Source organism: Dreissena polymorpha, chromosome 6 (assembly GCF_020536995.1).
Source record: "Dreissena polymorpha isolate Duluth1 chromosome 6, UMN_Dpol_1.0, whole genome shotgun sequence".
NCBI lineage: Eukaryota > Metazoa > Mollusca > Bivalvia > Myida > Dreissenidae > Dreissena > Dreissena polymorpha.
Window position 1 is genome coordinate 98,261,317 of NC_068360.1, and position 129,432 is coordinate 98,390,748.

The 129,432-nt window shown below is 34.7% G+C and overlaps 4 protein-coding genes and 2 long non-coding RNA genes across 6 annotated transcripts; 5 read left to right on the top strand and 1 right to left on the bottom strand.

Moving 5' to 3' along the window:
* The first annotated feature begins 36,398 nt into the window (after positions 1-36,398).
* LOC127835170 (uncharacterized) lies at positions 36,399-43,941 on the top strand. Its single transcript, XR_008028397.1, has 3 exons — positions 36,399-36,474; positions 41,256-41,456; positions 43,819-43,941. It is a non-coding gene; the product is annotated as an uncharacterized LOC127835170 (long non-coding RNA).
* A 3,300-nt stretch (positions 43,942-47,241) lies between these two features.
* Positions 47,242-57,103, top strand: LOC127835931 (uncharacterized). Its single transcript, XM_052362351.1, has 9 exons — positions 47,242-47,251; positions 47,820-47,883; positions 49,960-50,105; positions 50,537-50,611; positions 50,834-50,977; positions 51,436-51,613; positions 52,317-52,515; positions 56,313-56,473; positions 56,692-57,103. Exons 1-9 carry the CDS (start codon positions 47,242-47,244, stop codon positions 56,753-56,755), a joined length of 1,041 nt encoding a protein of 346 aa, XP_052218311.1. The 3' UTR covers positions 56,756-57,103.
* Positions 57,104-67,809: 10,706 nt separating this feature from the next.
* Positions 67,810-78,979, top strand: LOC127835932 (uncharacterized). Its single transcript, XM_052362352.1, has 8 exons — positions 67,810-67,867; positions 68,327-68,472; positions 68,661-68,735; positions 75,165-75,311; positions 75,823-76,042; positions 76,273-76,471; positions 77,097-77,257; positions 78,925-78,979. Exons 2-8 carry the CDS (start codon positions 68,388-68,390, stop codon positions 78,977-78,979), a joined length of 942 nt encoding a protein of 313 aa, XP_052218312.1. The 5' UTR covers positions 67,810-67,867; positions 68,327-68,387.
* On the bottom strand, positions 68,917-74,547 carry LOC127835169 (uncharacterized). Its single transcript, XR_008028396.1, has 5 exons — positions 74,303-74,547; positions 73,466-73,527; positions 71,723-71,784; positions 70,886-70,947; positions 68,917-69,205 (listed from the first exon to the last, which is right to left on the bottom strand). It is a non-coding gene; the product is annotated as an uncharacterized LOC127835169 (long non-coding RNA).
* Positions 78,980-88,280: 9,301 nt separating the features above from the next.
* Positions 88,281-89,922, top strand: LOC127835168 (uncharacterized). Its single transcript, XM_052361476.1, has 3 exons — positions 88,281-88,354; positions 88,781-88,872; positions 89,267-89,922. The coding sequence occupies exons 1-3, from the start codon at positions 88,331-88,333 to the stop codon at positions 89,478-89,480; spliced, it is 330 nt and encodes a 109-aa protein (XP_052217436.1). The 5' UTR covers positions 88,281-88,330; the 3' UTR covers positions 89,481-89,922.
* Positions 89,923-101,220: 11,298 nt separating this feature from the next.
* On the top strand, positions 101,221-114,727 carry LOC127835167 (uncharacterized). Its single transcript, XM_052361475.1, has 10 exons — positions 101,221-101,467; positions 101,887-101,995; positions 102,407-102,571; positions 103,691-103,858; positions 107,186-107,259; positions 108,836-109,033; positions 110,071-110,164; positions 111,047-111,180; positions 112,721-112,864; positions 114,596-114,727. Exons 1-10 carry the CDS (start codon positions 101,243-101,245, stop codon positions 114,716-114,718), a joined length of 1,434 nt encoding a protein of 477 aa, XP_052217435.1. The 5' UTR covers positions 101,221-101,242; the 3' UTR covers positions 114,719-114,727.
* The last annotated feature ends 14,705 nt before the right edge of the window (positions 114,728-129,432 follow it).

Here is a 129,432-nt window from a genome sequence, read left to right on the forward strand (position 1 = left end):
AAGGGACATGGACCTAGGTATTCAACTCTTTTTTACCAGGAACAAAGTCCAGTCCTAAATGTGAGTCAAATTCCAAAACCTGATGGTCAACCTTCAACATCGCAAAAGGTAGGTTTAAAGTTTAAAAAAAATCTTATTTTGTTAAAATTACAAACATGGTTGGGTACACATCCACACAGCTACATTAGATTAAATCAATAGCAAAACATGCACAAAAAAGAGAAACAATCACAGGTATTATGATAAAATATACGACACAACTGGGCGGATTATGTAACCTTTTTGGTGTCATATAACAGTTATTCAAAAAAGATATATTCTCTGAGAATACCAAGCTGAATATTTAACTATTTACATTTTTATTTAATACGTTTTATTCCTTTTTCATAACAAGGAATCAGGATGGGTCGAAAAATGCACCGAAAAGGCAAGACTAGGCTTCGATAAAATCCATAAAGAAATGAAAAAACGAATGACCCTTGTTTTTAGAAACAGATCAAATACGGACCAGAACACTGACACAGATGTAGATAGTTCTGGTAAGTCGATTTCCCAAAAGTCCTCTACAACGCCATCTACGGGAAACGTTCCAAATTCTCCACAACGCAGGCATTTTCTTCCACTTCCACGACCACTTCCTCTTACACCAACAGAACAGGCAAAGACTACGCATACTCGATTCGAAGTGGTCGAAGACTCAAAACCCCAGTATGGGTTCATACACACAGCTGGAAATTGGCAACTCAAAGAAAACTTCTACAGTTTCACTGCCTTCGAGGTACACGAGTGTATGAAGCAATGTTTTCCAGACAACCCAAAAGTGGCTGAAATGTGCTTGCAAGAGAAATTGGACGGTCATTTCTTTCGGGATTGTTGTTTAGGGAAATTTTGTCAAGCGGTTGGTCTTGGGGGTCTTCAAGAAATAAAACTGACGCAAATAGTTCAACAAGGATGGAGACCCAAATTTTGAAAAGATACAATTGCGCAGTTAAAAATAAATGCTATAATTAAAATTGTTCTTAAATAATTAAAATAAAAATACAGTGCACGTTAATTAAAATAGTGGTATATTAATTACGGCGAAATATATGACTGATTTTGTTGTGTGTGCTATATTTTGTTGACTGAAATGTTATGTGTCAATTATTTGTAGATCTTAGGTACTTTTTTTCAATTTATGCTTTCCGGTGCTTTATAGAGAAATACCAGTGAATTAAAACTGATAATTTCACTGTGTCACACAGTGAAAATAAACAGTGAAAATGATCGATAATTTTCACGATTTACTGTGAAATGACGTCATTTTTTGAGGACATTATCCCAGCGAAATTCTTTAGTTTAATTATTTACCAATGTATATAAACTGCGCAGTAAAGCATAGAATAAAAAGATTTTTTTTTAATTCAGTGCAATCGCTGCGCCACTCGTGAAAATATTATTTTCTATGATCACTCATGAATACAATCGTGATCATAGAAAACATATAATTATACTCGTGGCTGCGCCATTCGTGAAAATATTATTTTCTATGATCACTCGTGAATTAAAATCGATAATCCACCGAATCCAACAAATATCATCTATTTAATGGTACGTATGTTTGATCGTTTATTATAAAATAGCCTAAATAGTTCAAGCCCTGAATTTATTCTTCATTTGAATGCATAATGAAATGAACGTGTTCATGGTCAAGTTTCTTATTTTCCTAATCCAACAAAACACGGTTAGAAAACCTATCATTTAATACCGCCAAATATGTTGGAAAAACAATCGATATAATTCAGTTTTTGTGTTTAGTTTGAAAAAGTATTACAACAAAAAAAAACATTATATTTATTCTTTAAAAGAACATATTTTAAAACAAAGGAATAAGAGATTTTGGTGTTTTTAACCAGAAATTTGATTGCAGCTGTTATTCGTAAAGATTCATTTAAGTGTATATCTATCTCTCACTTTATGTAGATTGTTCATGACATAAATAACCTCATAGTGGCATAACTAATCATAAAAAGAGCATCATTTAATTAAATTTTAATTATTCCCATAATATTACTATGACATTGACTTTCGCTACTTTAGCTGAGTTATATTCATATATGTACATATGTATATAAAATGTATTATAATCAGTTTAGAAAAGGTCTCTCTCTCTCTCTCTCTGATATATTTTTATAAAATGTCAATGTGTTGATATTAATATAGATATACATATATATATATATATATATATTGACATTTTCTAAACTGATAAAAAAGTACCCATATTATTTTAATGATTTCCTTTATGATAAATTACAATTGGTCGTATTATTATTTTTCGGTGTTTTCTTAATTTTAGATGTTTACATCATATATGTCGTCATTCATTGCGGAGACCATACACATTAGGCCGAATTATTGTTTGGGCTCAGTTTACCTCGCTTTCTCAATGAAGATTGCTAAATAGAGAATTAAGTTATGGATAGACATAGGAATTGAAATGTAACATCGTACTATGACATGACAGACACATTGCAACGATAAAGACATTTTCTTGAATAAATAAAGGATATAATGTCAATTTTCCTCAATGGTATATATTTATAAAATACAAGTGTTTTTGTCCTATGTATCCATTTTTATCTATTGAGAGTTCCGTCCCTTGTTCTGTGTTTGCCCTGACATACTGTGATGTCATACATGTTTGTCCAGTGTGAAAGAGAGGTATTCAATCAACAATGTTCGTATTGGTCAAAACTTTAAAATATGTGTTTGAAAATTACTGAACATGCGTCCTTTGCTTTTTGACTGCCTAAAGGAATATTTCATTTTCATATATAGTTAAAGACTTCAATGCAAATGATTATTTTTTATTTCATGAATAAATGAATTCGAGTATTTTGAAATATTATATTGTGGTCGGAATGTTCTGGCATGTTATTCTATGTTATGTCAATAAACATAATACGTCACCCGATATACTTTAGAGCTTCAACTTAAATACGCGAACCTTGAGTTTTGTTTTGATTATCCCCCACCATTCTACCCCACAAAATAAAGTTTTTCAAAATACATCTATGTGTGCATTATAATATACACATGTCACATTCAAATGGGAAGCTTTTTTTAGCAAAATTAAATATAAAATATTGCATTACCTGGGATTTGAACCGATGGCATATGGTTGCAAGGGCCAGTGCGATACCGTTGCGTCTCACATCTTTTAAAATGTGTTAGCAAACTATAATCATTTTCTAAGAATACACTCAATTTTCAAATAATTGATTAAAGACTTTATAAAACGCTTAATTATTTTACCGATTTTGAACAATGATAATCGATTAATCAACACATATATCAAACACTCAAGTCTGGTGAGTTATAAAAATTATTTTGAAAGTCTTCAGTTTGCAAACCTGTGAACAAGTGTAAATAGTGATTATTTATGTGTCTTAATCAAACTCTCCATCTACTACCTTTAAATGTCAGAAAACATCCGTCATGCTAGTTGCCTTTACTAGTTTCATGAAAGTTAGTCACCAAGGATTACTGTTTTTCACATGATTAATATTGATTCTTCCTGTTATCGATCCGATTGTTTTTAACTGAATGTCAACAATTAGATATTAATTTTCACAACGACCAGGCTGTATGTAACAGCTATGTAGATATGTCTATTTTCATTGATATGGCTTATATATATATATATATATATATATATATATATATATATATATATATATATATATATATATATATATATATATATAATTGCGTCTCCGGTTGTGCATTGTACTGACAATATAACATACTGCAAGTTCCAAAACAATATATCGCACAAGACAGCAATCGTAACCGTTAGTTGCGATAATTAAACCCTTAGCTTTATAACCCATAGCAACAATTAGCAAAGGCTCTGGTAGTAAGTTTATATGGACTATCGTAACTGTAATCGTTACTTGCTTTATATAAACTGGTCGGGATAAAGTCGCACAATCGAATAGGCTTTTTTAAGCAATATAGAAAGTAGACCACATTGTCAAAATTTAACTACTCAACTGTTTTCGATTTTGTTTTTAAACCCCCGTCACCAGGATCCGGTTTAATAAAAGAACTACAAAACCCGACTGTAGTCGGTTGACTGTGTAGTCGACTGACGCTCGTCGGCCGCCAACTGACCACTCGTCGCGTTCAAGGAGCAAGTAGCCGCGACTGTGGTCGCACGACGGTGTGGTCAATCGACTGCGGTCGTGGTAGTCGCTATTTTTAGGAATATTACCACTTCCGCCATCAACATTCGAAGGCAAAAATACACGCGAGAAATGGAAGACGAAGACAGCAACTATTCGAGTCAGTGTCATTCGTGGTCCAAAGAAGAGATAGATATTCTTTTAGAGCTTGTTATCGAGAACAAGAACCTGCTGGAGGGAAAGTACGGGCTATTGGTGACCGAGGCAAATAAGCGTAAAAATGGCAGCCATAAACGCGTGTGGGTGGCGTTGAGAACAGCAAACACTTATAAAAAAAAGCAACGGGACATAAAGAGGAATGCACTAGACTGACCACTCGTCGCGTTAAAGGTACCAGCAGGAGACTTCCAGACAGTCTGAGACGGTGCCAAGACCGCCTCGACACCTGCAGGAGACTCCCAGACAGTCTGCGACAGTGCTAGACAGTCTCCTAGACCGGCGGAGCACCAGCAGGAGACTCCCAGACAGTCTGCGACGGTGCCAAGACCGTCTGGGTACCTGTACTAGTCTTCCATACAGTCTGCGAAGGTGCTTTATGACAGTATCTCAAACAGGCTGGGCACCTGCAGGAGACTCCTAGACAGTCTGCGACGGTGCCAAGACAGTCTATCACACCGGCGTGGCACCTGCAAGAGACTCCTAGACAGTCTGCGACGGTGCCAATACCATCTGGGCACCTGCAGGAGACCCCGAGACAATCTGAGACGTCGTCAGAAAGTCTACCAGACCGGCGATGCACCTGAATGAGACTCTTAGACAATCTGCGACGGTGCCAAAACCGTCTGGGCACCTGCAGGAGACTCCCAGACAGTTTGCAACGATATCATGACCGTCTGGGCACCTGGAGGAGACTCCCAGACAGTCTGCGACGGTGCCGGACAGTCTTTTAAACCGGCAGGGCACCTGCAGAAGATTCTTAGACAGTGTGCAACGGTGCCAAGACCGTCTGGGCACCAATAGGAGACTCCCAGACAGTCTGTGACGGTGCCAAGGCCGTCTGGGCACCTGCAGGAGACGTTCAGGCATGCCATTAAATCTCCAAGACCGGCGAGGCACCCGCAGGAGACTCCTAGACAGTCTTGAATGGTGCCGGAACCGTCTGGACAGCTGCAGGAGGCTCCCAGAAGGTGCCAGAAGTCTCCCAGACCGTCAGGGCACCTTCAAGAGAATCCCAAACAGTCTGCGAGGATGCGAAGACCGTCTGGGCACCAGCAGGATACTCAAAGACGGTCTGCGACGGTGCCAGTAGCGTCTCGGCACTAGCAGGAGACTTTCAGACAGTCTTTGACAGTCTATTGCAGGTACCCAGACGTACTTTGCAACATGGCAGACTGTCTGGGAGTCTCCTGTAGCTGCCCAGACGGTCTTGGCACCGTCGCAGTTTGTCTTGGAGTCCCTGCATGTCCCCATCGGTCTGGGAGACTGTCTGGGAGACTGTCTGGGAGACTGTCTGGGAGTCTCCGGCTGGTGTCCAGACAGTCTTGGCATCGTCGAAGACATTCTGAGAGTCTCTAGCAGGTGCCCTGACGGTCTGGTAGAATTTCTTGCACCGTCTTGGAGTCTCCTGCAGGTGCCCTGACGGTCTTGGCACCGTCGCAGACTGTCTGGGAATCTCCTGCTTGTGCACCGACGGTCTTGTATATTCGTTTTGCACCGTGTGCGAGTCTCCTGCCCGCGCCCAGACGGTCTTTCCACCGTCACAGACTGTCTGGAAGTCTCCTGCCGGTGCCACGACGGTTTGGGAGACCGTCTGGCACCGTCTGGGAGTCTCGTGCAGGTACCGAGACGGTATTGGCATCGTCAAAGACTGTCTGAGAATCCATTTCAGCTGCCGCGGAAGTCTGGGAGACTTCTGGCACAGTCCGAGATTCTCCTGCAGGTGCCCAGACGGTCTTGGCATCATCGTACACTGTCTGGGAGTCTCCTGCAGGTGCCTCGCCGGTCCTTAAGACTCTCTGGCACCGTATCAGACTGTCTGTGTGTCTTCTGCAATTGCCCAGATGGTCTTGTCCCCGTCGCAGACTGTCTTGGAGTCTCCTGCAGGTAGCCAGCTGATCTAGGAGACCTTTTGAAACCGTCGCAGACTGTCTAGGATTGTCCTACAGGTTCCCAGACGATATTGGTACCGTCGCAGATTGTCTGTGAGTCTCCAGGCACGGGTTTTGGGTGCCGAAAAAGCGTCAAGCGATGATCAGTCGTGGTGTGAAGGGTGGACTGCGGTCGCTCGACAGTATGTCGAGAAACGCGCGGTCGACTGACGATCGTCGCTCTCTATTAAACTCGGTTATCGTCGCACGACGATTATTTGCTGGTACAACCATAATCGCCCGACCATGGTCGCTCTCATTAAATCGGACCCAGGCGACCCAGGACATAGTATGATGGCCAAAGACATCAAAACGTCTTCGTGAGATAGCATGAACACGGCTTTCAAACGCAAATTACACAGAATGTGGCGATCTTATAGAGAACACTGTGGGCAATTAATTCAAAATTACCGCCAAAGCTGTTTATTTTTGTCCTGGCTAGAACGACCCACCTGAGGACGTATAAGATTAAATGCAATTACCAAGGTCGAAGTAATATCATGTCCACCAAGATTCGACCGATATCTTACATTTTTTCTTGTACGTTCATTTAACTTCAAGTCATTAAAATTATTGTATTTGTCAAGATAAAAATTAGTTGATAGATCACGTATTCTCTTCACTAAGTTGATAAAATGCATTTTTGATAGAATATTATTATTTTAATGTGTTGAATGTGTTATGTTCTATTTTAAAATCACTGGAATGTGACTTTTGTTGTTAATATAATTTCGAAGTGGTGATTTCTAAGAAAGTTAATTTCACGCAAGTTTGCTGCTTATAGTTGTGCGTTCTGTTGGAAATAATGAATAATAAACGGTTGAGTTCACTTGATATGTTCGGATTGGTTTGTAGTTAATGGGATGTAACATTAGTAAGTCGTTCCAACTTAAGCACTGTCTTATTGAACATCATGATTTCATTCGTGATAGTTAAACAACAAAACAACTTAAAGTACCTTATTTTATTTGCCATTAATTTAAATATTTCAGTGACTCAGTAAAGCATGGAATTATATTCGAGAACGAAATAATTATATGTTCAATCTGGTTAAAGATCAATTGAAAAATTGTATTGGTTCTTTACAATAAATCATCATATTTAATGAACCGACATACTTCCAAGCTAATAAATATAGAATGCAATGTATTAGAATAGAAAGGTTTTAATTAGGAACGAATGTCCGTAGGCGACGACAACAGTTAATAATTCGAAGAAGTGAACGAAATCCCAATCAGGTAACGAGCAAGAGGAACATACTTCGAAGCTAATAAAGTAAATACCGGTAATGGGCAGCGTTCATTTAAGTGCTTATGTCCCTAGCCGCTGGCAATTTTTACTAGTACAACCAGCAAGAGATTTATAAGTAATTGATTCTTTAAAAGCAATCATCATAGTTAATGAACATATATAACCGAAGGTAATAATTAATAATGCTTATGTCCCTAGCCGCTGGCAATTTTTACTAGTACAACCAGCAAGAGATTTATAAGTAATTGATTCTTTAAAAGCAATCATCATAGTTAATGAACATATATAACCGAAGGTAATAATTAATAATGCGATATTTTTTTCGTTTTGAACAATATTGAAGAAGTAAACGAATGAAACACAAACAGGAGAGCTGGACTTTCGTTAAATATTTGTGAAACGAGTATTCGTCGCTGGGATTTTGATGCGGAAATATCGTTTAGAAAAGATGACAATATGAAGGAAATGTCGAATGGATGTTTCAAACTCATACGGAAAAAACAACAACGTGCATTGCACAAGTTATATTCAGTTAAGATAGTGTATCTTGCTCCTTAAAGGTGGTTTGTAAAAATATTCTAGTCAAAACTGTCTAATTTATAAAAACGAGCTTTTGTCCGTAAAACGTGCGGACTTTTTCCAAGATGGCACGTTCACTGATATTTAAGTTTGTGGTATTGGTTATGGCGTGTACGCAGGCAGTGCCTTCGAGGGCCGCAAAACGAACATTTAAATATACTAATGGAAACCTGCCTGTCCGTCTTTATGAGCAAGACATCGGGTCGGCCATCGACGAGCTACAGACACAAAGCAGCTTCGAGTGTGCCCTAATGTGCGCACAAAGTAGTTGCAGGGGATTTCTTTTCAAACATACTGGTAAGTGTGATCAAACTTCACCGTCACCATACATTTTCAGAACTTTTATCAAACAAAATCATTAATTATTATGTCTTAGTTTACTATAGTGTGTTTATGTCTTATTGGTTATTTGGAATTAAACAAAAAGTATTGCGATTTCACGATGATTTTTACAATGCCAACGTGCTAACAGTTCTGGATCATGTGATATGTCGTCTCGTTAGGGCTAACACTTGTATCGTTTAAGTATAAATTCAAAATGCAAAGTTATAGTTAAGATCAAACCATCTGGGTACTTTGGACATCTTAGTTCATGATTCCATAAACCGTTATATATCGATACAATTATTTATTCAGTTAGCGATATATAATTAAACTTGCGGCTTCTGGAATTATTCGTCACTGCTTTTACGAGTTTAGTTGTAATTGTTGCATTTAATTTTATGTTTTAGAATTACCGACGCAGTACTGCTACAGCTCACCGGAAATCTGGAAATACACGGGAAACGTTTCGGTGACGGACGGAAACAAAATATGCCAGCGCTGGGATACCCAGTCTCCTCATTCACACTCTTGGAACCCCTACTGGATTGCCGACAGCAGCCTGTCAGCGGCAAACAACTACTGCCGGGATGTGACCAGAAGTGGTTACCCTTGGTGTTATACGACCGATCCGTCTGTTCGTTTTCAGAAGTGTAACCTCTTCAGGTGTTTTGGCTCTAACAGTAGGTACTCATTGACATTACAAAGTGGTTTGTATTGTTTTAAAATAATTTGATGACACAAATATAACGCATGTAAACAAATAAGCTTTAACAGTAGGTTAAATTTGCATTTGTTTAATGTTTGAAAAAAATATGTTGACAACAAAATGCCACTTCTTCGACAATTTTATCTGAAACAATAATTTTTGCGTCAAAATAAGAGCAGGCTTAATAGTGTGTACAAACAAATTCAAATATACCAGCATGTGTTGTTTTAACATGCAACGTGATAAGTTCTGAAAACAAACTTGTCAAGAGCTAAGAACTGACCATTTATATTGCGCACGTTTGTAACATAAGCATTGACAATGTATCCTCTTATTAACTGCTTGATCTGTTTGTATTGCTATAAAGTGCAACAGTGTATGAGGTGGGGGTATATCACGATGCTATGCTCAATTACAAAGAACGAACGGGTTTTCCGAGGTTTTGCTGTATACTGGCCGTTAATGAAGGTGTTAACTTACATAGATTAAGTTTGTTTCTTAGTGCATTAGTTGTTATGTTAGATTGATAAGAAGTCACATTTATCGGCGGACACCGAACACTAATTCATATAATAATAAAGCATTCTAAATAATACGACAAGCTCAATATTATGTTCTAGAAATGGCATATTTCAGCCTAGTTTGAGTAACCAATATGAGTTGTTATGCGCGTAACACTCACTCTACAATAAAATGCTTTTGTATCATTGTTACAGATGTGTTTTTAAAACAAAGTGACCTTTCAGCTGAACCAGCAGTACAGAAGCCTTTTCAAAGCACATGTTCATAAATTTACTGCCAGGAACCCTTTTCAAAACAGGCTGATCTAGCCATAGATAAAGGCCAACACTAATTCATTTTTGTCTGTCGAATGTTTTTCAGACAACTGCAGGCTATACAACATGGCTGGCAACCCAGAGCAGTATGTTGAAGGATACAGTTATTACAAAACTTGAAGAACTACCGACAAATTGCACAAAGACCGGAATGAGACGCCTTTGTCATCAAAGTTTGAACATTTAATACAACATTTCGACTAATTAAATTGTGATCGTAGACGTTTATTCGTTTATTGCAGTTATATGGTTTATTTTATGTTTATTTTATCCTTTTATAAAGTATTAGAATAGTTGTTCAATGTATGTTTACGTTTGTTTGTAAGTAAGTTGCGTGTCTTTAAATAAGCACATACATTGTATATGCGTCTTATTTGCATCTTAGTTTGTTATGTATATTCCACGATTTTCTATCAGTAGTTACTCTATAATAACTTTTTTTCTCAGAAAAGTTCTTTCTGTCTAAATATTTGTATATGTATTGTGTGGGCCTCTATTCTTGCAGAAAGTATACGCATGTGTAATTCTAGATGACGTTCTTTCCTTTTAAATATCAATGTTGTGTCTATGTAATAATTTAGAATATACGTGAGTATTGGAATTGTGAATTCCAATGTAATGCCTGGAAAGTCAGTGTTTCCTCATATTTAATAGTTTATGTACTTACATAACTTCGATTCCGATAGTCACATAAATTTAGTTTAATGGAAATTAAACCTCAAGACTGAACTAAAAGTTGCGTTCATCAACGGGTTATTTTCATTTAACACATTTAAGGTAAGTTTTCTTTTTTCGTTTTGAAACTCTTCTTTATTTTTGCTAGAATATTGAGCTTTCGAGTGGGTGAGTTAATGATTAATATTATATACAAATCTTATTTCGCTGTCTTATTATGTATTCTTGCTCCCAAAGTTATATTTTTCTTATGTTGGTTAGATAAAAAAAAATAGAAACAGTATCATGCTTGTCAAATTATTGCTTTTTCTAATGTGTTAATATCTTATTTGTATTGAACAAAAGTATAAAAAAAAAACTGATTTTCTCTTTAAGCAAAACTATATACCTCATCAGAAGCTTTCGTAAATGTACTAATGGTATTATCAGGTGTTTATTTTTTTAAGTTTACGCTTGACCCAAAAGTGTTTTCGCTTTATTGTAATATGTTGACAAAATAATATAAAGAATTATTACATTTTGCCATTAGCCCACTACCAATATCTTATCTATAAACAAAATAACGATACCCCCACCCCGCCCCCAAGATAACACTAAGGAATAGATATGCAGTTTAAAAAAATACACTTAAATAATACTTAATGACTAAACAACAACCGCGAGACATCTCTGAGACTTTCTTTAAGATGGAAAGAGTTTCTATTGCTTATCTAAATGTGTTTTATAGCTTTGAATCATGAACGAACTTTACTGTAATTTGAAAGTCGTATACACGAACAGTGGTACATAAATGTGCTAAGGCCGTAGGTATTGAACAGCGATCGGCTAATTGTAATTTTCAAATGGGGTATAGTTAATTAAAATGAATTACTTGGCATTTTGAAAAATTATGGAACTCGGATATTTGAGATCAAAATGGCGACACTTTTTCCTTTGAAATCGCGAGCTGTTACATAAACTTTTATCAAGATCGGTTACCACACATTTCCAGTTTTTGTAAGGACAGTGCGTTCAGGCTATGAGGTGCCAACCTAAGAATACCTTTTTTATCCAACTGTTTACTAGCAAGAGTTTAATTGTAATTTGCCAGTATTTGATTATTGCATGCGTCGCATTATATAACATACTTTTACTACTTTTCGATTAAAATGAGCTGGGTTCGTTTAATCATTTTTATTAATATATGTATTGATTCATTTTTCCCGAAATCAAAGGCATTTAAAATATAAAGTTTTCACGACTGATATCAACATTGGTTGTTTTATTATATTGGCACTTAAGAATTGCCCAATGTTTGTAAAAGTCGGCGATGGTATAGCCCTCTGTTTAAAAGGGCTGAATCAAGAGTCAGGAAAACTTTTATTAGTAAATACTTTGACTACACGGCGTTACCCAAAATGAAAATGCAATACATTCATACTTGAAAGGTACGGCTGGTGATTGTATGGTTGCTGATATGGTGATGACCCTACGTCTTACAGCCTTCTGAGACTGAAGCGAAAGAGTATTCCCCTATTCCTCTTAAAATTATGTTTGTTTCAATCACTTCGAGTGATATTATCTTAAAAGACGAAGTGCAAAAAATCGAAGTGTATGCTCTTTTTCACGGTCCATTAGGATTGATGTCATTTGTATGCACTTCCAAAACTATAGCATGGGTCAAGGTGTGAAAAGATGATCCTTTTAGCAGAAATCTCGCATTTTTTCCAAATTCACTTCATGACACTCGGCAAGTCAGCGTCTATAAACCCAAAAGTGAAAAAGATTTAAAAAAAAAACGACTCTAGGATCAGGGATAAATTATACTATTCCCATTAAATACGAAAAACAATTCTATATGACCTGACTGAAACGACCGAATATGTATCTGTCTTTTACACGTTTGCGTTTTAAAATGTTTAATATTGGTCCGAATTGAACAGTGTATCCGTTTGTTAATGTAATAATTCCTACTATTAAATGCGTATATAATATGTGAAATATATTACTAAAATATAAATGGCTCTGCCTTTAATAAGCAGAGGGTGTTTGACACTGACATCAACAAAAGCTTTTATTCATTTTATCAAACAAATATACGTTAATGTGCATCCGTTTCAGGTTGATTCGTTTGGTCTCAAATTACTCTCCTCATTGTACACAATACAATGTAGACTTTTAAAATAATATTTATGAATCTTATGCCACTCAACGCAACACACGTGCATATGTGTATGTGAACATATTCGCTACTATAACTTCAACTGTTAACCTTTCGCTTTGTATCAATCGCTTAACATGTGTAGCCTATTAATTTGTAATTGCTATCAAGGTTTGTTGGTACACTATATTGCGTGCTTGTTAATTGATTGAAATTTCTTTAAAAGGACACCCAGTATGAATCTCCAAGAAACAATCTTTAATATTTACCGCTAAAAGTAAACACGTTTTTTTCTTATATTACACAACAACACTGTAATTGGATAAATTAGAAAAAGAAGTGTTTCATTTGCAGACAGACCTGACTAAGAATTGAATTTGCGTAAATAATCTTCAAAAACACAAATTGCGAAAGTTATTAAGTATTTTCAAAGTTAAAAAAAATCATTTTTATTCTGAATGCATACAAACCTTCAAACTTACGGGGTAAAACGCTCCCGTGCAATAATCAAGGCGCTGTAGGCGCTGAAGGCCTGGGGCTAGGTTTAGTGTGACGTAAAATGCATTTAGGATGTTTTTCTCCCTTTGTCCGAATTTATACGGATTAATCCTAGCGGTTGAGTGCAGAGGCTCAGAGATTGTAAGAAAAGACAATAGTTGTGTATATACTACAGTGTACATAGACGGTGGAGGACAACACGATATTGGTTGTGGGAACGATAACCTTTTGTTCAACTCTACAGATCTGGTAGAGGTTTGTCTACATGGGCGGTGAAGATATACAACAACAACAACATGGCCGCAAAAAAAACTGTTATTGTTGGCGTCAAATTAATCACTTTCAATAGCCTAAAAAAGCTTTCTATTACATAATTAACAGATCAGGAAAACTCTCATACTTCCTTTGTAATGTGTATTCAAAAGAAAATCAACTTAAGCCCAAGTCTCACTTTTGCCGGTAGAGCCCTGGTCCATCCCGATTTGCTAACGCCGGTTGACCGGCGAGGACCGGGATGATTCGGATTTTTTGTAATGCAGTCACACTATTTCCCGTTGCCGCCCCGGTTGAAGCCGGTCAACAGCCCGGAAGAGTTCCGGTCAACCCGGACTGGGAACGGTTTATCCCGGTGAAGCCACGGAAGAGCCCCGGTTGTCGTGTCAGTGCCCCGATGAAAGCCGGCAGCGTCCCGGCATAGCCCCAATTGTTGCCGGTAGTGCCCCGGTTGACCCCCGGTGAAAGCCGACAGCGTCCTGGCAGCGTACCGGCAGAGCCCCGGTATACCGTAACACCGCCGGCACTCACCGTGTCTATACCGGCATCAGACCTCGGCAGAGCTACGGCAACGCCCCGGTTTCACCCTGGCCGTCGCCAACAATGCCCCGGCGGAGCCCCGGTGAATGCCGGTTGCGTTCCGGCAGAGCGCCGGTTTTCTTATATACCGTAGCTTTACCGGGACTCTCATTTAAAGTGACTCCGATAGCTAAATATTCTGAATGTGTTTTTTATGCAAAGTAGTCTACATTTGTTTTTAATTCAAATTTACACGGTTATACATTATATATCAGTGTCATATTCAATCTGGTTAATCTACTGAAATTAGTGTTTTGACATTGCATTTAAAATCTTGACAATTTACATTACGAATAAAAATATCGTTACGTATAAAATGATGTACACTCTCCCATGGTAATACCACAACACTCACATAAATTCACGTATATTTAATTGTACATTAGCACAACATGAGACCACTCGCACGAAAACGTAAAAAGGGTTTGATCAGCAAACATCTGCTTGCTGCTCTAATAAGCTGAACTCGGAACACGTCATGCATTCTCAAAACAGTACTATGTATTGTAGAACTTGATTGTATTGTTCTTTATTCATGTTCAATGGGCAACTTGTGGGTTTAACATATATTATTTTAACACAATAGTTACAATGTTTTATTTACAGAGTTCGATCTGCCCACATATGACTTTTCAGGCCACACTAAAGCATCACGTATGTAGATAATTTCCTGCACCGTTCAGCGATTACAACACAAATCCATACATAGTTTATAATTGTAGTATTTTCAATCAACTGACCATGAGCATTCGGTTATATATTTTCTTGCTGCGTTTAAAACGCACCAGGTTTAATGTGACGTTCTCGTGTTGTTTGTCTGTTGTTTGTCTTTTTATCAACATTTTTGCCAAAGTCAAAATACCAGCTATACTACCCCTGTCATATGTTTAAAGTAATCACGAAGGAGTTAGGTTACTGTAAGGATATTTTTTTCCTTTTTCGTCGACGCCAAGCTAGATCCCTCGTGTTGTGGCAGGTACACAAATAAAGGTCAAGATGTTTGAACGAGACAAATACAGTAACAATTGATATATAAACTAGTGTGTTATAACACAAAATATTTACCTGCCAAAATTGTGCATGGCTTTTATACACATCCTACATTAATGGCATAATTGATGCCTCTCAATATTATTTAAAACACGAATACTTGTGGCAACACAGTAGCAATTTACTTTAAAGCTCTTGTTCCTTTATGCAACACATAAGAAATATTTGAATGCACGTACCTTTGTGCAAAACAGTGTTAGTGTAAATTTAATCCTAAACACCACAGTGAATCACAGTTGTGTAAACAAAATGGCACTATGTTATAAAGCACCAACACCTTTTTGTCACACGATCGTTCATAATACTTCGACCACTATAAGTAAGCAACATGTATCTATATGTCTGTATCTATATGTTTGACGACGCTAATACTCTATGCATAGTTTCCCCCAAATACCTCTGTTCAACGTGGTTGTTGATAATTCTGGAAACCATTTTAGGAAGCAACAATGATATATGCTTGTGACTGTACCAATTTAGGTTAGCCTTTGTGTTTTACAGCACCTAATGCATAGCCCTCCACTGATGGCGCTGGTACACAAGGCGTGGTAAGGACCTAACTTGTACACACATTGCTGATTTATAAAATCAAAAATAGACATAGTGCTGCTGTTTCATACCGTTTTATGCACGATGTTTATCGATAATATAGAATGTATTATATATATGTAGTTTAAAATTATGGATTAGTCTATACATTTATGTTTAACTTGTTGTGTTTGCAAAGTTTTGTGTAAGGTGACGAATGTAAACGACATAACACGCGCGGAATAGTAACATAACCAACCGGAAATAAATCATATAAGCCGGAAATGAATGTTTTCTTTAGACCGGATAAAAATGCTGTCATAAAACTGACCGGTCGAATAGCATAAGCTCACCAAAAAACGACTGTGATATGGTCTATGGTTGTCTAGTATATATTTGCAAAATTTATTACAAACAGTAACTCAACATGGCATATCTAAAACACGTTATAGACGTCCCTTAAAATAACTTTCGACAGTATGGAATTAACAAATACAGTTTATTTAATAGTATGATGCTTGTGAAAATAACTACACTAGGAAATATACAAGACCACTCATTATCGAAAGTTTTATAGAAAAAAAGCATTCATAGTTTAGGAGTCTTCAATACACAATAAAACCTTTTTTCAGAGGCTATAAGATCCTTAGATCTTGATAGTACTATTTATATTTGAAATAAATCGTTTAATTTAAATGTTTATTCAACTTTGGCTTATTTTTTCACATTTATTAAGACTGAAAATGAAATTGCATATTTTTAAGCAAATTTATTATTTGAAAATTAGACATCCTAGCCTTAAAATGCATTTATAAGATGAGAATGAACAGCGACAAGCGGCATTGTATCAGTTTTGATTGTGGCTCTAAACTGTAAATGCGGTGTTGCAATTCGCATCTATGTCCTTGTAAATTGTCGAGCGGCTTTGCTATTTGTCAATTGTCGCTTCATTCACATTTAACTCTACGAGCAAGAATCAACAATAACAAACCACAGTATATCGCGTAAATATGTTAGAATTCTCTATGTTCTGTCGACCTTATTGGCACAAGTCAGATTTCTTTACAATACTTTTTGCATATTTTCACGTTGACATTAAACAACAATTTATTCTGATAAACAGAAAACTAAACAAAATTATTTGACATAGTTCCTTGTGATATTTCAAGAAATGTAAACTCAAGATTTATAACATTTCTATAATTAATTCATTTAAATCAAGGTATTTATATATTAATATATTGGCAGTGCCTGAGCTGAGTGTTTATTTATTCATCGTATTTTTATGATTACCTTCATTATACGTTACGTTAAGCTCTCGTATATTTTCCATTTAAGTTCCAATGTTCGCCATATTGAGTATTTATTTCAATTATGGCGTCTTTCATTGCGAATTGCGAAGTACACTTTCGTACAATTAGAATAAATTAGAATTCTCGTTTGACCGGCATTGACTTCAGATGCTCAATGGATAACGATGGGCTTAGGCGAGGATAAAGTGATGGAACGTTAACTGACTTTCACATGTTAGATAACATTCAGTTATGGCAGACAAGTTGCAATAACTTTGCGAAGAATATACATTCTAGATTAAAGTTTGTTAAAATAGATCTAATTATGCATAACAATATACACAGTTCTATTATACATGGCTTTGTCTGTAAACATCATGGTACTAAAAGCAACTTAGAACTTGTTCACAGGTTTTCTTCGTTTTGAAAAAAACAAACATTTAATATATTTATATTTAACACTAATATGAAAGGTTTTGAAAGGTCTTAAATAATTATTATAACAAGAAAAAAATGAATACAATTTTTTTCTTTACTGGAATTTTAACCGGGGATTTTATACTGTCCGTAGACTGAATAAACGACGATGGGACTTTTTCATATCGTCGATGTCCTGACTTCTCTTCCCCTCCAACGACGTTTAAACCTGAACATAACACCGAATTTTTTTAATCAAATGACATCTTCACAAAATCAGCGTATATAGCTTTTCATTAAATCTACATGTTTTAACACTCAACGCGGACGCTGTTTGATTGTGGTGCAGTCGCAGCCGAACCTTCTTAACGTGCAAGAAACTACAAATATTTAATGAGTATCCTATGCTGAAATTTCATATATGTTTTATTCTATATATAAATAATCAATTTTTTGATTTATCAATTACAGAATCAAAGTATTTATTCATAATTTATAAACAGTATTAGTGGTATATATAGAAACATAAAAAATGTTTTTATCAGACATGTACTGATCTATTTATTAACCAATTAACCAATTAATCAATTAATTAACGTTCAATGAGCATATACAATTAAAGATATCGTTTTATTTTATAATAAGCAATATCTTAAATAATATCAGCTTGTGTAAAGATTTATAGTTGCATTAAGCGTCGTCACGTGTTTTAATATTGACGTATTACGCCTTTGTGACCGAAAATCAACTGCAACAAATCAATCACTCGCTGTCATATAAACCTTGCCTGTTGGATACAGCTAATGTTTATTCACAAGGCGTAGTTATCTTGTTAAGATTATTCTTTATGTAATATAAGCAATTTTACTAGTTGATCTACTGTAAAGAAACAACAAGAGCAAGCGAGTGATTACGCTTAAAATTCGACCTATATATACCTCGATTCGACCTATTTCTACCAAGATTCGATCAATTTCTTCAAAGGTTCGGGAAATACCTACAAATATTTATTGTACGTTCGAGTTCACTTTAGGTCATTAAAATGTGGTATTTCTCAATATAAATATGCTTTAAAAGATCACGGTATGTCTTGATTCACAAAGCGGTTCAACTTTTAAATATCATAATAATGTATGTGTTATATCTGTTTTGCTGTGGGCTGATTTTTCTGGCTGTGACTCTTAGTGAATATTATGGTTACAAAGTGGTATTTAAAAGTATGTCAATTTCACGCAAGTTGGCTGCAAAGATGTGTTATTTCTGTTGGAACTGATGAATAATAAATGGTTGAGTTCATTTGAAATGTGTTAAGAGTGTGTGTTTTTTTACTAATTGGGTTATACAAGTAATAAGTCTTTCTAATAAAAACTGTCCTCTTGAGTATCATCATTTGTTTAGTGAAATCCATACGAATGAAACTAATGATATCGTTTCCGAACATGTGCCTTTTTGAAAAACATTAGTTAACTATTTAAGTGATTCAGTCAATAATTGGGTTATATACAAGTTTCATTCGAGAACGAAACAATGTTTATGTTCAATTGGGTAACAAACCCCCCAACAAATTGAAATATTCTGTAGAAGCAATTATCATATTTAATGAACTGACACAATTCGAAGCTAATGAATCATCAGGAAAGAATGATTCAATAAGAAATATATGTCCGTAAACGACATCTACATGTTATACTACGATCAACAAGAGAATTTATTTTAATTTCTTCTGTAACAGAAATCATCATAGTGAATGATCCTACATAACCGACGGACATAATTAACAAGGCGATCAGTTTAACGTTTGTGAAAAAATATTGAAGAAGTAAACGTTTTGAACAGGTACAATAGTGGTGGAAAATCGTTCAATGTTTGCAAAACGAGAATTCGTCACTAGGATTTTACCAAGAAAATACTATTGGACAAATTGACGTTTGAATGAAACGTTTATTATTGGAAGTGTCAAATTAACTATATGGAAAAAGAAAAGCACTGTACATTGCACATGCAATATTTCATAAAGAAATCTGTCTTGATTCTTTTTATTTAGTTGGTGAAAATACTTTACATCTACAGGCTAGTCAATGAAGTTGTCAAATTAATTAATACGAGCTATTAATATATATTTTCCAAAAAACGTGCCGACTGTTTCCAAAATGACAAATGCACTGATTATTAAGTTGGTGGTATTGGTTACGATTTGTACAAAGGCAGTGCCTTCGATGGCGGCAAAACGAACATTCACATTTACGAAAGGAGACCTGCCTGCCCGTCTATATGAGAAAGACATCGGGTCGACCATTGACGAGCTACACACGAAAAACAACTTTGAGTGTGCCATAATGTGCGCACAAAGAGGTTGTAGTGGATTTCTTTTCAAACATTCTAGTAAGTGTGATCAAACTATGCACGTCAACGTTCATTTTAAAAAAAATTATGAAGAACAAGATTCAATTATTTTGTCTGTTTTATTAATGTTTGTTTAAGTCATATTAGTCAGGTGGTATTAAACACAACAAGTTGCGATTCTACAATGATTTTTACAAAGACAGTTTGCTTACAGTTTTTGATATGTCTCCTTCGTGGTAACATTAGTATCGTTTAAGTTAAAATTAAAAAGAATTTCGTTTTAAGTTGAGATAAAACCAGCGAGGTACTTTGAACCTCTTAATTTATTATGTCCTTACCATTAACATATCTTTAAAGTAAGTATTTCAGTTTGAGATACAATACGACATGTGGCGTCTGGTGTATTTGTCACTCCTGTGACGACTATAGAGTTTAATTCTTGCATTTATATTTTATGTTAAGAATTACCGATGCAGTACTGCTACAACACTTCGGAAATCTGGCAATACACGGGAAACGTTTCGGTGACGGAAACAGAGTATGCTATCGCTGGAATAGCCAGGATCCCCACCCACATACATGGATTCGCTACTGGATTTAGGACAGCAACTTGTCTGTGGCAAACAACTACTGCCGGGATGTGTCCAAAAAAGGATACCCTTGATGTTATACGGCCGATCCGGCTAGTCGATTTCAGAAGTATAACCTCTTCAAGTGCTTTGGCTCTAACAGTAGGTACTCATTGACATTACACTGTGTTTTATATTGTTTGAAAAGAATTGCATGCCAAAAATCTGCTTGCAGCGGTAACCTCACCACGACTACTGGCGGTAAACACTGCCATCACAATAAAATCCTTAGTTTAAACATTTTTATTTCTTTTGTCAAGTACAATGTATCAAAATACACAATACAATATATATCAAAAAAGGATTGAAACGAAAGAAATAATTCTTATATGGTTTCTTTTCTTGGGATTATGTTTACACATTATTGGCAGTGTATTAGAAACAATATATACAAAGGAAATGTGAGTGATACATATATAAAGGCCTTGGAAAACAGAAAAAAAAAAGAAATAAACAAAAACGAGAGCTAAATTAGAGAAAAGATAAGGAAAACAATAAGCAAATAGGCAAATAAGGATGAAGGATTGTAGATGTGAAGACTATGATTATAAACAGCAACGACAAATCATAACCAGATTGTTAAGCGAATCGCCGAGATTCTTTTATAGATTGTTGAACATGTAGGAAAATTTCAGAGTTTTCAGTATCGAGTAGCACAGCTGTAAGGATTGTTTGTTGTTGAAGTATTATATTATTAAAGGTATTATCTTTTTCTTTTATATTTTGAAAATGGTGTCAATGGTGTGCGCAGAGGTTTGTTAAAATATCCCACAAGTTCAAATAATAAGTGTTAAAGTATGTAACATTAAAACTATTTAGTGATGTTTGAAAACATTTTGATTACAATAAAATGTTACTTCGTCCAAAATTGTATCGCTAACCGTAAGTATTTTGTTAAAATACAAGCATTCTAATTAATGTATGAACACAACGTATTACAGCATGTGTTGTTGTAACATGCAACGTGAAAAGTTCTTAAAATAAAGCATGTCAAATATCTCCTAACTGACCATTGGTAATGCAAAATATTTCAACACGTTTGTGGCGTAAACCTTGACAATTTTCAATTGCAAAAACATCCTCTCATTAACTGCTGGTTCTAACTATTTGTATTGCTATAGTCTGCAACAGTGTATAAAGTGAGGTATATAACGATGCAATAATTAAATAAGAAGAATGGGTTTTCCGTGGTTCAGCTTTGCATTGACCGTTAAGGTCTTTTATGGTTTATCATGCGTAAAACCATATAAATAAATTATTTTTAAGCACTAGAATAAGTCTATTCGATTTATATAAAGCAATACAAATCGGGCAAAACACTCGATCATATAATATTAAAGAAAACTAAATATAACGACAATCACAATATTACGTTCTAGAATAGAAATATTTCAGTCTAGTTTGAGTAACCGGAAAAAGGTTTTTTGCGAGTAACTATCAGCGTGTGCAATAAAATGCTTCCATATCGTTGTTACATATATGTTTCATAAACAAAGTGACCCTACTGCTGTTTCAGCAGGAGATACATGTTTTTATTGATTTATGGCAAGGAACTATTTTCTAAACAATCTGATCTTAACCAATGTTACTAGATAATATTCAACAATAATTCATTGCTGTCTGTCGAATGTTTTTCAGACAACTGCAGACTATACAATACGGCTGGAAACCCGAGGCAATATGTGGAAGGATACAACTATTATAAAACTTGAAGAACTACGGACACAGTTGTAAAACTTTTATGCCGTGTAACAAACATTTCGAGCAGTTGTATTTACTTATTTGACTCAAACGGAATTATATGAGGAAACTTGGTTTAAGATTACTTCACAATCGAACATAAAAAGTACAACATGAAAAATCGTGTTTTCTAAGAGAAGTTATATCAGAAATAGCAGCAATTATGTTATATAATACCTAAATAGAAGCATAGTTTTTGTAATATTTAAAGGAATCTTTTCACGGTTTGGTAAAATGACAAAATTGAAAAAAGTTATTTCAGATTCGCAAATGTTCGATTAAGTTATGATAATTGTGAGGAAACAGTATTACTGAATATTGCCATGGTCTAATATATCCATTATATGCATCTTTTGACGATTTTAAAACCTAAAAATTATAAAGCGTTGCAATGCGAAACGATTTAATAATGTGGAGACTTCTGTTGTCGTTTAAATGTGTGAAACTACGAAGATTGCTTAAATAAGGTATAAAATACGCATCTTAGAAAGGCTTGGCAGGATAGCTCAGTTGGCTCATGCATTTTTACTTCAGGATTCCGGGGGTCACTGGTTCGAGCCCTGCTGCCGGCTACTTTTTTTTCCTTTTTTTAAATTTTATTTTTGATTTTTTACTGGAGCTTTTAAAATTTAATGTTTACATTTATCAAAATAAAGCATTTAATAACAAACTTCAAAACGTGCCAAAACCTGTGAAAAGGCCCCTTTAAAGGGGCCTTTTCATGTTTTGCTTAAGTGAAAAATAAATAAAGAATATTCTTTCAGAATCGCAAATTTTCGCTGTAGTTATGATATTTTTAGGCAACCGTTATACTAAACATGGACCACGCTCTAAAATATCCATTATATGCATCTTTTGACGATTAAAAACCTGAAACTTATAAAGCGTTGCAACGCGAAACGATTGAAAAAATTTTTAGAGTTCTGTGGTTTTCGTTATATTTTGTGATACTACGGGGATTGTTTATATATAGTATAAAATACATTACTCATTGTATGAGCACGGATGGCCGAGTGGTCTACGCGAAATACATTACTCATTGTATGAGCACGGGTGGCCGAGTGGTCTACGCGATATACTTTTACTCCAGTGGTCAGTGGTTCAAGCCCTGTCTTTAATTCGATTCTTGTGTTTTTACTGGAGCTTTTTAAATCAAATGCTTACATTTATTAATATAAAACATTAAATCACAAACTTCAATACATGCCAAAATCTGAAAAGGCCCCGTTAATGTAGGATGCAAATAATTGTATGGACCAATCGTTGCAATGTTTTAAATGGAACAAGTTAAGAACAACGGCAATTGACAACTCTTTTCCTCGGACAGACGGACTCACGGACATACATATGGACCGACAGACAGACGGAAAATGTCTGTGTTAGTTATAATACAAATTTAAATTCGTGCCGGGGGTTTATATTATGCATTCCTATTTTTTAGGAATACTTCAAAATGTATGTTTATGTTTGTTTTAAAGTATGTTGCATGTGCTTATATAAGAATATTTATTGAATAGCAGTTAGAATGTATACTCATACATTGATTAATTCATGTAACACGATTATTTTTATCAGTGCGTACTCTATTATGAATATGTTTTCTTTTGAGAAGTACAAACTATCTTTTCTTTATATTTGTATATGTGTGTGAGTCTGTGTTCTTGTACATTATATGTAGTAACTAATATTTTTATATGCGTGGTAGTTATACGACTTTATATTAATTCATAATACATCATACAATACGTAAGATGATGTTTTATTGTAACTTCATAATATTGCCATTACTAAACATTATTGAATTGTTCTTGCGTTTTAGCCTCGATACAATAACCGAATTGTTTATGAATCATATAATGCATGTACGCGAATCTATTGTAACTGCTTAAACTGCATTGCTAGAGATTAATCAAAATGATTGAAAAAAACATACGTATGTGACTTAATAAAAATCAGGACGACTTTCCTTTTTAAATATCAATGTTGTGTCTTTGTGCTCAGTTAAAATATAAATTAATTGTGAATTTCAATAAATTTCCTGGAAATACCCTACATGATTGTTTATGTACTTAAATACTTTCGGTTTTAATGGATAGATAAAATTAGTTTTAATAAAAATAAATAACATCTAGACTGAATTTTAAGTTGTTTTCCTAACATCATCGGGTAAATTTTAATTTACACTTTCGAGATAGGTTTTCATACTTAAAAACTATTGCTTCGTTTATATGAAGCTTTTAAGTTGGCGAGTGAAATAGAAATGTGACAAAGAAATCTTATATAACAGTATTCCCGGAGAATTATTATTCAGATGCGACTAGATAAAACATATCAGAAATAGTAACATTCTTGTCGAATAATTGCTTTTTCAAAATGTGCTTATATTTCATATGTATTAAACAAAAATAAAACTGTTTAGCTTTTGTGCATCTTTTAAAATTATCTTTATGCAAAACTAAAACAATATTACTGAACAGTAGCTGTCATTTATGTATTTGTATAATTATAAGCTTTTTTTAAGTTCATCATTGACCCATCAGTTTTTCCCTTGATTGCAATTTGTGGTAATTATAATGTCACGACATTTTCTAAGTCCTGTGCGAGTACACAGCTGTGTAAAGAATGGAACTGGTTTATAAGCGTTTATGTAATGTTTCTGTGTATACTTTAATCTTAGAACAGAAGAAATAAATTTTCCTAAAAGAAAATTTCGCTATTTATGAATATGCATGCCGCGTAAGTTGTATTGTGCCTATATATTTTCATGTATCTTATTATTTTCGACTGTCCCTTAGGAGAATTCCAGGCTTTTCATTCGTGATTCCTCGTGCAATCATGATTAGTATTGCAGTTTTAAAAGCAAATAAACCGCCGTTTTACAAATCAAAGGATAAAATTAGACAGTTTTTATTTTTTTTCTTTATTATGGTGAATAAAAAAACTTCATTGTTGAAAAGTTCGAAATTATTTTTTAATTGCGTTTATATTTTTTCTTTATAAACGAAAATGACTGCATCGGATAGAAAAGTGGAGTAGATTTTTAACAGCAAGTATGTGTTCTAGTTTAAAGCTTTATAACTATAATTATAGACTGATGGGTTTTTGTATCTTTATTTTCCTTTGAACAGCAAGACTTTTCTTTATTTACTTCTTTTGGTATGTTCTTTTATACTTATGCTTTATTTAAATAAACATGTTCGCATAATGAGGAGATTTACATGTATACTATTCCTTGTTCGGGTTCTAAAATGATTGTATACTGTAAATATTTTACTTTGTTTTTTTTTTGTAGACAGAGGCACTTAAGAAAATTATACAATTGCACAGAAGATCGGAACTTGCTGTTACATTTTAAGACATACCTCAATCATAACCTGTTCACGACAATTTAATATTCAACGTCGTTACTAAACTAAATTTTAGCATATTGTAAGGTCTTTCACATTGCAAATCGTTACAAATGATACATTATAACAAATCATCGCATGTGTTGCAATACGAAAGTGAAAAATGATAACTAGTTTAGTTGTTTATGTCCGGCCGATGCGAAGTATATATATTTGCATTAAAAGCATGGCTTATTATTGTTAATCTTGTCTTCTTTTAAAAATATTTTAACAAACATATCAACCGATTTTAGTATTCGCCTTTGTCAATACAATATAATTATATATTCTTGTATGTGCCTATATTCATTCTTTTTTTTTTTTAAATATTCACTATTTATTTAAGCAGGTAGAACACACCTTTCCAAATTTTCGTTATATCGTTCGTTCGGTTTCGAGGGTTATGTTTACGCCTAGGATATTACACATAAACATATGAGATCAAAGTCACATCATTGATAAATAAATTAGATTTATTTTGTGCTTAAAGCGCCTCGATATGATTAATAGGGTATTTGTTGCCATATTGTTAAGACATGTCGAAGCATTGCGCTTAACATGCGCCTGTACAAAAGAACAACACAACGCTTGCTTGTTTTACCGGCGCGCTAATTCAAGAATGTATTTCATTTTATCACTTTTTTCGAACTCACTAGTATACCGTGTAAAAATATATCTCTTAAGTACATTTTATATAATATGTGTATCTCTAGCTAGTATTTGCCGATGATGACATGGTTATTACGGTGATGATGGTCGCTAACCTGAAACAAACAAAGCTACTTTTTCAAAATAGCCTAAACAGTCTAGTTGCCATGCGCATCGTACCTGAATTGTACAAAAACTCAATTATAAAATCGCTATTATTTAAACACTCAAAGTGGTGCTCATTTGCACAACGATTTCTTAACTTCTCTATGGCCATTTGGCATTGGTTGTTATAAAAGGGTGGTATGCAGCCTAAAAATACCGGTAGATTATTTTACTTAGCCATGAATCGACGTTCCGCTTAAATGAACGGTGCGAGTACACTGTAAATACACAGTAAAAAGTCCTATGTAAACAATAGAGAATTGACGTTCTGTAGTTTTCGGTTAGTGTTATATGCAGACGCGCATAACAGTTTGAATTCAGAAAACAGATTTTTTGTGCAGATTGTGTATCACGTGATGAACAGTGGGAGGTGTATATTTTGCGGCACTATTACAGTCGTCGAAATTCGCACTAGTCCGACAGCAAAAAACTAGTTTTTTTAAATTCGGGCTTGTAGGAAATCCAATATTACAAGCCCGACGTGCTTGTACAATTCATTTAACAAAACGAGTTCGAATTTCATTTTCAATATTTGTAAACAAAGTTTTGAGCCTCTTAAATCAACAGCTGCTTATGTTTTAACACACTGCGCGCATGTGCTGGGCAATCAGCCGATAATTGGATTACTGCGCATAAAGCGCATGGTTTTGTGGTTCCCGGATTATTATTATGTAAAATAAATCTTTTGCGTTTCGTTCGGGACACAGAGAGTAATGGCGGAACAGTTGTCATTGAAGTACGTCGTTGAGGAATGCAAATCTGAGGTAAGTGTGATTGACGCATTTGTCAACTGGCTTTTTGTAGAATAACCTGGCACTAAATTGCTTATATACTTTCTGGTGGTTCAGGTTTGCTCTCTCTTTCACATGGATATATGGGATACATTTCTGCGAATTTTTTACCTAAACTTAATGTATATATTTATAATTGTGATTAAATTGAAATCCGTGTGTGAAATTAATTTCTTCTTATTTCAGGATCCGAAAGAGGCTGGCTCAGATAAAGAGCAAGCTATCTTGGATGAGGATGAAATTAATAAGAGAGTTGTATTGTGTTCTAAAGATTGAATAAATGAATGCTTCTTTGGATGTTTTATGTTATGTTTATCTGCATTTTTAACAAAAATGTTTGGGCTAGTAAAATCTGACTCGGGCTAGTTAAAATTCCCATATTACTAGCCCCACTTGCTTGTAGATTTACATCTAAATTTCAATGACTGCTATTAGAATTTGTAATGCAGATTTTTAGTGCAGATTATGATGAAACCCTATTCGTCTGGGTCAATAATTTGTCGTAGAATTGTGGTTTATAATAGCGTTAGAAAAAAAGATTGAGTTCTGAATACAGATTTATAATGCAGATTGTGTAACTTCTATTTGCATGTAAGCGTTAGATGTAGACGTGCACAACAGATTAAGTTCTGAATACAGATTTATAGTGCATTGTGTAACTTCTATTTAGATGCTTCTATGCGATCTTCGCAAGTTTTATACGCGTGGTATAGCGTTGGGGAACAAATGAGCACCTATAAATCTGTATCCAGATAACTTTCACATCGTGCTTATACGATTTAATTCTGGATTATACGAGATTGTTGCCTATTGATCTGTGTACATTGAAATGCGCGTATATACGGTCTTAAGGCCCACTCTCACTATGATGCCGGTGGAGCCCCGGTGCGTGATCCGGGATCTACCGGGATGAACCGGGGCTCTACCAGGATGAACCGGGGACGACAGGGATGAACCGGGGACAACTGGGGCTCCACGCTCCACCGGGTAAGTATTAAAATGTTTTAATACCTGCGGGATGAACCGGTTGTTACCGTGAAGGACCGGCATCGGCCGGCGCGGCACCGGGAACAACCGGGACGGCACCGGGAACAACCCGGACGGCACCGTTGCTCCATCGGGGCCCATACAGACCCCGGCAGAGCTACAGCAAGGCCCCGGTTGTCGCCGGTGGTGCCCAGGTGGAGCCCTGGTGAATGCCGGCAGAGTCCCGGTATAGCCAGGTTCATTGGTAAACCGGCGCTCTGCCGGGACGCCACCGGCATTCACCAGGGCTCCACCTGGCCATTACCGGCGACGACCGCGATTAAACCGGGGCGTTGCCGTAGCTCTGCCGGGGTCTGTTGCCAGAATAGCCCCGGTGATTCTCGGCGGAGTTACGGTAGACCGGGGCTTCGCCGGAACGCTGCCGGCTTTTACCGGGTCTCCACCTGGGCATTACCGGCGACAACCTGGGCTCTGCCGGGGCTTCACCGGGATAAACCATAGCTTGTTCGGGGTTGACCGGGACTCTGCCACATTCAGGTTTAATAATGATGAGTATCTGTTGATCTGCACCCAGTTAACATTCACATGCGCATATATACGGTCTTACTTGCATTACAGAGCTAAAGGAACCCTATCAATGTGCATCGAGTCGATATATGAAGGTGGCTTATTCGCTAGTACTTGTATTAAATAACTAATGACATTATATTTATCTGCGTCCATACACTTTTCGCATGGCTTGAGACGTATTAAAAAGCGTTGTGGAACTTATGAACGTCTATTAATCTGCGTATAGACAACTATTACATCGTGCGTATACCATCAAACTAATGTTGTTCACGGACCGTTTTACGTCACAACTGAATACATTTTACACTTGCTCTTGCATGTTTAATTTCCATTACATGGATCGCGATTTTAATTAAAATAAAAATACTTTAGTCGCAATTAAAGCAGTATAAGAACGCACATGGATAAGGATTGCATTACTTATTAAATGCCGTAAATTAAGATGTTCGTGTCGACTGAGCGCAAATGTATATGGAAAAATCCCATACAATCCCCGATTGTAACCGTATACGCGCCCTGTGAGTGCTGTCGTAACGCATGCAGATTAATAGGACTTATTAGTTTTCCGTCGAATTTAAAATCCAAATAAAAACCTGTGAAATACACTGTGAAGGTTGTTGGCATGCATAAGGATTAATAGGTTATCACAAATTCCCCGTTGAAATTAGATCCATATAAGAATCTGATAGGATGCGTTGAAACGAATGCAGATTTATAGGGTTGTCCGTCGCAAGTAAACTTTATAAGAATCTTAGAAATGCCATGTTAATGTTGTCGAAACGCCAGTAGATTTATAGGGCTTTATTATTTTTCTTTCGCAAATCAATCACATATAAAAACCTGAGATATGCCTTGTAAAGTTTATCGGACGCATGCAGATTGGTCGGGCTTCAGTAGTTATCCGTCGCATGAAACCAAATTCGGAACCTGCTCAGACTTTGGACCTGGACGCAGATGATTAGGGACTCACTACGTTTTAAATGCAATTAAAAGATTATAGCACACGGGATAAAACACTTATAAATCTTCAATGCTGTCGGAACACATGCAGATTGATAGGGCTGCAATAGTTTTCCGTCGAAATCAACCACATATATTTCAAAGAATCTTCTTAGATTGTTTAGACGTAAATAATGTGTTCATATCGCATTAAATGGAATAAAGCCCGTATAAGCATTAGTTTTATAATATCTTTTAATACAGCATAGAGACCGTATAAGAATACGGGAATGTCAACTGGGTGCAGATTATAGGGCTTCATTTGTTATCAATTGCAATTTAAAAACATATTGAAACATCTGATGATTGAACGGATGTATATAAATGTAGTTTATTAAATAAACATCATACCATAAGCAGACAAATAATGTTTATTAAATGTTAATAAAATAAAATTCATACAATTAATAGTTGTAGTCGGGATCTGTTCCGGAGAATACACTTGCATAAAAACTGACAATACTCAATTTCTATTGACGCATACACACTGGGATATACACTCAATGACAGTCTGCTCTATACGATCTGTTATGCACGTCTGCACATAACATCAACCGTAGTTTTCTGCTTGCAATAGGTAAATCTGTGTTGAAACTTTCTTTTTTTGTAATTATTTACATCACACCCACAAAAGGATCTTTATGAAAAAAATATTTCTGTTTTATTTTTCAGACGGAATGGGCGTGGCCCTACTTTTTTGAGATCATTTCGTTTATAAATTTTGTGCTTTTTTCAAATATTTAACGTCTGTAAACATCAACATAAACGATTGTGTTGATAGTGTCGAACCGCCATCTTGAAAGTAAGGTCTTTCTTGAGGCATGGGTTGATTGGCTGTTCCAACTTCAAGATGTTCACGCTTTAAATAGCCTTTAATTAATAGCATGTCTTTCCGTAGTATCAGTCCTCTTAATGAAAACATTCGAATTTTGTAAGTGAACGAATACAAAACAGGCATGTGTTGTATGTCAATATATAACTTAATGTGTATTCTTAAACATATTAATAAAAACTACATTCAAATCGGCAATGATTTGACACAATACTGGCTAGACTTAGCTTACTTTAGTAATCTGTTTCATGTACACCTTGTCTCATAGTATCGGTCTGTCTGATTGGTTGTTAAGATTTGTTACTATGCGCACGTGCTTGTTCTAAAAATATTATCTTAATGGAAAAACAAAACTCTTGCTAATTTTGTTTTTAAACGATTTTTATATTTTAATGAAAAATAAGCGGCATATGACACATTTGATAAAGCTTCTATTAATCCATCAACAAACTACGTGTGTGTTACATAATTAAAAAATCATAGCATCACCCTGGAATAAACACGACCTACTTTCCAATGAACACCGGAAATCATGAGAATGCTCATCGTAATAGTCATGGATAACCATATCAAATAAATTTCAACTGCTAAAAATTGAAAAAAAAAACATTTATTTTCCCGCATTTCTTGAAGGTTTTTCGTTAAAAGCAAGATAATATGAGAAGGGTCGATACTATGAAAGTAAGGGATAATGCGATATTATTACAACGATATTTGAACAGTACAAATATCGCGTGTCGCTTCCTGTATCGTGCAAAATATCGAGTATTGCTTTGTGAGTCGTGTGTCAAGGTCTGATATTAGACTACGATACACGAGATTCGGATAATATGGGCGATATTTGAATAATAAAATATTGTGTATCGATTGTGTGTCGCGCAAAATATTGTGTTCCCCTTCGTGTTTCGTGTGTCGCCCTTTGTACGCGAGACACGATATTTTGCGCAATGCTCAAATCGACACACGATATTTTGCGCGATACACGAACCGACACACAATATTTTGCGCGATACACGAAGCGACTCGTGATATTTACCACGATATATCACCTTTTGGGCTGCCTACGCAAGGGCGATATTTCGTGGTACATTCTCGCGCGTCGCTTCGTGTATCGCGCAAAATATCGTGTGTCGCTTCATGTGTCGCGCAAAAAAGCATGTCTCGTTTCGTGTGTCGTGTGTCGCCCTTGATGAAAGAAGGGTGAAATTATAGATGGCACAATCCGGATTCCGTAGAAGACTGATATTCTATGAGGTAAAATTTTTGCATGGTTAAATCAGTCAGAAGGATTTACATGAAATTCACCAGGACTGTTTATTTGTTGCAAAATTGTATCATCTTTCGTTAAGATTAAAACCAGGAAATTCTTTTTGAATATTGCAAAACTATTGCAAAAAACACAATTTAGTACACGTATTTCTGCAATTCAAAATTGATCCCAGCATTTTCAAATTGACTCCTCAAATTTCAATCAAGGGTTCATTGACTCCTGTTTTTTGTAAATGACCTGAACCATTTTATCGACTGTCGGATATATCGCGATCGCGATCTGCAGAGCCGGCGAACCGCGATATAACAGTAGTAGCAGTTGTATATATCCCTTCCAAGGCTAATTGCATCTCTTCGTTACATTGCTTTCTTCATGACACCATTATAATCCTGCTCTTATATTAGGCCAATTAAGTGATACTTCATTATTTTATTAAATTTAATAGACCTTATTTGATATTATTTGAATGCCTATCTTGTTTTGATTCTCTATGCTCCTGATTCAAATGGCAGTTTTTAATGACTGCTTACAGGCATTTAAGGGCTTTCAGATTATGGATCGTTTTGGATCACAAACATAAATTACACATACCATATTGGTTGAGTTCTAAAATTAAAATGCCTTCTTCGTCTTTAATTATTCCTTTATAAGTGTTATTATGAAATGTCAAGCTAACATGTTACCTCTTTGTGTCATTTTACAGTTTTCTAAGTGCTAAGTGCACTTTTTTTTATTCTGAGATATTTTAGAAAACCAGACTCGAGATAATTGGTCAATTTGCAACAAAATGCGAATGGTACTGTGAATTGGTGTTTGTTTAATGGATGATGATGCGTACTTTCTTTCCGCAAAATATGGTTTTGGGTTGTGAAATAGCAAAATTGTTACATAAATATATATAAACTCCTAATATTGATTGGATAATTTCACATCACCTGCATGCTCTATGGTTATTTGATTTCTGATTGTCATATTTGTTATATTTATATTTGCTTTTATTGTTTTTATTTCTCAATTCAACCAAAAAGTTGTTATGTTTATGATCATAATTCAGTATTGCTGTAATTCAACAATTGAAAAAACAAAACAAAAATGCTTTAAAATATGTCCCTACGGTATGAATGGTGTATATTTTCATGTGATCTAGTAAACCTTGAACTGATCCGAAACACCGCTCTTGATGAGTCATGTTTTCCGGTATTTCTATTTCTCTGGGTTTGTCTGCAACTGAGAAATAACATTGCGGTTGCATCCAATCGCTAACGTATCCAACCTCTACAGGGTCCTCGGATGTTTCGCCCTCAAGACGTTTCCGCCCTGGTCGTTTCGCACCTGTTCGTTTCGCCCCCATATTAGCGGAACACTAGGTGTTGAGAAGTTTAATTGGTGACCATTATATAATCATCAAAGAAAGTACCCTGAATCAATAATGTTAGTATATCACGCACCTGGTCGTTTCGCCCCCATATTAGCGGAACACTAGGTGTTGAGTAGTTTAATTGGTGACCATTATATAATCATCAAAGAAAGTACCCTGAATCAATAATGTAAGTATATCACGCATGGTGAGTCAGTTGAATAATAGTTAGTTACTCATACAAAATCAAAGATATTTTTTAATTGACTTGATAATCACAATCCAATCAATTTGATACGAGTATCTTTTATAAGCGGGTCATATAGATACATATATTTGAGGCAATTGACCGTAAATTTAAATAGCATGAGTCTTAAATTAACAATGTAATTAATTCCCTCATTATGTAATTGTGATAAAACAGGTGTTAGTTATGGTAGCTATAGAACTTACCATTTGTAGAAAACGAATTGTGAAAACATTTGGAGATCCGTATTAAAAAAAATAACAGTGCTGCTATATATTGTAATGTAAATAATTACGACTCATTCAGTTTATAAATGTCCTTTGCTGTAATTTATTATTGTGTGATATGTATACACGAATAAACTATGTGTTCTGTTCATGTGGTGCAATTTCATATTTAATACAATACAATGTATGGAAATAAAGCATTTGGTTTCATGTATGCGTGATATTCTATTAGTATTAAACTATTTATTAAATTCAATTAAAAATGACTTTGTTAATGGTTATAATAATAAGAAAGTGATGACATATTATAATGCTAAAGTCGTAAGACATAATTAAACATCTTAACTGCGATAAGTTCCATTTATTTACTTGACAGCTTACGCACAAAGTGGTGCTTGGGCAACAATCAATTACTGACACCTGCCTTCGATTGTCAATAAATAAACAAATCTGTTTTCTTTTTAAGTGCTCCCTTAATGGATATTTGATTAAAAGTCTGAACAGGTGTTATAAACATGCCATTCAATGCGGACAGCTTATCTGTTAGAACATTGCCGCTAATCCGATGTTGTTGCGTAATGTTATTTTAACTATCAGATAAAGATCGTCGTGTATTCGCCTCACAGTAAAAATGATTTTATAAAATGTTTTTTTTAGGGTTATTATTATTATTAATTTATTAATAATGAAATGATAAATTAACTTGTTCTTCTATGTACTTGATTAACTAATAAAACGATATACATTTACTTATTATAAAAAAGTTATTATATATTCCATCGATATATTTTATGTAATTAATTAAATAACATGGCTATAGTCTAAGTAGTTGTGTATGTAGTTGACAAAAAACAGTAATTCATCAGTACTTAATCAATATAATTATATCTTAAATTGTAATACGAGAAAATTGAAGAATTATTTACTTATACAAACATTACATAACATGGCAGTAGTTCTGTATGTATTTTTTTTCGTATTGAGCAGTGCCGGATACACGTACGGTGTAAAGGTATAAGCGCATCACTATACATTATAATATGTGCATTGTATAAGCCCATTTCTAATGAGTGCGTTTTTCATTTACTTTGAGAAATCTTGCATTACATTTTAGAAAACAAATATACTCTACGGACTTTTCTTTGTGTTGCTTATACGCTGTTGTGTTTATGTACTTCATAAAATATATAAATAAAGAATGCTTTCATTGTCGTTTTATGTAACTAAACTACTGAAATATCGTATGTGTTCATCACGTTGTTTTACACTGTTATTCTACGTTATTGTATGTCAAATGAATAAATAGGTCAGACAAAATTTTCTTTTAAGTTTTTTGTTACTACTCTAGAGTCTAGACTATAAGTTTAATCATTGACGTGATAAAGATCCTCTTATTAAAATTATATAATGGTCACCAATTAAACTACTCAACAATTAGTGTTTCGCTAGTATGGGGGCGAAACGACCAGGTGCGAAACGACCAGGGCGGAAACGTTTTGGGGGCGAAATAACTAGGGTGCGAAAAAACTTGGGCGCGAAACGTCTGTAAATCCCTCTACAGTATAATTTGGGAATTTGATTTTGTCTCTTGTTTGTGACAGAGAGAATGCAAGTAGTACTCGGTAACTTTTAATCACGTGTGCTATTCTATTTTGCTTGCGCACGTTTATTCGTTCCGTATTTTCATTTATGGTTTACCTCATAGATCGGCTTAACATGCATAGGGAATATGCAAGTAGGTCATCATAGTTATCAATCCAAACAAACTAACTAAGATACGAAAGAACGTGTACCTCCCGCCGCGGTAGTCTTATAAATGAGACGCTTTAGGCGCAAAATGTTCTGGTTAGAATCTAAAGGTTTAACTGTTCAAAATATTTTCAACAAGTACGTGATTTATCAACATATCTTACTTAAACAATAGACTAGTTATAACATGTCTAACATGTTATTTGTGATAGTTATGTCAATATGATCTTGCATTTATAAAATTGGTTAACAGATAAACGGTCATTATCACAGAGTCTAATAAAATAAAACGTTTTTTTCTAAGATCGTTTTGCGTCTTAACTTCAACCTACAGTAAAGGAATATTAATTAATAGTGTAATGATAAGCATATGGGAAGGAGACCACTCTTGATTTGGAGATAAAGGTAAAATTTACAGGGACACTAAAAAAACAATATATTATCAATTTCACATATTGCTGTTACAATCAATATTCAATTCCATATTTTGAATTTTTCAGATCCAATACTGTAAAATTGAATCTTTTAAACAAAATTTAAGTGAATCTGAAAAAGAAACCCAACAACTGTCACAGAACAGCCAACCCAAACACACACTCTCCGTTTTTTATAGAGCCCTGCATATATGACATATGGCTGAAGGTGGCTCAAGCATAGACACGACACGGGAGTCATCTGTTGATTCAGAAGTGGTAAAACTTAAGGTACGGACAGACTTCGACTGAAATAAATGGCTATTGTATCATGCTAGTTTCTTGTCCCCACGTCAACACAAAATATATACATTGTAATTTGTGTAAGAACTTTAACATTTTGAAGGAAATGAAAAAATATCTTTCAACCTCTAGAAAACAGCATTAGACGTAAAAATTCCTTGGATGTAGAAAATCACTGAATTAGCTTATCACATTACAGAATGTTATCAGACTAGTCTGGCTGTCCACATCCTTGCACCCCTTTTGTAAGTTACCCTGTACATTTTGTTTTTATTTAGGTGAAGCAGAAGGACTGTGAGTTGACAGTGACACAAACTGAACTGTCGTGGACAATTAGAGACCAGAAGAAAAATGGTAAAAGCTAACTGAACAGCTTCGTTCTAATTATTTTTTAGGACACAGACCTGCCTTGCATGATATAGTAATGAAATGTATAATCATTCCTACAAAAAACACAATACAAAAAAGTCTGTATGTGGAAACCTTTTTGAAATTCAAATGAATTCTTTTTAGTTTAGTGTATGTTATGAGTTTTTAGGAATATAGAGTGTAGCCAGATAGTCTAAGCGCCGTTCATAAACCGTTATTGCAGTTCAAACATGAAAGCGGAAAGACTGCGTACCGGTGGCATTGTTTTAACTTGTCTTTATTAAAGGGTGGTTTTGTTCTAATATATTTCGCCATTGATCACATGGATATTTGTCTCAACAAGTATGGTGTGACATCGAGCAAACATTGTGTCTGAATACGGAATATCGAGGAACAATGCAAAACATTCACATTGATTTAATTGAAAGTTTTGTTACTGTCTTTAGAAATACTAACATATGATTTTGCTGTTTGTAAGCTGACATAAACTGCTTGAAGTCCCCTCTGAAGTTAGTTTTAAGGTCGCGCTGCATAATATGCACACACAGTTCGTCCAAACCAACTGCCTGTGAAAAAAATTGAAATATGCCTTATTGCTAATGGAAGAAACCCGAACATGGTACAGTCTTGAGCAGTGCAATTGTATACATATTTACATTGGTCCATACATACGTAATGGAAAAAGGGTGAGGACTGAAGTTCTTCAATATTATCTGGGGTCTTTCCCTCATTTACCTTATTTACCGACCTAACTTAAATACAGTTAACAAAGGGATGCAACTTGAGGAACAAACAAGCACGACCTAACAAGACCTGCGGATTTATACCTATTGTTAAAAATGCTGTATGTGATCAAATTTACTATACAAATACAGGCATTGATCTAACTTGTCACTTGAGTGAAGAATATCCCCCTATGCTGCATGTAGTAATATTAAGCAAGTTATAATTATGAACATTTTTACCCATGGGTTCGGCAAGTTTTTCAGGGGCTTTGTGCTTATTTTTAACCATTTTGGAGCGGTACAACTTTTTTTCATAATCGGGCAAAAACAAAGTCGCTGACTTATGGAAGTGTAAAATGTTTTGAAATAACCACTATTGATTTTCTTCTATCTTCATTTCTTATTTAAGGTTCATGTAGAGGCTTCATTTTGAAAAATGTGGGACCCCTAGCATTGAACTCAAATTTGACTAAAGGAAGAGTGCCACATTAAAAATGTATACATATATGCTTGAAAGGATGTTTTTCCTTCAAACTGCTACCAATTTTGTACATCAACGTATCATAACATCCACAAAATCAATCAAACTACAAAGCGATTTTAACACTAAAATATACATTATTTGCAAAAATCTGAATCATGTTTATTCCACGTATTTCGGCGGAAAATTATATAACTAGTGAATAATATCGACATTGACGAGGGCAAGTTACGCTTAAATAGTAAATAAAGTTTACATATCTAAAAATATCAAAACTCGAACACATGTCATTTCATCACCATGGGGGCAGCCATTTTTAAATTAATAAAATAGAAAGAAACATGCTAAAAACTCAATCATCGCCTAATTGACATTCCAAACGGTTGACGATGACAAATGCATTGGATTGTAATCTTTCCTTTGATGTTTGCAAACTGCACGATCAGACCTCATAAACACTCAAAAGAATAACTATGTAAGAAGCATTTCACCAATGTTTACAATCGTTGTCGAATCACTGTACTTATATTATTGCGCATAAAATAGTACGCTTACAGACTGACAGAAAGATCGATACATAACTCCGTTCAATTCATCACGGTATACAATTCTATCAATAATATATAATAATACATCGCTTTAACAATCTAAAAGTAGAAATAATTCTTTTAAACGGAGTTTTTAATAACGAAAGTGAAAACAACGGAAGTTGGATGGATATTCTGTAAGATGCACTTCGGCTCCAGAAAAAACAAAACAAATAAACTAAAAAAGTCGTGTGGGGGACAATTTTCAGCTGGAAAATATTTGCAATAGGGTAAGTGATGATATCTCTGCGTGGTCATTTCTGTTATTTAGTGCGATCTCTTGCTGATTAATGTTAATAGTTGTTTTACTAGTACCACACAATTGTCAAAATAAGTACATGTGTTTTCTCAGGTATGTGTATACACATACCCGGTTTTCTCACCACTGCACGTGGTTTCGACCGATTTGTTTTGCACGTTTTTCTACGGATCACAGCGATGGCCACGCTTTCAAAATGGGTAGAAGGAATCGAACTATAAAATCAATAGTTTTGCCAATTTCTTTATTTCTTTACAATTTTATATGTCGTCTGCAATGTATTTCAATTTGAGATGGTGTAAAATTTGCAATTTGGTTGAGAGGTAAATAACAAAATTGTTAAGCCTTTGAAATATAATTGTGACTCTTATTATCCACCGTACCTGGATTTTTAAAAAGTAGTTACGTTTTAGTTATTTTAAGAACTTTGTTTAGGATATTTATCCGAAAAAGGCAGTTGAATAAAAACTCATTTGTTGTTTTATGGCAATTATTTTCTGTGAAATGTTGCTAACTTGACCTTGTATATGTATATAGCTTTGTATTTATTCAACATAAGGTAGTGCATATCCTTCCTAACTTTAGATTGAGATTTTGTAAATTAGTGTAAAAATGTATTGGTTTTAAACCAAAATATGAATAAAGCACACAAATATTGAATGTCAAAAATGTGTTTATGTTATTCTATCCGTCTTAAGCTTTAAAATGATATATAGTTTGACCATATTGTACCAAATTCAATGAAGAAAAACCAAAGAGAAGTTTTAATGAAATTTATCCCCCCCATGAACCTTAACCATCAAAGTTATACTTTTAGTTTAATATCATTATTGTTTCTTTACACTTATTATAATTAAGGTATCATTCTTAAGTAATTGGTTGTTGAGAAACAGATATCAAATGTGTATTTGTTGAGGTCTTTAAAGAGCAGTTATTACAAAAGAGCACAACACGGTCTTATTCACCAATCCATTTTTAGCTCGGCTGTTTTCGGGAAAAAACCCGAGCTATTGTCGTAGCCAGCTCGTTGTCCGCCGTAGGCGTCGTGCTTAAACCTTAACATTGGCCATACCTTTTTTAATATTGAAGATATCAACTTGATATTTGGCATGCATGTGTATCTCATGGAGCTGCACATTTTGAGTGGTAAAATTTTATGGTGAACATCATCCTTCAAGGTCTAGGGTCGAAAAAACAAAGTCAAGGGAAGTAACAAGCTTTAAATGGACATAGTTATCTGACCTGCCCACGTTTATATTTTTGTTAAATAAATCAAGCGGCGCAGTAGGCGGCATTGTGTTTCTGACAAACACGTTGTGGTAAAAGGTCAACGTCAAGGTCATCCTTCAAGGTCTACTGTAAAAAATACACATTTAAGGGAAGTAATAAGCTTTTAAGGGAGATAATTATTCAATATATTGAAAATAGCCACTTTATATATTTAGCATGCATGTGTATCTCATGGAGCTGCACATTTTGAGTGGCGAATCTACAGTCACGGTAGTGGCTTTTAATTATTTGCTACTAAAAATAGAGATTGTTAGAGACAATTATTTTCAAGGGAAGTAATTTATATAATTATAAATTTCATATTATATATTTCCTTACAAAGAATTGAAGTTCTTTTCACAGTAACTGTACAGATTTATTATTTTGATTATTTATAGCTCAAATGATTGATTTTTCAAAGTTTTTTTTAAATGATATAATTATCATTTCTTTCATGTACGTAGTTGTTAATAGTAGTGTTCATTACATACCTGTGGGCTTATGTCTAAGATACATGATGAAATCAGGCTATAATCTGTTTGATAAACCACAGGCCTTGGTTGTCAGTGATGTCTGACTTGGTCATATTTGACTGTCTACAGACCCCTCGCTCCCGGTTGGATTGGACAAAATCCAAGGGAAGTAATAAGCTGTAAAGGGTGATGATTTCTATACCTGCCAAATGATAAATATTCATTTTATTTCAAAGTGGCGCAGAATGGGGCATTGTGTTTCTGACGAACACATCTCTTGTTGGGTCACTAGTTCAAAGATCAAGGTCTAAAAAAAAAATTCTGACAAGCTTTCGCATCCGAGCGTGACACCCGTTATGCGGTGTTCTTGCTTGACTTAATACTTAAAGAAAGTGATATTATGAGCATATTTCACTGTTGAATTGAGCTGAAAAGAAATAACAGGTCAAAAGAGTTAGTTAAAATGTGGTTACTGACCAATTATCTGCAACTCATCTTGATACCAGTTGTTTATTAAAAATATATTTTATATACGATAATTTACATGACTGGTGAGTCCTCTAAGCCGAAATGATCCGTAAAACAAAATTTTGTCTTTGTGCCGTTTATGAACAAATCTGCACTAAAACTAAATTTAGGTTCACATCGTATATGCGTGATCAGTAGTCAAACGAAAGTACGGTTGATATTCAAATCCATTATTTTTGTCTTTCCTGTATATTGTTTTAATTGTATGTAGATTCTGCATTAACACATATAAGTGTATATGAAGTGAACACACCAAAAACAACGGTTGCGATAGGCACCTTTTAACTGTTAGATGCCCATAATATCACTTTAAGATAATACACAAAGACCAAAGAAATTTTACTTTAAAGTTTGAATAGATGTATTACAGTTATAAGAATACGCTTTATCCTCTGAAAAATCTAAATAGAATTTAAGTTCAATGCAATGTTTATATTCATTCAGGTACATTTTCTGTACGTTGTCGGGACCTGGTGGCAGTCAAAACAAAAGAGGATGTAAAGAATAAAGACTCTACAGTCTTGACGGTTGTTTACGTGAAACAGCGAAAGGATTTTGTTTTGAAACGCTGTGAAGAGTCATTTAGTGGCAGTAATGGAGTGTGCTTGGCAGTGGCGAAAACCCTTCAGGATGGAATTAACCAATGTGAGAATTTTATTCACAGTTCTTAGATTGATTGCGACATTTTATAATAAAATAATAAGAATGCATTTATGTTATTTGTCTCAATATGGCGCTGAGATCAGTATGTTAAAACTGATGTGAAGAATCACAAAAATGAGGTATTGCCAACACAATTCATATTCATTATTTATTATGCTAAAACTATAATTATGTTATAAAACCACTCAATATATATTGAGAGGTTTTTATTCCCCCGCCATTGTTAATTAAATGACGGAAGATCATATAGTGTTTGTCTGTCCAATGTTTGTCTGTATGTAAGTATGGGAGGGACATTTCGTATTCAGCGCATAACGGTCGTGTGCATTATAAGATTTCAAATACAATTGGCCCAGCTATTATCATATCAAGACGACCTGTTGCTTGCAAAACCTTGTTGCTCGTTACAAGATCAAGGTCACAGTGGATACTTGAAGTTTTTGCATATCTGTTATATTGAATGTAGTGGATGTACTCGGAGATGATAATGGCCAGCTCATAAATGTGGTTTGCATGATGGAATTTCTAAATATATTTGCACACAAGATTATCATATCATGACAATATGCCGCATGCAAAAGCCATGTAGGTAGTCCAAAGGTCATATTTTGAGTCGGTGCATGATTCCCCATGGCTGTAGACAAAGTAAATGTTTGCGTCCGGTCAATCACTTGGTCATTCTACGTGGAATTTCAAAGTAAATTCGCAAAAATGATTTTCATAAATAGACGACATGTCACATGCAACAACCTTGACGCTTGCTTCATGGTAAATGTCGCAGTGGACTTCTTTGGTATTAACTGTAAATGCATGTTCGTTTCCAAGCCATAACTTTGACATGCATGACTTTGCGATTTTAAAATAACTGGCCAAATGGTTTAATATCAAGAGAACTTGTAGCATGCAAAAAAAACATGTTGCTCGCTTCAAGGTCACATCGGGCAAGTAAGGTTTGTGAATGCTCCTTAAAATAGTGATATTTATTGATAAGGTCAGAATGCTAGCTAAAAGGTCAATGTCAACAATAGTGACAAAGGCCTTATGTGTAGCAGTTGCAAACACTCATTTATGTGTTCAGTGACATATAGCGGAGACATTCGTGTCATTGGGACATATTTCTGGTTGATTTTATATTGATATGATTAAGTGACTATTGAGGTTGAGGTCAAATATCGTTAAATAAACATGAACTTATCAAATAAATCCCTCCTTTAATAGAACACTACTGTGATTTGATGGCATATGCAAATATAGTTGTAATGTTATATGAAAGTAGCTAATGTCAATCTAAATATTAATGGTTGTTTTTTTATTTCCTTTCAGCTTTAACATTTTGCTTTTTATTCCCCCGGTAGGGTGGCATATAGCAGTTGAACTGTCCGTCAGTCAGTATGTCAGTATGTGTGTATGTTTATATGTGTGTATGTTAGTCTGTCCGTCCGTCCGAAAAAAAACTTTAACGTTGGCCATAACTTTTTCACTATTGAAGATAGCAACTTGATATTTGGCATGCATGTGTATCTCATGGAGCTGAACATTTTGAGTGGTGGAAGTTCAAGATCAAGGTCATCCTTCAAGGTCAAAGGTAAACAAAAATAATTTCAAAGCGGCGTTCTAATGAAGCTGCACATTTTGAGTGGTGGAAGTTCAAGGTCAAGGTCATCCTTTAAGGTCAAAGGTCAAAAAAACAAAAACAAAAAATATTTTTTTCAAAGCGGCGCAATCGGGGGCATTGTGTTTCTGACGAACATATCTCTTGTTTATTTTGAGTAATACATAAAAAAATTTCATACCAAATTTTGGGGAAAAAAGTTACAAATACATCTTTTTCGGCCAAGATGCAGATCAATCTTAATTAGCAATGTTTTGAATCTGAGTTATTTACATTTAGAAAGTAGATGAAGAGGTTAAAAAAACATTCTACCGCTTTTGTGTAAACTGTTTGACTGAAGCTTTATAAAACTTGATCAGAATGTTTATCTTAACACTATCAAGGTTAGTTTGAATCTGGGTCAGGCGTGTCCAGAAACTAGCTCACTAGGTCAAAATCAAAAAAATCTTGCAACCGCTCTGGAGGCCATATTTATGACTCATTCTTGATGAAATTTGGTCAATTTGAAAGACTTCTGACGTAGAGCTAGACAAAACTTGTTTAACATTCTAGTATACATAGTACATTGAATGATACTTATCTATATGAACAATTTGTCATTAGCCTTAAATTAAAGACTGCCGGAAGGAATTTATTCCCTGATAATATTTATGTTATTCCCATATTACAATATTTACGAATAAAATAGGGTAGTGTCCAACTTAACCCTCGATACCCATATTCCATAACCAGGTGCTGACAGGCCAAAGCGTCTCCTTGTATTGATAAATCCTATCTCCGGGTTTTCAAGAGGAGAGAAGAATTACAAAAACATTTGCGCCCCTATTTTTGAGGAAGCCGGCATTCAAACTGATGTCATAGGTATGTGCCGTTCTTTTTTTCCCCTACCGGTTTCACCGGAGGGGACCTATGTTTTGCGCTCTGTGCGTCTGTGAGTCTATGAGTCTTTCACACGTTTCTGGATCCTGCGATAATATTTAAAAGTTCTTCATATTTTTTTATGAAACTTGAAACATGGATAGATGGCAATAAGGACATTATGCACGTCATTTCATTTTGTTCCTACGTCCAAAATTCTGGTTGCTATGTGCAACAAATAGACTAGAAATACTGCTGAAAATGGTGGTTTTCTGGATCATGCGATAACTTCAAAAGTTGTAAATATTTTTTCATGAAACTTGCAACATGGATAGATGGCAATATGGACATTATGCACCTTATTTCGTTTTGTTCCTACGTCAAAAATTGTGGTTGCTATGGAAACAAAAAAAAATAATTCTGAAAATGGTGGAATTTCTGACAATGGTGGCGCCGGTAGGGGACCATATTGCTTGACAATAGCCTTGTTTTGTCAATGTTAATATTTTAAGTTCTATAGATACATACGGAATATTACGCTAGTCAATCGTTCCAAGAAACAGAAACTCGCAAAATAAATACATTTATTATATACCTGTTTAACGCTTTTAACCAAATACAGGTTGTATCAATCGTTGAAATAAAAAGTCCCGTATTACGCTACTCGCTGTTTCCAATTCCGTATTACCATACTAGCCGGACTACTTCGACCCATTTAATGACATCACATTACGCGCACCGAAAATAGAAATATTAAATATATTACGAAATATATTAGGTAGTACATCGTTCGACGTCATTTCTGCGACGAAACACAATATTTTTATCTAAACTCTATGTAATTTAAGGACCTGTCGGACGTGGTGATTTTTAACAGTAAACTATTTGTTAAAACATCGAACGAATTCAAAACGTATTTTGGAGTGTGTGTTTGTCATGCATAAATGTATAAGAATACAATATAATAGTGTGGTTTAAACTAAGTTTCGATAAAGTAATGGAAGATAGAAGTGGAAGTGCATATTGTTTCAACGTTTTTGTTATAAACATCGGATTAAAGTTGTCAACTTAATTGTTATAAACATTGGCTTAACGATTGCATTAAGGTAAGCGTGTCGGAAACCTGTGTTTTCCCGGTTCGAATGTTTATACGTTAATTTACATAAACTGTATTCATACGCGTCTTAAATAAACTATGGCGTACCGTTTTAGTCATTGTTTTGTCAGTTTTGTTAAAGTAAAAAAAAAATACAATTGTTAACTGTTTTCGTTAGTTGTTGTATATAATAAAAGGAATATTACGCTAGTCAATTGTTCCAAGAGTTTGTATCACTCTCGTGGCTTGTGCTATTTCGCATCACACTCGAGGCTCCGCCTCTCGTGTGATACGTCATCACACAAGCCACTCGAGTGATACAAACTCTTGGAACAATTGACTAGCGTAATATTCCTTTTATTATATACAACAACTAAAGAAAACAGTTAACAAATGTATTTTTACTTTAACAAAATTGACAAAACAATGCCTAAAACGGTACGCCATAGTTTATTTAAGACGCGTATGAATACAGTTTATGTAAATTAACGAGTAAATATTCGAACCGGGAAAACACAGGTTTCCGACACGCTAACCTTAATGCCATCGTTAATCCAATTTTTATAACAATTAAGTTGACAACTTTAATCCGATGTTTATAACAAAAACGTTTTAACGATATGCACTCCACATCTATCTTCCATGTCTTTATCGAAACTTAGTTTAAACCACACTATTTTATTGTATTCCTATCGAAATATACATTTATGCATGATAAACACACACTCCAAAATACGTTTTTAACACATAGTTTACTGCTAAAAAACACCAGGTCCGACATATCCTTACAGAGTTTAGATAAAACTATTGTGTTTTGTCACAGAAATGACGTCACACGATGTACTACGTAATATATTTCGTAATAGGGTATGTAAGTCTCGTCATGTGACCACCGATATTTCTATTTTCGGTGCGTGTAATGTGACGTCATTAAATGGGTCGAAGTAGTCCGGCTAGTATGGTAATACGGAATTGGAAACAGCGAGTAGCGTAATACGGGATTTTTTATTTCAACGATTGATACAAAGTATTTTGTTAAAAGCATTAAACATGTATATAATAAATTAAAATATATCATGTTCACTCGAATACAGTGTACATACCATGGCATGCGTTTCTGTTGGTACAGAAAAAGCAACTAAAACAAGTCTTGTGCAGTCAATTTTAATATAATTGAAAAAAAAGTTTTGATGGTAATCCTGCGACCAAGTAATAGACTAATTTTCGGGGAAAATATATATAAATATGTTATTCATTTTAATAGAACTGTTACAGCGATGATTTTTGTTATTTTGTAAAGGAGATTTCTTAGATATTTTTCCATATTGGTAATGGCCCATTTAATAAAACATCATTTGACCTGAGAGATATGTGTGCGAACAGTTATTTGTAAACATATACGTTTAGCTCGACTTAGCTCAATATGGGCCGTTTTGGATGTCTTTCCTCCATCTGTCTTTGTTTTATTTCGATCTAAAGGCCATATATGTTGTTGGCAAATTATAAAAAACTTGCTGAGTCACTCAAGTGAGGTTACATTGTCATCCAATTACCTTTGTAAAACATGGCAGCAGATAAGAAGATACTGAAATGTATTTACCTTTCGGACCACTTATCTATTTATGATTTGTTGCGTATAAATATAGTTAATACTTGTAGAACATATTGCTCAAAGAAATGATAATGTATTTTAGACAAAAACCAGTTTGGAAACAAACTAAAGGAAAACGTTGCTACATATGTTTGGTTGGAAATTTAATAGTTTTAATTTATTTGAAAACACTTATGTTTTAAGACACACCTATTTGTTAATTTCAAACTTTCTTAGCTAGATATGTTTTTCAAGCCTTACTCAATACAGTTTTATTAAGCATCACCAACCCAATTTTCTATGCATTTAACAGAATGGGCTAATTTAAGTTAAGCGCTTAACACAACTGTTAATATCCTTCAACATGTAGCAAAGCAGTACCATGGCGAAATCTGTTATCAAGGCGGAAATTTAAATTGAAGACAATGTGTGTTTGGCAGATACTTGAAATCATCGCGTTTATCTTTTATTTTAAGTTTGGTCCATAGCACTTGAAAACTTAAAATTCAAATCATATCAAGCCAAAACCGTCATGAAGTTACGTAAAATAATACTTGGTCAGCGCATCTTAAAATAAAAAAACGTTGTTTTCGCTCCATAACTGACTAACATGGCGGCAGGTTTCGTGATGCCCTTAATATGTCCATTTATTGATTTCTAGTAGATGTTTCAAGACTATGCTGGCGGAGAATGCTTGAAATTTGATTTAAAACACAATGAGGTCCTTTTATTGAATAAAGTGACCTCATTAAGTCATAAGCCTTCGTGTACTTGCTTAAGATTTCAGTATGGGAAGTTTGTCCGACTGGCCGTTATTTTGCCATTGACGTCTTGATGATGTTTAAAAAGGTAAAACTGTTTTTGTCTATGGATTATTTTGTTTTCTAAAAGCTTTAAGCTTCTATTTTGCAATATACTGATTGAACGTAAAGGTGAGATTTCAAATGTTCTACTAGGATTGATTTAATAATTACATGATGTTGATTTTAGTTGAAAAAATATGTAATTTAAATGACTTCAAAATTGAAATAGTCCATGAGCTGTCTGACAAAAATAGTTTTACCATCAGTCAAGTTAACCTGTCTTTGTCAGAATATTTCTGACTTAACATGTATTTTAGTTATGTGTTTTTTTATGTTGTTGACTAACAGTGTGTACCGGTAATATATGTATCTTTAAATCTTGTAGTCACACAGAGTGCTGGGCACACAATAGAAACCATCACTGGGTATAATCTTCAGACAATTAACGGGTTAGTTTTAATTGTTTATAAAGTATGTTAAGTATTACTAAGTATTGTTTACACAAAGTGTCTTCATGTCTGTTGTCTGGCATTTGAATTTTGGACATAACCAAATTGGTCGTAAAAAGCCGTTATTTCGGCGTAGCTGTCTAAGTCTACTTTCGGTCTATATTTCTTGCGATAATTAATTGAACGCCAATGCAATATAGCAAATTTTCGGGAATGCAAACACCGTGTAGTTGTTAAACCTCTAGAACGTTATGGTACGTGCTTTCTGAAAGTTATAATTTGCACTTTTGTTTAAACAAAGCCGTCAAAAAGTATATGGGTTTATGTAACATAAAGGCTTGTTAGTGTTTAATCTTTATTTATCTGATCAGAATTTTACGTGAGTTCATATATTGATAATTTGGGTTCTGTGTCTGCGACACGAATCACATTTGCAATGATTACAAAAGGGTTCACGTTGATTTGTCATACCGGTTTTCCCAATAAGCCCAACTCTAGTATTTCGATAGTGTTTTATTGTTTGTGTAAGGGTACAGTAACACGTTTAAAGTAGACAAGTTATCGCTCAAGATAACTAATTTTGCATCGGATCTAGAGGAAACTTGGTCAGCATATTTATCCCGACCAAGTTCGAATCTGGGTAACGCGCATCCCCAAACAAGGTAAAATAAAACAAAACATATTGGTTCCATTTTTAAAGTTTCCTTGATAACTCAGTATTGATGACACTTTGGGGAAATGATGATCGTGAGTTGGAATCAGGGCCACGTCTGCCTAAAAGCTAGGTCACATGTTTAAAACTTAAAAAATCGTTGTAATAACTCAATAGGCCATATTTATTACTAAATGTTGATTAAACTAGGTAAGAATGATTACTTTTAAAAAATCTGCACAAACAACGGATCTTGGTCGTGTGCGTCTTCTTACAAAGAGGAAGGCGTCCACAAACTATATACCCTCTTAGAAAAACCTTATAACCTCTCTAGAGGCCATATTTTTTTTACTCAATCTTGATGGTCTTGGTAAGAATTGTGATCTTGAAGAAATCTGATCAAATAATAAATCTTTGCCGTGTGCTAAATATAAGGCCATCAGGATTTGCACTTCATCAAAATGTGGATTGTGAACACGTTAAATGCTGCATTTATTGCTCTATTTTCATGAAACTTGATGTGAACATTTTGTCCGAATGGTATCTTGTCTGAGTCATGTGGGATTAAATACTTGGTTTATAGGTCGATTTAAAAATAAAATCTTGTGATCTCTAAACAGACAAAAAAAATTGAATTTGTGTGGGAACATTTTTACCATTAATATATTGGACGCGATCTAGTCAGGGTCACCTTGGCTAAGAAACAAGGTGGTTGAGTAAAATTACTAGGTATCTATGTCATATAAAAGAAAAAACTTTCGAACACACTAGATGAAACATTAAGTGCTCAATGTTAATGGAACGGGATCAGGACTCCTGACCACACTCCTCGCCGAATTTCCGCTTTAACAGTAGATAATGCTTCAAAAGTGAAATCCTTTCAGAACTGGAAGGTTTTCTGGTGTGTAACAGTCTTATTGTATGCGAATCAATGTCATTTTCTAAATAAAATTTGAAAAGATATTACACAGACTTTTAATAATATAAAAATACAGTAAAACTTGAATCGACCATCATTATGTTACAAAAATGTGTCTAATGGCGGCTTCTATTTCATGAAGATTGCTCCGATCCAGTCATGTCACTGCGATGTTGCATCTCAGCAGTTACCGAAGCCTATGTACACGTGTTTTCGTCCATTCTTTAGCAAAAACAATATTAGTAAGAATTTTTCTTTTCATGGAAAAAAGGCTGTGAAAAGATTAGTCCTGTTGAGTTTCAATTGTACACATCTGTACAAGCTTAAATGTCACTAATTTTACCACTTCTTTTAAGTGTGCACATTTTAAATCCAATGGTTGTGTTTGCGTTACAATTATGCTTTTGAAATTGGGGTCACTAGTTCAAAGCCCTGTTTGGGGAGAATGAGTGTCCGACCGCGGAACTATTGTTTGCTTTTATAACATTAGTGTCATTTGTTTCAGCATCATCTTTGTTAGCGGCGATGGTATGTACCACACCTTGTTAAATGCTCTCTTCAAAAGAATGGCAATTGAATCGGGCAAGGATTTAAATGATCCCAACTATGAACCGCCAGAGTTAACTGTGTCTGTTGGACATATTCCATGTGGTAACCGATAATTTCTTATATGCCCTCATAATACGAAATGTTTAGGCTAGATATAACAGTATTGATATTGATTATTTGCACATTATTTTTTTATTTTTAATGTTATGTTGAATTTTATAGCAGTGCACATTATTCTTCCATAGTTCCAGAAAAGTGTCTGAACATAATATTTCCACAAAATATATATTACTGCGAAAAGTAAATTAAAAGCATAATTCAGTTTATTGACAGTTTACAGTGGGATACCTGTTTTCTAACAGGTTAATTAAGTTTCTATTTTTCACTTGTTGTTGTGCAGTTCGATGACAATAATGTATTTAATGGAAATCCAGTAATTCATATACATCACCCGTTGACTTATTAAATTACGAAAACGAAAACATATAAGCCAAGAAGACGTCATAACAACCATTGTTTCATTTTTGTTTAAGGCAGTGGAAACAGAATAGCTTTTGGAGCTAATGGATGTTTTGACGTAGCAACTGCAGTATATGCTATAGTTTTGGGTAACCAACAGTTGTATTCTTTGTTTACAATTAGTCATAAACATAAGTGTATACACTCAGTGCAATATGATTTCGTTATTATATAAAACACATTCTATACTTTACTTCTATAATTTAGAAAAAAAATGAGTATTTAGAATAATCTATAAAATTACTGGTCTTCTGTTAACGTTAATGGTAGATTTAAAAAAAGAGATATTTACTTTATGCCTTATATTGCAGGGTTCAAAACAAAGAATAATATTTTCAGTGTGTATTCGGGCAATGAGTTTATTGCGTATGCATTCGTGTTGGTCAGTGGAATATGGTCAGACTTGCTGACACTCAGCGAAGGAAGGCGTAGTATGGGCCAAATTAGGATACCATGTAAGGAGATTAGGCATTGAGCGTGTATTTGCATTACACCTTAAATAACATTATACCGTAATTTGTATAAAAATTGAACTCATTGTGTTAAATCAATAATGAACCTTTCATTTACGTTTAGGTGTAAAAATTACATAATAAAATAAGAATTTGCACTACTCATACATGAAAGAAAGTAAGAACTTTTCAAAATGCATGAATATGAATAATAAAATATAATGCTATTAGATCAATGTGGGTTGTTTCTGGGCTAAAAAGATGGTCAGGAAGAGTACCATTTATGTGGCGATTACAAATATGCTTATCTCATTATATCAATGCCTTCAATAATTGTGATTAATTTTCAAGCATTTTCCCTAACATTTTAGCATGTTTGTATTTGGTATCATGCGTTTCGCGTATGTGATATTATAACTGACTAGTATTTACTTAAAACAGAAATTTGGAATTATATTCAGTGTCGACGATCCAGCAATTCTTAATCAAGAGTCAGAGAGTGGCAGACTTAACCTTAAAATTTAAAGCCGCGGAAAAATGTTCTGGTCGGAATGAAACGGCATTAGAAAGGTTCTTGCGAGATGATCGTTACACAAGAAATACTAAAAAAGAGGCTAGCGAGAGTAACACTCAGGGGAGGTAAGTTAATGCGTATGGGTATGCGTTTGTGTGAAGCACCTTTAAATAAACATGCTTTAACTTTCTTAATTGATTATATTTGTTTTTTAATTACTCTCAAATCTTAGCTGAATTTATTCATTGGTAATGGCATGAAACGGTACATTTGTATTCGAAAAGATATTTTGATGTTTAAACCAACATACTATTAATGGCAAATATTTGAGATAATATTATGTCATACAAATTAAATTGGTTTGAGATAAAAAAAAGTGTATAATATGTGTCTTGTTTGGCTCTTGTCATGTGCACATTTTGAGAGAATATATAGTTGACACTCAATCAAAGCATGAACACGAAGTAGCTAAAGCGTGTCTCCTCATATTTATTTGTGTGGTTCCTAAGTTTAAAGTTTAAACTATGTTGTCTATCTTATATTTCAGACTGTTGGCGTTTATTTTCTTTAGTCCTTCTATTTCTTATAGATACTGTTATGTATTTTTTATTTAGTTCAAGTGTCTTTAAAATGGCCATTTATGGCATGAAATGTATTAATTGTAGTCTAATAGGTACCAATTATTTTGAAGCCGTAAAATTTAGTGTATTATAATGACCTTTTCGCCGTTACAAATATAAGAAATACCCGAATAAGTTTTTGTAAAAATATGAAAGTGTTATGCTCTTGAACTATGACTGTCGTTGAAAATACATCTTTGTTTTCCAGTGCAACATTGAGAGTGGTTCGGGGACCCTTTGTTGCTCTTGTTGACCTGGACGTCATGGTGTCATCATTAGTTGACACTTTCCATACGCCCAATTATAAGCCGATAAGCGACGCGTCACAACTCGTCATTCACAAGCCGTGCAGCAAATGGGAGATGCTGAAAACTGTGTGGAATATGGCCTTGAATAAAAGCCAATTTGTACGTTATTTTAATAATTTCAATAAACCATTGTTATGAAGCACGAAACCCAATAACACAAATTATAGACCTGCACGTTCATTTGAGGGAAAACAGGAAGACGTCTATTGAATTTGATGTTACTTATACTTATTGAGTGGAAAGTCACATTTTCCATCTTTTTATTAGCTCCCTTTAGAACAACTTATCTTGGATTGATAGTGTTTCAATTAAGCCTCAAACAAATTTATATTGACCCAGTATATCACACGAAACAAGTTTTATCTAAATCCATGCTGTTTTTAACAAATTATGTTAGTATAAATGATAAAACAAACACCTAAAACTAAATTTGAATGTCAAAAGAGAAAGATTTTCGCTGTTTAACATTTTGAGTTACTGAGTATAAATCTAGTGATTGTTTTACGTGCCATATTAAGTCGTATTGTGAAGCGCCGATTTAATGATAAGTAATTTCGTTTGTTTGCTTGTTTGGATTTTGCGCCACATTTTCATGGGATAGCCGGTTACCAGCACAAAGTCTGGTACATACCTATAGCAGTAAATAATCAAAGCGCTGAAGGCACTGAAGATGTTCGCTATTGCATAATTTAACACGCAATTCATTTTTCAAAATCAATCGCAAGTTTGAAATGAACACACGCCATTCAACTTTAAAAAGTGTGTGTCATAGCGCACGGGTCGAGTTTTGTGTGCACTTTTTATCATCCTTATTATTTCATAGAAATAACTAAGACAAAATAAAAACAGCATGCTTTTTTGGAAGTTCTGAAAGCAAAGAAAGTATGATGAAAATGGTAATGAGAACTTAATATAAAGAAAATTTGCAGTCACCATCATATTAAAGGAATATTTTTTTTAATATCAAATGACTATCTCACCAAGAATATAAATTCATAATGAAAGTTCCGTGTACAAAACTTTTGATTTTTGACACCATATACAAATTCAAAATATACAATAATCTTCGTATCTTGTATATGGAGGAATAAAAGTATATAAACATTGCTGTTTATGCTTTACTTGTTACCCGAGCAGTTCACACGGTGTCAACAACGCTAACATAAACATAGGTATAGAGCACTAATGCGCTTTTAGGCGAAGCTGTTTCAGTTTTCATCTTAGTGACTTTAACATAACGCCAACAGATACGCATGAATATTTTCGAATATTTAATAAGCTGATTCGAGATACAACCTCTGAATTTTTGCTACATCACTGCGTATGTGCTCAATTCAAAGGATGTAGCACTGTTAAGTGTAAGGAATTCCGGACTACTCTCTGTATGCTCAAACGACACAAATTGTGGCCCTGTTACAATTACGCGTTACAATCCATCTCGCAGAATTTCAATTTCGCCTCCAAGATGAGAAAACAATCATTAGCGAAATAGTATAGTGTCACGATAAGAGAAAATCGTTTAATTATCATACCACAATGTTTGCCGTACTTGGTCAGCACGTCTGGAAATCATTCCTTAATGCGTCGATAGGCTGCCATTATTAACAAGTTTGCTATTTTGAATTCAATTTTGTATAAAAAAGCATTGTTTTTAAATGTGGGATTTTCAATTCGCAATGAGATTTGTAATGACCCTCGTCATGCGAAAATGGGTCTTATTCCATATGCGCCCATCATATAAATAGCCCACTCAGCTATCCCTCCTTCTGGTAAGGAGAACATAACATATTGAGTGATTTTAAAGCGAACAGCATCGCCTATGGCCTGACTGCGCAAGAGCACATGTTGGGTTTAACAAACGCTTGCCGAAACGCATAAGACCCATTTTCGCATGACGGCGCTATTGACGTGTGATTTAAATGTGACGAAAGAAAACTGCGTTTAAATCAAATATAAACATACGATATATTTCGATAATGAAGAAAGATACTCATAACAAGGCATATGAGGACACATATGAAGTGCTCTCCCGTAGTATATTTTTTATTTACTCACACTAATGTGTGGTTTGACAATGCTAACACACATTTCATGCGGTGAATATGCAGCTTACAAGTGAAAAACACAACACAATAGTTTAACTTTTGTTTTATTGTATTCAATTATTTAGAAAAGTAAATTGCTAACTTTATTTCAAAGTCGGCGTATACGCCGACTACATTTTTAAAAGACATGTATTGTTATAAATATATTTAATATAATATATTTAGTTGTTTTCGGTTTTAGCGATTATAAAGCATTTTCGAGGTTGCCTATAGTATGCCTGAGTAATTGATGAACTCATATCCAACTGTCAATGTATTGAGAACTGTGAATATAAACAAGCTAACCCTTCTACTAAGCTTCTACTATTGCGTTGCTAGCACCCGTAAATACAAAAGATCGCCGCTATGTGTTGAGAACCAAGAACGCTTTCCAGAAATACCCGATGTAGTAGCTTCAACGAGGTTATGAAACAGGTCATTCGTATTATTATTATAAATTATTTGTTATATTCGGGTTAAGCGATTATGATTTTTTTTAGTCTATCGTATCGCTGAAGTTATTGTTGAACTTATGTTCAACGTTTTATAAATTGAGAATATAAATAAGCGTCAACTTTTTCCCAAATCTCTCAATTTACGACCTGTACTACGTCATTGAGTTGTATGTGAGAGCGTAACCTATTGCGTTGTTATCGCCCGTAAACTTTCCTTTGTTTATCGACAGGCGCATCTATTAATAGCCTCATATCATGAATGCCAAAACACCCGCGAAAAAGAACCACGTGACCAAATAGGACGCTAAACGCAAATACCATGCGACTACGACTTTAATTATGTAAGAACGCTCCGCAATTCCTCTGAAGCCGGGGCCTTGTGATTGCTTTTACGTAAAGAATTGACCTCTAACTGAAGTAAGCAAAGGAAACGCAGCACCTAATTGACCCATTCCTTCTATGTGCGAAGGCAGATTGAATTTTACTAATGTACGGTTTGCCTATTATAACACACATTATAATGCGGTAAATATGCGACTAAAAGTAAAAAACACTATAATTAAACTTTTGTTTTTAATTAAGTTATTTAGAAACCAAAATTCCAAACCTTATTTCAAAACAGCAAGACTACATTTTTTAGAGAATATTCTTGTTATATTTAAATGTTTTTTAACAGTTTCAGCGATAATGAATCATTTTTATGTTGTCTATCGTATCCCGGTAATAATTGTTGAACTCGTGGTCAACGTGTTATTAATTGAGACCTGTGAATATAAACAAGCGTAACCTTATACTAGTGCGTAATTCTCACCCGGACTCCCCTTTGTTTATCGCCAGCCTCAGATTTATGAATGAGATGAGCGAAAGTACTACGTCACGCAGACGCAGCAGAAAGTGGACTATTTTAATCATTCATAAACAATCTCCTCCGCGACACGTGCAATACGATCATTGTTTTTTTTATTCTTTTCTATAAAACACCATTCGAAACTATTGCATTTAACACGATATTAATATAATGTTTCCATTTGTGAATAAACATAATTGGAGAACTCAAACCTCTTGCATAAATTATACAACTCTTTCTTCGCGCGTAGTGTAAGCGGGAATTGGGCTAATCATACCCAGGCCGTATCGACCTGAATTTTACATCAAGCACATTAGACGGTCGCTAAAGCGACCATCTAACAACGGCATAACTCGAAGCAGAGGTAGGGGTGACTGACCGAAGAAGATATGGTCTGATGACCAATCAACACTCAAGTCATGTTGCCGGGTCCGGGATAAAGGTCATGTTAACTTCATTTCATTTGAACAATAATGAACATTTGCACAATTTACGGCTTAACAATTGCAGGCTGACGAACCGCCAGAGCACGCTTTGTCCTTGTTTGTTAACGAGTTCTCAGTCCAAGTCAACAACCCTAACGATGCTGAATCTTATTTGGGACGTCTTGAACGGACATTGTCCATAGATGGAGAAATGTTCACCCTGAAGGAACCAGAATTCACCGCCCGGTAGGTGTAGACATCAATAAAGGTGTAATGAAACTGCTTGTATTCATTCTTCATTCACTTATCTATATTTTATGTCAAATTGAAATTTAGCTATATAGTACACATTATGATTTTTGGTGTGGATATTCGTATCATCTTTAATTTAAATATGAATCATTGTTTGTACAATAACTTAACGTAGTGAGTGTATATTGTGCATATATTTCCGTTTATTTCAGTTATTACCCCGGAAAAGTTCCAATCTTTTGCAACATTCCTGGCGTGACAGGAAGAGTCGGCTGAAGTGTATAATTTATTCCGATGAAGGCTATATGATGTTTAGATTGTGGGAATAAATGGCCCCATATATAAACGTACATGAAAATAACGATATTGTACACATGCGAGTATAAGTTCCTGTATTGGTTTGACAAGTTACCATTTCTCAGCATGCAGTGTGTGCAGCACTTTAAACATGTAACTAAAATCCCATCAAAACGTTTGTTATATTTCTCTGATTACTAGTATGTTATTCACGTTTTCGTAACAATTTTGATTCTACATGTGTAAACGTTTAATTATGTTATTGTTGTAATTAATTGCTACATATACATACAAACTGTTGATGTTTTTCGTTGAAATCGGTATTGATGTTTCGTTTACGTAGATTTTTCTACTTGATTTTTATCCAAGCTTTTTTACACGCTTTTGAAATCTTTGGCGTGCAATGTGTTCAACACTGGTATAATGTTTTTGTTATGTTTTTGGTGCTCTAGTCTAGTTTGGTCATATTTCAAGCTACATTTTGCAATGTTTATTTATGTTAGCATGTTTTGTTATTTTTGTTATTATACATGTAGTAAATATAAACAGCTGCCTATTTTTCGGTCATTATGTTCTCTTGCTAAGATCGTCAATCCGGTCCGTTAGGCCGTTTACACTGATACTCGGTAAAGCAAGTTTTTCATTATCAAGTAAGATTATTTTAAGGTATTGGTTGAAGTTTACATCAGTCAAACGTAACATAAATTAACATAACCTGTTGGGAATTAAAGATGTAAAACAATTACGGAATGAAAATTGTTGATTGATTTTTGCAGTAAAATATTAATTTATGTTGCTTTACACCTGTCCGTCGCTCTTCTTGTCAGTCGGTATTTCGTATGAGAGCGACCAAAATAAAGGATCGCTAAATTGGTGGTCGGCTTAAACAGACCATTCGGAGCATAGCTGTTTTACTGTCTTGACTATAGAAATCATGAAACTTCAGAAATATTAGTTATTGCCATCAAGTAAATTGGTATTACCATTTGCTTTTATTTTATTTAAGCCAATTGACTAATTTGCTAATGAATTCTGAACACTAAATACAACGTTATATTAAACATAACATATAGTTTAGCTCGGTTCATCGCTTTGAACGGTCCATGCAAAGCGTTGGGGGCTTAAATCAGTTTTAAAGTAGTTAAACGTCGCTCTTAGCACATAATTAATTACAGGTGTCTATTGCCTTAACCACAACGTTTTTCGAATAAAACTGGAAAATATAAACGGATTTTGAGGTAATACGGCCAGATAATATATCAAAATAAGCACATCGAAGCACTCTTGTTTTGATTTCGATTGGGCTATATATATCCTGTAAAAAGCATTAACTGCTTATTAAGCAGTAATAATAAGCTATAATAAGTAAAAGCTCTTATGATACCATAGACTAAAGAAATGAGGTTCGTGTTTACTAAATGAAAATGTTATGTTTTAAATATGTCACTGCATTGCGTCTTTGTAGTATTATTTTTGTCAATATTGATTATTCAATACATATGTGCAGCAAGTCCGGATTACGATCTGTACTTTTTTCCATATTACTTTGACGACTTTATAGCTCAATACGTTATAAACATGTGACACCTTAAAGTCTATCTACCAGTCGTATTGTCATAGTTTTCATCTGTTTCATTTTACAGCGAATTATACAAAAGTGCTGTACATTCGCGTTTATTTTTAATACGCAAAACGCCAAGTCACACCATCCTAGCTTTATAAATCATCCAGCGAGTATATACAAAACCAAACAACACCTTACTTATAATGCTTGGCCTTAAATAAAGGACCAACTAATTGTTTTTAATGAAAATTCAATACTGCTCCAGCAGCTGGAGTTTCACTTCTTTATATTGGAGCTACTTATACGTTCACTTAACAAAACCTATAAATATTTACATCCTTTAGGCCAATTTTGCCGCAAGTTCCACGAAAATTTAGTGAAATAAAACTAGAACACAAAAAATCAGTGTTCCTTATAGCAATAGCCTAAATTTCGACGCTAGATATGGTCTAGTTACATATATACTAACGAGATACATAGTGCTTGTTTTTTTATTTTTTGTGAGACAATATATTCAATTTGAATTGTTCGCGAAGATATTCGAACATTTACGAGCAAAAGCGACATTGGCTTCGGGCAGCGTCGGAAGCACGACGCAGGTCTCATTAAAATGATTATGTTATTAACAAGCGGAGCTCAAGCGAGGACCTCCTGCTCTAAGCGATTCAGCAAGAAAGAAAAAAGCGTGCACAAATACAAGTGTTTGCGGGGAAATATATAACAGTGTTTATGAATCGTAAATCTTTATCATTTAATTTGGAGCGCATTTGCCTGAGCTTTCTATTAGGTCAGTGCGTTCGCTCGTTCATAATATTCACTGAGTATTATATTACTATTCGACAAGCTTATATACGATAACTAAACATTAATTACGTGAAACGGACTGATTTCTTGAAATTCTAGTCACAACTGAAAATCCTCCCACATACACCTTCGTCAAATAATGGAACGTGTTATTCTTCGACCATTTGACTGAATAATCACGATGAATAAACGTACTTAAAGTGAAGCATGTGTGCGGATTCATATTGAGAGCTTGCGATTTAAGTTCGCATTTGTAAGATGGAAACTTTTTCGTGTCATGTATTAATGAATTCTCAGATCTGTGATCAAATGCAGGCATGTTTGCAAGATGTGTGTCCCAAATTACAAATTACATTCTACGTTTATTGACTCATTACTAGCTCGTAGGTCGTAGGATCACAATGACCTTATATGCTTAAACATGATTTGGTTATCGAACGCAATAGATAATGTCCGAAACGATCCCCAAATTGATTTATACTCTTCAAGGCATAAATATACTGTTTTCTTGTTTTGAGGTGACGATTCACGCCTAGAATTCTGATGCCTCGATGTGATAACGAAAGAAATGAATTGCCAAAAACGGCGCTTCTTTAGATTAACATGCTATCTTATAGATCAGACGTTTGTAGGGCCATTGAAGTACAACAAAATCTTTGGAAAAAAAACAATCGCTTTCCAAAACATAAGCAACAGCTGATGTACTGAAATAATGGCAATGGTAACTGGTAAGCTGGATATATAGCGATTCTTGTTCAGTAACCGCTAGAGCACATCACACAGAAGACATTCTGTCTACTTATGACCTCAGCTCCATTGATGGGTAGATTGTTGTTTTTGTCCATTCACTTGCTTAAACAAATCAATTCTTCGTTAATCCGTTTGATTAACACTTTTATTAATTAATGTATTATTTAAGGACATATTGTGTCCCATCGACTTTTTCAAACTGTATTTGCTGTACAACATTTCCTTCTTTAAAGAGCTGATCATAATTGGCCATTGTTTGATGACATCCCGATTTTTTTATATCAATTAAGTATGAATTTAGGCGACTGATCCATACGTTGTAATCTTAGTATGGAAACCTTTTTTTTAAATGTCTTATGTTTCCTAAATTGTAATGTCTTAAAAACAAAAATATCAATGTTAAAGAATAATAATGCATATCCTCTTTTTTATTATAATTATTTTTTTTTAAACAGTATAACCTTGGTTGGCGGAGACGGCCTGTTTCACGAGGCAGCGAATGGGATTGTCAGACGTATGGCGGTTGAAACCGGAAGCGACATAAACAACCTCGAATTCTCACCAATGGAACTTACGATTCCAATGGCTTTGATTCCTTGTGGTAAAATATCCTTAACATAAGTGTCAGTTTCGTTTTTTTTTACTTCTGTGATCGAAATATTCGTTTGGTTCACATGATACATAAAATGAAATATTTTTTCCTAACAATACTTGCCAATACATATATTTTAGACAGTTTGAAAACTTCAATTTTGATTTAATTTTATATAATTATTCAGGTTTAAAAGGATTGAAAAAAAATCATTTTGATACAACAGTTAATTAAAAAAATGTGTAATAACTTTTCGTTGTTGTGCTTTTTACTATTTTATTTTTGTAATATAGTTTTTTCAATATATTTAACAGGTACAGGTAATGGAGTCGCAAAGCAATTTCTTGGAAACTATGACATCTCAACTGCTGCATATGCGATTGTAATTGGTAAAGACATCCGAACGTTTTACTCTTGGTTAGGTTGTAATGAGTTTTTACCTATAATTATCTGTCAATAATAAAAGAATGGCCGTATGCATATTCCACTTGAATCACATGCATTATCAGTTCCTTTTGTCCAGTATGTCTTATATGTGAAAGTCATAAAACGTTAATCTGTATACGTATACTATTATTCAACATAATTTCATTCCCGTAATATGAATATTTAATATCATAGAAGGCATGTTAAATACGATTAATTTAATTTGACTGATGCATCTTAAGAATATTTATTTGTCGGTGAGTTACGTTTAATGTTCCATTTTACACAGTTATACGTGGGTAATTATACCCCAATTACAATTGGTAATAGTGGCTATATAGGAGTCACTTTGTCGGTCGGTCGGTCCATTTCAACATCCGATGAAATTTCATCCGATCTTCACCAAACTTGGTCAGAAGTTGTATCTAGATGATGTTTAGGTCAAGTTTGAATATGGGTCATGCCGGATTATAAATTAGGTCACGGGGTCACTCAGTGCGTTTTTAACCAAACGTTTGTCCGGACCATAACTGTGTTATCGTTAGATTTTAAAACGACTTGGTACATTTGTTCACCATCATTAGACGATGTGTCATGCGAAAGAACTACGTCGATATCTCCAAAGTCAAGGTCACACTTTGAGTTCAAAGGTCGAAAATGGCCATAAATGAGCTTGTCTGGGCCATTACTATGTCGTTCATTGTGAAATTATAAAATTATTCGTCACAATTGTTCACCATCATTGAACGGTGTGTCGTGCGAAAGAATTACGTCGATATCTCCAAGGTCAAGGTCATACTTTGAGTTCAAATGTCAACAATAGCAATAAATGAGCTTGTCCGGACCATAACTATGTCGTTCATTGTGAGATTTTAAAATCATTTGGCACATTTGTTCACCATCAGTGGACGGTGTGGCATGCGAAAGAATTACGTCGATATCTCCAAGATAAGGTCACACTTTGAGTTCAACGGTCAAAAATGGCCATAAATGAGCTTGTCCGTGCCATAACTATGTCATTATTCATTGTGAGATTTAAAATGACTCTGTACAGTAATTGTGTTCAAAGTCATTGGACGGCGTGTCATGCAAAAGAATTCATAAGTTTAAAGGTGAAAATGGCCATAAAAGATAATGGCATAATAATTTAAAAAATCGCCATAAATTAGCTTCTCTTGTTTTGTGAAGACAGCATGCAAAATAGTATGTGTAAATGCAGCATGTATGGGTATACGTCACGTCTGTGACAAAGCTCTAGTTACTGTTGTTTGTACCCAGGGTTTCGCTCTAAGGCAAATATATGCAGCGTGTGCTCGGAGGGCAGATTGCTTTCTTACTCCGTTCTTCTAGTCGGATACGGTGTATGGGGAGACATCATATATGCTGCTGAAACAAAAAGACATTTGGGAGTTTTGCGATATCCAGGTATGGTGCTTCTGTTTTGTGTTATATCAACGATGCGTTTGATGATAATTGCACACTTGTATGACATTAAGGTAAGAATAATTACCAAAATCGTAAAACAGGAGAGCAAACGCTCCGTATGATTAACGCCTGTAAACAGTAAACCCTATGCTCTAATGTTTATGCTTTTCCCACATATTAATGTATTTGCAGCATCCTTTTTGTCGTTGCTGTTTGGGAGGTTTCGAACTCTCAAACTAAAGATCGATATAAAAGCTCCACTGGAGTTTCAAGAGTGCAATTCAGCAACTATGGCGTATTTGGAACAACCCACTGCGTCTGGTATTAATTCTAAAGGCAAGGAGACCGATATAGACACTCCTGGTCAGGACTCTGAACCGGAGCCGAAGAAAAGTGACGTGTCTGAACAAAGGTAGGAGGATGATGACATCCTTTTTTTTGAAACTTAATTTTACGACAACTAAATACAGTAAAAAGTTTTCTTGTTCCGCGTAATATATTTTTGTTACGCAATTAACTTGTATTGTATTAGTTAGTCGTATTGTATCTCTCAACGCAAAGCCGCATAAATTCTGTATAAAACCAGTATCACGAGGCCATTAATCGGATAGAGTAGGCGTTTTAATACGACCAAAATCTAAACATTTCATTGTATACATAATGTTTAGTTTGCTCTTTACATCTTATATCCTTTGGGTTTTCAGATCTAACTTTACTTCATACGAAGGGTATTTCACCGGGGCTATTGTGTTTGTTGAACCGCTTTCCTCTTTCGTGAACATGTTCATAAATCCAACACAAGAAGCTGTTACAAACGTGACACAAATCTATATGTCCAAACCATGCGGAAAATTCAATTTCTTCAAATCTACTTTTCAACTTCTGGACATGAATGCGGAAATCGTATGTCATCGCTTAATTTTGTTCAATGCTCATGTTGGCATTGAGATGACTTAACAATTTAACATGAGATAAATTGTACAAAAATCGTCCATATTTGACAAATTATATCAGCAGTCTTTTAAGTTGTTTATAATTGAGTTTATTTGAACTGAGTTCTGCTTTACATTATGTTTGCAGAGCGACACTAGTTGTCGTCAGATCTTGATTATTGTGTGTTGACATAAATGAATCGATACCACTTAAATGCATCTATTTGATAATATGAATTAAATTACTCAATGTTATAACATAAAGCTCTAACAGTGGTTTTATATCAGTCTTATCGTGTGGTCACCTTTGTTTAAAAATAGATTCATTGTTTTATGACAGAGTAACAGTAACTTGTTTGAATGGTTTGAATGGAAATTGCAGGTCAACAAACCGGCAGAACCATTTTTGGAATCATTTTTCAAGGAGCTTAAAATCAGATTATTGGACCCGCAAGAGGCAACATCCGAATCTGGAAGAAAGGAATTGATTTTAAATATTGACGGAGAAATAACCAGACTTAAGCAACCAGAGATTCATATCAAGTAAGTTGAGTAAACTACGAGAGTATCTAAAGTTTTAACAGATGTATCTTATTTTGGTATAATTCGATATGGAAGGGTGGATTTGTTTTTACTTTTGGTCATATTTATTTAATCAGGTCTCTTTGGCCTAGTATCACGAACATACTGAAGTCGATATTTTCAATCAACTTTGAGATTTTGCTGATTTTTTTAGATGAGTGTTAACACCGTTCTCAAGTTGCTGAGCACGAAACGTTTATTAGTTTTGAGTCTGACTTATCTTTGAGTTTGAGCACGATTATTTTAACAATCGTTAAACCTGTCTCAAGTTCTTAAGAAAAGCTCAAACATGGCCGCTTGTCTTACCAACTTCTTACAAGATTGCATGTAGGTACTTACAGATACATATTTGCAGGATGTTCCCACAACGAATTCCACTGTTTTGCAATATCCCTGCCATCGTTGGTAGATATTAAAGTGGCAGATAAAAATGAAGATTAGTTGACGGGTGATTCTTGTTATATTTGGAGCAAACATGAGGTTGTGTTTCAAAGTTTTGTGAATTGTGTTTTATTCTCTTTTGAATCCATTAAAGTTATATATTCTTTAAAATAATAATAAAATGTGTTGTTGTTGTGGTTGTTTTTCACTGTACCTTTTCTCTTTAAGGAAATACATTGATTTCATAGTAAGTGTACTTGATAATTAATTACATGTTCGTGTCACATGCCGAGAAAATGGTGTAATAAGTGTGTCACTTTGCATCGCAATACTAGTGTTAATGACCTTGACTATATGGTATAAGCATATTATTGCAATCGTAGAAAGGTTATAATTCATTACCACAGTATAATCATGTATAATTATGTTAAAGCATTTCATTTTTAATAATGAAGTATTTGTCAATTTAGTGTTTATTAATTGGAATAAATTATGTGTTATTAGAATTAAATATGTGTTTGACACAATATTTTGCTTTATTTTAATGCAGCTAAAATTTCATTTTGTTTATCTTTGAGTTGTGCACTGAAATACGCAACGGTTTGTCTTAAAAAAGGTCAGCTGATCATTTTATTAACCTTTTTAGTCCGCTAGAGTACGAAATCAAAGCCAGATTAAGGTATTGTATATTTATTCGGAATATGTTTTGTCATGCATTGTTCGCTAACTTGAGTACACAACAATACTCATATTTAAAGGTATACATGAAACTTTACACAATGTTGTGGTGTTCAGAACGTTCATTATTACAAGTATTTAAATGTGGTATTACGGAATGGATTTAAACTGTATTTTGGCCATCTTTTTATCTGTGTTATGGAAGCCATAGTTTTTGTTATGTAAACAAAATAGTAACAGTTTAAGCTATTTATCCTCGTTTATCTTGTTTGTATTTTTTTATTTGTGTATTATTGTTTATTGTTAAGGTACATTTTAGTCCATAGATAATATAAGAATAGCATATGTGCCATATTACGATAAGAAGTTTTTGTACTATTCACGTTTACTCTGTTAAGCACGACATATTTATATTTCATCTAATTATTAATTTTTGTTAATGGCGTGTGTTATTTTCCAAGTACAATGGTGTATTATTATGGTGAACATATCATTGAATGTCTTACTATTCTTGTTGTCATGTGCAATTTTGTATTAAAAATATAGACCGCTGTTAATAGTTGCGCATTTTCAAATTGGTAAAAACAAAACGAATGCAATTATAGTTGTTTTCGGAAAGATCAAAACATCCATCCACATGATTCATATACACAGAAAACACCAGTATGATGCGTTTGGTTGCTGTATTATAAAAGTATGCGAAATGTTTCTGTCGAGCACAAAGACTGTTTGTTTTTCCCAGTATACAATGATTTTTACCGACACATATTTATTAAGACATGTACAGCTTAAATCGTCTATCCATAGAGAGTAAGTTGATTCCTTTTTCTTAATTACTTATTACAATAAGAAATAAGGAACAATTCCTTTTTGGTGTTAACATATATTATATTATATAAGGTTTGTAAGAAGAATACAAGGTACAACTCTGAATTTTTAAATTAAATACATGTACAATTATTGTGTCGGTTTTAAGTCGGTTGACGTTAAGTTATTATTCGAAGTCGGTTTAAACAAGAAATCATTTTCGCAGAATAAACATGAACATGTATTGTAAAACATAAAGTAACTGTAGTCTAGTTACTTTGTTTTGATTTAAAGCGGGTATATACGATCTTGTCAAATATTTATTTATTAATATAAAATGTGTAAAAACTTATTATACATATATTTCAATATAAACTAAAATAAAAGTTAAAAAGAACATGTGTCGAAAAATGCTAAATAAGCCAGATATTTAATTCTGAAATCGAAAAAGGCTGTACAGCCGAATTCGCCAGCATGTATATCATGCATGTACGATGTGAATCTAAATTTAGTTTAACGGTTCATTTGAAATTCCTGCAGCGATATCGATTCATACGACACACGAACACTTACTAAAAAGACGAATGCATCGGTTATTGTAGGAAAATAATTACGAATTATCTTCGTCACAATCGGCTCGGGGCGCTAATTTGTATTTGCTGTATTTTATGAAATTCGTCTTAAATGTATCATTTTTCTTGCATATTGTGTGTTATTATAACATATTTGTATCAATATTTTACAATTCAGCACATATAAAAATCGTATATACCCGCTTTAAGTAAGAATTGTATGTATTATATTTCTTCAAAACCTTATTTAAAGTTTGCTACGGAATACGGAACTCTTCATTATTACTTATTTGAATAAGTAACAAAGAACGAGGAACCAACTTATTCTCTATAGTCTTAACACAAAAATTTTAACACACATTTGTAGAAATTTACCATGTATTATGAACAATACACGAGCAAATTCTTTTAAATAAATTTTCCACGCTCATCGTGTTTTGAATATGTTTGAACATTGCCTTTGATATGTTAATCTAAAGAAGTGTGGGTCACCTTTAGATCTTTAACGGTCTTGTTCACAGTTTTGAAAAAAGATGATTCAAAACAGAAGGTATACTTATTTTTAAACATGCAAAACAACAGCCCTTACTATGAACAAAGTAAAACATGTATGGGGTTGTTAATAGATAATTATCAATCAAAACCGAAAAGAAAGCGTATTTATTTAAAAGTAATGCGATTAAAAATTGTACGTAACAATACGATTTCAATAGACCCGCTCGGAATCAGTCAAATTTCCGTCGGAGACTTTAACCACTCTATGAGCGATGAGCACAAAATCTGATCATTTTCCGCACTTATATCTTTTTAAAGACAGTGGATGATCACATAAATCGGTCAGGTTGATTGAAGCATACATTAATTGGTTAACCTAATTTAGTAACAAATACTTAACAAATATGTAACCAATATACTGAGATTTCATGATTCCGACAGTGGCTCATGTGTTTATAAGACCTTTAAAAAAAGTGTTATTAATATCCCCAGTACGTTGTTAATTGTTTTATACTGGAATCCTCAACTTTTAATATTAAATTACAGTATTAGCAAAATAACTGTTCTCAAACCACAAATTGCACAGGTGGTATACTTGATATGTAACATCATTAAGTAGTCCTCAACAACGTTTTCGCAAATCATGCCTCTGGGATACAAGCTCAGCACTACCTTCGGGGTCACACGGTTAATATAGATTCATTTAGCACAATACTTTCATAAAAATGTAGACTTGTGTCCATGGATGCAAACATTTCATCAAGACGGAAGCAGCTCTAAAAACTTTAGGGTGGTTTGTGAATGCATTTGATAAAGCCAAACATTTTCAACAATTATTTCGTCTAATAATTGCACTGGAATATCAGCTGTGTAAGGGTTTAAATATTTCACGTAAAAATGATGTGAACGGTGAAGCGCGTGTGCTTTATAACGAATTGAACGTTACTCCTCAGACTATTTCTGGAGATGAGTTTACACTATAAAGGCCAAACATATACGTATCTAATTGTTTCTTTCATTAACGTCTAGAGCACATCACACAGAAGAAATACTGGCCATATATGATTTAAGCTCTATCGACGGGTAAGTCGGTTTTGTTTTTGTTTCAAGCAATTGACGTTGTTTAAACTTTTACAAGTATTTTGTAATAATTTACAATCGATGTAAAGTAGCTTATCGGTTTAATCCACACAAATCAACCTTATCTATGTCATCAATTGTAGCTGTTTGTTTTAAAGGAATTTGTTTTTCGTTGATGTATTTGTGCTTTGCCAGACCATAGTTCAATCATGTTGAGTGCTGTTTGGCCATAAACAGTATCAACTCCTATACAGAAAATTTGTCTATTACCTGAACTTAAGGATTCTTGTGAAAAATTCCGTCCTTCTGTTGTCTCTGTGACATCAATATGATTGTGTTCATTAGCCAATGGACTACAGGAATAGTGTGTCAAATGGTTTACCAAGATTTCCAAAAACTATTCTTTCACAGTTCAAATATTATTTTACCAATAATGTAATGGTTTATTTGTTTCAAAAAAAGGATAGCTGTTGTTGGTGGGGACGGACTATACCATGAAGCGGCCAATGGTTTGATTCGGCGAATGGCGGCTGATACAGGTGGTGACGTTAATGATCCCAACTTTTGGCCACCTGAGTTTCCAGTTGCAATCGCTATCATTCCCTGTGGTATGTTGAAGTACATTTTTTAAATAATGGACTCAATTTTGTACATATATATGTAACACAAACTAAAAAGCACAGGGGAGCGGAATATACAAATACAAATCATACAAACACATATACGACGTTCTCTGCAATGTTTAAACAACTGCGTTGTAAATATTATTCGAATAAATGCACACTGAATTATACAGGAACCGGCAACGGAATTGCACGGGAACAAATGGGGAACTTTGACATTGCGACTGCAGTGTACGCGGCTGTTCTGGGTATGCAAACAGTAAATATGATGCATTGATAAAATCACATACTTTTTTCGTTATTTTTCGTTTAGTCCTATACAGTTTTCATCTAAAAAAATCATGATATTCCTTATTCACTTGTTTACTAAATGATCTATTCATCAAAGTTAATTCGTTCGTGTATATTAACCAGATAATTCTAGCTTATAGGTCACAACATACCAAAAGATTTCCTGCACAAATTCAATGTAAAAGCAATAACTTTAACAAAAAATAAAGTCAAACTTTTGCGCGTAGACACCCCCATAACCATACCTTTTCTTAAAGAGCATTCCAAGCCGCAATGATTTAAACAATAAAAAACATAGGTCATCCAATATGTAAGAAAGAACTCAATGCGAATCAGCGGTCACTGTTTTATGGCCATCTTTTTACCGGCATCTCTCCAGTTGATGATGGTTTCCCGCCAACTGTCAAAGTCTTATGTAGTCTCCAACCTAAAAGCAAAACAGGGAATTTGTAGTATACAACAATGTTTTCCCTACCACATGAACACAGAAATATTCAAAAATAAAGTCATGGCAAGTGCCCGTACAGAGAATTGTGTCTTCAAATAAATGAAGATTTTGTTTTTAGAGGGTATAGCATTGAACACCAAAAGTATTTAGTGTATTGTAACCTATAAGAGAAATTTATTTTTACTGAAATGTGTTTTTCTTTCATATTATTATCATCCCATCCATATTGCACCAATATATTAAGTTTGGCTGGATTAGCTGTCCATTTGGCCATTCTGTATCATATTTTCATACGCGGGTGTTTTCAGTCCGAAGAAGGCGATATTAGGCCTGTTAAAGCTTAACTGCCCCTTTAAGATTTAAAGCTGTTGTGTTCAATATCTGCAATAAAATACCAAAACAAACCAAAAAGACATGCAAGTGGGGCTAATGTGTGGTGGGGAAAGAATGAATTTGTTAGATATTTTCACTCTAAGCAATTTTGATAATGTCTTTTTTGTGTGTTTTTTTTTAATCATCCCAAAAATGCCAATTTCAAAGCAAAAACAATCCAATTTCATCCAAGACAATAAACTAATTAGTCAAAATGAGAGATCAAAGATACTTTGAAGTGTAGAAATCAATAAGCTTCCAATAACTTGTTATTTCACACCAATAAAAGTGTAAAATCTTGAAAGCGCCTTGTCGATCGGTGCCCATTTATTTACCAGCCGCCAATGAAATATTCTAGCATGTAATGTCATGGGTGCCTTTTAACTGCAGCAGATGGTCAAAATGCATTGCCAGCTCTCATTTAGAGGTTCAAGACAATACAAATTTTCATATTTTGGACACAAAATAAGTACTTTAGGCTATTTTTATGGTGGCAATCTGGTCCAAATGGGAGTTTGTAACCAAGCGAAAGAATACAATGCTCATTTGTTGGGGGGGGGGTTTAAGCTGGAAGGAAAAGTTAAATTGAACAAAACACACATATGTAGGCAAGCATTATAAGCTTAGCAATGATGTTCCATGTAGTAACAGGGGTAGAAAGGCAGTTCAGATCAAGGCAGTGTCCTGAAAGGGGTTTCTTGTACTTCTTTTGGGGACACAGCTTCCTGCAGAATTCTCAACACAACAAATATCAATGATTCATGTCACCTTTCTATGCAAAGAAAAAAGAATAAGGACAATACTGTCATTAAATCACTGAATGAGAGAAGCATGTACCAAATAAAAAACAAAACAAGTAGCTGAAAGTGCCAAATTTTGTCAAAAAAATCCCTCTAAGGTAAATGATGAAGGGGACACTTGCTATAACAATCCTATGTTTAAGTAAGGCGCGACACCATTTTAAGCCGGAAACATGAATATAAGCATATTGTGAGAAAACAATACCAAAAACAAGCTAATTGTAGGGTAACAAGTAGCAAATCAACTCAGCTGTACTGCATACATGCTCAGGAACAAGGATAACCCTGTTAAGTGCCAACTTCAGCTGCCAACAAAGCACGAGCTTTACATGTCAGGACGCGGAACTATCAATACAAACTGCGAGGAGAATTACATGACGGCAAGGGTGTGAGTGACCACAATCCTGATTATGACAGTCTTTTACACCTAAAGCATCATACATATGCTTATTTGCTTGTGTACATGATAACAAAATGATATTATTACCTGTTTTGCCATCAACAACCCTTATCCAGTGGCCCTTGACTTAGTCGCAGACATTCCTCTTCCTGAAAAAGTCAAAATACCCAATAGAAAAAGATAAAAAAAATGAAACAAAAACATGCATTTATGTATTTTAAGTGTACTTTTATGAATAATATGAAGTGATAAAATCTTGCTCAATTCATGATTGTACTAAATATGAAGGCTGGCTCAGTTAAGCATCTGCTGCACTGTCCATACTGTAAAAATGCCTGCCATTCCATGTCGGTGAAATGGGGCTCTGTTTGAATGTTCATGCTTTTCGCAAAAGTTTTAGTTGCGTTACTCGATCACGGAGTCCCTGGCGTTGAATTCTAACTTCATGTAACACATTAACGCGACACGGTCAACCAATATGCGGTTGAATTTAAGTCGGAAAGCAATTTAGCCCTTATTCCAATATATAAGGGTGGGGGGTCAACTTGAAAAACAACTATTCCAGGTCAAATAATCTGAATTCATGCATTTAATGCACTTATTTTCTTCCCTTTTGCTAAGAAATGACCAAAAATCTGCTTTCCCAGTCATATTTTGCACTTGCAGATGATATTTCATTTTTATCATAAATTAGTTTAGGTCACAACATACCAAAAGATTTCCTGCACAAATTCAATGTAAAAGCAATAACTTTAACAAAAAATAAAGTCAAACTTTTGCGCGTAGACACCCCCATAACCATACCTTTTCTTAAAGAGCATTCCAAGCCGCAATGATTTAAACAATAAAAAACATAGGTCATCCAATATGTAAGAAAGAACTCAATGCGAATCAGCGGTCACTGTTTTATGGCCATCTTTTTACCGGCATCTCTCCAGTTGATGATGGTTTCCCGCCAACTGTCAAAGTCTTATGTAGTCTCCAACCTAAAAGCAAAACAGGGAATTTGTAGTATACAACAATGTTTTCCCTACCACATGAACACAGAAATATTCAAAAATAAAGTCATGGCAAGTGCCCGTACAGAGAATTGTGTCTTCAAATAAATGAAGATTTTGTTTTTAGAGGGTATAGCATTGAACACCAAAAGTATTTAGTGTATTGTAACCTATAAGAGAAATTTATTTTTACTGAAATGTGTTTTTCTTTCATATTATTATCATCCCATCCATATTGCACCAATATATTAAGTTTGGCTGGATTAGCTGTCCATTTGGCCATTCTGTATCATATTTTCATACGCGGGTGTTTTCAGTCCGAAGAAGGCGATATTAGGCCTGTTAAAGCTTAACTGCCCCTTTAAGATTTAAAGCTGTTGTGTTCAATATCTGCAATAAAATACCAAAACAAACCAAAAAGACATGCAAGTGGGGCTAATGTGTGGTGGGGAAAGAATGAATTTGTTAGATATTTTCACTCTAAGCAATTTTGATAATGTCTTTTTTGTGTGTTTTTTTTTAATCATCCCAAAAATGCCAATTTCAAAGCAAAAACAATCCAATTTCATCCAAGACAATAAACTAATTAGTCAAAATGAGAGATCAAAGATACTTTGAAGTGTAGAAATCAATAAGCTTCCAATAACTTGTTATTTCACACCAATAAAAGTGTAAAATCTTGAAAGCGCCTTGTCGATCGGTGCCCATTTATTTACCAGCCGCCAATGAAATATTCTAGCATGTAATGTCATGGGTGCCTTTTAACTGCAGCAGATGGTCAAAATGCATTGCCAGCTCTCATTTAGAGGTTCAAGACAATACAAATTTTCATATTTTGGACACAAAATAAGTACTTTAGGCTATTTTTATGGTGGCAATCTGGTCCAAATGGGGTTTGTAACCAAGCGAAAGAATACAATGCTCATTTGTTGGGGGGGGGGGGTTTAAGCTGGAAGGAAAAGTTAAATTGAACAAAAAACACATATGTAGGCAAGCATTATAAGCTTAGCAATGATGTTCCATGTAGTAACAGGGGTAGAAAGGCAGTTCAGATCAAGGCAGTGTCCTGAAAGGGGTTTCTTGTACTTCTTTTGGGGACACAGCTTCCTGCAGAATTCTCAACACAACAAATATCAATGATTCATGTCACCTTTCTATGCAAAGAAAAAAGAATAAGGACAATACTGTCATTAAATCACTGAATGAGAGAAGCATGTACCAAATAAAAAACAAAACAAGTTGCTGAAAGTGCCAAATTTTGTCAAAAAAATCCCTCTAAGGTAAATGATGAAGGGGACACTTGCTATAACAATCCTATGTTTAAGTAAGGCGCGACACCATTTTAAGCCGGAAACATGAATATAAGCATATTGTGAGAAAACAATACCAAAAACAAGCTAATTGTAGGGTAACAAGTAGCAAATCAACTCAGCTGTACTGCATACATGCTCAGGAACAAGGATAACCCTGTTAAGTGCCAACTTCAGCTGCCAACAAAGCACGAGCTTTACATGTCAGGACGCGGAACTATCAATACAAACTGCGAGGAGAATTACATGACGGCAAGGGTGTGAGTGACCACAATCCTGATTATGACAGTCTTTTACACCTAAAGCATCATACATATGCTTATTTGCTTGTGTACATGATAACAAAATGATATTATTACCTGTTTTGCCATCAACAACCCTTATCCAGTGGCCCTTGACTTAGTCGCAGACATTCCTCTTCCTGAAAAAGTCAAAATACCCAATAGAAAAAGATAAAAAAAATGAAACAAAAACATGCATTTATGTATTTTAAGTGTACTTTTATGAATAATATGAAGTGATAAAATCTTGCTCAATTCATGATTGTACTAAATATGAAGGCTGGCTCAGTTAAGCATCTGCTGCACTGTCCATACTGTAAAAATGCCTGCCATTCCATGTCGGTGAAATGGGGCTCTGTTTGAATGTTCATGCTTTTCGCAAAAGTTTTAGTTGCGTTACTCGATCACGGAGTCCCTGGCGTTGAATTCTAACTTCATGTAACACATTAACGCGACACGGTCAACCAATATGCAGTTGAATTTAAGTCGGAAAGCAATTTAGCCCTTATTCCAATATATAAGGGTGGGGGGTCAACTTGAAAAACAACTATTCCAGGTCAAATAATCTGAATTCATGCATTTAATGCACTTATTTTCTTCCCTTTTGCTAAGAAATGACCAAAAATCTGCTTTCCCAGTCATATTTTGCACTTGCAGATGATATTTCATTTTTATCATAAATTAGTTTAGGTCACAACATACCAAAAGATTTCCTGCACAAATTCAATGTAAAAGCAATAACTTTAACAAAAAATAAAGTCAAACTTTTGCGCGTAGACACCCCCATAACCATACCTTTTCTTAAAGAGCATTCCAAGCCGCAATGATTTAAACAATAAAAAACATAGGTCATCCAATATGTAAGAAAGAACTCAATGCGAATCAGCGGTCACTGTTTTATGGCCATCTTTTTACCGGCATCTCTCCAGTTGATGATGGTTTCCCGCCAACTGTCAAAGTCTTATGTAGTCTCCAACCTAAAAGCAAAACAGGGAATTTGTAGTATACAACAATGTTTTCCCTACCACATGAACACAGAAATATTCAAAAATAAAGTCATGGCAAGTGCCCGTACAGAGAATTGTGTCTTCAAATAAATGAAGATTTTGTTTTTAGAGGGTATAGCATTGAACACCAAAAGTATTTAGTGTATTGTAACCTATATGTACATTTTTAGCTCGGCTGTTTTCGGAGAAAACCCGAGGTATTGTCATAGCCAGCTCGTCGTGTCGTCCGCCGTGTGCCGTCCGCCGTTCGCGTCGTGCTAAAACCTTGACATTTTGCTCTTAAACCAAAGTGCTTCCACCTACAACTTTGAAACTTAATATGTAGATGCACCTTGATAAGTTCTACACGCCACACCCATTTTTGGGTCACAAGGTCAAAGGTCAAGGTCACTGTGACCTCTAAAACAATTCTGCCAAGCTTTAATTTATTCAAAACTGCACCAGCAGCCGAGCGTTGGCACCCGTTATTCGGTGCTCTTGTTCAATATGTGTTCACATATATGAATCTTTTTGCGTTTGATTTACATTACCACACGCCTGTAACCTCTTGTTTCAATTTAAATGTCCACTTTGGAAACAAAAACAACCATACCAAAATGCAGTTTGTGGCATATAATCATGTTGTATTGTTGGTTTCAAAATAAACTGTACGTGTATATGCACCGTAAAAATTTGTAAACAACCGTGTGATTTGTAGATTAGAAAACATGACATGTTTGTGGCACTATAATCGCTGTATATACTTGTTACTTCTTCGATTCATTTATCAGGATTTCGCTCTAAGAAGAACATAAGCCGTGTATTCTCGAATGGGAAACTCATTTCCTATTCCATTCTTCTCGTCGGCTATGGATTATGGGGTGACATAATTTATACGTCCGAAACAAGAAGGCACTGGGGTGTTATGAGATACCCAGGTAGGTCGCTACAAAAATACATATCGGAATCGAGTGTTTTAAATAAAAAATATAATATAATCCAACTTTATTGGCACCAAAAGCTGTGTATTTCTGGTCAGTAAGTGTCCGTATCAGAATATAACACATTCCCGTACATTTGTTTGTTAGAATTAACTTTAAAACACAAATGTGTGTTACCGATATGCTCCTTTTCATAACATGAAATTATCCATTTGGAACTTTTGCTTTCCTGTCAAATTGATGCAGCTGGAGGCGACACATACAAGCTATTTTAAAAAGGTCGCAAGTCTGGTCTCTAGTTAAATCTAACACCATTGTGGTGAAGTTTTGTGCGAAATCATATTATTTTGCAAAGTTATTTAAATGATATATACAATTACGTTTACAATCATGTTCGTTGTCACTAAAGCGTTATATTGAATGTCAACGTGAACAATAAAGACTAACGTTTTTTATTTATCTTTTGGAGTGGCGTGAAATTATTATCAGGGCAAACATTTCTTTCAAGCATCCGTGATGTCAATGATGTTAATGCTTTCCCGGACTCGAAGTCTCAACGTAGAGATAAAGGCCCCTTCTGAATTTACACTACGTAATTCAGCTAATTTAGCCAGGATTAAAGAACTCACCGATACACAAAACAAGTCTCCACAAGGCCAGGAAACTGATGTCGACAATATTGGGAGCGTGACAAATGTTGCTGACTCCGAGTCTACCAAAACTTACCAGTATAAATGTCTTATTAATGATTATATAAAGTTGAAAAGCCTAAAAATACTAAACTGTTTGTCATGTGGTCTTAAATTATTGGTAAGACTGATCATTGTAATTAGACGAAGGAACGTAGCAACCACTTGTCATTGATGTATGGTCTTTGCTATGAGTTTGATTGTGATTACTTTTTGGTTTCCGTCTTTCGTTTGTAAAAGTGCAGGATATCAAGTTTGTAGTTTTTTAGGGCAGGGTTCTCTACTATCGAAGGAAGATTTACTGGCGTCGTAATGCTCGCAGAGATGATGTCATTAAGCTGTAACCCGTCAAAACCTCACGAACAAGACCGCGTGACTAATGTCTCGCATGTGTTTTTATCCAAACCGGGCGGAAAATTACAGTATTTGAAGCTTCTTTACAAAATGTACAGTCGGGATTCCGAAATAGTAAGTATTAATCGAAAATTGCGAAGTTTTGAACCTTCCAGCTTCCAGATTTCTACGGTCAAAACTATTTTACTTGTAGCTGCCGAACTTCATCTATTTAATTGTTTCGTCTCTTTTCAAGGTCTTACATTTTGGTAGAACATAAGGCACTGCTATGCATGATTCGGATAAACGCCGCGACCATTGCAATAGTTAATTAAAATCTTTAACGTTTTGAAAGAACGCTATATCATTGTTTTATTCGTTGAACCGTTTAACTTCTGTACAAAATCATACCAACCGGATTGTTTTGCTCTACATGTGTGTTTTAAGTAAAATTTCTGGTATAAAAGCATATGGGTTTTTTCCACATTATTATGCCCTCGAAGGATGGAATATAGTTTTTGAACTGTCCGTCAGTCCGTCCGAAAACTTTTACATTGGTCATAACTTTTGCAATATTGAAGAAAGCAACTTGATATTTGGCATGCATGTGTATCTAATGGAGCTGCACATTTTGAGTGGTGAAAGGTCAAGGTCATCCTTCAATGTCAAAGGTCAAATATATGCCGTCAAAGCGGCGCAGAAGGGGACATTGTGTTTCTGACAAACACATCTCTTGTTAACGTATGGAATGCCTTATTAGGACAGTAATACACCTGCCTGCTTAACTGTGTTTACTGCTGATGAGTTGAAGCTACGACTTATGGACCCGCATGATGAAACATCGGACCAAGGAAGAAAGGAGAGGATACTGAACATTGATGGGGACATTCACTTACTCGAACGGACGGAGTTTCATGTTAAGTAAGTAATTAAAGGTTCATTCCATATGTATGATAATATGCGAATGAAATTCAGGTTAAATAAATTTCGTATTAATAAACAATATGTGGTAACGTGTGTGAGGTTTGTGTTAAGAATTATTAAAGGGATCTTTTCACGCTTTGGTAAATTGACAAAATTGTAAAAAGTTGTTTCAGATTCGCAAATTTTCGTTTTAGTTATGATATTTGTGAGGAAACAGTAATACTGAACATTTACCATGGTCTAATATAGCCATTATATGCATCTTTTGACGATTTTAAAACCTAAAAATTATAAAGCGTTGCAACGCGAAACGATTGAATAATTTGGAGAGTTCTGTTTTTGTCGTTAAATTTTTTGAAACTACGAAGAATGCTTATATAAGGTATAAAATACGTCAAGTATGTGTACTCGGCGGAATAGCTCAGTAGGCTAAAGCGTTTTTACTTCAGGACTCTGGCAAGACTCCAGGGGTCACTGGTTCGAAACCTGCTCCGGGCAATGTTCTTTTCCTTTTTTTAATTTTATTCTTGATTTTTTACTGGAGCTTTTACGATCCAATGTTTACATTTATCAATATTAAGCATTTAATGAATAAGTTAAAAAATGCCAAAATCTGTGAAAAGGCCCCTTTAAAAAGACAATACACTATTGAAAAAGCGGTGCAGTTTATTTCATAGTTTATGAGTGACCAGACACGAACAAGTCCAATTAATGAAAACAATAAATAAATGATGCATTTGATGCCACATTTATACTAGGAGGTATCAGGACCAGATTTGAACATGATATTTTGTAAATATTGGAAATATATGACCGATATCTCTTTGATTGTTTTTTTAATGAATACTTTTAGCAATGGCAAAGGTTTCAATCTACATAATTCAGAATGCCGTTGTAATATAATGTTATCATATCCCCCTTTGAAGAAGAGAGGGTAAATTGTTTTGCTGGATGTCGGTTGACCAGCTCGTTTCCGATCAATAACTTGGATTGACCAATTGGCTTGGTACTAACCATGTGCATTGGCCTTTGCCAGTAGATGACCCCTATTGAAATTGGGGTAATTAGGTCAAAGGCCAAGGTCACTGACAAGAGTGAAAATTGTTTCCTATCAATTACTTGTGAACGGAGGGGCCGGTTGGCTTTATGATTCCCGTGTACATGGGCGTTTGACAGTAGATTGCCCCAATCGAAATTTGGGTCACTAGGTCAAAGGTCACTGTCACTGTCACAAGAAGTATGAAAATCGTTATCGATCAATAAGTCACACTAATATGATAAGATTGACTCTTAATGCTAGATTTGTTGCAAACAAATCTTGTGTCACGGCCCTGTTTTTTTTTAGGGGGGGGGGGGGGGGGGGGGGGGGTATCGGACCGCGGAGCTATTGTTTTGGAATGTTTATGGTATTCCTCTAGCTTATGGTTTTAAGTACCTTTATATTTATCAATACATCTAACATTCGCAATAAATTGAATGATACGTATTTAACTATCATTATGACAAGCACAACGGTTGCATAAGAGCCAAAGGTATGAGTTGTAGAACCAAGCTGTTTCGCTAAGCACACACACAATGCATGTTGAAAAATACAAAAAGCATGCGCAGAATCTTCACATGTGTATCTATTTGTTTTAGGATTTTGTTTCGTCTTGTAATTGCAGACTGTTCCCGGAGCGGATCCCGATGTTCTGCAACATTCCCGTGTTCACCGGATGATCATGACACTGAAGCTAGTGTTTATTGCTAAAACTACCGTTATTGTCTACATTATCGTTCTACCATGATGGTTTATCTAACAAATGTTAAATTAAACTGTTTAGGTTCTCATTAAAAAGCACCTTTGCTCTTCAAATCATTTTAACACGTCTAAATTATTATACAAAAGTATATTTTAGCATAAATTACTATTTTTTGACAGTTACTTAATTGAATATGAAGGCATGTTTTCTCACTTTTTAAAGTGTAAGTTTTTATTTATACTTTGAAGGAAGATATAAAGAACAAATGCCGTATATAATTTGGAAATTTTGGACAATAAAATAAATTTCAATACTGCGATGTAACCCAATGCCTCTGTTGTTATGCAAAATATGTTTTATTGTAAGTATACATTCTAGTTACATCAAGCAAATGTTTTCCATACATTTTACTCTTACATTTTAAGCGTAGAAAACTAAATGTTGCATACATAAACTATTTTTGTGAATAATTAGTCCACTTTTTCACGGTTTCTTTAATCGCTTCTAGACAACACGTAGTGAACAGCCATTTCGCAATTTTCTACTGATTACTATTTCACATTTTACATTTCATTTAAAAACTGTATAGTCTTAAATAGTATGTATTTTCTGCTAAAATTGAGATATAAATTAATTGTTCTTCTGCATTAATGTAGTGTATTGCAGTTTATATATGGCTGATTACAAACGACGTAATGACGGAGTTAAAACGATGTAACGACCGAGTAGCAATGACGTGATGACGGAATTTAAACGACGCTATTGCGGAGTACAGGCGACGCTATGTCGAAGTAGAAACGAACCTTTGACGGAGTAGTAGCGACATTATGACAGAGTACAAACGACGCAATGTAGGATTAGCAACGACGCTATGACGGTGTAGCGACGACGCTATGGTGGATCGCAAACGACGCTATGTCGTAGTAGCAATTGCGCTATGACGAAGTAGCAAGAAAGCTATAACGGAGTAGCAACGACGCTATGACGCTCTAGCAAAGACGCTATAACTCAGTAGCAACGACGCTATGACGGAGTAGGAAAGACGTAATGACGGATTAGCAACGACGCTATGACCGTGTAGCAACGACGCTACGAAGGCGTACAAACCAAAAGTTATGGCGGAGTAGCAAACGACGATGACAGAGTATAAACGAAGCTCTGATGAGTAATACATGACGCTATGACTGGAAGCAACGACGCTATGACTAAGTTACTACGAAGCTTCGACGGATAACCAATGACGCTATGACGGAGAAGCAACGACGTTATAATGGTTTAGCAACGAGGTTAAGACCAAGTAGCAACGACGCTTTTTCATGGTAGAAGCGACGCTATGACGAAGTACCAACGACGCTCTGACGGAGTATCAACGACGCTATTACGCAGTAGTAACAACGCTATGGCGGAGTAGCAACAGCGCTATGACAGAAAAAACACGACGTTATGACCCTATAACGAAGTAAAAACGAAGCTATAGTGGAACAACAACGACGTTATGGTGCATTATAATGGTCGATTTGACGTAGTAATAACGCCGTTTTAACAAGTGACGACGCAATGACGTTCTAGCATCTGTGTTATAACGAAGTAGCAACGATCCTTTGACGGAGTAATAACGACGCTATGACGGAGTAAAAACGACACTATGACTGAGTACAAACGACTCAATGTCGGTTTAGCAACGACGTTATGACGGAATAGCTACGCCGCTATGACGGTATAGCAAATCGCTATCACGGTGTAGCAACGACGCTATTGCGGATCACAAATGACGCTATGACCCTATAACGAAGTAGAAACAAAGCTATAGTGGAGCAACAACGACGTTATGGTGCACTACAAAGGTCGCTTTGACGTAGTAATAACGACGCTTTAACAGATTATGCCTTTGCGAAATGGCAACGACGCTACGACGGAGAAGCAATGACGCTATTACGTATTAACAACAACACTATGGCGGAGTAAAAACGACGCTATGACGAAGTAGTAACGGCGCTATGACGAAGTAGTAACGACGCTATAACGAAGTAGTAACGACGCTTTGATGAAGAAGTAATGATGCCTAGGCGCAATACAAACGATGCTATTACGAGGTAGCAAGGACGCTATGACAGAGTAGTAACGAAGCTTTGCTGAACAATTAACAACGCTTAGGCGGAGTGCAAACGACGCTATGACAAAATAGTCACGACGATGTGACAAAGTAGTAAGGACAATGACGGATTAGTAACTACACTATGACGTTGTAGTATCGATGCTCAGACGGTTGAGCAACGACGTTATTACGGAGTATTAACGACACTATAAAAAAGTAGTAATGACGCTATGGCAGAGTAGTTACGACGATATCTCGAAGTACAAACAACAGTTTGCGTAGTACAGCGACGCTGTGGCATAGTACAAACGACACTATTGCGAGGTACAGCGACGCCGTGTCGTATTACAAACGACGATATTGCGGAATACAGAGACGCCGTGGCGTAGTGCAAACGACGCTATTGCGGGGTACAGCGACGCCGTGGCGTAGTACAAACGATGCTATTGCGGGATACAGCGACGCTATGGCGTAGTACAAACTATGCTATGACTAAATACAAACGACTGTTGCGGAGTACAGCGATGCTATGGCGTAGTACAAACGAGGCTTTGACGAAATACAAACGACGCTCGGACGAATTGGTATCAATTCTAAGATGGGGTATGATGGAGTAGTAACGACGATATTACGAAGTACAAACGACGGAATGGCGTAGTGCAAACGACGCTATGAAGAAGTACAAACGAAGCTATGGCGAAGTACAAACGAAGCTATGGTGAAGTAGTAACAGTTCTAAGATTGGGTGTGATGGAGTAGTAACGACAATTTGACGAAATACAAACGACGCTATGGCGGTTAGCAACGATGCTATGGCGGAGTACATACATTGCTATGACGAAGTTGGTTAACTTGCAAATCTGCGAAAAGGTTTTTCACAAAAAGCTTGCGAACGACTTTGATTAATGTCTTATTCTGGGACCGATCTTGAAGTGACTTAATCGCTGCTTTGTACAATTTTTGAAGTGTGTCCTTTAATGCATTATTTTACAATTTAATCAATTAACTGTGTAGCCGATATATTTTCTATTTAAAGGCTGAACGTAAACTAGCTTTTAATACTTCACCCAACTTATAAACATGCTTTCACAAAATTTAACGAACATAACAGAAATATTCAGAATTATTCAGTCGTTTTGCTATTTCAACTCTGTATAATTTTATCAATGTTAAACGCCTATTAATCATAAACGAATCTGATTTGTTATTGAGTCTGATCCATTATTGTGATTTCACTCCCTTGTGTGCAGTTATCTTTTTGTTTAATCAGTTGCAGAAAGATTGAAAATTGTAATTTTGACATATTTGAACAAGTCCCTTTAAATCATTGTATACATCAGTATACGCAATTTGTATTGCTACGGGGGATGATTTCAAACAGATGGATTAAGAAGTGCACTGGAAAAAAGTAACACTTAGCCTATCGCCAGGTTTCAGTTGACTCTGATATCTATTCAAGGGTGAAAGTTTTCGCTTTCGGTGGCTTGTTTAAATACATGAAGACTCGTCGTTAACATTTATTTCAAACACCGATGTAGGATTTGACGAAGAGGTATGATTTCCAATTTATTTATTATACAAACATGCAATAGTTGCATTTGTCTTCTCACATGATAGATTTGTTGTTACTTTATTTTTTTTTACTTTTCAACGACTGTTCATAAACTCATAAATGTACGTTATACGAAAAGAAGAGGTGGAAAACGCCGCCCCCCCCCACCCCCTTAACATTTAATTGCTCACTCTTTTATATATTTTCATGAGAATTATGTTATAAGATGGGGACGGGAGCAATTTTATTTACCTGTATTGTAAGTCACACGCTAACATTATGTTTTTACATAGTACATCACTTTCGCTAAATAGATCCTTTTTTAAATGTCTGTATTTAACATACAATTACCCACGACGGGATTGGTATATTTTCACCGACGCGGAAAAAACAAACTTGCATATATGAGGCATTATATGAAAAGTTTATTGTGACTAACACAAACGTTACTTATAAAGTGCTTACTTTAACTATTCAAATTTGCTATATTTGATGGTTAATATATTATGCATTGCAAACGTTCTGTTGCATTTCTCTTCGTCAGTGACCTTATTTACTCAATACCATATCAAATTAAAGACATAAATCGTGTACCGTAAATATGTACTGTATAATGAACTGTATAACTGTATAACTTTATAAGAAAAGTCTCGGAATAGTTTTACAAATACTTTTTTATTTTCCTTCTGAATTAAATAAAACTATGACACAATTTCTGTTTATAAAAACGAGTCTCAAGTTTCGTTGAAAACCTAGCCGCAAGTGTGTTTTGTGCGTGATTTCACGCATCTTATATACTCATAAAATTACAGGCATTAACGGAAGTGCGACACTTATAATGCGTCGAAATTTAATATATTCAATGGCTATTTGATTTGCTTATACAATCAATATCTCAATATGCAAGCCTGTGGTCTAATGAAAACGAAATGCAACAAAATTACCTTTTGGCGAGTACATTAATTAACATTTCAACCTCCGAGGGAAGGAAATAGTTATGTTAAAATTTTCCGTCATGCGATATACATATACTCTAACCTAACATTCTCCGATATTCTAAAAACACTGAAATTGTTTAAAAGAAATTATGAAAATATGTTTTTGATATTATAATGCAAAACTTATAATAATTATAATTCTATTTATGATTTAATAATATATATTGTTAATCTTAAGTTTGTAATAATAGGTGTATATGTTCAGTGAGAATATTTTCTAACATTCAAGTATTATATTATTAATCAATGGGTATTTATTAATAATTTATAATTTACATATAGCAACAACCAATAATATTTATCACGTTAAATTATGGTAAAAGATGTATTTTTAATTTCCAAAATTAACTTATTTATACATAATAATGTGCAATGGATTTCTATGATTTTATTACAACATTATATTCTTTATAATTAAGCATCTATTAATAAGTTCTGAAATTCAATTATTATATTTATGTTTAATGATATTCAGTAAAAGTCATTACGTTACAATCGGAAAGAATGTATAATACATCTTATATTAGCCTAATTAACTCGAATCTTAATCGAATAGTCCAGGCTATACTACTCAATCAAATGTCGGCGTCGGCGACCGCTTCATCTCTGGTTATGGTCTGGCGAAATATTTCGTGCATGTTGAAATTCAGGTTAACGTTTGCATTTAACAAGAGCATTCTCTGTATCTACACACAGCTCTTCGGAATAGTCATGCGACGTCACAGAATGTATTATTTAAGTTTAAGTAATGGGTGTAATTCGAAAAATAAAATTACCTGAATACATTATTTTTGATATTGCGCCAATGTGAATTAGGGTAAAATATGGCAATTGTCCGTCAGTCCGATCCCCGGCAAACATGCCTATATCAATCCGATGTCGGCTAGATGATGGCGTTGTGTTGTGGTGGTTTGTGATGATTGGCAGATATCGCCCCGACTTTAATGAGATATGTTTGTTTAACATGAACTAATGTAGGGCGGGGGAGTGGGCATTATTGTTTAATCATGTCGTCTTGTTGCATATATAAGTTATTTAAGAGATGTAAATTTTGAACATGCATTCATTACCTGAAATGCAATTTGTCTTTACAACATCAGCAATGCATGTTTATTGCATTACATACAGCACAATTGTAAGCTTTATTTTGCTAATCTGCATATCATATGCATAGTTCGAATAGAGAACTCGGAACCCTGGCTACGGCAGTCGCGCGGTCCTTTCGATTCTTACTCGAAGGTGGTTGATTACTTCATTGACAAAACAAATTTACCAGTGTTTATTTACCAAATAAACAGCACTAACCAAGTTTGTTCTGTCTCCAGTGTGGTGTTACAAAACAAACTTATCTTTACAATTAAAACTCTGTGTAAAATCTATTAAAGGGATCTTTTCACGCTTTGGTAAATTGACAAAATTGAAAAAAGTTGTTTCAAATTCGCAAATTTTCGTTTTAGTTATGATAATTGTGAGGAAACAGTAATACTGAACATTTACCATGGTCTAATATAGCCATTATATGCATCTTTTGACGATTTTAAAACCTAAAAATTATAAAGCGTTGCAACGCGAAACGATTGAATAATTTGGAGAGTTCTGTTTTTGTCGTTAAATTTTGTGAAACTACGAAGATTGCTTATATAAGGTATAAAATACGTCCAATACGTGTACTCGGCGGAATAGCTCAGTAGGCTAGAGCGTTTTTACTTCAGGACTCTGGCAGGACTCCAGGGGTCACTGGTTCGAAACCTGTTCCGGGCAATGTTCTTTTCCTTTTTTTAATTTTATTCTTGATTTTTTACTGGAGCTTTTACGATCCAATGTTTACATTTATCGATATAAAGCATTTAATGAATAAGTTAAAAAATGCCAAAATCTGTGAAAAGGCCCCTTTAAAAATAGAATTAATTTTTAATTTTTCGTGTGTTTTTTTTAATAGAAAATTAACAATTGTGTGCTGTTCTGATTGGTATCGTTTAAGAACATACAACACTAATTACTTTTTTTGCAATATAAGAAAGAGCATTCGGAGCTAAATTTACTGTTATGTATTTAAAACGTTTACTTTTTAAAACCGTCTATTATATTTAAATTCAATTACTTATTAGTAACCATTTATCAGTTGGGCGCTTTGTCCAGTGATTACGCCAAATATAATCGACGTTGAGCATATAATATACCATATAGTATATAGTATACTATAATACCAATTATACCAATATAATATACTGGATTTACTTCAATAGGCAAGATTATGAATAAAGGTCGCTGATTTTAATTATTTTGTATTTTGTACAAAGTTTTGCGTAACGTATTTCGCCGTAAGAAAGGCAAAAAAACAACGTTATGCGAGTTGATACGTAAATACATAACCTGAAATTTCAGAATTCGCTATGAATTCTAGGCAAGTAAACAGCACTGACTATATTTTGGTCACGTTTTTTTACGGATGAACATCTGTTCGCTGGAGAAATATTTAGAGTATATCATAACAAGAAGGATTTCAAGATTTCAACTTCATATATCATGGTGATATATCAAGATGAGAAAGTCCAATCAAACTATACGCAGTATCATTATTAAACGAATTATATATCTCACGAACAATATGGGGAAATGTATATAAACGATTTTACATGGAAAAAATGCACTTACAAATAATGATGTTGCTCTTATTCCTTAGGCATTCTGTTACGTTTTGTTACTTGGAAACTTGCATTTGCACGTGTTTCATCTGCATCTTATGTAGTTTGATTTTATCCTCTAATGTTTCATGTTGGGATCTTTTCTTGTTGCGTCATCCCTGTATTTGAATTAGACTCATCATTCATACGTAGATTTTATAGAAACCTACAATTTGTTGAAAGCCAAAACAAACCATACTCCTATACTTCGTATTGACACACAAGTTTAATCAGAAAACCTCCTTCTTACATCAACCTAAGTATGACACATTCAAATACGCGTGTTTGGCATTCCAAAAGCTGTCGTGAGAATTTCGCAAAATAGAATTGTGTGGTTTTGGCTTCAAGAAATCGATTCCATGCTTAAAATGACTTAACGATACAGTTTTCCCGGGACAGTATTGCATTTCTTAACCGCTAAGTTTCATTTTTCAGAACAAAACCTGACATGATACACACGATGCAACGGTTGTTGATTTCCCTCGCGTTGGTGCTCGTCTGTTGTCATGGTTACGCACTCGGCCCGCCCATCGAGGCCTGCGTGGAGATGTTTCCTTTAGATCACGGAGCTGACGCCCGAAAAGACTCGTCCCCGTTCACCATGACCATCAACGCTACGTCATATTCTCCGGGTGACGTCATTAAAGGTACGTGTTACGATATTTTATTGTATGCTTTAATGCGAATTGTATGGAAATATCGGTGATTAAAAACTTAAGTTGAAATATGTCATTGGTTATCGATAATTTTCACTGCTATGATGCGAAACGACGTCGTTATTTTGTCGTTATGATGTTATATGCCACCGACGATGTTAAAACAGCATTAAATACATTTTACCTTTTTCCAATCGTAAATATTTGTATATTTAAGCTTGGATTCAAATTTGGCGGACGTTTAAGAATACTCTAAGAACGGGCTTCAGAATGTTCATAGTAATGTTGCATGAAAACTACTATATTTTAAAATAGAGACCTTCAGTATGGGGGGTTGCGTGGGGGGATGCGTCTACGGGAGCTTATCGGGTTTAAGTGATGTTAGTTTGAACTTACTTCCAGGATGGCGTGGTTTTCGTGCTTAGCGTGAAGGAGTAGCGGATGTTTACAGTAAAATCTAACTAAAATAACGATTAGTATTTTAGATATTTCGTGTCAAGCTATTTAACATAGGAAAGAGCTGGTTGTCATTCGGAAGTCAAGTCCACAAACGTGCTTAAAAGGAAGTCAGTCCCAAAAAAGGGGGAGGTGGTTAGAAATTTATTTTTGGCAATAAATTAATTATAAGAGATAAAACGGCGTCGGGAAAAGGAACTTATTTTACATAGATTTTAATGAACACGTGCGTTAGTACTGTGTATTATAAGAGATGATATTTATACATCCAATTTCTCGAACTTTATGTAAGTAGACAACCGATTTGTGGATGGTTTTCCTTCAATAACTTTTATATCCCGACGTCTACGTCGATGGATACACGAGGGAACCGCACACACTTTGGAGCCAACATGGCGTAATCATTTAAAAGAAATATAAATACAAAGTGGCTTACCGGGTGAAACTATTCGCTACTCATTCACGAACAACCCGAAAACGACGCCATCTTGGAAGTAAGTTCCAACTAACCTCACTTAAACCCGGTAGGCCTTAGTATACGCATGCTCCACTGATAGTGCAAATCTAGTAAATATTTCTTAATATTTCTCTGCTTTTGAGATCAGCTTATTCAGTAACTGCGACATTAAATTAAAAACGTTTGGGCGGAGCCTGATATAAAATTAGAAGTGTGCAGTAAATTAATATTATCCCGTTAAATAACGGACACGTTTTCTCTGCCTTGTGTTACAACTACATTGATCCTTATTTCAGTGGTTCTAAACACGTCTGAGATCTACGGCCACTACTTCCTGGAAGGCTTGTTCGTGCAGATGAGGCCCGTCACGTGCGTGAACACTTCCGTCGGAACGTTCTCTATTGAGACGGGGGACGACTTCCTCAAAACAATGGACTGCTTTGCTAAACCCGCGGTACGTTTAATGAATACAAAAAATAGTTCCAAATATCATTAATAAATCTTATTGAAATCATTGACCGAAGAGACTATAGGTGAGCGTTGATATCAATTGGCTGAGTGATATATATGTAACAACGTTCATGTTTTAATTGTTTTTATTGCAAATCAAATTGCATGCAAACATTTTGAATATATCATAGCAACGTTCTACATGTCTTTTCAACATGTTCGTTATAATGGTATACTCTTTTTAAAATATTTCATTGGAAATGTAGAAGAGTCCAATCTACCTGATGTCATAGTTACGGTTAAATTAAGTTTTCAATAAAAATGCATTCAAAGTAACGTTATCGCTTGATTAATGTGCTCAGTACCAGCTGTAAAAACAATAATTAATGTATAATGTACTTTTGTGAAAACATCGAATAATTAATTCCAGAGCGCCATAGCGCATTACTCGCACGAGCATATCCACGACCGCACTTTCTATTGGACAGCGCCATCTACAGCCAACGGCCATCTTTATCTCAGGTAGAGTTTATACTTCTAACAAAACCGTACAATAAATATTATGAAACCTCTAAACCCTTGTTTGATTTTTAGAATCAGAATCGTCGCAACCGTCACTGCCGACTTTCTCCTCCGACATCACCACCACCGCCGCCGCTGCCGCCGCCACCACCACCACCACCATCATCATATTAATCATTATCATGTCCATCAACTTCATGTTTATAATCAAACTTCAATATGCATTTAATCAAAGTGCATATTTGTGAAAACTGTATAAATCTTTACCGACCAATAAACTGCATCAAATAGTAACGAAACTGACAGTTCTGTGGAATATTAAATTTCCCGTTCCGAAAAAATGGAGTATTACTTTAAGCGATAGGTTTGAAAATAACTTGTAAGTCTGTTGCAGAGCTACCGTTGCCAGAAACCTGAAGAACTTCTGGACGAACGTGTTCAGCGATTTTATCCTTGACGCCAGCATTCCGAATGCATCTCCTACCACACTGAAGACCTGCGCCGTGAGGTCAAAACAAACTTCCGGTGTTTCCATAACAACCAGCAGCAGCGTCGTGATTTTTGCAGCTCTCGTTGTTTTGGCCTTTGTCACAAAGTTGACGAATTGATAACTTGTATTTGTCGATATGTATGCTTCATTTAGTTTCTTTCTCGAAATATTGTAGATTACTTGTATACGACTGGTTATAACGTGCGTGTACATGGAAATCACACAGTCATATATAGACTTTATAACTATGATGTTAGCGTGCACAAGACGTTAAAATTCAACATGAAAGAATGAACATATGTCGTGTGTTTCTGCTGCTTTTGTGGATCTTCGGAATTATTGCTTACTTTCATGTTTTAAACTAGTATAGACCAGTAGAAACTTAATTTTATAGATTTAAACAGCGTATCACATAACGCAGTCATTTTTGAAAATCATCCCAACGTTCCTCCAATATACAAAAGAAATCTTAAAATAAACGTCAGCCTTTGCTACGCAATCTAAATCTTTAAAAAAAAACGTTCATGACCACTGTAACAAGTTTTTAATGCAGAAATCATCCTAGGAAACAATAACTTGACATTATGCTTAAAAAGTAGTTTCTTTCAACAAATAAGACCGACCGTACATTTGTATGTTTTGTGTGCGTATCTAAGCCATTTTTTATTGCAGGCTATGAGAGGATTGGTCATAAAAAAAATTCTATGGTCATGGTCACCCTATCTCTGATTCTTTAGGACAATTGTCGGGTACCAGCTTACCAAAAACAATTTGTAAAATGACCGCCGAGATCACAGGTGGAAGTAACGTACCCTGTATAGTGTATGGGCCCAGGAGCCCAATATATTCGAATACATGTATAAAATCATGTTTATGATATAAAAATTGACAAGGAGCCATGAAAAAAATCCTCACCCTCTGATATTGGAATCATAATATCATTATATAAAAATGGCAGAAAGAAAACAAGCATGAATGCAGTGTTTTATATGCACATGTACTTGTATAATAATTTAAATACTCAAATATTTTTAGTTTTTGTTTCTTTAATGATCTGTGTGTATATTATTTTGAGACTTTGTATCATGATAATATGAATGAAATGGGCAAAACTGTTGACATGAAACTATGATAAGCAATCGTTTAGTTTGAAGATATTCAACATACGTTTATATTTAGTTACAGCTATTTCGACATAATTAAAGACACATATTTATGTCCTCGCGCTTCAGTTTGAAAGATAACACTTTTTTTTCCAAATCGTTGTCAGATAAGCGTGTGTTTTTCATTCCTGCACCACGAACAATGATGATTGTCGGAAATGTTGACATTCGTAGAAAAACTCGTATGCCTTGATAATATTTCAGTTTATTTTTCTTTAAGTAATAATTGCTAACACCGTCAGCGCAATAACAACATAAATATAATGAACGACATGAAAGCTACGCGGGTCCCGATATAACTATGACAGTCCAACATGCAAATTGACGCATCGCCATTTTTGTTTCTGTTTTTGTCTACGAGCTATCAGGGCTAGCAATAGTGCACTCATAATGAAGTGCATTACACAATTTATTGATATCACGTGCTTTCATGTCAGTAAAAGTGGCGATTAACTATTGCAAAACTTTCAAAATAGAATTTATTATTGTATCATTTTATTGTATCTTTAGATTATCCTCTATGTATAACTGGCTTAAACTTATTACAATTTTCATAAAACTCAACTTCTCGCGCGCCACCTCTTTTTTGAGACACTAAAATACATGAGCAAATGCAACTTCCGAGGTGGCGCTCAGGCCCGGATGTTTTGAAATTTCATGGATTATTTTACAGGGTGTTGAGGTTTTATATGCTATTTTCAACATACATTTCTATTTCGCATTACTTTTAAAATCGGGCAGTGAAGTGCGATTCAGTGATTATAAATTCATTAAAAATGTACAGAAACATAAATTCTCAACCCATTTAAAAACGCGAGATTCACTCTATTACTTATTATTTGATACGACCCTACATTATGTTCCTGATTGATTTTTCACGCTAGAAATCTCTAAATACTTTTCCAATTCAATGACTGTTGTTTCTCGAGCTTTAAGACATAATTACCGAAAAAATGAAAAATGTCCTACCAATGCAATTGCGTTATTTTTCTCAAACCATGATAACTTTTGGAGACTTGTTCTCATCGAGGACTTCTCATACTATAACTATATATATATATATATATATATATATATATATATATATATATATATATATATATATATATATATATATATATTAGTGTATACTACGGTGGCATAGAGGTGACATTCACTCTTTTTTTAAATTGCACTCCTCTTTATTCTATCTCGTGGTGGCCTCACTTAGTAACTTGAGGCCACGACTTACTAACTCGTGGCCACGAGTTAGCTATCTCGTGACCACGAGATAGAAAACAATAGGAATGCAAAACTAAATAAAAGATGAGTGCAATTTGAAAAAGAGCGGTGCAGTAAATATAGGAAGAGGTGCATTAAACAAAAGTGGAGATAATTTTATCTATCTCGAGATCCCGACTTAGCTAACTCGTGGTCACGAGTTAGTCAGCCAATCAAATTATTCCACATGATTGTTCATGGTGATCTTTATACAAAGGGAAGTAATCATCAACAAAAGAGGAGAGAATTTGAGCTATCTCGAGATCCCGACTTAGCTAACTCGTGGCCACGAGTTAGTCAGCCAATCAAATTGTTCCATATGGTCGTTCATGGTGATCTTTATACAAAAGGAAGTATTCATCACAGTAAAAGCCCGCTTTGGCCAGCTATATATATGCGTACAGAATATTTGCACATGTTACGCAAAATTTGAGTGGCTTACTAACTCGTGGCCACGAGATAGCTAAAATTCTCTCCTCTTTTGTTTAATGCACCCTTCTTTACTTACTGAATCGCTCTTTTTTTTTAATTGCACTCCTTTTTTATATAGTTTTGCACTCCTCGTTTTTGTATCTCGTGGCCTCGACTTAGTAACATGAGTCCACGACATAGCTAACTCGTGGCCACGAGATAGTAAGTCGTTGCCACGAGATAGAAATAAAAACGTGTGCAATTTAAAAAAAGAGGAGTGAATGTCCCTCTATGCCACCGTAGTATATTGAATGTCCCTCTATGCCACCGTAGTATTCCCTGTGAAATCGAGTTGACAAATTAAAGTAAAGCAAACATGCTTCATTTTCATGCGCTTGGTTAAAGTGAACAACCGAAGAAATTTGTCAACATTCGTCATTTCAATATGTGTTTTGTTATAATGCAATCATTGAACATATTTAATTTATGCGACTGTTATGATTTTATCAACTGTTAATGATGTTCGCTGCGTCAATCGAGATACTCATTACTAGGGCTTAGTTGAAAAGTAAACCAATTACCATTACCTCAAAAACAAGTTACGCGAGAAACGATGTATGTACTACATGTATTATTTTATATAACAAAATGATAATCTTGTCTTCGTGAAACATAGGCGCATTTCTGAAAACTCGTTAATTGAAAAAGATAATAAACCGAAAATAATGAATATCCTCAATTTGATCATAATCCATTTGCATCTATTTGTCGAAGGTTATGATTGCCAAAGTTTAAACTGTCAAATTCTATCTTCAGTTGTTATCACTTGCAATACTCTATATTGTTAAAAACAGTGTATTATTGTTTGTAGTTAATATATAACCTTTAAGACACATTCCGATGAATAACTGTATATCCCTCCGTGGCAGTCCCTTTTTCTCTTCTTGTATAAAACTAGTTTAGAAATCGCAAACAAGTCTTTTGATTTTTTTTCCAGTATCCCATGTGTGCCTGAACCATTTCAGAGCATATCCTTTGGGACTATGTTGAAAGATGAACGTTTTGTGTTGCGATTATTAAGGCACTGGGCTTTTGTCGACATTTCACTGTCGAAACCCTGTTTTCTGCGGGTGTCTGAATTATGGGGAAAGGAATTTTCTTAAAAGTATCATTGCGTACCTTTTCTCGAATTAAGGATAATCTTTGAACTGATACGATGAATGCACAATCAGGGAAAGGCAAGAACAAGTTAACAATTTGTTGAAAGATAGCCATTTTACAGTTTATAATGGGACTCTATGATTAGAATTTAGGGTCGAGATTGTGAATCTCGGGATGATTGCTGTGGAATAATTGGAAGTATACCGGTGTCGTAGTCGGGCCGACATCGCACCGTGTTGCAGGGTCGATCTCATGCCGATGAAAACCTCGTGTATAAGGCCGATGTACAGCTTACATCGGCGCGATGTCAGGTCGAGCTTATTAAATCTCTGACAATAAAGCCGGTGTCGATGTCTTGCCGATATCGGGCCGTGTTGCTGGTCAAATCCCATGCCAATGTAAACCTCCTATATTGGGCTTACACCGGCGCGATATAAGGCCGAGCTTTTTGAATCTCGGATTAAAATTGCACTGGAACGACGGCAGTATGGCGGTGGTTATGTCGGGCCGTACATCCCCATATCGGGGCGATATGATATGTTTGTTGGATGTGCAAGAGAGCGTATGCAGTTAATGTGCTCGATATTACATGTTTACAATAGTCGACTTATTCAGCTTACCAGTATGCCGTATTCAGCTATGTTATGCACTATATAAGGTACTAGATTTAGAGCTCTATTTGACTGTGATTAAGATTTTAGTTGAAACCAGTCGTAAGAACAAATCCGCATTTGCAAATCTTATACAATGACATGTTCAAAATACTCTTCTGTTGCGTAATTTTTATATAATACAATCAAACAAAAGAACAACGCGCTGAAGGCACTAGAGTTGTTCGCTTTGCTATTGCATAATTTAAGACGCAACTCATTTTTCACAATTAATCGCAAGTTTGAAATGAACACACGCCATTCAAATTTATAAAGAGTGTGTCATAACGCACGGGTCGAGATTTGTGTGCACTTTTTATCCCTTTTTGGACGTTCTGAAAGCATAGAAAGTATGATGAAAATGGTAATTAGAACTGCATATAAAGACAATTTGCAATCATCATCATATTAAATGAATATTGTTGGAATATCATATACCTATCTCACTAAGAGTATAATTTCATTATTAAAATTCCATGTACACACTTTTGATTTTTGACACCATACACAAATTCAAAATTTACAATAAGATAATTGATGAAAAAAATAAATAAATATGCGAGCAATATTTTTTACACACGAAATATGTAGTCAGCCCTGTTGACCCGTACTTTATGCATTACTTGTTACCCTAGCAGTTCACACGGTGCTAACAACTCTGATCTTAACAGAGGTATAGAGCACTAATGCGCGTTTTCGGCACAGCTGTTTTACCCAGCTTTTCACCTTAAATGACTTTAACATAACGCCAGCAGACACGCATGAATATTTTCGAATATTTCATAGGTTATTTCGAGATGAAACCTCTGAACTTTGGCTACATCACTGTGTCTGTGCTCAGCGCAAAGGATGTAGCACTGTTCAGTGTAAGGAATTCCGGACTACTCTCTGTATGTTAAAACGACACAAATTGTGGCCCGGTTACAATTACGCGTTAAAATCCATCTCACAGAATTTCATGGTAAGTACTCGTTCACAAAATCGTCCGGGTAAAAATTAATTAACTCTCGATAAACACAATTTTGCTTTCAAGATGAGAAAACAAACATTACCGAAATAGTATAGTGTCACGTTAAGAGGACAATCGTTTAATTATCCAACCACAATGTTTGTCGTACTCGGTCAGCTCGTCTGAAAAATCGTTCATGAACACCTGGATAGGCTGCCCTTATTTACAAGTTTGCTATTTTCCATTCAATTTTGAATCGAAGAGCATTGTGCCATTTACAATTCGCAATGAGATTTTGTATGACCCTCGTCATGCGAAAATGGGTCTTATTCCATATGCGCCCATCATATATACAGCCCACTCAGCCTGCGCATCTCTCAGTCTGGTCAGGAGATACATAATTAGACCATAACACATTGAGTCATTTTATAGCGAACAGCATCGCCTCTGACCAGACTGCGCAAATGTACATGTTGGGTTCAAGATACGCTGGCCGAAACGCATAAGACCCATTTTCGCATAACGCGCCTATGAAAGTGTGATTTAAATGTGTCGAAAGAAAACTACGTTTAAATCAAATATTAACATTCGATATACATTGTATTTCGATAGTGAAGAAATATACTCATAATAAAGCATGTGAGGACACATATGATGTGCACTCCCGCAGTATAATGTTTATCCACTTATACTAATGTGTGGTTTGACAATGATAACACACATTTCATGCGGTGAATATGCGACTTACAAGTTAAAAAAAAAACAATAGTTAAAATTTTGTTTTCAATTTATTTATTTAGAAACGTAAATTGCAAACTTTATTTCAAAGTCAGCATTAACGCCGACTACCTTTTAAAAAGATATTTCTTGTTATATTGAGATGTTTTTTTAATATTCGGTTTTAGCGATTATAAAGCATTTAAGCATTTTTGAGGTTGTCTATAGTATACCTATAGTTACATATTCATGTTTCTTCTTCGCGCTTGTATAGGATTTCTTATTCAAACCGAACCGATATTTTCTAATTTGAATAATTTGAATACTAACTTCACATCAACAAAACCTAAAGCGTTTACTAGTATTTGCAATTGAATTAACTATGATTTCTTCGATGTTTATGTTGTATTTTTGTAAACTTTTATTATAGTTTGTTATTCATCAAACTTAAAATTATTCGTAACGTTAATACGGTAATACATAGTGGAATATTTTGGGGCTATCACTAAATACAAGCATATGCTGCTTTTTTAATTCATTATTTTAAAGCATTCTGTATTTGAAATTGAAAGATATTCATGGGGAAGTAAGAAAAACAGAAATACACCAGTTTCAGTTTGACAAAAACAACAACATGCAAACACTTTGAACGTCAATTCTTTTGAAAGTAAAACCTCCGTAAACCGAAATGAGTGAAACGAGATCAGTTCTGCACGACGTGAAATTTCACTGATTATATTATTATATCATTAATCTTGTGAAAGACGTTTTAAAAGGGTATTAATGTATTTTCCCTTCGTTTTATTGCAGCGAAAAGGGGGAAAATACGTATTTAAATTTAAAGAGTATTTGTAGTTTTATTGCCACGTTATTTGCAGTTCTCCGCGAATCAGCGGAACGCCGATGGAGGCTAACCAAAGCAGTTATATCATTGCAATAAATAAATGAGTTCAAAATTTTAGAGTGTATATTTTATAACCTGACAGTGACACATCCTCCTAAATAATGTCGTATACGTCAGAATATAAGTTTTTGGATAGAACGAGCATCATGGTACCCATTACTCAATATAATAACGAGTGGCCTCCAGAGTAAAAAAACAATAGTCTTACTTATCGAACACAACTCTATCAATGACTTGCATTATTGGTTTTATAATATGATTGTTTATGTGAATGCTTATTTTTGCATCTTTATGAATATCGGGTTAAAATAACCCAAAATATTCAATTACCGGATAATACATCATTTTCAGTTGTTCATAATGCCAACTCATGTATGTGTATTTACTAACAAATCTACCATTAAGCTTATACTTAAAAGTAATCTGTGAACTTCGAACGATTGATGCTAAGAACATCGTTGCTATGCATGGGGAGTTACAACTGTAAGAAATGTGCTGTGTAATGTACGTTCGCAATTTCTGACTGAAGAGGCAGCCTCTGTGATTTGAAATCGGGAGAATAAGTTTACGCGTCACAATTAGGTCATTCAGGCTTTATACAACTGAATTGGTCCCCTTCAAACTGCACTTTCAGTGGCCTTTTCACAGATTTTGGCATGTTTTGAATTTTGTCATAAAATGCTTAATATTGATAACTGTAAACATTAGATATAAAAAGCTCCAGTAAAAAAATCAAGAATAAAATTTAAAAAACGAAAAAAATAACCTTCAGCAGGGCTCGAACCACTGACCCCTGGAGTCCTGGAGTAAAAAGTCTATCACATAGACCACTCGGCCAACCTTCCGGACACAATACCAGATGTATTTTATACTTAATATAAGCAATCCTCGTAGTTTCACAGAATATAACGACAGCAATAGAACTCTCCAAATTATTAATTCGTTTCGCGTTGCAACGCTTTATAATTTTCGGGTTTTTAAATCGTCAAAAAAGCATATAATGGTTATTTTAGAGCATGGTAAATGTTCAGTATTACTGTTTACTCACAAATATCATAACTTAAACGAAAATTTGCGAATCTGAAACAACTTTTTTTTTAATTTTGTCAATTTACCCAAACGTGAACAGGCCCCTTTAATTAAACCACGGACTCTAGATGAGACAATAGTTAAACGTATTAGCGAAGTTAACGAAAATTATCATGGTAAGTCATGTGTGGTATTGAAATCGTTTAAACAATTTGGCAACTCAAATTGCGTGTGTTTTAATTGGTTGATTCGGTCGATGCAGCGCGCTAGTTATCCCGTCCCCATGCATTATTATATTCATTTTATTACGAAGGTAATTTGGAAAGCGACGCAATACATGTTTAGCATTTCAAAGTTTACCTCCCTTGGTACAAACATGGTTGCAAAAGTTACGTCCCTTCTTTACAAAATTGGCATTATCTTTACTTCCGTATTGCAAAATAATTATCGAATAGTACAATCATGTTCACGTAGAATAAGTTCTACTTGAATCGGTAAAGCTACACAGATAGTCATAGAGCTGGGAGTTGGAATATTGCAACTTCAGAAAGAATTTTGTTTAGAGGTGCTAGTGGATAAAAAAATTTGTAATTAAAGAACATACATGTATGAAGATTTTGCGTTTTAGTAAGTGTTTTATGTATCTTACATACCCTGTATTACATTATTGTTTTTTTTAATTTAATAATCCTCAAATGCCATTTTTAATAATAAAAACAAATCTATCATGAACAAGTTTTCTTTGTGCTCAGAGTCTCTTCTCTTAGATGGAGTGAAAAATCTATCATGGTGGCGGTCTAGTAAGGTTTGGTCTGTAATTTAATAATTAAATTTTAAGTAAATACTTCATAATTAGGCGCAGTTGACTCACATCATTATTTGACTCTCAGCATTCCATTAAAACGCTAGTTAGTCTCAAAAGTTATTGTGACTTCAGGGCTTTTCTTCAGGAAATTGGGAAGAGTCCCTAGCCTTTCCAATTGGGAATTTCATGCGCGATAACTGCATACATGCCAGAATTTTTTAGGTCCAAAGCGGGACATTCCATAAAAATTTGTCGGGACATTTGACCAAAAAGCAGGACACCTAAAACGATCTATCATTCCACCTTAACTGTAGTCAGTATAGTACTAACAAAACTCTTGATACTTGTATTCAAGACATAAAACATCTGATATGAAGCATGAAATCTAAAACATAACAATAACAGTTTTATTAAATAAGACAATAGCAAACAACGAAGATAATATTCATCTTTTTAGAGTACAAAATCTGGAACATTACGACACAATACTCATTATATTATTCATCTTTTTAGAGTACAAAATCTGGAACATTACGACATCATCTTTTTAGAGTACAAAATCTGGAACATTACAACAACAATACTCATTATATTACTTTCAATGGCAAACATTAACACAGGGGAGGCTATCCAGTACACTGAAAGTACGGGTTACAGTAAACTATCAAATGAACAGTTACTTTTACACTTTTACCGTTTGTTGCAATATTTTTTAAAGCATGTATCCATGCGCAGTTTGTTACTTGTCAATTGTCGCGGCTTAATTGGAGTAGGGTCAAACTGTCATGCATAGCACCTCGTTGTTTTTAGCTTAATTGAAGTAGGGTCAAAATGTCATGCATAGCACCTCGTTGTTTTGATTACAATTACACCCAATTACACTAGACAGGATGGGTATCACTTATTGGACTGTTTGTTGCGATTTTGGTATATTGCACATTCGGATTATCCCGCTATTTTGGAACTAAACATTGAATGTAAAAGACTCATTAATGACGTAGAGTTAATTTTACAAAACAATTGTTTTGTAAACCGTTTCAAACAAAGACAAAAACAAACACATTTTCAACATTTATTTCATTATAATACAACTATCGATAGCAATAAGCGACCACTATCTTGAAGACCACCATGGTGTGAATGCCTGATAAAATCAATAATTAGCCGATAAATCGCTGATAAGGTGTCATAAACAACACTGGTACACATGAGTAGAATCAGGATTGTTAATTGGGGGCAATAAAGGGATTAGCGGTGGTAAGTGTAAGCGAAACAGAGCTTGAATAGCGCATTTTATTGGGAACCTATAGACCTTACATCATTTTTTAACGAATGTCGGGACAAATCGTCTCATACCGGGACAAAGGGCCCAAAAGCGGGACTGTCCCGCCAAAATCGGGACGTCTGGCATGTATGTTACTGCTCATTTTGGGAAGGCCGTGTTTTAAAAAGTTTTTGAAACAGGGTCTTTTTCATTGTGCAGACATATTAAAAGACACATTGTGGTGCATTCTTAATCATAATCATATTAGTCTAGAGCTCATTGCTTTCAGTATGTGAGATGCCCAATATGTCTAAGTACAATTTGGGAAATTCCTCTATCAATTATGGGTAAAGATGACCTTATTTTCAATTGTGAAGGGGCGGAATTTCGGCCCCTATTATATAAGGGTGAAAAGCCCTGGACTTTCTGTTTAAGCTTGTTATAAACAATCAATGTGTATATGTACCTAGTGTGATTTATTATTTATAATTATTAAATTTCTTTTCTAACTGTCTCATTCAATATAAAATATTTAAAGGTACCCTTCAATTTTGGCATTTGTTTTATGAAAACTGTTTTGTCTGTCAAATGAAAGAGGACAAAAAACACCTTGCTTTAATTTCAGGTTACAAATCAATAATATTTTAACTATTGCAAATTGTTTATTATGTTCAAACATAAGAAGAAAATTAACCTTGCACAGTCGATTTAGTTTCATTAGAAATAAAATGCCCCAACTGAAATGATGAATTGTATTTGAAACTGTGGTGCTTTTGATAATAATTTAATAATATTACAGTTTCTTTTGTTCAAATTTTGGGCTGGACTTTTACCCCACTTCCAATCCCAGTAAAGTATTTTACATATTTTTTGCAAAATAACTGCCTAAAATTCTTTGTTGAGGGTGTCCATAATACCAAAATAAAAAAATAAATAAATCACAACATTAAATTAATAAAGAACATCCTTTAGTGGATTTCAGCGCTTTAAGTTAAACTTTATTACAATTGTATTCTCAATTTTAAGATATTTGCTAGCAAGTCTTATCCAATCCAAATGGTCTGGGTCAACATTCTCAAAAAGGATAATCATTATTCAAAAGAAAAAAAATAGTTCTATTGTAGAAGGTACAATGTAGCTGTTTGATTTTTTTATCAAATTCAGCGACTAAGCAAATTAGTAGTATACCTTTTTTGGTGAGTTGATTTTAATTGCTAATTCTCTGAAACACTTTAATCTCTTTAATTTATCCTAATGTGTGTTAAAGGGTTGTTTATTTCATGCTTGTGATATATGACAAGTATATATAATCATGATAATTTCTATGGAGAGTTTAACAGATATAGTGAGAGAGATAAAGTTGTACAGTTGATTTTTCATGTTCCATTTTTCATACCATTTTCAGGGACGTATATTGTAATACTCAGGACATGTACAAGATTGATAAAAACAGGAATAGTTAAAAGTAATAAAGACAAATTAACAGTTTTAAACATAATATTAGGGAATTTTTTTTACAGAATTTTTAATATCAGCAGCACTCTTCCATTCATCAATCAACTTTAAAATGGAGTTAAAAGGACGGGTGATTGTGTACTCAATCCTTGGATGCCCCCATTGCATGCGGGCCAAGAACACGTTACAAGAGCTTGGTGTGCCATATACAGACATTAGCTTAGATAAATTTCCACACGTGAGGGCTGATGTGCAGTCAAGGACCCAGAGGCGAACAGTTCCGCAGATTTTTTTTAACGAGAAACACATCGGTGGGAATGATGATCTGCAGACATTGGTAAAGTAAAATGTCATTATTTTAATGGTTTGGAAGAATGGGTAAAGGGCGCTCTAAAAATGTAATCTAAAAATAGAATACAAATAAGTGACATCATTTCTAATCAATATTTTTAATTTCATAATATCTATCACTATAAATGCAAGTCCAAGTTGTACACTTTTTGGGTCAATATAAAGAAGTTTGAATAATCTGTCTTTAATTCTCAAGGGAAGTGTTATTATTACAAAAATGTATATGAACAGTCAATGGCTTTAGTTTTGATTTCTCTTGATTCCTTATTGTAGCTTTACTGTTTAATGTCTGTGACTAATTGTGTACTATAAATTTTGCACTTTTTGGTTTGTATACAGTATTGAATTTTATTATGGGAATGTTCTTTGAAGTAATGTTCGTTTTCCTGTTATATGTATGTTCAGGTAAGTAACAAGGAAGACTTCGCTGCAGCCCTGGAGGTTTTGAAGACCACATCCCCAGGGCCAGATGCCCCTTCTATACCAGACCCAAGCACAGCTGTGAAATCTGCTGGTATGTGATATAATGAAATGGAGTATTTTGTGAAACAAGACTTGCGCAAATCATTTCTTCAATCCTTTTACACTAAACTTGTGAATAACTTTTTTGCCTTGTGTGCTGGCCTATGTTATCAGGTTTTGTGATTCTACCATTGTGAACCTTTGTTCAACTTGCAAATGTAAAACTTGTAGTGAACAATCTCTTTAGAGTGCAGTGAGCTGTTTTTCAGAATTTCTCATGGGATATCGACCACATTGTCACACTACTATTGCAAAAAAATGTTCAAAGCATATTGTCAGGCTTTTCAAATTTCACCATTTTGGTGAATTTTGAGTATTTCATTTATGGCAGTTTTCAACTTTTGAAAATGGAAGAAAAGGGTTTTGTGACATATCTTACCTATGTATCATCTTTCTGTTGTAGACCCAGGGGACTTTGTATGTGAGCCTGATGAGTATGCTGAACTCGTTCAAGATCTGAGAAAGTCAGGAATCATCAAAGATCATCGCTCTGGTCTCCTCCGCTCATACAAAAACTCATTCAGTGGGAAAGACTTTGTTGATTGGGTCGTGAAAACGAAACAGCTTGGTTTGTACACTGAACTATTTGTCTATAGTTGAAAGGTGGCTGTAGTGTGATAGATATGGTGTCCAGCTGGGCACTGGGAGGTCACGTGTCTTATCACCACTTTTGGAGCATTATTTAGATCTCTCCTAAAAGAACTGGTACTAAAGAAAGTACTGGTTGCACCCAGGAAACTGACTCGTCCATGTTTAAATAAGTTTATGCCTTTTTTCACAATTGAGATACAAATAAATTGGTTTAAAATTTTTTAACTTTGAAGCGAAGTGAAATTGGCTAAATGCAAACAGTCTAAAACCAGAACAGCCTGGGATTGACTTGCTGTCTGTTCAAGTTTTATGCTATTTGCTGCTCATCAGTATCTAAGGTTTTGAGATGAACTCTTAAAAACTTGAATCTAGTTAGAAAGGTTTTTAATTAAATATAACTTTCTATGAGACTACGAATGTGTGACAATATGTATCTAAGTGGAAAAGGTTTAAGGAAATAGAGCACATATGTCAGCAGCATCCTCCTGTAGTAGATTACATGCAACAGTTAATATCTCTTTATCGTCTGAATTTAAACTTCACAAATGTCTTCACAGCCTTTGTGGAAGGTCACTACCCTTAGACCATAATTGTGGTCTGCATTTTTAGCAAACTTATGCCTCTTTTATTACATGGAAATACATGAAGTCTGTTTTAAAAAAAATGCACAAGGCAATATATTAAAAATCTGTTAAATTGTTTGTACAAGTGCATATTTACATGTATAAGACAATTACAGGTACTCAAATTAGTTTTGTCATGTCAACGATGCTTTTGAAAATGTGTGTCAGGACACTGACCAAGGTCTATAACACTGGCATGGAAATACAAACAGTGAAGTGCACTTTCATGAGGCAGCTCTCGTAGGCATTTCAGCACTTATGATAGTCTTCAATAAAATGTCTGACAATCATATTGATAGTCAGAAATAAATATTGAAGTAATTGAATCTTCATACAAATCTGTCTGTCAGAATTTCTGTGAACTGTGAGGCATTTAAAAAATGTGTCAGATATGACTGACAGCCCCAATTGTGCCTTTCCTGTTTTTTTGGGTCCTGTTCATAAATGTTCCATATATGTGGTGAATGTTCCAGACAGAGAAAGAGCTGTAGAAATGGGTCAGGCTTTGATTGACAAGCATTTTGGTCATCACGTGAAGGGTGGGGAGTTGTTCCAGGATGCTGACATATACTACCGCCTACTGGAGGATGATGACACATCTGCACTGAATTCTGGGTCTTCAGATTGTGACCCAAGATCTGGTTAGAATTTTGTTGGGCTGATTTGCAATTTGCTGTATTTTTAGGTCATCTATTTTTTGAAAAAAAATTATGAGCTATTGTCATCACCTTGGCGTCGGCGTTGGCGTTGGCGTCCGGTTAAGTTTTTCGTTTAGGTCCACTTTTCTCAGAAAGTATCAATGCTATTGCATTCAAACTTGGCACACTTACTTACTATCATGAGGGGACTGGGCAGGCAAAGTTAGATAACTCTGGCGTGCATTTTGACAGAATTATGTGCCCTTTTTATACTTAGAAAATTGAAAATTTTGGTTAAGTTTTGTGTTTAAGTCCATTTTATTCCTTAAGTATCAAAGCTATTGCTTTCATACTTGCAACACTTACTAACTATCATAAGGGGACTGTGCAGGCAAAGTAATGTAACTCTGACTGGCATTTTGACAGAATTATGTTCCCTTTTTATACTTAGAAATTTGAAAATTTGGTTAAGTTTTGTGTTTAGGTCCACTTTATTCCTACAGTATCAAAGCTATTGCTTTCATACTTGCAATACTTATTAACTATCATAAGGGGATAGTAGTATCAAGGCTATTGCTTTCAAACTTCAAAAACTTTCATGCTATCATGAGGTTACTGTACCTGGCAAGTTGAATTTTACCTTGACCTTTGAATGACCTTGACTCTCAAGGTCAAATTATTAAATTTTGCTAAAATTGCCATAACTTCTTTATTTATGATTAGATTTGATTGATACTTATTTTTTTTTTTAAGATCATCTCACAAATGACCACCACACCCTCACACTATACCCCCCCCCCCAATTTTTTTAATTTTTTTTGAAACGGTTAAAAATACAAATATTTATTTTTATTATTTATGTTTGAAATACCGTCCAACCATCGCACCCAAGAATCCCACCCCCCTCCCCCCCTCGAATCCCTCCCCTATTTTTTTTTTTTTAAGATCATCTCACAAATGACCACCACACCCTCACACTATACCGCCCCCCCCCCCCCCCCCCCTTCCCCACCCCACCCCACTCCCCAATTTTTTAATTTTTTTTGAAACGGTTAAAAAACACAAATATTTATTTTTATTATTTTATGTTTGAAATACCGTCCAACCATCGCACCCAAGAATCCCCCCAACCCACCCACCCCTCCACCCCACCCACCCCCCCCCACCCCCCCACCCCCGATTTTATTTTTTTTTTGCATTTTTTTCCGCATTTTTGAAAGATAATGTAATAAATGTCCACACCCCACACTATACACCCCTCTTCCCCTCTTCACTCCACCTCTCCCTACTTTGTGATTGAAAATGAGAGTCCCTTCACCTTTAAAAGAAAATAGATGAGCGGTCTGCACCCGCAAGGCGGTGCTCTTGTTTTATATTTTCATTTACTTATTATTCACCTGATCTCAAAGTGCTCTTAAGTTGAGCTTTTATATATTCAGTCAATGTCTGTCCACCTGTCTAATGGTGAATGCAGTAGGCATTGTTCTTTGTGTGTCAGGAAGTTTGATTTTGTCAACACTCTATAGACCACATTTTTGGCTCAATCTTGGTTAGGATATTAATTATAAACACTTAAAATATGTAATATCGTTCCTAATTACCATGAAATTTATTTTGTATGTCTTTCTTCACCATATCTAGGAGAACTGGCACATGTGTAGAAAAAAAACTACGTCATTGGGCCAAATATTTACAATTGTTATACCACAAGTGAGCATTTAAGGGCCATCATGTCCATCTTCTTGATATTGTATGGTGTACAAAAAATTAGCTTATACCAAGTATTGTACTAAGGACATATTTTACTTTGGAGCTTTATTATTTACCACCATAGGGTCACCAATATGGTTTTTAACATTATTTTATTAGATGTTTGCATGTCAAATGAGTTTATATTTTGAGTATTTAAATAAAGAAGACACCTAGAATTTAACTGTCATCAACGCAAAAACAAAATACAGAATGTTTTAACTAAACATTATTATCCCCGCCAAAGGCAGAGGGATAAAGAATTAGCATTGTCTGTCCATCCGTCATTCTGTCAGTTCGTCATGCCATCCGTCAGTTCGTCCGTCCATCTGTCACGAAACTTTGCAGGGTTATTTCTCAGAAGCTATATTAGTTATCAACATGAAACTTCATAGGTTATAGATATCAATGAGGTGAAGTGCCATGAACGAGAACCATAACCCTACACTTTCTGAAATATGAGCTATTGCCCTTTGTTTTTTGTATGATGTAAATTTTGAGGGCTATATCTCTGATATCATACAAGACTCCATGATGAAACTTCATCTGTGTATTAATATCAATGAGAAGAAATGCTATGCTTAAGAACCATAGCCTTTCACTTTCTTTTATTGCCCTTTGTTGTTTTTGTTTGATGTAAATTTTCAGGGCTATATTTCAGATACAATACAACATTTCAACATGAAACTTCATGTTTGTGTAGAAATAAATGGGAAAAAGTGCTATGCACAAAAACCATAACCCTTCACTTAATTAAATAAGAGTTATTACCCTTTGTTGTTTTTATATGATATAACTTTTCAGGGCCACATGATTTCAACATATAACATTTATTGGGTATATGGATATCAATGAGGATAATTGCTATGCATAAAAACAATTACCCTACACTTTAGTATTTTTTATGACCCGGAAGGGTGGCATATAGCAGTTGAATTGTCCGTCAGTCAGTATGTCAGTATGTGTCTATGTGTGTGTGTATGTCAGTCTGTCCGTCGGTCTGAAAAAAAACTTAAACGTTGGCCATAACTTTTGCATTATTGAAGATAGAAACTTGATATTTGGCATGCATGTGTACCTCATGGAGCTGAACATTTTGAGTGGTGAAAGGTCAAGGTCATCCTTCAAGGTCAAATGTCAAATATATGGCGTCTGTCCGTCCGAAAACTTTAACATTGGCCATAACTTTTTCAATATTGAAGATAGCAACTTGATATTTGGCATGCATGTGTATCTCATGAAGCTGCACATTTTGAGTATTGGAAGTTCAAGGTCAAGATCATCCTTTAAGGTCAAAGGTAAAAAATATTTTTTTTAATTAAAGCGGCATTCTCATGAAGCTGCACATTTTGAGCGGTGGAAGTTCAAGGTCATCCTTCAAGGTCAAAGGTCAAAAAAACAAAAAACAAAATTATTTATTTTTTTAAAGCGGCACAATAGGGGGCATTGTGTTTCTGACTAACACATCTCTTGTTGAGGAATATATCATATATCAAGGGACATGCACCCACCCATAAACAAAATTTATTTGGCGGGGGATATTAATTCAACAAATGTGAATGTTAACACTCTTCTTTGTAGCTGGTGCACTGGGGGAAGATATTAGGAAGTTGATCTTGAAAATTTACAATAGCTTCTTATCATCTGATGGCAAGGTACAGTAGACATACACAAGTCTTTTGCTAAAAAACACTTTGGTCCTAAAAGGCACACATGGACATAATCCTCGATATTAAGGTGTGCATGATCAATTAAGATTTTCTGCTATGCATTTTGAAGATATGTATTTACTGCTTCTAACATGTCAACTCTTCTTTAACCATGCAAGAAGTAAGAATCTTACTGTGTATGTGTATTAACACACCTTTTTTGAAAGCATGCTTAATTTAGAATGATAAAAAATTCAGATGACCATACACTATTATAACCATTGGTACAGCCTAAGAGTTTGTTCCAACAAACAAGTCTTTTTTTCTTTAGTATAAGAATTCCCAGCAAATACCATTGTAGCCTTGTTGTATATTTTTATGCCCCCGGTATGGAGCTGTACATTTTTAGTGGTGAAAGGTCAAAGTCATCCTTCAAGGTCAAATGTCAAATATATGGTGTCTGTCCGTCCGTTCGTAACCTTAAACATTGGCAATAACTTTTTCAATATTGAAGATAGCAACTTGATATTTGGCATGCATGTGTATCTCATGGAGCTGCACATTTTGAGTGGTGAAAGGCCAAAGTCATCCTTCAAGGTCAAATATATGGGGTTTTTTCAATATTGAAGATAGAAACTTGACATTTGGCATGCATGTGTATCTCATGGAGCTGCACATTTTGATTGGTGAAAGGTCAACGTCATCCTTCAAGGTCAAATGTCATATATATTGTGTCTGTCTGTCCGCCGAAAACTTTAACATTGGCCATAACTTTTTTAATATTGAAGATAGCAACTTGATATTTGGCATTTCATGTGCATCTCATGAACCTGCACAGTTTGAGTGGTCAAAGGTCTAGGTCATCCTTCAAGGTCAAACTAAGGTCAAATATATGGCTTCAAAGCAGCGCAGTAGGGGGCATTGTGTTTCTGACAAACACATCTCTTGTCTTGTTATACATGATGTACCGGTAGTTGTAACTGAAAAACATTTTCCTTCAAATAAAAATTAAACAAAAACATGATAGCTTTGTAAAATATAAAAGCTAACATGGTAATTTGGGTATGCTTTTGGATTTGCTTGTTAGAATTGTGATACATTGTATAATATCATTAATGTATAGTCAAGATGGTTTAGGGGTTAGGCATATTTTTTAGTATTAAAGCTATTTATTAATTAATACCACATGCAAGAGCACAACTGAAAAATAACAATGAAAGGTCACAAACCAGAATAATTTGTAATATAGTATTTAATACCCCTGTATAAAATAAGAACATATTTTCATTTAGATATTATTGTTCAAATTGATAGAGGGAGCTTTAAATTTAAACAAATGCAGGATATACTTAGCACATTTACTTGTACTGCTGCTGTTTGTAAAAGTAAAAGATCTTCTTAAAAACAATTAGTTTGATCCCTACATTTGATTATAAAATGTTGTATTTGTACAATTAATAATATCATTGTTGTTTCTTGAAACTAAAATACAAAGATATTGGTGAAAATGTCAAGTTTGATGGCTGCATTCTACTGATCTAATGATAGATTCGTAAAATACTTGTCTCATGGTTGTTTCTAGAAAGTTAACTACAAAGGTATCGGTGAAAGCAGCGAGTTTGAACAGTACATACATCTCACAAAGGAGCTGGTGCGAGTGCAGATAGTTGAGGCGTCGAGGGAGGAGAAGTTGGCATTCTTCATCAATGTTTACAACGCTCTTGTGATACACGCCAATGTAACCATGGGGCCCCCAGTGAATCTCTGGCAGAGGTACAAGGTATGGGATTATTTCAAAATAATTAATGTTCTATAAATGTGATAACTTTGCTTTGACTGAATTTGTCTCTTTATGGCTCTATTATCAGTATTTCTGAACAAAAAGTTGTTGCTTAACAGAATTTCATTAAGCAAAATTAATATGTCTTTAGAAAGAGATCATTTTGGGGGTGGCAGATTAATCTTAACATTATTGTATTGAAGTGATGTATTGCAATATTTTTGGTTATGTCAAATCACAAAATATTGAATGTTCAGGTATGTTCTGAAATTGTGTCTTGAATATGGTGGTCACATTGTTCTGTTGGGTTGGTTCTGTCTGTGTTTAGTCCTTGTCCCTGTCTATTAAACGATCTGACAACATATTAAGTTTCTGCTGAATTTCTAGTACATGAGATAAAGATGAGCCACGCTTTTGGAAAACGGAGCTTAATGCATGTGTGTAAAGCGTCGTCCCACATAAGCTTGCGCAGGCTGATCGGGGACGACACTTTCTGTCAAGAATGGATGTTTGTTTAGAATAAAACTTCATTAAAAAGAAAAATTCAATATAAGCAGTCATCATTTATGATCAATAAGTTTGTAAAATAAAGGGTATGTGAATGATACAAAGTGAATGATGAGAATGACTGAAATTAAGATAATGCATATTCTTATGCTTACATGTTCCAATTATGTGTATTTTACCATACTGTTTTCTTTCTCAAATAGTGCCTGTTACGGATTGTACCCAGCTGATAGACTGAATATTTTGGACCTGTTATTATTATGTTCAAAAGTTATAATTGCATGATATTATATGACTGTATCAAAGTTTATGTGTCAACAATTGTATTTGTTTAAGATATTGTTATTTGACAACTGTGCTCATATTAAGTCCATCTTAAAATATTTCAAAAATAGATTCCTATGAAGTTATTTAATTTATTTACATATCTTCTCTTTTAATTCACACACTTTACTGGTATAGAAAAAAGTTCATTTCTTTGGTGAGAAGTCAATAGTTTCACTGATACTTTTGGTGTTGTATTTTTGCAGTTCTTTAACACAGTGCGGTATATAATTGGAGGGTATGAATACTCGCTACAGGATATCGAGAATGGAGTCCTAAGGGCCAATAGAAAAGGAATTGGTAAGATCTTGCATTACACACCTCATACCATTTAGATTTTTCAGCACATTTATTTATATGGAATGTTTCACAATAATTGTATGTTATCAGTACTTTTAAGGGCTCTGCAATGCAGAAAAAGAAATCCCAATTTATACGTTTAGTAGGCTGTTTTTCAATTTCTTTTTTTCTTCTTTAAATTGAACTTTTGTTTCTTAGCATTTTTTGATGTTTGATACATTACGTCATTAATCCCTTAGAAAACATGATTTTCATTTCAATAATTATATTCTTTGTTTGGTGTGCACCACATTGAAAAGGCTTTTGGTCTTTTCATTTAATAAACAAGCATCAAGCATACGACGTTCATTCCTTATAAATGGACATGGGATATGGATTTTAAAAAGGTGTCCTTCAATCAGTTATGTTAATTTGTGATCTCCTCAGTTTTCATCGATGTTTCTGCAAACTTGGTGTGTTCAATTTTTAGCTCGGCTGTTTGCGGAGAAAACCCGAGGTATTGTCAAAGCTAGCTCGTTGTGTTGTTCGTGTCGTGCTAAAACCTTTACATTGTCTCTAAAATCAAAGTGCTTCCACCTACAACTTTGAAACTTCATATGTAGCTGCACCTTGATGAGTTCTACACGCCACACCCATTTTTGGGTCACTAGGTAGAAGGTAAAGGTCACTGTGACCTTTTAAAAAAAACATCTTTTCTTCTGACAAGGTTTCATTTATTCAAAACTGCACCCGCAGCCGAGCGTTGGCACCCACTATGCGGTGCTCTTGTTCTTTTGACCTAGAAAAATCACATCTGTTGTACAAAATACTTGTTCATACAATTGTCTTTACAACAGATGGATTTTTTTCTTATAGTTCATATATTGATTCAATTACTTTCAGGCATGTTCACAAGACCATTTGGTTCCTCTGACCCTCGTATAAAGGTGGCACTAACAGAACACGAGCCTTTGATTCACTTTGCACTTGTTTGTGGGGCCAAAAGTTGCCCACCCATAAAAACTTACTCTTCTGAGGTGAGTACATTTAAAGGCAAATAATTATGACTAAGTTTCCCCACCTATCAAATAAGATTGGCTAAGTTTCTCCACCTATCAAATAAATATGGCTAAGTTTCTCCACCTATCAAATAAGTATGGCTAAGTTTCTCCACCTATCAAATAAGTACATCATGTCTAAGTTTCACCACCTATCAAATTAAGTACAGCTAAGTTTTCCACCTATCAAATAAGTACATGTACAGGTAAGTGTCTCCACCTATCAAATAAGTATGGCTAAGTTTCTCCACCTATCAATTAAGTATAGCTAAGTTTCTCCCCCAATGAAGTATAGCTAAGTTTCTCCCCCTATCAAATAAGTATGGCTAAGTTTCTCCACCTATCAAATAAGAACAGCTAAATTTCTCCACCTATCAAATAAGTACCGCTTAGTTTCTCCACCTATTAATTAAGTACGGCTAAGTTTCTCCACCTTTCAAGTAAGTACGGTTAAATTTCTCCACCTATCAAATCAGTAGGGCTAAGTTTCTCCAATTATCAAATAAGTACGGTTTAGTTTCTCATCCTTTAACTTAAAAAAGTATACCCTACTTTATTATTGAACATGCAAGAATGCAAAAGAAAACTATTAAAGAAAACTGAAACTGTAAAGCTGGACACAAGATACTTGTTGGTATTTGCCAAACAAATTACAGTTATCTTGCTTAGCAGAGATGTTAAAGTAATGGCCAACAATAAAAAAATAACTTTAATAAATGTGTGTTTTTTTCGGTGTGCGGTAAAAATGCCAGAGGTAAAAATGCCATAGGTAAAAATACCAGAGGTAAAAATGCCAGATGTAAAGTGGTAAAAATGCCATAGCTAAAAATGCCATAGGTAAAATTGCCAGATGTTAAAAAAATATAATAGAGTTTTGCGCAATATTTTTTAAGGATACTGAGTATTGTACGGAAACATTTCTTATTGAACATGTTATTTTTGTTCTACTTGTCTCACTAATAAATTTAGACTATAATTTTGTTATTGTGCTTTATTCGTTCTGTTTATTGGTTTGGATTTTTTGTTTCTTTGATGAATCGGTCATTAAATAACACTTGTTAAATTCCTTTTAAAAGCTATTTTTATTGATGTAATGGAATCTTTTGATTTTTGAGGACAATAAATTATTAAAGCAATGTGACAAACAAGCAGGGTTTTGATGGTGATTATGTTTACATTAATTATAAAATGAGGCATGTATTGGTACGTATAGCTTATTAAAGCATTTTAACTTAGAGCCGATAATATATAGATTTATTACAGAGTAAATTCCCCCCAACCCACAACTGAAATTTTGTACATAATATTTATCTGCACTTTTTTTTTAATCAATTGCGGATTTTAAACATTCACTTAACCCCTACAATACTCAATATCCTTAAGAATATTGCTCAAAACTCTATTTTACTATATAACATCTGGCATTTTTACCTATGACATTTTTACCTATGGCATTTTTACCACTTTACATCTGGCATTTTTACCTCTGGCATTTTTACCGACATTCTTTTTTTCCCAGGGCATCTATGAGCAACTGAAGCTGGCTGCAGAGTCCTTTCTAGAGGGGGATGATGGCTGTCAGGTGGACATGAGCAAAAAGACCATTAAGTTGTCACAGATCCTCAAATGGTACAGTCTGGACTTTGGCAAGAACAAGGAGGAGGTGAGACTGGGAAGCAGAAGTAGTTAACAGGAAAAATGAAGTCTGTATGGCAATAGGTTTTTTTTTAAAGTTGCTCACATTTGACTGCATGGCAATAGTTATTCAAAAAACCTTGCTCACATTTGATAGGAATTTAAATGCTTTAGTAAAACTATTTATGTGAAAAATATCAAAGTGCAGGGGATTTTAATGTTCTGATGCAAAGCTAGTGGGAAATTCTCACCCATATTTTAACCATATATTGATTTTTTGTTTTAATAACTTTGCATAAATGTTAGGTATCATAAGACAATCTGCTGCTTGTAAAACTCGTCTCGCCAACAAACAGGTTAATGTGACTCTTAGAAGTTTAAGGCTAAATTAGGCTTAAAACATCTTGACATTTCTAATCTCAGCCATAACTTTGTCTTTTATCCTATTACGGTACAGAAAATCGATAGTATAACAACGATCCTATAAACTTGAGCTTTATATTATTTCTATTTTTAGATCAGATTTGGGTTTTACCAAAAATTGGAGAATACATTTTTGTCAACTACGGAAAAAAACAAAATCGTCAAAAATGTGATATTTGACAATTATTAATGGAAAATAGGAGGAAATAATAGGATAAATAGAATATTATGTGAGTTTTGGATAAAAATCAAGTTTATCCAAACTTCACATAATATTCTCTATGTATTGATGTATTTTCGAATAAACTGCAAAAATGTCAATCATTTTGAGGCAACATATTGCATGTCACACAACTTTCCCTACCTCAAAGGTCAAGGTTACATGTAGTGGTCAAAGGTCAAAGTTGGCCATTAAACAGCTTTTTCTCTATTGACGTTTTATAATTAGTTGCCACTAATGACCACCATGATGAGGTGGCATTTCACATTTATCCCCTGTCTCCCTACCTAAAAGGTCAAGATCATGCTCAAGGTCAAAAGGAAACTTAGACCATGAAATAGCGTGTTCAAATTAAGAAATTGACTGTGGGCATGCTCTAGTTACAGCATTGTTCATTTACAATAAATATATACATGTATAAAACAGTTGAATAAATCAGTGTCCGGTTAATCTTTTCAGGCATAATAGGGGAATATAGCTGAACACAGAGGGGGTAATCACGTGATTATCAAGATAGCGATGTCCATGCAAAGGCAGGTATTTTTCACCCTTGTATACCCTTTATTACTAATATTAATTTTTTAAACTCCACTAACTTTCCAGCCATATTAGTAAGAAAGTTACTGGCGTTTATTTCATAGTCATATTCGCTCAATATCTCGACTTTACTCGTTGCAAAATTTCTTAGCGGGATGTCCAAATTAGGGCTCTACTAAGAAAATTCGCAGGCAGTAAAGTTGAGATATCAAGTGAATTTTAATACGAATTCAACGCTAATCACATTTTTCCTGATATGGCTGGAAAGTGAGCGTTGTTTAAAAATTAAACAAGTGTAATAAAGGGTATAAATAGGCGAAAAATGACTGTCTCGGCATGGACGACGCCATCTTGACTATCACGTCATTACCCCCTCTGGCTGAACAATCGTTTTGCTGTTTCAGATGGTAGAATGGGTTCACAAGCACATTTTTTTATTATGTTTCAGGTGGTAGAATGGGTTCACAGGCACATTTTTTTGCTATGTTTCAGGTGGTAGAATGTGTTCACAGGCACATTGTTTGCTATGTTTCAGGTGGTAGAATGGGTTAACAGGCACATTGTTTTGCTATGTTTCAGGTGGTAGAATGGGTTCACAAGCACATGGCTGAGAGTGAGAAGAGGTCACAAGTTGGCGAGTTGCTGAGCAGCAAGAACTTCAAGCTTTCTCATATGCCTTATGACTGGGGAATCAACTCATAAACTGTGAACAAGAACTTGAAGCTTTCCCATTCCTAATGACTGGGGAATCAGCTCATAAATGAATGGGGAATAAATGTATAAACTTTGAATCAAGAACATTAGAAATCATGTATACATATTAACATGCACTATTACTGGATATTCAAATTAAAACCTCTTTAAGCTTGATTCAATCAATGTAACAGGCCCATTTAAACACTCTTGAGTCTTTTTATTAACGAGTACTTCTTATCTTAAGAAAGAACTTGAGAACATTACCTATTTTAGACTCTGAGAGGTATACATGGACGGGTAATAGGCCATAATAGGGATATTTATGAGACAGGGTCTCACTTTGTTTACACTCCATGTTGTTGTTAACGTTGTGATAATATATATTTTTACCTATTTTATACCATATTGATTTTATTTGTATTGTATATTAACAATTGTTATTGTTTATAGGGTGCACATTTCATTGCTTTGGTTGTGTTATTTGTGTTCACTTGTCACGATTTACATAAAATCTTTAGACACAGCAATTAATTATAGTATATTTTAGCTTTAGTAAATCTGTGGAGCGCATTCTAAGAAACGTTGTAAAAAATCAAATTCATGTATTAACTAATTAGATACCTGTTGGCAAGATGTCAAGCCCATTGTAAATAATGATTGTAACTGTTTAACAAGCCGCACCTTGCACATGTTCGACCTTTAGTGTGACCTTTGCAGTTGCTCATGGCGCATTCGACACATTTGTGGTAAATTATTTTAAAAATTTGCATGAAGAATGATGAAGTTAAAATAGGGACAAGCCTTATTATATTTGGCCTTAATGTGTGACTACGTTGAGTAAGATGCATGTCATACTTGCGACATTTCATATGTACATGTGGGAACATTTATAGGAAGCGCTTTTAAAGTTTCTGTATAGACATGTCTTATAATTCTCCCATTTTACTCTAGACTTCTAAGTGTTACCTTGACCTTGAATGTTACGAGCGACACATTGTCTGTCGATGGTTATCATTTGTGGTATGTAAGGCTCGATTGGTCATTGTCGGTTAAGGTACTACTTAAATGTACCCCGGGTTCTCTTAAGTACATGTATACTTAATGTACCCCGGGTACGGTAAATATACTGAAACATACCCGGGGATTTTAACGCTAAATTGGTCGTTGTCGGCTATTTTTCAAATTAATTATGTCCATATTTATGTCAATATTTTGTAAAATGGCCTCTTTATTATCGAATATCCTACTCAAAAAGCATGTATAGGCAGGTATTGTTCTAACAGATTTTTTGGACTCCGCAGCGTGTTTTACGACTTCGATTTTTGGGCGGGAATAATACTCGGGTACAGTATAAATTCGCCAGAAACGTGTTTGTATATTTTCCGTACCCGGGGTACATTAAAGTATATTTAGGAGTACCAGGGGTACATTTAAGTAGTACCCGAGCCGACAATGACCAATCAATTCTTAATTGGCCGTGTACGTGTTATTATATTTTTCCTACCCAGGGTACATTTAAGTAGTACCGGAGCTGATTATGACAAACACACACAATCGAGCGTAAGTTATTTTAAAATTGCATAAGGAATTACAAAGTTACGGACCAAACAAGCTCTGTAACAAGCATGCACATACATTTGATCGTTATGACTGCTGTCGGGTTCATTCCATTCAATTTAACTACTTTTAAGTTTGAAATTTCTTATGCGAGTATCGGTATGTTAAATTCAACAGAAAATGGATATTATCAACTATAAAATGATTGGGCTACAACATTCTTAAAATGTTCCGAAGTAATGTTTACTTTAACTTGTTTGACATTTACCTTTGAGCACGGAGCGTATATTGACACGAGTTGAATCGAGTATTTGACCCTTACTGTAATAAATTCCGTTTTATGCAAAAACTAATCATCCGACTTTATTGGTTTATACGTTATCTTTTTGCTTATTAATTCCTCTTTAAAAAAATATAACGTTTAGTATATTTTCGTTGTTATTAATGGATTTATAGCGCGTTAAACACAAACAAGAAATATATTTTAAAAAGATATACGGCGTTGATTGTGGTTGGAGTTTGTGAAAGTTAGAGTTCAATGAATGAGATCAAGGATAGCGAATGTCTTTTTCTGTGCAGTTCTTAGCTGCATCACACGCAGTACGGGATGTTACGCGGAGTTTTCGCGGCTTATTTTACATTATTACATATTGCTGGTCATAAACCTATAGATACAAAACAGAAAAGCAAAAGAAGAATGGAAGTGAAATTAAAACATATGAGTCAACCTGCCACACGCGAAGTATCCGTTCATATTTTAAATATTTATACGCGCGTTCTTCGAACAAGCCTGTTTTAGTGGTTTGTCGGGTATTGCTATTTGATTCGATTATTAACAGTGTCGAGAATCATCGCGCTCATGCTTAATACATTAGTCAATATGGTGGAATAATTCTTGTTAAATTAATCAAAAATAATATCATGGTATTGTTGAAAACACATTTCTATTATTGACATACCATAATTATATCGCTGAATATTCACATTTAACATATTTCTGGTCTAAAGAAAATTCCAGTTCACCTAGTTCGCGGATAGCGTCTATATTATATAACGATTATTTTACTGGCGAACTCAGGTTAGCACATAAGGAAGTCGTGAAGACGCAGCGATGACCTATAAATAAACTGATGAAAGTAAATAAGGAATGAATGCGTACGAAAGTAGCGCGATCCTAACGCTCCGAACGTTTGGAGTTTTAGAATCTAGGTTTACATGTTCGTACTTTATACCGATTTGTAGCGTTTATATTTGGAGTTCAGTTTTGAAAATTACATAAGATAGACAGGGTGTTAATTTTGGAGAGTTCGGTTGTTGTCGTTATATTTTGTTAAACAACGAGGATTGCTTATATAGAGTATAAAATACATTCGTCATTGTATGAGCATGGATGGCTGAGTGGTCTTAGTGGTAGACTTTTACTCCAGGACTCTAGGGGTCAGTTGTTCGAGCCCTGTTGAGTGTTACTTGTTTCTTTTTTAAATTTTATTCTTGATTTGTTACTGGAGCTTTTTAGATCCAATGTTTACATTTATCAATATAAAGCATTTTATGACAAACTTCAGAACATGCCAAAGTCTGTGAAAAGGCCTCTATAAAGCATCAGTAGTACTGATTCAGTACCTAGCTATCCACTCTGGTGTGGCTTTACATAATGTTTTCTTATGGTGTTCCAAGTTATTTTAAAATAACCGGAAACTATTGGTTTAGAATCTCTGGCTATTTCTAAAAGTTAATTATTCAGAGATTATTTTGCCTTCAATTCAGGTTGGACATAATTAATATTGGAGCATTAAACAACCTAATTTATGCATTAAGTTGAATGTTAATCCAATGATGAACGATTTTAATTCTTAATAAATACATTTGTACATGTATATTATTAAATTACCTAAAACAGAGGTAAACCCCCAAGAAAGTAAATATGCAGTAAAACAAATTTCAAATAAATAATACAATATTGTCTAGGTAGAAATTGTTAATGAAAAAATGCATTACTTTTCTAAAATAATATTATATGTGCATGATACAAATGATATTACAAATATTTAAGTATATGTATGTTCGTGAACTGATATTGAACGTTGTTGTTAATATGCCTGTTGGCGTTTACGATTTTTTGCATAAAAGGTTATCTAATCGGTTCTAATTCAGTATAGAAATATCGTATTGTTAATTATAATTATTTAAGATATCATACCAACAGTTAATTAAAATGCTCAAGTAACTGTACTATTGGTATACTTGTATTTAAAACAATGTGACGTGTTACTAGGCTTAATTGTTCGTTTTCGGCTCAGCTAATACATATATATATATTTATATTATTCAGTTTGTATTAGACTATACTAATATTAAACATTAAAGTAAGCCCTAATGCGAAAGATCAACACAAGCAGAAAATGCAAACCAAATGTGTATAATCATTCTTTCATTTTTATTTGATGTTCACTTCTTTTGCGAGATGACAATAAGCATACAGTCTACATATTAGTGTGTGATTTGCATGTACACACATACTATGATGAGTAAGAAACTAAATCGAGCAAGCACGGATACATATAGACTTAAATACTTCAACTTTGTGACAAAGACCGAAACCAAGAGAGCAGTGACAATCACGACGCTGCTGCTAGTTGGTAAGGAAACACCGGAAGTGCGTTTTCACCTCACGGCACAGGTCTTCAGTGTGGTAGGGGATGCATTCGGAATGGTGGCGTCAAGGATAAAATCGCTGAACACGTTCGTCCTGAAGTTCTTCAGGTTTCTGGCTACGGTAGCTCTGCAACAGATGAACAAATCATTTTCAAACAAGTCGCTTACATGCAGTTATTCTCTTATTTTTCCGGTAGGTTTTTAATCACTTTGGGAAAAATCCGACATTTGGGATTATCTAGTAAAAGAATTCGTTGTGTTACTACGTTTAGCAGTTTTCTTCCAGATCGCGGTATGCGATCATGTAATATCAAGGGTTTCATTGGTTGGTACGAACAGGTTTTAATGTGACGATAATGCATATTCTCTGATACGGTTTGGCACACACTAGTCTATTTTTCTGAAGTTTAGATTTTTAATGGTGCCATCAACAAGTAAATTAAATACATCAATGTGTGCTTGTTATGATAAAGAAGTGTGAACTTTGAATCTAAATAAAACCACAAATGAAACGTTTTTTTTTAAACAATCAGAATGTAAGAAATTTAGACTAATGCTTTATGTGCACAACGTCATGCACTTGATTTAATGTATCTTGAATTTCTATTATAAAGAGGAAAAAAAAGAAGGAGAGGAAGAAGATAATGATTGTAGTGGTGGTGGTGGCGATTTTATGATTCTCAAAATCACACAAGGCAGTTTACGTTTAAGAGTATATACTGTGCGATTTTGCTCGAAGTATATGAGCCCTACCTGAGATAAACATGGCCACTGGCTGTAGATGGCGCTGTCCAGTAGAAGGTGCGGTGGTGTACATGACCGCGCGAGTTGTGCGATATGGCGCTGTGCAATCAATTATTCGTTGTTTAAAAAAAGAAAATTATATATTTATATAATTTTTTTACATCCAAATCTGAAAATGGTACTAAATTCAAGTGACCATAAAACATTTCGAAAGCGAAAATTTTAATTTACATGTATTTTAGTGAAAACTGAATTGCAATCGTACTTTGGGAATCAGCTATATTAGCTTCTTCTGCATTCACAATACGATATTTTACAAATGCATATATTATTATACAAAACATTAACAGAGTCAAATTATTTAACTGGATAACACTCAACATATACATTTAGAGAATTCGCATGAAATATTCAAAAGGATCGAGTGGAATTCAATTGACAGTTACAACTATTAAAGCTGGAACGTTTGAACTTATTCTTTTTGTTACCCATTCAGCCCATGGAAATCGATGCTCAAATGTAACAAGCAATTTCATCTTCGTCAATAATTTAAGCACGACTTGGAATCTTTTGTAGTCATTGTGTACAGGACTATGCGTACCGCGGGTTTAGCGAAGCAGTCCATTGTTTTGAGGAACTTGTCCCCCGTCTCAACAGTGAACGTTCCGACGGAAGTGTTTGCGCACGTGACGGGCCTCATCTGCACGAACAAGCCTTCCATGGATTAGTGTCCGTAGATCTCAGACGTGTTAAGGATCACTGGAATGAGAGCGATGCAGCTGTAGCACTCGTAAACAGAAACATGTCAGTTCTTTAACGCAATGAGATAAATTTATTGCAGACTTTGAGTTGCCCAAAAAGTTTGCATATGAGGCTCCGACCAACATTATTTTTTATTTCTCAGTTACTGAATACTGGTAAGTTTCTCACAAAAGAAGACAAATATTTTAAGATATTGACTGCATTTGCACTTTTTTTATAAACCGTCCATATTTCACTGTAAGTTTTAAATCAGCGATATTTTTCTACAAACTTCATGAAAGTATTAAATAAAATAACCCTTACCTTCAATGACGTCACCGGGAGAATATGACGTAGCGTTGGTGGTCATGGTGAACGGAGACGCGTCACTGCGGGCGTCAGCTCCATGACCTAAAGGGGAACATTTCCCCGCAGACCTCAATGGGCGTGCCTAATGAGTGACCGTGACAACAGTTAATGATCGATGTTTTTAGAATAAATACGTTGGAAATTATGCCTCCTCCTAAAATCTTTAAACGGTATTAAAAAAATGTCGACACTGGAGCTTCGCGTATTAAATCTAGCGACCAATAGCCGGCAGTTTCATCTTTGTATAGGTATAAAAAAAATCAGTTGAATGTGGCGTTATTCAATTGCACGTCTGAATTCTTGTGTTCGAAATCGTCGCCTGCGAAATTAAATACATGTATTGCGTAGTGAATCAGTGATAAATATCTAAACCCAGTTGGACGACAAGCATTCATTAGGCTGATAAAAGTTACAGTATACCTACAATAGTATTATATATAGTAAAGATTACTACCGGTATTTCGTGTGTTTAATGCTTTACACTATAAATAAAGCATCACACATTTATTTGAAAAAACAATTTTCTGTATTTCAATCACTTATAGTATAATGTTTATGTGTAAATACGGTAGGAAAAACATTGTCGTATACTGTAATTCACTGTTTTGCTTAAAGGTAGGATACTATATACATGTAATGACGCCTTGACAATTGACGGTATTCTATAAACTTGAGAGTAGCCGTAAAATCGATGGCTGTAAAATATTGAACTTCAATATTTCTTACGTATCTTATGGCCTATCGTTAAGATGTTTAAATCATTCGGCTAGAAATGCTTTTAAATAAACCGTATTGTTATGACGGATTCTACGTGCAAAATGTTGCGTTTATTTGCGTTAAAGGTATTGCTTTAAAATTGATTTTTTAAAGGGGCCTTTTAACAGATTTTGGCAGGTATTGAAGTTTGTCATTAAATGCTTTATATTGATAAATTGTAAAAATTGGGCCTAAAAAGCTCCAGTAAAAAAAACACAAGAATAGAATTAAAGAAAGAAAAAAGTAACCCACAACTGGGCTCGAACCACTGACCTCTGGAATACAAGTCTAACACTTAGACCACTCTGCCATCCGTGTTCATAAAATAAATGATGCATTTTATACTTTATATAAGCAATCCTCGTAGTGTCACAAGATATTACGACAACAACAGAACTCTCAAAATTATTCAATCGTTTCGCGTTGCATCGCTTTATAATTTTCAGGTTTTGAAATCGTCAAAAGATGCATTTAATGGATATTATAGAGCATGGTAAATGTTCAGTATTAATGTTTCCTCACAAATATCATAACTACAACGAAAAATTGCGAATCTGAAACTTTTTTTTCCTGCCAATTTACCGAAACGGGAAAAGCCCCTTTAATGTAATATTTGAGTATATCGTTCCCTAAACTTAAGGTTACAATAAAATATCGTCTGCAAGTGCAATATGACTGGGATTCGGCCATTTCTTAGCAAAAGAGTATTAAATGCATAAATTCGATTGTTTGATCTAGAATGGTTGTTTCAAATAGATCCTTTTATGACCTAGTTGGACTTAATAGCTTAAAATGCAAGGCATACTTAGTTCATCGTTAATGTATTAAGAATTGATCGCCAGGGGCTCTGTACGCAGCTTAAGCAACACAAGCTTGTGTGATAAGCATGAATATTCAAACATAAGCCCCATGCCACAAACATACACTTTACATTTATTTTGTATGTGTTTGCATGTTTCAGGCAGAGGATTGGCTAAAGCTGACCCGAGAGAGCCACTTGATAGAGGTCGCTTATAATTGCCAAAACAAGTAATAATAATAATTTATTGTCACGTCCACACTCAACTAAGAATATTAATAACGCTTACGATGAGGATGACTGCCATAATCAGGTTTGGGGTAACCCATGACCCTGCCTTTGTATAAGCATAAAAGTAAATATGGCTTCTAGAGCTATAACCAATATAGTCTCTTATGTGTGGTTGTTTAACGACATCAGTCCGAATGGCCAACTATTTTTTACTTGTCAATAAACTAAAAATACGCGAAATATAATTTGATTTTTAATCGATCTAACGCATAGTTTTTATCGTATAAGATTATATTGTATTACACTTAAACTAAGTTGGTGTTGTTTATTCGGAAAATATACAAAGAGGAGTGTTTTCGTCATTGGACAAATCAACCGCCTTCAAGTAATAATCAAAATTTGTACCGCGTGTCCAAGGTTCCGATCAATCGAAACCAACTAAAGGTTAGCTTAGTGAAGCTTACAGTTGTAATACATGTAATACAATAAGACATAACTTGCTAATGTTGAAAAGACAAATTACATAACAGTTTATCAAAATTTGTTAGTCCGATGGCAGCCTAAGCACTGTTAACGTGATTATTTTTTTTATTAAAGGCAACATGAATACTCCGAGAGTTAAAAAGAAGGAATAAATTTAAGGGCGCGGTAAAAAAAATGTTTGAATTTCCACACAAATAATGCGAAGTAACGAACATATTTTTTATTTTCAAAACGAGCCCGATTGGAGGGTTAAGATTCAACACTTGTTTTGCTGATTAAAACAAGTTATAATTTGATGCTTCTGAATGGTGCAGATGAAACATTATGTTTTATTTTCAATAAAAAATGAAAATTTTAAGTATATGCATTAAATAAAGTCTATAATAGTATTTTAGTATTCCCTCACTTAACTTAATGTCAGAGCATTTACCCTTTTATTCAATAGCATTGGATACAGGTGAAGGAATGTCGTTGGTTGGGTTTTGTATCGGTCGTAAAAGTTTATGTTCAATTATTCTGACGGAAAATGTTTGCATTTGTCAGATAAAAATTCAATTTAAATGAAATTTAAGTGTATTTGCGCATGTGTCATCGTGGAATTCCGCACTCGAATGCACTTTAAATTCATTGCTTACCTATTTCTGGGTTAAGCAACATGTTGGTCCCGTTTTCGGCTTAATGTTCGCTACTTCATCACAACAAAGCGCTTTATTTGTAGTTACTTTGATTAGAAAATAGAACCGATGACAAGCGCGGAAAACATTAATTTTGTTAAGTAGGGATGCAACGAACTGCAAATAAAGCTTATATGTTATAATGGTCACATATATGAACACACAACTAGAAACAACCTTAATGTTCATTATGCTTAAAATAACAAAATGTGCTTATACTTGTTGAGAACGTTAATCTTGACAAAGTACCGGTACATGCCGAGTTCGAAACTGTAGTACGAGCGTACAAAAACTTGTTCACCTTTACTTTGGACGGACTGATGGACAATAGCCAATCCATCATGAAAGAGGGTGCATAAAACAGACGCAATACGGTAATGTTATACTATGCGAAATTGCCGTTAGATCGACACTATATCAATGTATACATATATCTTAAGCAATACACCCATGACTTAAAGTAAAGTAACCCATTCGGTGACCGCGCATGATTATTCCGAAGAGATGTGTGAATTAGGTATTGGTCAGTAAATGTTCATAAAGACCTTGAACAAATGACATGTGTCGTTTACGTAAACCTAAATGTTCATATTCAAAAAGACGCATTAATATGCATACCGTAATTGGTCTAAGTTTTCGGACACTTTCAATTTTCCGACATCCACTTTTTGAGCCGAAATAATATTTTTGGTTTGCGTCCATAATTAATGACTCTAAATTTTCGGACAGTTTATATTACAGTGCTATTTTGCCAGATTTCTGTCCGGTTTTCGCTAATCTTGTGAAACTTCGATCATAAATTTTTACAACCGGATTAAGGTCATAAAACGTAGGAGATAAATGTCTAAAGCCGTAAAGGCGATGGACCATAACGTTTGCGTGATTCGGTAAATAACCATGATTATCGGGAATAAACAATGGTTTTACCCAACAACATTTGAAATTATATCGTATTAAGTAAGCAGTATGTTAAATGTTTAGACTTTTTGTGTTCTCTCTCAATTTTAGTTAAGGTAGCAAAGCTTTGGCGTGGCATTTTACAAACACACGCTATATTAGTCGCTGGTTCAATTGACGCAATACATAATGCATCATATTATCCGATCGTCCATGCAATAATGTTAATTAGTGTCTCTTTTTTACACCAGTATTTTTATGCCCTCGAAGGAGTGCATATAGTGATCGGACTGTCCGTCCGTCTGTCCGTAATACTTTGCGTTTAGGTTTCGAAAAATGCTCATAACTTCTATGTCGCTTCAGATAGCAACTTGATATTTGGCATGCATGCGTATCTCATGGTGCTGCACATTTTGAGTGGTGAAAGGTCAAGGTCATCCTTCAATGTCAATTAAAAAACAGATCCAAGGGAAGTAATAAGCTTTAAAGGGAAATAATCATCTGTACCTGCCAAATGATAAAAAAAAATCAATCTAAGCTGCGCAGTTGGGGGCATTGTGTTTCTGAAAAACACATCTCTTGTTTAAAATACTTTTATCCCTAAATTCACTGAAAACATAATTTTGTTTAGTGTTCGAAAACTTTCATTTATAACGATGCAGGTCATAGATATGGAACATAGTCAATGATCTTACACAATGATCCCGAACATATATGTGAAGTTTAATTTGAGTAATTGCAACAGAACGTCATAAGTGAAGTTGCACGCTTACTTCATTAAACGGAGCTTAACATTTAGATGTCATTTATTTGAATTGAATTTGTTTACATTTGATTAGGGGCGAAAAAAACGTCGATTCATCGTTAATTAATTATCAAAATTCGTTGAACAGTCATATTTGTTGATTGAAAAATACTAATTATAATTTAACAACACGAACTATTGGATGTTTTATGAATTAACAATTTGGCAATCATACATCTACTTCATTCAAACCCCAAAATGTTGTTTGAAAATATATATGGACACCGGATCTGAGATCTTCGTGTAATGCCAATAACCGGCTACTTACCAGAATCAACTGAAATCTGGCTTTAGGAGAAGAGTTATTTATTCCAGTGCACGTATTGATTCATCTCTTTGAAATCATCGCCCGTGGCCATACATATTTGGGTGAATGTTGTCAAACAAGATTTAAAGGGACTTGTTAACATAAGTCAAAATGAAAATTTTCTAACTTTCTGCCACAGATTGAAAAAAATAAAAGAATGTTCGACATGAGGTAGTCAAATGATTAATACTGCAGACTCACAATTAAAAAACAGTTCTGTTTATGAGAAATAATCCTTTGAGATTGATACAGTTCCAAACTCAAAATGAAAAAGATAATTCGGAATGTTTCTGTTGCATTTGTTACATTTTGTAAAAGCACGTGAATAATATCGGCGTAGTACTAAACGTAAGTTTGCTTTTAACTTATTAATAAAATGGGGACCGTTAACAGACATAAATAATTAAACTATTAAAATTATGAATTAAATGTCACACTTAAGAAAAATCACAATTAGCGTCACGTCCCTTAAGATTTGTCAAGGTAGAAGAAATACATTACAAACGATTATCAGCCTATGTTTAAGAGACATGTTCGAAGATTTGCAATTCGACGACATAATTATTTGAAACTGTTGATATCGGAAGCAAAACAACAACAACATTAACAGCTGCAAAAATACTGTTCCTGTGCATTAACCAGCCCATTCTCACCAATGATTAATAAAAAGAAATACACTCCTAAAACATTGACAGTATGCAATGTAGCACATGCAGATCATTTGTGAGTAAACGTTCGAAAAATATGGAATGAAATAAAAACAAGATGCGCACAGAAGCTTTAAGTTTTAAAGTGGGAAATAAACTGCTTAAAAATTAAGCAATTTTGAAACCATGGCAATATGCCCTATGGCACCGAGAGAAAATTATTTTACAATCATTTGTTAAAAATCCAGAGCTTAAAAAAACTTGTTAAATGTAATTTTAAAAAAGAACAATAACTCATTAAAAATAGCAACATATTGAAATTTTGATAGTGATCACTGCTTTACGTGCAGATAGTTATTCCTTTAAAGTCTCGTGAAAATCGCAAACACAAAGTAGGAACTGCGCACAGACGCTTTTGATGCTTCCTTAAACTTAGAGCAACACTAACTGAAAACATAGAGTAATCGCGAAATTAGATAGTGTGCATTGTAACATTGGGGTGGGAGATAATTCTTTTGAAAAAGTAAGAATTTAATCGCACGTAAAATGTAGGAGATTCTGCACACAAAATACTGTATACGTTATTTTAAACAAAGGGGAATAACTCCTTAACGCCTCACTCAACTGCAAAACCTTGACAATATGCGCTTAAACTCTTGGAGATAATTATTCTGTGTTTTTTTTGAAAAAAAATGTCATGCAAAATATAGAAGTTAAACACATATTCATTTCAATGTCATTTTCAACAAATGTGCAATATTTAACGCAGTTTCGAAACCTTGAAAATGTTCGCTGTACCACAGCGGATAATTATTGTGCAAACGTTTGACGAAAAAGCATAATGTAGGAGGCGCGGAGCAAATTTGACGATTGTCCTTTAAGTTTGATGAAAAAAATGTATTAGGAGTTGCACACAGAATAATGTGTGACAAACAGAAGCACGCACACACGCATGCGAAATGACGCCTCCCGTTTCTATATCATGAAAAATGTAACATTAATAATTCCTTAATAAGTGTGCATTTACTTTCAGTTGAATAAATACTTGACCCGAACAATCGAAAGTATACACATGTACAAACAAAATGTTGGCGCATATTAAGTATCATAAAACCTGTTCTTATGTGTTTGAGTTCAGATGTTGAAAGATATAATGACCTAAAGGGCAATATATTATAATTGGCTCGTCGAGGGAAAATAAACATGTTTGAAACAGCAAGGGTCAGAAGTGGTTCCCCGGACCTCATCTCCCCATGCGGAAATTAGGCTGGAGTTACACAGGGCTCCATTCTTGGTCGAGCTCATATCAATTTATTTGCAGACGACGCTAGTTTATTCGTCGTTTCTGACACTCAAAATTCTGCAGCCGAGTCGCAGTTTTAGAAAGCGACATAGACAAATTGCAGTATGGGCCGAAGCATTGTTCGTAAAATTTAATCCATTCTGAATCACGTGTTATATCGAGTAAGATCATAGACCTATCTATATGTTAGATACTCCAATTTCTTTAGTGAATAGTCAAATACATTAAGGCTATATTCTTTCAAATGATGGAAGCTGGAAGCAACAAATTGAGGGTATTGCATTAAAGGCATGGTCACGAGTCAACCTTTTAAAAAAGGTTCTCTTTCTCCATGATCGAAAATGTCTTGAAATCATTTACTTCACGGCTATTTTACTAATTCTATAATATGCCAATGCTCTATGGGATAATTGAACGATGAATGAAAAAATAAGCTAGACAAAATTAAGCTGAAGCTGCCCGCATTGTTTCCGGCTGTACCAGACTTACTAGTATGTCCTCAGAGTTACTTTTTAACGAAGTTTGCTGGGAAACTCTTGTCACAAGAAGGTCCACACTATCAGTTGTCGAGCGATCTACAAGATCGTTATGTAAGTCATCCCACTTATATCGGTGCTCGGAATCGGGCTTCTTTGTACCAAAATTCCTTCTCGCCCTCAACAATTGCTGCTTGGAATTCACATGCAGACGATCGAAGCATATGTTGATATCATATCTGATTTTAAAATGGCCCTTGATCTGAATAAACCTCGTAGTAATTCATTGTTATATTATGGTAGACGAAGACAACACGTGCTGCACACACGTCTACATGTAAGAACTAAATTTAGTTCTCTTAAACATTTATATGATAAAAATCTGGCTCCATCGCCACTTCGGCAATGCGAAAAATAGAAGACACGACTCACTTTTGCTGGTCTGTCAATTACATGCAACTTTACGAAAAAACGTTAGTGAGATCTATGGAAAACAAGAACATCAGTGAAACTGATGGATGCTCCCTGATGATGCGCTTTGTCAATCTATGTGTTAATAACCACCTAAAAAAATCTATTATTAGCCTCGGTGACCTTGACCCCAGTGACCTCAAACCTCATCAAAAGGTAGAGGTCCATGCAAGGTACCTACATGCCAAGTATGAAAGAGATCGGTAAAGTATTGAAGGTGCTATGAGAAACTGTAACAAAAGTGTGACGGAAAAATCTATTATTAACCTCGGCGACCTTGACCCCGGTGACCTAAAACGTCATCAAAAGATAGAGGTCCATGCAAGGTACGTACATGCCAAATATGAAAGAGATCGGTAAAGTATTGAAGGTTACATGATAAACTGTAACAAACGTGTGACGGAAAAATCTATTATTAGCCTCGGTGACCTTGATCCCAGTGACCTCAAACCTCATCAAAAGGTAAAGGTCTAGGCATATAACGTACATGCAAAATATGAAAGAGATCGGTAAAGAATTGAAGGTGCTATGAGAAACTGTAACAAAAGTGTGACGGAAAAATCTATTATTAGCCTCGGTGACCTTGACCCCAGTGACCTAAAACCTCATCAAAAGGTAGAAGTCCATGCAAGGTACATACATGCCAAATATGAAAGAGATCGGTAAAGAATTGAAGGTGCTATGAGAAACTGTAACAAAAGTGTGACGGAAAAATCTATTATTAGCCTCGATGACCTTGACCCCAGTGACCTCAAACGTCATCAAACGGTAGAGGTCCATGCAAGGTACCTACATGCCAAATATG

Bases quoted from the DNA above. Each gene is read 5' to 3' on its own strand.
- LOC127835168 (XM_052361476.1), top strand. From the start codon at position 88,331: ATGGACTGCTTTGCTAAACCCGCG. The intron at 88,355-88,780 runs GTACGTTTAATG...AATTAATTCCAG, and splicing joins ACTGCTTTGCTAAACCCGCG to AGCGCCATAGCGCATTACTC. The intron at 88,873-89,266 runs GTAGAGTTTATA...AGTCTGTTGCAG, and splicing joins AACGGCCATCTTTATCTCAG to AGCTACCGTTGCCAGAAACC.
- LOC127835932 (XM_052362352.1), top strand. From the start codon at position 68,388: ATGGCGGCTGATACAGGTGGTGACGTTAATGATCCCAACTTTTGGCCA. The intron at 68,736-75,164 runs GTATGCAAACAG...TTCATTTATCAG, and splicing joins AGTGTACGCGGCTGTTCTGG to GATTTCGCTCTAAGAAGAAC. The intron at 76,472-77,096 runs GTAAGTATTAAT...ATGCCTTATTAG, and splicing joins ACAGTCGGGATTCCGAAATA to GACAGTAATACACCTGCCTG.
- LOC127835931 (XM_052362351.1), top strand. The intron at 50,978-51,435 runs GTAAGGAGATTA...AATTATATTCAG, and splicing joins GGGCCAAATTAGGATACCAT to TGTCGACGATCCAGCAATTC. The intron at 51,614-52,316 runs GTAAGTTAATGC...TTTGTTTTCCAG, and splicing joins GAGAGTAACACTCAGGGGAG to TGCAACATTGAGAGTGGTTC.
- LOC127835167 (XM_052361475.1), top strand. From the start codon at position 101,243: ATGGAGTTAAAAGGACGGGTGATTGTGTACTCAATCCTTGGATGCCCC. The intron at 101,996-102,406 runs GTATGTGATATA...TTTCTGTTGTAG, and splicing joins CACAGCTGTGAAATCTGCTG to ACCCAGGGGACTTTGTATGT. The intron at 110,165-111,046 runs GTAAGATCTTGC...AATTACTTTCAG, and splicing joins GGCCAATAGAAAAGGAATTG to GCATGTTCACAAGACCATTT.